The sequence below is a fragment of the Humulus lupulus genome, chromosome 8 (assembly GCF_963169125.1).
Source record: "Humulus lupulus chromosome 8, drHumLupu1.1, whole genome shotgun sequence".
Lineage (NCBI taxonomy): Eukaryota > Viridiplantae > Streptophyta > Magnoliopsida > Rosales > Cannabaceae > Humulus > Humulus lupulus.
This window is the reverse complement of record NC_084800.1, coordinates 16,180,772-16,324,950: the sequence shown is the minus strand read 5'-3', so window position 1 is coordinate 16,324,950 and position 144,179 is coordinate 16,180,772. Positions and strand designations below refer to the sequence as shown.

The 144,179-nt window shown below is 36.2% G+C and overlaps 7 protein-coding genes across 12 annotated transcripts; 5 read left to right on the top strand and 2 right to left on the bottom strand.

The window, feature by feature from the left end:
* Nucleotides 1-38,221: 38,221 nt before the first annotated feature.
* LOC133794799 (F-box protein CPR1-like) lies at nucleotides 38,222-40,419 on the bottom strand. Of its 3 annotated transcripts, XR_009875317.1 has the most exons (4): nucleotides 39,132-40,419; nucleotides 38,736-38,812; nucleotides 38,428-38,565; nucleotides 38,222-38,330 (listed from the first exon to the last, which is right to left on the bottom strand). XR_009875317.1 is itself a non-coding variant. In XM_062232210.1 (3 exons), the coding sequence occupies exons 1-2, from the start codon at nucleotides 40,235-40,237 to the stop codon at nucleotides 38,773-38,775; spliced, it is 1,146 nt and encodes a 381-aa protein (XP_062088194.1). In that variant the 5' UTR covers nucleotides 40,238-40,419; the 3' UTR covers nucleotides 38,222-38,565; nucleotides 38,736-38,772. The 3 variants fall into 3 exon arrangements, 1 of the variants encoding a protein (XP_062088194.1); XR_009875318.1 differs by having other exon boundaries at nucleotides 38,222-38,565; nucleotides 38,709-38,812; XM_062232210.1 differs by having other exon boundaries at nucleotides 38,222-38,565.
* Nucleotides 40,420-66,142: 25,723 nt separating this feature from the next.
* On the bottom strand, nucleotides 66,143-67,270 carry LOC133795074 (uncharacterized). Its single transcript, XM_062232524.1, has 4 exons — nucleotides 66,654-67,270; nucleotides 66,511-66,517; nucleotides 66,291-66,399; nucleotides 66,143-66,168 (listed from the first exon to the last, which is right to left on the bottom strand). Exons 1-4 carry the CDS (start codon nucleotides 67,268-67,270, stop codon nucleotides 66,143-66,145), a joined length of 759 nt encoding a protein of 252 aa, XP_062088508.1.
* A 10,380-nt stretch (nucleotides 67,271-77,650) lies between these two features.
* On the top strand, nucleotides 77,651-80,741 carry LOC133794797 (tonoplast dicarboxylate transporter). The gene is made up of 6 exons (XM_062232207.1): nucleotides 77,651-78,300; nucleotides 78,673-79,150; nucleotides 79,589-79,632; nucleotides 79,743-79,838; nucleotides 79,923-80,433; nucleotides 80,561-80,741. The coding sequence occupies exons 1-6, from the start codon at nucleotides 77,836-77,838 to the stop codon at nucleotides 80,596-80,598; spliced, it is 1,632 nt and encodes a 543-aa protein (XP_062088191.1). The 5' UTR covers nucleotides 77,651-77,835; the 3' UTR covers nucleotides 80,599-80,741.
* A 257-nt stretch (nucleotides 80,742-80,998) lies between these two features.
* Nucleotides 80,999-87,338, top strand: LOC133794798 (uncharacterized). 2 transcript variants are annotated; one of them, XM_062232209.1, is made up of 4 exons: nucleotides 80,999-81,451; nucleotides 81,693-81,749; nucleotides 86,006-86,541; nucleotides 86,618-87,338. In XM_062232209.1, exons 3-4 carry the CDS (start codon nucleotides 86,011-86,013, stop codon nucleotides 87,218-87,220), a joined length of 1,134 nt encoding a protein of 377 aa, XP_062088193.1. In that variant the 5' UTR covers nucleotides 80,999-81,451; nucleotides 81,693-81,749; nucleotides 86,006-86,010; the 3' UTR covers nucleotides 87,221-87,338. The 2 variants fall into 2 exon arrangements, with proteins under 2 accessions (XP_062088193.1, XP_062088192.1); XM_062232208.1 differs by lacking the exons at nucleotides 80,999-81,451; nucleotides 81,693-81,749 and adding an exon at nucleotides 84,291-85,920.
* Nucleotides 87,339-102,912: 15,574 nt separating this feature from the next.
* Nucleotides 102,913-106,359, top strand: LOC133794796 (disease resistance RPP13-like protein 4). Its single transcript, XM_062232205.1, has 3 exons — nucleotides 102,913-103,166; nucleotides 103,305-103,355; nucleotides 103,475-106,359. The coding sequence occupies exon 3, from the start codon at nucleotides 103,498-103,500 to the stop codon at nucleotides 106,105-106,107; it is 2,610 nt and encodes an 869-aa protein (XP_062088189.1). The 5' UTR covers nucleotides 102,913-103,166; nucleotides 103,305-103,355; nucleotides 103,475-103,497; the 3' UTR covers nucleotides 106,108-106,359.
* Nucleotides 106,360-108,701: 2,342 nt separating this feature from the next.
* On the top strand, nucleotides 108,702-125,880 carry LOC133794794 (probable LRR receptor-like serine/threonine-protein kinase At1g53420). Of its 3 annotated transcripts, XM_062232202.1 has the most exons (29): nucleotides 108,702-108,988; nucleotides 109,172-109,334; nucleotides 109,737-109,808; nucleotides 110,647-110,718; nucleotides 110,856-110,930; nucleotides 111,068-111,118; nucleotides 111,223-111,282; nucleotides 111,716-111,790; nucleotides 111,967-112,038; nucleotides 112,200-112,271; nucleotides 116,535-116,606; nucleotides 116,978-117,049; nucleotides 117,564-117,662; nucleotides 118,077-118,142; nucleotides 118,252-118,332; nucleotides 118,823-118,894; nucleotides 120,035-120,103; nucleotides 120,276-120,347; nucleotides 120,491-120,550; nucleotides 120,641-120,679; nucleotides 121,403-121,455; nucleotides 121,563-121,933; nucleotides 122,102-122,330; nucleotides 122,925-123,056; nucleotides 123,220-123,332; nucleotides 123,420-123,630; nucleotides 123,766-124,006; nucleotides 124,508-124,661; nucleotides 124,769-125,880. In XM_062232202.1, the coding sequence occupies exons 1-29, from the start codon at nucleotides 108,865-108,867 to the stop codon at nucleotides 125,015-125,017; spliced, it is 3,291 nt and encodes a 1,096-aa protein (XP_062088186.1). In that variant the 5' UTR covers nucleotides 108,702-108,864; the 3' UTR covers nucleotides 125,018-125,880. The 3 variants fall into 3 exon arrangements, with proteins under 3 accessions (XP_062088186.1, XP_062088187.1, XP_062088188.1); XM_062232203.1 differs by lacking the exon at nucleotides 110,647-110,718; XM_062232204.1 differs by lacking the exon at nucleotides 111,967-112,038.
* Nucleotides 125,881-139,541: 13,661 nt separating this feature from the next.
* Nucleotides 139,542-142,992, top strand: LOC133794793 (disease resistance RPP13-like protein 4). The gene is made up of 3 exons (XM_062232201.1): nucleotides 139,542-139,794; nucleotides 139,933-139,983; nucleotides 140,103-142,992. The coding sequence occupies exon 3, from the start codon at nucleotides 140,476-140,478 to the stop codon at nucleotides 142,732-142,734; it is 2,259 nt and encodes a 752-aa protein (XP_062088185.1). The 5' UTR covers nucleotides 139,542-139,794; nucleotides 139,933-139,983; nucleotides 140,103-140,475; the 3' UTR covers nucleotides 142,735-142,992.
* Nucleotides 142,993-144,179: the final 1,187 nt, after the last annotated feature.

Below are 144,179 nucleotides of genomic sequence, written 5' to 3'. Positions count from 1 at the left end.
GCCGCCTTCGGAGACTGGGGAAGCCTCTGGCGCGGCGGATCAGGGTGAAACAGCGACCTCCAAAGGGCCAACTGACGGAGCCTAGGGCGCTTTTTCTTTTTTACCTTTGAATATTTTTAAGTTTTTTGTTTGTAACCTTTGCATGAGGTGTTTTCGCATCGAGACAATTTGCCTTACGCCTTTAACTTACGCTTTTGGCTACAATATATTTATTTTTATTTATTTTTTCTTTTAAAGACTTAGTTCGCGTTATCCGTTATCCATATCTCGAGCTCTTTAAAAAGAACAACGATAAATAGATTTAAATCAACTTCTAAGTTTCATGACCCGGTTAAAACCAGGAACTTATTTAGAAAACTTAGTTCGTGTTAACTTTTATCCATATCTCGAGCTCTTTAAGAAGAACAACGAAAAAATAGATTTAAGTTAACTTCTAAGTTTTACGACCCGGTTAAAACCAGGAACTTATTTAGAAAACTTAGTTCGTGTTAACTTTTATCCATATCTCGAGCTCTTTAAGAAAAACAACGAAAAAAATAGATTTAAGTTAACTTCTAAGTTTTACGACCCGGTTAAAACCAGGAACTTATTTAGAAAACTTAGTTCGTGTTAACTTTTATCCGTATCTCGAGCTCTTTAAGAAGAACAACGAAAAAATAGATTTAAGTTAACTTCTAAGTTTTACAACCCGGTTAAAACCAGGAACTTATTTAGAAAACTTAGTTCGTGTTAACTTTTATCCGTATCTCGAGCTCTTTAAGAAGAACAACGAAAAAATAGATTTATGTTAACTTGTAAGTTTTACGACCCGGTTAAAACCAGGAACTTATTTAGAAAACTTAGTTCGTGTTAACTTTTATCCGTATCTCGAGCTCTTTAAGAAGAACAACGAAAAAATAGATTTAAGTTAACTTCTAAGTTTTACGACCCGGTTAAAACCAGGATAGGACTCAGTTAGCGTTAACCTTTATCAATATCTCGTGTTTTTAATAAAACAACGGTTAATCGATAAGAGTCAACATCTAAGTCGTTAAGGAGACCTGGTTATATCCAGGTACCATATGCCCCCCAAGTAACTGGGAAAGAGTCTTTCGTGGTTACTTTAAGATTACACTTGCAAATATGCGTAAAAAGCTGATTTTTATTAATACATAAAAAGTGGCCTTCCAGGCCTTACAAGTGGATCATTGATAATATTTATTTAAGTGGATGGCGTTCCAAGTCCGTGGGACGGCCCCTCCATCAAGTCGAGCTAACTTATAAGTTCCCTCCTTGATGACTTTGATGACCTGGTAGGGTCCTTCCCAGTTCGGTCCCAAGACCCCATCTTTGGGATCCTTCCCGGTCAGGAAAACCCTCCTTAGGACTAAGTCACCAACGCTAAAGGCGCGTTTTTTGACTTTAGTGTTGAAGGAGCGAGTGATCTTCTGCTGATAATGGGCGAGCTGGAGTTGCGAATCCTCTCGCCTTTCATCAATCAGATCGAGGGAATGGCACAGGAGCTCGTGGTTCCGATCTTGGTCGTAAGACTGGACTCTATGCGACAGAACCTTAACTTCCACGGGGAGGACTGCTTCACTCCCGAAGGTTAGGGAGAAAGGAGTATGACCCGTAGGAGTCCGATGCGAGGTCCGGTATGCCCATAGGACCTGGGGGAGCTGTTCTGGCTAGACCCCCTTTGCCTCATCTAGCCACTTTTTGAGGCTCGCATTTAGAGTATTGTTGACAGCCTCGACCTGGCCGTTCGCCAGAGGATAGGCCACGGAGGATAAACTTTTCACAATTTCGTGCCTTTCACAAAACTCGGTGAACAGGTCGCTGTCGAACTGTGTGCCGTTATCGGAGACGATTTTCTTCGGCAGGCCGAATCGACAGATGATGCTTTTAACCACGAAGTCGAGTACCTTTTTCGATGTTATCGCTGCCAACGGCTCTGCTTCGGCCTACTTAGTGAAGTAGTCGATGGCTACCATGGCGTAACGGACCCCGCCCTTTCCGGTAGGCAGGGCGCCTACTAAGTCGATCCCCCAAATGGTGAACGGCCAAGGGGCCGAGATCATTTTCAGCTCGACTGGAGGAGCTCGGGCAACCGCAGCGAATCGCTGGCACTTGTCGCACTTTTTCACATATGAGATCGAGTCTTTGGACAGAGTCGACCAATAATAACCTTGCCTGAGAACCTTCAAGGCCAAGCTTTGCCCCCCAGCGTGGTCTCCGCAGAATCCTTCGTGAATTTCCTGCAGGATGGCCCTCGCTTCACTTGGAAGAACGCACCGGAGGAGAGGTAGGGAGTGTCCACGTCGGTACAACACTCCATCGACTATCGTATATCTAGGAGCTTGATATAGGATTCCCCGCGCGTCATTATGTCCTTCAGGCAGCTTGCCCTCGACGAGATATTCCAGAATGGGGGTCATCCAGGTTGGCCTGGCGTCGATCATCTCGACCTCTGCCCGATGTCCTTCTATACTTGGTTTTTCCAAGAATTCTATTGGCACCATCCCCAGGGTCTCTATCTCTCCCGAGGTGGCGAGCTTGGCAAGAGCATCTGCAATGGCGTTCTGTTCTCGAGGTATCTGTTCGATCGATCCTCGCTCAAATGCGGACAGCTCGGCTTTTACCTTCGCCAAATAAGCGGCCATCTTGGGTCCCCGCGCCTGATATTCGCCCAGAACCTGGTTTACCACGAGCTGGGAATCACTGAAGCACTGGACGGAGCTCGCCTTTAACTCATCCTCAGCCCCGCCAACAAAGCTTCGTACTCCGCCTCGTTGTTAGACGCCTTGAACCCGAACCTCAGCGCCGAGTGGAATCTATGTCCCTCGGGGGATATCAGAATGACTCTGGCCCCAGATCCGTTCTCGTTGGATGAACCATCCACAAAGATCCTCCACAACGAAAGGGGTGAGGCGACCTGAGGTAGGCCTTCTAACGGATCCTCCTAGAATCCCGTGCACTCTGCCATGAAGTTGGCCAAGGCCTGACTTTTTATTGAAGTTCGTGGAGTATAGAAAATCTCGAACTGACTGAGCTCGACCGCCCACTTTAACAAACTTCCCGATGCTTCAGGCTTTTGCAAAGCCTGCCTTAGAGGCTGATCGGTCATGACGTGTACCGAGTGAGATTGTAAGTACAGCCAGAGCTTTCGTGAGACCGTGATTAGGCAGAACGCCAGTTTTTCCATCAATGGGTATCGTGATTCTGCCCCGAGGAGTCTCTTGCTGATGTAGTAGACTGGCTTCTGAACCTGGTCCTCTTCTCGTACTAGTACGGCGCTAGCTGCGTCCCCAGTGACGGCCAGGTAGAGGAAAATAGGCTCTCCTGCCTTGGGCTTGGATAGCACAGGCGGTTCAGCCAGATGTGCCTTCAGGTCGAGGAATGCGCTTTCGCATTCTACTGTCCATTCAAACTTCTTGTTTCCCCAGAGTAGGTTGTAGAAGGGTAAACACTTATCGGTTGATTTGGAAATGAATCGGTTGAGTGCTGCCACTCTTCCTGTGAGGCCTTGGACATCTTTCCGCGACCTGGGGGAAGGAAGCTCGAGCAGTGACCTGATCTTGTCGAGGTTGGCCTCGATCCCTCGGGTATTGACTATGAAACCCAGGAATTTCCCCGATGCGACACCAAAAGTGCATTTCTGAGGATTGAGCCTCATGCCATATTCTCGTAGTATGTTAAAACATTCTTCCAGGTCGGAAACATGGTTGTCGGCAGTCTTTGACTTGACCCGCATGTCATCAACGTACACTTCCATGCTCTTTCCGATCTGGTCCGCGAACATTTTATTTACTAGCCTTTGGTAGGTAGCTCTGGCGTTCTTCAGGCCAAACGACATGACCTTGTAGCAATAGACATTAGTCGGGGTCATGAAGCTGGTGTGTTCCTGGTCCGCTGGATTCATCGCGATCTGATTGTAGCCTGAGTACGCGTCCATAAAGGACTTGAGCTCGTGCCCCGCCGTGGCATCCACCAGCTGATCAATCCTTGGCAATGGAAAACAATCCTTGGGGCAGGCTTTATTCAGGTCGGAAAAGTCAATGCAGGTCCGCCATTTCCCGTTGGGCTTTGGAACTAGCACGGGGTTGGCGACCCAAATTGGAAATTTGGGTTCACGGATAAAGCCACATTTTTTGAGCCGGGCCACTTCTTCTTCAAGGGCTTCAGCTCGGGTTGTTCCTAAACGTCTTTGCTTCTGAGACTTGGCAGGAATGCTTTTATCCAGGTGGAGCGTGTGCATGATGACACTCGGGCTGATCCCTACCATGTCCTCGTGCGACCATGCGAATACGTCCAAGTTATTCTGCAGAAACGTAGTCAGCTCCGCCTTTCTCTTGCTACAGAGGTTCTTCCCGAGCTTGACCGTCCGTGATGGATTTTGTGGATCAAGGTTCACCTCCTCGAGCTCCTCAATAGCCTGGAGCTCGGATCTGTCTTCGCCTACTCAAGGGTCAATGTCCTCACTCAAGGCGACCTTTTCCTCTTCGGTGCTCTGAGGTTTTTCAATCTCAGAATCCACCAAAGGTCCCTAAGATTCCTCTTCGCCCTGAATGGCCATTGCTAGCTGCCCGGGTTTTGACTTGCCCTTCATGAAAATGTTGTAGCATTCCCTGGCAGCGAGCTGATCGCCCTTGATGGTGCAGATTCCTGTTGAAGTAGGGAACTTCATGGTGAGGTGTCGAATGGACGTGATAGCCTCGAAAGCTATGAGTGTAGGTCGGCCCAAAATGGCATTGTAGGCAGCGGAGCAGTCAATGACCACGAACTCGAGTAGTTTAGAGACTGTCCGAGACTCTTTTCCTAGGGTGATCACCAGCTCGATCGTCCCTATCGTTGCCGATCCTTCCCCCGAAAAACCATACAGCATCATGGAGGTCGCCTTTAGTTCGGCGACGGTCAAACCCATCTTTTCTAAGGTGGATCGGAATAGGAGGTTCACCGAGCTTCCGTTGTCTACCAACACTCGCCTTACTTTCCGGTAGGCGAGCTGGACTGCTACAACCAAGGGATCATTATGAGGGAATTGGACATGGCCTGCATCTTCCTCCGTAAAAGTGATCGGTTGCTTCTCTAATCGCTGTTGTTTTGACTGACGCTGCTCCGGGATGAACTCCACTCCGTTGTGAGCCTTTAGCTCATTCACGTATCTCTTTTGGGCGCCTCTACTCGTGCCAGCCATGTGCGGACCTCCAGAGATGGTGGATATCTCTCCTCCGACCACGGGAGGAGGGACGTCCTGATCTATCCGAGACCCGGGCTGACTGGTTGGGGCTTCTGGAGCAGGCCGACTCGCTGGGACCCTGTTCCATGAGTATTGTGCCATGGGGCCTGCTCGGATGAGAGTCTCGATCTCATCTTTGAGATGCCTTCAATCGTCGGTATTGTGGCCGACGTCGTTATGAAAACGGCAAAATTTGGAAGTGTCTCTCTTTCCCTTGTGGTGTTTTAATGGCTCCGGCCTCTTCCAGGGGACCTGAGTAGAGTTGGCCAGGAAGATACTTTCCCTGGACTGGGTGAGTTCGGTATACGTCGCGAAAACGGGCTTGAACTTATCTGCAGGCTTATTCTTCTTTTGGCCGTGCTGACTGTTTTCGCCATTTCCCTTTCTTTTGCCTCCACCGGGCTGGTTGTTCTGTATGACGTCTGGGGTCGCTGCCACGACCTCCGTCCCTACTCCAGCGGGCTGCTCTGGAACCTGGCTGGTTCCTGCGGCTGAGGCTTCTGCTTCTTCCAAGTTTATCCATTCTTGGGCTCTGTTAAGGAATTCGTTAACCGAGCTGACTCCCTTCCTCTGTATATCCTTCCACAGGTCTCCTCCGACAAGGATTCCGGTTCTCATGGCCATGAGCTTGGAGCTATCATCTGCGTCCCTGGCGCGAGCAGCGACATTCGCGAATCTGCTCAAGTAAGCTCTCAGCGTCTCACCGGGCTGCTGTCTCACGTTAGCTAGGGAGTCGGCCTGGACTCGGGCGGCCTGGGAGGCGCGAAACGCCCTTTTGAAGTCAGCTGAGAAGGTCTTCCAGAAGCTGATTGACTGTCTTTTACTCTACTTGAACCACTGCCTGGCAGATCCGGTCAGTGTGGAAGGGAAGATTAAGCATCGCAGCTCCGGGCCAATGTTATGGGCCATCATTAGGGTGTTGAACATCCCTAAATGGTCCGACGGGTCTCTATCCCCGTTGAACTTTGACAAGTGAGGCATATGGAAACCAGATGGGTATGCCGTCGCTGCTATGTTGGGGGCGAAGAGTTTCATCTCGTCTCCTGAATCATATTCGTCTTTTTCCTTTTTTGATAGGAGCTTCTTCATTAGTTCTTCCATCTGAGTCAGGCGCTCGAGGGTTTGGTCCTGAGATCCTTGGTTATTCCGGGGCTGCCCAACAGCCCCGGATCCATTGTACATATTAGGTGGGTTATTGCCCCTCCTATTTTGAGATAGGTTATTTGGGACATTCCCTTTGTTACGTACTTTGGACCCCCCCCCCCCCCCGAGCGAGCTTGACTACCATCTCTAGCTCGATCCTCTCTTTGAGAGTTGAGGTGATCTCGAAGGTCGCCTCCCTGGGTGGTCTGGTGACTTTGTGCCGAACTTAATCGCTGACGCAGGTCTCCTCCAGAGAGATCACTCCGGCAACTGTCGGTCCAGTGGCTCCTGCTGGATAGACTTGGGGTCCGCCTTTGGCGGTGACGACCTGAGCCTTCCCCTGGCGCCCTGCTACGCCGGGAAGGTCCAATTGATGGCAGGTCTCTCCTACTACCCCCATAGGCTGGGATGTCTCGGAAGGGCCGAGGAGGAGACGGATATCTGATCGGAGAAGGAGGATGCCTGACGGGGGAGGCGATCCTAGTTCCGTCTGGACGGATCAAGTTTAGTGGGGGCCTTTCGGCCCTGCCAACTTGCTGGTCCCGCGCCGGGCGATCTGGACGAGGCGCAGGACGGTCTTCGGGGACGGGCTGACGTTGTGGGCCCTCCCCGGATCTCCTTCGGGAATTTCCTCGAGCTCTCCTGGGCGTCCTCGAGGATGGCTGAGAGCTAGGAGTTGACGTCCTAACCAAACGACTGTATTGCTGTTGTCCGATCCCAGGCATTTCCCCGAAGTTTGCCTCTCGATGGTGCGATGAAGGGGTGGAGTTGGCTGCTGGAAGTCTATCCGAACGGCTATGCCTGGACCGATTACCCCGGCGAGACTTAGGAGCCTCACCTTGCCTTTCTCCAACGTTAACGTTGGTTGTGAGAGGGGGTAGTTGGGCTAGGATATCTTGGATTTGCTGACTAGCTGTCACTAACTGGCTCCTCAGTTGAGCGTTCTCCATCTCCACCGCAGTATAATAACACGGGTTCGGATTAGGTGGCCGGGGCGCCGAACTACCAGTATCATCTTGGCCCGCCGGCTGCTTTCCTGGCTGCTACTGGACTTCAGGAATTTGTTCATCAGGGATGGCAGTATGATGAACCTCCTGCCCATCATGTTGCTTTGTTTCGTTGCCATGCCTGGATCGAGTAGTCACCATGGTTCGATGTTTGCAGCAGCACTAATCGAACTTGCTCTCAATGAAAGCACCAAACTGTTGACGCGGTTCTTCGCCAACAGGTTAAGAGAAGGAGAGAAAGGGATTAGTGCCAAATGTAGAACCGTAACAGATATAAGATCTTAGAAAATGAAATAGGTGACTCAAGACACGTTTTAAGTGGTTCGAAGGTTAAAATCCTTCTACTCCACTAGTCAATATTATTGATGTATTCTGGGTATTTGGTTACAAAGTATATATCTTTTCAGAGACTATTTTTCCAAACCTTATCAACTCCCCGGGTCTCCATATTTATAGGAGAAGGCACCTGGAAGTTGGTAAGAAGGTCATCCCGTGACCTTCTTATTTGTCATATCAACTCTGTGACATTCATGATTAATTCCTAAACCTGACACATAAGTATGGTCAAATCGATAGGTAAGGAGATAATGGGCCGCACGGCCCAACCCAGCCGTGGGTAGCTGAACACGCACGTTCCTGCTGCGTGTCCGAGAAGTCAGGGAGATATCGGACACGTGATGTCAGATATATGCACGTTTATCTTGCGTGTGTTGACTTTACAAGGGGTCATAGCCTCCATATCTAGCTCGTACCACGAGCTGCGCATCTGACCCGACCTTCGGCCTTCCGATTCCTTACTCCAGTGTTGGGGAGTCTTGGCGAGTCCTTGAGGATTCCTCGAGCTAAAGGGGGTACGACCTCAAGACAGGAGCTCCGGTCTGGGGGATGTTTATGGACTAACCATGATTAGTCCGAAGCTCGGCCTGCTAATTAGCCCGTGGGAAAATCAGGGCGTACAATTATAATATTACAACTCTATGCAATAATATTACAAGTAAATATAGATTGATTAAAAAGTGTTACAACTCTATGACAAAAGATACATGTAAATATAAAGAAAGAGGTAGAAGATGATAGAAATAGAAAATACAACTCTAAGACAAAATATACAAATAAACTAGAAGTAGTATAATGAAAAGATATAGATGAGATTACAACTCTAAAACAAAAGATACATGTAAAAGAGTGAATAATAGAAGAAAAGAAAAGCAATAGAATAAAAGAACAAGAATAAGAACAATGAACAAAGAACTCTCACTCACACAACCAAAGTGAAGAGTATTGGGGATCACCAACTTGAACAAGGTTTGAAACCTTTGTCCAAAAGCTTATTTCCCCCTAACTCAAGCACTAAGGGATCTCTCACAGATTTCGGAAATTCGTTCTGGAATAATCAAGCCTTAAGGTGTTTCTAGCCAAGTGCTCTAGTGGATAGAAATGGTGTGTCTTACAAGTGAGCATTAGGCTCCTATTTATAGAGTTTAGAGACACCCTTTGAATTTCAAATTCCACCAACCCCCATGGCTGTTACCAATGATTAATTGGGTGTTTTATGGAATTAAAATAGAGATTTGGGAGTTACTTGGCTGTTGGAATCGTTCAAAATTGGATAAAAACTGAAATTGTATGAAGCTGTCAGCCACTAGGGTCGCGACGCTTGTTTCAAGCGCCACGGCCCTTGGTCATTTTCAGCAACCAATTTTTTAAGTTTTTTCCAAAACGTTCCAATTTATTCCCACTTGATTTTGTAACTTCCATACACAATATGGGAGTTAAAATCACATCTCAATCAGTCATTTCTCATATGGCTTTAAGAAATTCATCTCAATATTGTGTAACAACAAATCTACACAATAATGGGTGATATTTAGGAGTTACAAATTTGTGATGAATTTGTAACACCAAATATGTTACATGTTTGGATATTTCACATATATCCAGATAATGTAACTCTCTATTATATGTTACAATATGTGACACTCTATGTCACATTTATTTAATCTAAAATATTATATTATAAAATAATATAATATTACATTATATTATAAAATAATATAACACATTCTGCATCAGCACACAACCCAATCCTTGCTTCGATGCATCACAGTAGACTACAAACTTATCGTTGGGTGTCGGTACACAGAGTACTGGTGCTGAGCAAAGCTTATCCTTAAGCAACTGGAAGCTTTCTTCACATCTATCATTCCAGTTAAATCTTTGTTGTTTCCGGGTCAGGTCGGTGAGCGGAGTGGCTATCTTAGAAAAGTCCTCTACGAACCTCCTATAATAACCTGCTAACCCCAGAAAGCTTCTTACTTAGGATGCGTTCTTTGGTCTTGGCCAATCCTTCACGGCCTCTATCTTTGATGGGTCTACTGCAACTCCGTCCTTGGATATAATGTGCCCGAGAAATGCCACTTGCGAAAACCAAAACTCACATTTCTTGAACTTGGCGTAGAGTTGATGCTCCTTTAGTCGTGACAAAATCCTCAAATGTTCCTCGTGCTCTACTTCATCCTTGGAGTATACTAAGATGTCGTCGATGAATACTACGACGAATTTATCTAAGTAGTCCTTGAAGACCCTATTCATCAAGTTCATGAACGCGGCTGGTGCGTTGGTAAGACCAAAATACATAACTAAGAACTCGTAATGCCCATAACGAGTTCTAAAGGTTGTCTTAGGAATATATTCTCCCTGCACCTTGAGATGATAGTACCCGGACCGTAAATCAATCTTTGAAAATACGGTCGCACCTCGGAGTTGATCAAACAAGTCATCAATCCGGGGTAGCGGGTACTTATTCTTAATCGTTACCTTGTTCAGCTCGCGGTAGTCTATACACATCCGCATGCTTCCGTCTTTTTTCTTCACGAATAGCACCGGTGCTCCCCATGGCGAATAGCTCGGCCTAATAAAACCCAAGTCTAGGAGTTCTTGCACCTACGTCTTTAACTCCTTGAGTTCCGTAGGTGCCATCCGGTATGGTGCCTTGGAGATAGGCTCGGTGCCCGATACTAATTCTATTGTGAAGTCAATTTCCCGAGTCGGCGGCAATCCTGGCAAGTCATCGGGAAATACCTCTGGGAATTCTCTTATAATACGGACGTTCCAACCTTGAGTGGTGTTTCCTTTACCACATCTGTGATGCTGGCTAAGAATGTGTGACATCTTTTTTCCATCATTCATTGTGCTTTGAGAGATGATATTAACGGGGTGTGTAATCTTAAAACTTGTCCCATGAAACATAATCTTTGGCCGTCAGGAGTCTCGAACATCACCTTCTTGCATTTGCAGTCGATGGTTGCACCATGCCGTGCTAGCCAGACCATGCCTAGTATCACGTCAAAGTCCTTGATCTCCAGTTCTATCAAGTCTCCTTCTAATTCTACGTCCTCAATCTTGATCGGTGCGCCTCGTACTATCCATGATGATAGAACTACTTTGCCCGAAGGCAACTCGGTTACATTGCTGCGATATATCGGCATACGCTGAAATATTATACACGTAATTGCATTTTTTCAGCCTAATTTGAATTGAGTAAACAGCCTTGACTAAGTCCTTTAACGATTTCAAAGCTACTAGCAGACCCTAGGATATTCAAATATTACTCTTAATAATTTTATTCCTCAAAATACTTAATTATTTATTAAACATACACATGACAAGTATCATTTCCTTATTGGGTTTATCTAAACCTTATATTATAATAAATATCATCTTCATAATCAGTTATATTAATTAGACCTTAGGTTATTATTAATATTCTTAAACTATAGGTTAAACTTATAAAATCTACAAGTGTTACTACGAGTGTCCAACTAAATCCCGGTCTGAACCAAAATCCACAATCATAAAAATACTACAACTATTACTATTGCTACTACTATCTAACTAGCTAAGTAAAGTTCTTGGACTCTACACGTTACCCTTTAATTCCCGACAACACTCTAACTATTAAAATCACCCCGAGTCTCGAACTTAATCTCGTTATGGTTAAACTGCTAATTTGCGCTCACAGATCGTCTCATGCCGAATAGCTCAAACAAATCCACATTATAATGTGGTCTCAACAATATACCATCGACATGCATACAAATATACAATTATGCCCTCAACAAGCCAAATTACCAAAATACCCCTATGATGAAATGTGGACCCACATGCATGCATTTAACATCATATTATAATATAATTCACATAAACATGCATATAATAGTTTAATGGCATAAGAAATTAATTATGGCCCTCTCGGCCTACTAATCCAACCATTAAACCGAATTTTAAGGATTTTGGTGCATTACAAAAACCAATAATATTTTGTAAAAACACAGGGTATCAAATAAGTAAATTCTCTTACGAGATAAATAAAAGGCTGGAATCTCATAGAAAGATATTGTAATCCTTTCAAGATACACATCAAAGCAACACTGTATATATACACAAATGTAGGCTGTTAAGATGCAAGTATTTATGCTTTAATTTACAGAGTTTCAGCAAAGTAAAGTATTTATGATGCAAAGCTTCTTTTTTTTTTGCAGTGCAGTGCCGTGTTATTATATTAATATGAAAAATAATAAAAGAGGTATGGGAGTACAAGATGCTTGCTACCCATAAAATAACAATCAAGCAGAAAACCATATATATAAATTCCTAGAACACAGAAACAATGGTAAATCAGAAGGCCACGAAATGACGTACCAGAACTCCTTTCCTGACATTTCCAAGGGGACCTCGATATTTTTCATACGCTGAGAAATAGATAACAAGACATGTCAGCAAATGGCCATATTAGAAAGTAAGAACAAGTTTGGTGAGCAGGAAACTAAGTCTGCTAATGATGCTAGAAAATAACTATTCAGATTATGATGCACAGCAAAATCGCTGAATGACAAGGAAGAAAAATGGTGAAGTAAGAAAATAAATCATACATAAGAATGCACGATGCATAAATCCAGTTCCACGGGTGTCAATGAAAACACTCCTATAACCAACTAGGGCCCTGAAGCAAACAACAAAATATAATTTCTTCTCCTTAAAAAGTTACAGAAGAAAATATCAAAATAAAAACTACATATCATGAATTTAAAATACTCAGTGAAATAAGCGACAATAAGGATTCCAAATAATTCTCTCAAGTCAATAATGTTATATTACAATACAGCACTTCCTCTTTGACTTGAAAATAAGTACCAAAGCATCAGTTACAGCGTTTAGCTGTACTGTAACGAAAACTGACATATTTACAGAAGTCTTTTCAACAACTACAATATACCTTACCAATAGACAACAAACAAGTTGTGTTATTTGGTATTGAAACAATACCCACATTACTAAAGAAAAACATATATATATATATATATATACAGGCGAATTCTTCAGACCCTCACAGGGCTCAGTCCTTTAGTGTGGGGTCCAATTTTTTGCCAATTGTCCAAATTTTATAGGAGTAAGTCTTTTTTCACACTTGCTTTTGACTTGCAATGACCGGTTGTGTGAACCGGTTGAAAAGTTGCTGATGATGTGAGTATAAAAAGTAGGGGCAAAAAAGTAATTCCTAGTCCAAAAATATGTACAGTTGAGGACTTGATCGTAAACTTAATATAAATTTGAGAGATATTTACGATTTTGGTAACGTAAGCATTGTGCTTCCGGCAAGTGATTTATATGTTATGTTGAGTGAGACGCAACAATAACCACGTAAGTAAAACTTATATATATTTTGTAGTTGTTTTATAAGATTTTTTAAACTTTTTTCCCTGGAGAAGTTTCATTTATTCAATATTAGGATGAATGAATCACTAACTCACTTAGGTATGGAAAAATATTATTTAGATGGTTGATTAATTAGGAGAGTCAGTACTTGCTTGCTTGCTTGATTGTTGGGGAATAAATGAAACATCTTGATGGACTGTAGGTCAGACTTAAGGAGAGTGTTCTAGATGTTGGACGCATTGTATCTCCTCTCCCATTCGTTCCTCTCGGTGGCCAGCCTGACGTTGTCATGCACAATTCGGTTAATGTATTGCATTTGCTCAAGATGATTGTCATCAAACGATGGGAAGTTAACAATGTTATTCAATGGGAAAGGTGTGGAGTCCATTTTAGAGAGAAAAAGAGGATAGACAAGTGTACATGTAGGGTGGTGGAGATTGAATTGAGGTCAACACGATCCCTACACACATATATATACATATAGAAAACACAAGCATGGAGGAGTGAATCAAGTAAGTGTAAGGTGAGGTCTTCCTGTAAATGGTGGAGTTGTTAATGTACTGTCACTTATCAAAAATAGGGTTGCACATCAGTCAAAATTACATAAAGTATGCTACTATTAGAAACATAAGGAAGCAGTCACGTATTACGTGAGAAGAATTAGAATTTGCGTTTTAGCATGTCATGGTCACGTGAGTTGTGAGTGGTATTACGTGGGAGGACCTTTGAGAGCACAGTACCTGAGAAAAATAAGAATGGAGACAGAATTGACTTCCATTTTGACGTTTTTTTTTCATGTATTTTGACTTCCATTTTGACGGAATTGCTATTATAATTTCTCTCAAACAAAAATTCAAACATGAGGTGGTCACCATTATATATGATTGGGCATTGAATACTCGAGTGCACCATCACAAAAAAAATGAAGCCAAACAAAATTTGTTGCCTAAATAGCTAAATGGGAGGGAATTTTCCTTCCAAACAGTTATTGTTTGGGTTCGGAGGGACTTTTCCTTTTGAGAGGAGAAAAATGGCATAAACGGGCGAAAACACGAAAAAAAAACAAAAAAAGGTGACCGGTTACTAAGGGGTGACTAAGGGCATAACAGTACTTTGACACCCAATAAACTTAGCAACTAAATCTGACCATCCATTTTCTAAAACAATAAATCCAAATGCTCAAAATCAATACAGGACTAAGTCCTTCAAAACAAACCGAGGGATGAAAGAATTCCCCATATATATATATATAGAGAGAGAGGGTAGGTGAACATTGCTACCATGGATTTTTATAAGGTATCATTTTATTACCTTATATTTACATTAATATTTATTTAGTACTTTGTATTTTGAAATCATACATATTTGATATTTTGTATTTTGAAATCATACATATTTAGTACCCCTATATTCAAATTTAATTCATAGAATTTTACCAATTTAATCAAATTTATCTCAATTTTATGAGTTCCAAATTCAAATTTAATTATTTAATTACATATACTGATGACAGTTTGGTCATATTGATAAAATTTTACTTATCAAATATGAATCTAGGATACTAAATATATATGATTTTGAATTACAAAGTATTGTATGAGCATTATTAAAAAAAGATAATATTAAAATAATACTTTGCAAAAACATAGTATACTAAATAAATAAATTCTCATATATATTTATATAACTTTACAAAATGAGTGTTTGGGATAGTCCATCAAATAAATAAGTTTATGTTAAAAAAAAATAGAGACGGATAGGAGAACAAATAACAAAAGATATATACACATTTTACTTTGTGCCAAAAAAATCACATGCCATTCATTGAACATAACTGTGACCCTAAATGAAGCAAAAACTCAATTAGCTAAAGAAAACTGATGGGATGACAGGATAACCTTGCTGGACATGTCAAAGTCAATCTAGTCCTGCCATCATTGCCTGGAACAGGGCCATGTCAGTAACCTCAGCTCGTCTATGAGATAATGCTTCCATAATTAATCCAACATGTTCCTCCTTTATCTGCATTAGCAAATTAAGATACATTTACATACAGGGTCCACAAAATCATACATGAAAAAATTAGTATAGTTTTGCATCTTACCTCAATGGTTACTTCTTCAATTGGCTCGCTTTTGACCCTTTTCAGTTTTGTACCTTATATAATATAAATGGGGAATTTTCTTACAGGGGCTTCACATTAAGTCTTACCAGTAGGGCTCTCAGTATTATCGATTTGTGAACAATTTTCAACGCGATTTTTTTTTAGCTATTTAAAGTATCCTGCAAATTTTCAGAAAATTTCGAATAGTTTATAGTACCAAAAACTAAGTTCAAACATGTTGCACGCGTGACTAATTTTTTTTATGGGTGTGGAAAGCAATATGTTTGAACTTAGTTTTCGGTACTGTAAACTATTCGGAATTTTCTGAAAATTTGCTGGATGCTCTAAATAGCTACAATATACACGCTCATAAAAAAATCGCGTCGAAAACTGTTCACGAGTCGAGAATACTGAGAGCCCCACCAATAAGGCTTAAAGTGAAGCACCTATAGAAGAATTGTCCAATATAAATATATAACTCTAGACGTTGATACGAATGAATTTATATAAATCTATAAAAATATTAAAAAAAAAAGTCTTAAATCCTTTAAAGCAATCCAACCCTAATAACTCTGAAAGAGTTCAGAATAGCTTGAACTTTTGGTGAGAAAGTAACAGAGAAAATGCAGAGAGAAGAAGAAGAGATGATGATGAAAAATGTGATGGCTCAACTTACTGTTGATTGCCTTGTGAACTTCTATAAATGGCCATAGATTACAGAAAATGTTGTAACTGAAATGACAGCTATACAAACCAAACCGAAATCTGTTAGAGAAACAGTTACAAAACATAAAACAAATCCTAACTGTCTAACTGTTTTTCTATATTCCTAACATCCCCCCTCAAGTGACACGGGGGAAACTGAAGTGTCAACTTGTTTGCCAAAAATGTAAACTGAGGAATAGGCAAAGGTTTGGTTAAAATGTCTTCAATTTGATTGCTGGAGTCCACATATCTGATATCGAGTTGCTGAGCAATAACTCTATCTCTGAGAAAATGGAGATCAATCTCAATGTGTTTGGTGCGGGCATGATAAACAAGATTGGAGGCCAAGGAACTTGCACCAAGATTGTCACACCAGATGATAGGGCAACAGACAAGAGAGACTTGTAATTCACTGAGTAAGGACTACAACCATATGAGTTCTGTTGTTGCCAAAGCTAATGATCTATACTCGGATTCCGTGCTTGATCGAGCGACAATACATTGCTTCTTGGAACACCAGCTGAGAAGATTGCCTCCAAGATAAATAAAATATCCTGATGTGGACTTTCGATCATCTAAACAGCCAGCCCAATCAGCATCAGTGAATCCATGAAGCTCAAACCGAGTAACAGGAGTGAAATGAAGACCAAGACTAGTTGTGCCAACTAAATAACGAAGTACCCTTTTGCAGGCAACCTAATGATGTGTTGTGGGAGCTTTGACAAACTGGCTAAGCCGATTGACAGAGAAGGCAATGTCAGGCCTTGTAAGCGTAAGATATTGCAAAGCTCCAAGTACACTCCTGTATAGTTTTGGGTCTTCAAGAGGAGTTCCTGCAGTAAGAGTTAGTCTGGCACTGGAACACATAGGTGTAGACTGAGGCTTAGCATCAAGAAGATTGGTTTTGACCAATAAATCTTTAGTGTATTTGCTTTGTGTTAAGTAGATGCCAGTAGAATTTCGAAACACTTCAAACCCCATAAAATAATGCACAGAACCTAGCTGTTTCAAAGCAAACTGATGATGAAGATCAGAGATAACTTTGGAAATCTGAGCTTTATTTTCACCTGTAATCAGTATATCATCGACATATACTAGCAGTAAAAATAAGTTTTCCACTTTTCTTGGTGAAAAACAAACTAGTGTCAGCCTTTGAGTCTTGAAATCCCCACTGAACAAGAGCTGATTTTAGTTTGTCAAACCAAGCACGGGGGGCCTGTTTAAGACAATAAATTTCCTTGTTTAACTTGCATACATGGTTGGGAAAATCAGGATGAATGTAACCTTGTGGTTGAGTCATATAGACAGTTTCATGGAGGTCCCCATTTAAAAAAGCATTATTGATATCAACTTGTTGTATATCCCAATCATGTGTTGCAGCAAGAGTAGAAATAACCCTTATAGTACAAGGTTTAACAACTGGGCTATAGGTTTCAAAATAGTCCAAACCTAGAGTTTGCTGGAAGTCTTTTACTACTAGTCGTGCCTTGTATTTTTCCACAGTCCCATCTGAGTTATACTTGACTCTATAAACCCATTTGTTGGTGATCAAACACATGCCATCCAAATAGGGAACCAATGACCAGGTCTTGTTCTTCGTAGGAGCATCAAATTTAGTGTCCATAGCGCCTTTCCATTTAGGAGAGGCAAGAACTTGTTTGATTGTAGATGGTTCTAACTCAGTGACAGATTAGGAAATATAGGTTTTGGGTTTATGAATACCTGCTTTTGACCTTGTGACCATAGGATGAATATTGTGAACAATAGGAGACTGTGGTGAGACATGAGGTAACTCAGGTACAGGCAGCAAATGTGGTGAATCAGAGTTGGGAGAGTGAGTAGCAATGGGAATGACTGAAGATAGAGAAGTGTCTGGACTTTGTGAGGAAGAAGCAATGCTGAGGCTAATATTCTGTGGACCAGTTTGATGATTTTGAGACAATGGATAAGGCGGATTGCCAGTAGAAATAGACTGTGGGAGATAATAGTCATTGAGATCAATGACAGAGGTAGGGTGGGAATTAGATGGAGAAGCAGAAGGAAAGAGATTATTGTAGGGAAATTCTTCATCATTGAAAGTAACACTTCTAGCTACATAAATCCTACCAGTGGGACATCTGTAACCTTTTTGAGATATGCTATAGCCTATGAAGACACATTTAGCTGATCTAAAAGAGACCTTATGATTGTTATAAGGTATGAGTAAGGGAAAGCAAGAACATCCAAATACTTTCATCATATTGTAATCTGGTTTGAGGTGAAATAATTTCTCAAAAGAAGACAGAAAGTTTAGAGTGGGGGTAGTGTAATGACCCACTACTCTAGACTTTTGGACCATTAACGAAACTATACACACAAATCCTTAATAACACTTACATTTGCGAAAATACCATAAACTTTATTAAGTAACTTGTAAAAATAAGAGTTACTTACAAAATATCAAGAAGGATATGGGATCCCATTGTCTTTAAAAAACAAAACATGATTTAAAATGAAAGGAATTACATAAGAAGTGCAGAAAATACATGTAAAACCATAAAAAGTAAAACAAGACTACATCCTCGAGAAATCGAACTCTCGACTCCTTGACTCCATTCACCATCGATACACAATCCCAAGCATCCACGAACCTGATCGCCTCTAAAGCTATTTTCCTGCACATAAAACAAAAAGGAATGAGCCTAATGCCCAGCAAGGAAAATCTAACACATAGTCATAAACATAATTTCATAAGAAACATAAAGACATATCATAACATTTATTACATACACTTATTATAATGGCCATTATTACTTGGGGTCCCATAGACTAAACAAGTCATATGCTCATGAGATTAGTGGGGTCCTACTAGCTAAGTAGGTCATATGCCCATAATCTATTTGGGGTCTTGTTAGTCTTATGGGTCATATGCCCAAGCCTACAAACATACATATTCATAACATATTCATAACATAACACATAAGATAACATAAGCATAAAACATATAGATTCTATCCTATTTTCCTTACCAAAGTTACCGGGATAAGAGGACAGCGTTGGGACTTTTTGGAACACTCCTAAAACCATATATAACAGGGTGAGTCTAATGAAGAAAAAGAGATGAAATGAAAGGAATGGAAAGACTAAACCATTGAAAGTCACACTTACCAAAACTTATGTGCTCAAGAACTTAGATTCCCTAACCAAAATAAGAATGAGGTTAGAAGACTGAGTAGAAGACTAAGAGAAGGGAAACATAACATAAAACCAATGAAGTAGAGTGTGTTGAATACCTTGAGGACTTGTAGATCAATCTAACCCTCGAACCGAAATACTATGAAATCTTACTTCCCAAAGTGTTTGATAAGCTTAAGATGATTAAGCTTATGATTTCCCCACCCAAGTGTTTAACTCTCACACTCTCCTAACACTTGCAGCTTCTGAACTTAGAGTAAAAGGTGAATAATGGCTGGGTACTAGGTCCTATTTATAGAGTTTGGGAATGAAGGAATCTTAATTTTACTTGAATAAAAATAATAGCTTTTTAGGTGAAAATAATTTGAATAATCGTTCAGCAGAGGCTGAAGACTCGTTCAAAAGATGTTGGACTTATGAAGAAGTTGAATGGCTGAAAGGAAAAAGAATTCAAAAACATTTGAATTATGCTGAAGGAGGCGATATATCGCCTGGGCCAGTATGCCCGAGGCGACCGTGCATCGTTTCGTGTTTTCCGTATCTACGTGCTGCGATATATCGGCACACGCTGAATATTTAAACACGAAATTACACATTTTAGCTAAGTTTGAATGGAGTAAACAGCCTTGACTAAGCCCTCAACGTATTCAAAGCTGCTGACTGACCTTATAACATTCAAACTTTACTCCTTATTAAATTTAATCCTCAAAATACTTAATTCTTAATCATCCATTCATAACATGTGCTTAAAATCCTATTGGTCCTCATCTAAACCTTATAGTATAACAAATATTATCCTTAATATCAGTCATATAATCAAACCTTAGGTTATACTTAATATTCTTAAACTATAGGTTAAACTTAGAAAATCTATAAGTACTACTATGAGTGTCCAAATAATTCCCGGTCTGAACCAAAAATCCACAGTTACAAAGATAATACTATACATACTATAATACTACTAAATAATTAGCTAAGTAAAGTTCTTGGACTCTACAGGTAGGAAGCCGATTGATGAGATAGGCAGCTGAGGCAAAGGCTTCCCACCAGAATTTTAAAGGCATATTGGCCTGAGCAAGTAAAGTAAGACCAATATCTACCACATGTCTGTGTTTCCTCTCCACTCTCCCTTGTTGTTGATGAGTGTGGGGATAGGAATTTCTTCTAGAAATACCTAACTGTGTGAACAGATTATAGAGATAGAGATATTCTTTTCCAAGATCTAATTGAATACTTTTAATTTTCACCTCAAACATTCTTTCAACATATGCATTATATTGTTTAAAAATGGTGGTTGCCTCAGACTTTTTTTGCATTGGATAGATCCACACAAATTTGGTAAAATCATCAATAAATCTAATGTAATATTTATAGCCATCTAGAGAAACATGAAATGAGGGACCCCAAACATCAGAATGTACTAATTGAAAGGGGGCAGTGGTTTTATTTTCAGCTGATTTAAAGGAAAATTGATGAAGTTTGCCATATTGGCATGAATAAAAAAAGGCTACATTATTACATTTGACATCAGGACAAACTATGGCAAGCACTTTTCCTAAAACAGATTTGGATGGATGACCAAGCCTGCAATGGCAAACAGAGGCAGCTTTGGTCTTATTAAATACTGGATTGCTAGTAGTAGTACAGTTGAAACTACTAGGATTACAAAGACTGGTAAGAACAGGGAATTGAGAAGAGTTGACACTTGAGCTGGACTTTTATGGATTAAGAAGCTGCAACTGGTATAGTCCATCACTGAGGGTACCCCGAAGAAGTACTTGGCTGGTCTTCTTGTCCTTAATAAGACAACAAGTATCATCAAATTCAAGCATAGCATGATTGTCTTTGGTGAATTGGGAAATACTAACCAGATTTTTGGTCATATTAGGAACATGCAGGATGTCTTTTAAAACTAAAGGATGATTAGAAAGTTTTGTATGCACTGAGTTAGAACCAATATGCAAAATGGGAATAGAGTGGCCATTACCAACTGTTACTTTGGCCCTCCCTTTGTAGTCTTGCTTATGATCAAGATTCTGGTCATTCAAAGTCATGTGGTGAGTGGATCCTGTGTCAAGATACCAGGCAGTGGAGAGATCTTCGGTGGGGTGGGTGGTGGACATGAGAGCTTGAGGATTCTCAGTGTTATTGGAGGTTGAAGCTCCATTGGAGGGAAGAGGTCCTTGAAAAGAAATGTCAAACCGATGATAACATTTATGTGTTGTCTGTCCACTGCGCCCACATAGCTGGCAAATAGATCGATTGCCACGGCCTCCACGACCTCCTCCTCTGTAAGGTTGGCCACCTCTGTAAGATCCTCGATATCCACGGCCAGTGAAGGATGAACTACCATTGAAAGACTGACCACCACGGCTAGCACCACCACGCAGAGATAAGCCAGCAAAGTTTGCTTGGATATTGTCGAGAGTGGCATTAGTCTGTTGACTTATTCTCATTTCTTGGCTGTGTAACATGAACTGAACTTCTTGAAGAGAGAGAGAGGTTCAGTTCTTGAGGTTAAATTGACCACAACAGCTTCATATTCTGGTCCGAGACCACCAAGAATGTATAAAGCAAGATCATCATCAGAGATAGGTTGACCAACAGCAGCTAGAGAATCAGCAAGCTGCTTCATCTTCAAGAAGTATTCGTCAATGCTCATAGAGCCTTTCTTTATCGATTGGAGTAGGCCACGAACTTGAAGAAGTCTCGCTTTGGATCTAGTAGCAAAGATTTGAGCGAAGACATTCCAGATCTCCGACGATGTATGACAGTTGATCACATAGCCAAGCATTGGTTCAGAAATGGAATTCATCAGCCAGTGCATTATGAATTGATCAAATCGAATCCAATTTTGATAAGCTGGATTGAGAATGTTACCTGCAAGGAACTGAGCTGGAATCGGAAATGTACCAAGAATGTATCCATTGAGATTATATGCACAAACTGCTGCAAAAACTAAGGATCGCCAAAATGAGTAGTTTGATCGATCCAAACGAGGATTTAGAGGCAGTAGATTATTGTTAGGTAGTCCGATTTGAACTGGTTCTGGAACGGGGAGTTGAGCTTGCACTGGAGAAATTGGTGGATCGGCATTGTCTTCATTGTGATTCGAGCTCCAGTGACATTTCCCGTTGGTGTGGAGTTGGTTGTGGACTCCATGTGGCTCTTGATACCATGAAAGAGTTTAGAATAGCTTAAAATTTTGGTGAGAAAGAAATAGAGAAAATGCAGAGAGAAGAAGAAGAGATGATGATGAAAAATGTGATGGCTCAACTAAATGTTGATTGCCTTGTGAACTTCTATAAATGGCCATAGATTACAGAAAAAGTTGTAACTGAAATGACAGCTATACAAACCAAACCAAAATCTGTTAGAGAAACAGTTACAAAACAGAAAACAAATCCTAACTATCTAACTGTTTTTCTATATTCCTAACAAACCCAAAAGGGAAAGAATAGCAAACAGATGTAGCTTTTAACAAATAAGCAAGTTGACACATTCATTAGAATTTCTACTTCCTGAATATTTTTTCACCAGGGTAAAATTATTAATACTTCAAGAAACATAAATTAATTAACATGCTTGCTCAAGTATAGAAAAAGTAAATCTATTTTGAGAATGTCCTCTTCTACAAAGGAAAAAAAATAGGAAAGTATAAAACTACAATTTAAGTAGCTTTACACAAAAGTCATACCAAAAAATCTAACAGGCATAAAGTATAAAATGCCCATCATTCTGTGAAAGCTCTTTCTTTTAAGTATACTTTAAAAAGGAGGCAAAGCTAAATAACACGAAAAAAATGGCCCTACAAAAAGTTGCAACAAATTAGAACAATATCAAATTTTAGTCCAATTGATACACACAAAACATTGCTGACGAGGATAGGAAATACCTCCCATACCACTTTTGTATGTTAAAACACATTTAGTGCAAATCCATGTTTTGCAAATTCCAAGAATTTTTGTAATTGGCTGCTCTGATATTAGGCACATCATCAGACTTTTTGTATTCTACTCTTCTTGTGTGATTGGGTAAAAATTGACAAGGTGATAAAAACAAATGAGTTAGGGTTCACATTGGTAGACTTAAACCGAATAGAACATAAATCTGACCATTTTATAATGGCGTCACAAGCTAAGCAAGTATTTTATGTTAGTGATCCAGTAAATGCTTGATGGTCAGTTGTCCTAATAAGTCAACTGAAAGGTTATCTACTAAAAGAGTCTGGGAGCGATGATATTTTACTTGAAAAATAAACATTTATAATTGCTTCACCGCCTATTGTTGTCACCACTGATAATGATGATGGCTACCTACGTGAGGATGGTGAAGGGTTGTGGGTAGATAATTAAATGTATATATATATATTAATTTTTTTATTTTGTTTTTATCCATTTTGTGAGTTTTATACTATATACTATATAATTGAGCATGGTGAAGATTTAAGTACACTAACATATACAACTTTTGTTCATTTAACTACATGTTCATTGATTATGGATCCACCATATGATGATGAGGGCGATCTATTTGTTGATGATGATGGTAAGGGTCCGGAAGGGGTTGATCCTACCGCACCAACAAATACACAAGCTAAGAAGTATAGGGGCAAAAACAATTTGTAATGATGTATTCAAAGCAAGAAGTGAGGGTCACAATTATGAGGTTGAGTACAATCGCTTTGGTCGAGCGAAGGGAAAAGAGGGGACCAAGATGAACAACATCATTAGTCTTCTATTGTAACGCCCTACTACCTAGTGACTGTTACGTTGTGCATTTTAAACAGTGATAAACTCGCTAACTGAGTCATTTGGCCATAATCGTGTAACTAAGTATGATTAACAGTTTAGGGTTAAAAACTTTGGTTAAAGATACAACGTTTCACTAAAATGTTTACTGTATACATTGGGATCCCAAAAATATATTTTAAATGTTAATTACAATAAAATATTTACAACCAGCCGACCTAAGCGGAAAAATAGGGTTTATCCCTAGTTCCTCTTTAAACCCTCGGCCGTGGCGGTCGAGCAGCCGCATATGTACACATCGTCACCTAAGCTCTCCAACTCAAGGATGGTCCAACTTTCTTTTTCCTTTACCTGCACTACATAGCACCCATGAGCCGAGGCTCAGCAAGAAAACTCAATATGCTCATGAACAGGTAATAACATGTCACTGAATCATAATAGCATGCCTAGCAATAATAGCCATATTCATGCATGCAAGCAAGTCCAAATAAGTGATTGTGGGCCCTGCTCTCCTATATGGATGATTATCAAGTCAATCCTAAGTGAATATCAATAATGATTCTGGTAATCATATTGGGGCTTGTAGCCCAATCAGATAAGTGACTATAGAGTTACCAACTTGGGTTCCACACCCTAATCAGATAAATGACTATGAAGTCACGAACTTGAACCAGATAAGTGACTATGGAGTCACGAACTTAGACCAGATAAGTGACTATGGAGTCACGAACTTGGGATCTGCACCCTTAGCCATGTGACATTGCAGTCACCTGAGCATTTTGGCCCTGGCTCTAAGTAACTAGCCTTTAGACTAGACAAGCACTTTTGTTTTCATCGAACTTAAAGTCGGTCAAGCATTTCATACTTATGTTGATAATGCTTATGTCGATTAGATCTAATCTTTTCGGATCTGCGCTTATGCCGCTCTTGACTCATAGGTCAATTCCATAAGACCAGTGCTCAGTACTAGTGCCGAACTTGACTAATGAGTCACAGCTTCACAATCAATACTAACACCATTACCTATTTAGACTAATAAGTTAGTACCACTTACAAGTAAGCAATGCACCCATGCATATATCATATGTAAAATATCCAAATACAGGGCATTCAGCATGCTTACTCAACATTCACTAGCATAATTATGATCATGCACATTTACAGAGACTCAAGCTCTGATCAATCTCATATTCAACATTCATGCCATGCCCTAATCACATGTATCTTATGCATCACATACTGGGTGCAGTTTTCTTACCTTTGGTCCAAGCACAGGTTACCAATGAACGACCCTCGAGCACGATCATGTTTCCAAGCTCCTAGTGATAACCTAGTCATAACCATAAACAATGTTTCAATGAGTTCAAGTTCCAAAACCCAATCCCGGGACTAATCCCACATCCTCGGGACCTCCAATCCCACCAAATAGGGTGGTGAAATCATCCCCCAAGCCCTCGGGCCAAAATCCCAAAAAGTACCTAAAAACCAAGTTTTGAAGACTGTGTAGCGCTACAGTACAACCTATTTGGCGCTACAGCGCTATAGTCAACACTTCATCCCCCAAGCAGAGAACCCAACGCTGTAGCGCTACCAACCTAGCACTACAGTGCTCAAACCAGAATTATGGGTTCCTTAACTCGTGTTCTTCGAGCTTCAAAGCTCCAAATCCGACCCCAACGGGTCCCTAGCCCCTCAAGTCAACATTTTAATCCCCCAAACAATTCACCCAATATCTTAGCAACATTAAAACAACAATAAATACCCAAAATCCCATAGGAACTCATAATCCAAGTCTTGAGTTTGTAAAACTCAAGAACACCAAGAACAGAGAATAAACTCAAGAATTCAAAGCTTAAATTACCTCTGACTACGTCGTTTCTCACTAAATCCTCCGGCTAATAAGCTTCTAATCTTCCCTAGAATCTTTATGCCTCGATCCTCACTTGAATCTAAGTCCTAAAACTCAAGTTTCCTTCGAAAATGTGATCGGGTGTCGAAAAAAGAACGGGAGGGAGAGATAACGTTGTGAACGTTCTTTTTATGTTTCTGACAAGTTACTTCAAGCTTAAGTAACCTCAAGCAAATCCTAATGCTCGGGGTCCCGAAAACGCCCCCGGGGGTAAAATAGTCAAAATTCCTTCCTGATCTCACTAACTCCCAATTTATCATCAAATATTTATTTCTATTACCCAATATCCCGGTAGAACTAAATACCCCTTGACTCACTCCAAGTCAAGTATGAATCCTGTTGCGACTTTCCTACTAGCTTGCTTCCTAGGATCGTCTCGTACTGAGTAACACAAGCATAATCAAATAATAATAAACCACATATATGCCCAATATACCTGAAACGGGCCAAATTATGAAAATTACCCAATTAAACAAAAATGGGCCCACATGCATATTTTATGCACATAAACATGCATATCTAGTCATATTATAACATAACTCGCATATTCACATAATGATACACATAAATATCACATAATCATATAATTCCAAGATTTGCTATCCTAGTCCCCTAATCAAGGTCCTAAGCCTTATTAGGAAATTTGGGACGTTATATCTATCACATACAATCCTTCATTTAAATGTCGACAATTGAAAACTAATATCGAAGGATAAAAAGGAAACTATATGGGGTCAAATCCAGGTAGGCTTTAATATTAACTATTAAATTTATCATAACAAATTAATCTATTGAATTTTTTTTAAAATTTTATTGTTAATGTTGTGCAAGGTATGTTCACACTTCCAAATTCTACTAAAACAAATATTCTCAAAAAAGCAGGAAAGACATGGAGAAACCAGAAAACAAGACTAACAAAAGATCTTGTTTATGAGAAGGTAGCTCCTAAGCTTCGAATTTCAAGAATTAAAATTTGTCCAAACTTTTTCTTTAATAGTGGAGAATAGTTGTTGCTTAAGAGTCTTTCTCATTATTATTCCTTTAGATTTCCTATAGTTTACTTACTGTTGATCTTTCCTTATTTGTTCTTATTTTATATATGTTCATTTTATCTAGATCTTCTTAATTTTTTATGAAGTCATTGCAAATCAGTTGACGTAGCTAAATTTTTTGGTAAAATAACTAAATAAACAATTATATTTATAATACAGTAATTATTCTTCATTAGACACAGAAAGTATACTTCATTTGGGATGTTTATTAACTATTCTGCATATTTAATTTCATAATCTAATAGACTTTGTATACAAAATAGTTGAGTTTTGTGTATGGCGAGTGAAAAGTTATGCATAATCTATGAATTGCATCGAATGTCACGAGTGAAAAGTTATGCATTTTTTATGAATTGCATCAATGTCACGAGTGAAAAATTATGCATTTTCTATGAATTGTATCGAGGTATGTCAGGGCCAGTTTTTTTCTTCATGGAAATCATGATTTTTAAGGGTCCATCGAGGTACATCGTGTTTTCTGCAAAAAAATTTACGTTTCAGATCTGAAAAATTGTGAAAAAAATAAAAAAAAAACCAAAAAAGCATGACCAGATTTGTTCGAAATGCGCTGTGCAAAAAATCCAAAAAACTGAATAAACCGCTCAAACCGACTGCCCGAACACCGAAAACACTGAAACTGACGGAACCGAAAACTGCTGAAACCTCCTTGGCGAAAACCGACATTAAATCGGTCGGTTTATAAGTTTGTCACAAACCGACCGAATATGGTTAGGTTCCAAATTTGTGGATATAACATTGTATCCATGTGTTTAGGTTTTCAAATCATAAAGTTAAAATCTTTAAGTTAACAAATTAAATGAATCAATTTCATATTAAAAAAAAAAAGCTAAAAAAATGGATTATAATAATCTGCATTTTTTTAACTTAAATTTCTTTAAAAATTATTTAAAATAAATAAATAAATACAAAAATCAAGTTCGGTTTTGGCGGTTTTAACCGACCGAATCGCAGTCTAAATCGGTCGATTTTTTTTGGTGTTGTAAGTAGGTCGATCGGTTTTTGGATCGCACCAATCCGAACTGAAAACTAAAATTTAGATTTTAGAATATAAAAAAACCGCCAAAACAGACCAATGCTCAGCCCTATATATTGGTGTCTTATTAATTGAACTCTTAGTAAGTTTAAATTCGAAATCATCAAAAGCTATCATGAGTATTTTTTTTAGTCTCCATGGATACTTTAAGAAAGAAGAAGAAAGAGAGAAGAAAAAAACAGAGGAGGATGTCAAAGTTGTGGACGTTTATTTCAAAAAAAATTGGTGGTGATGATGGTTTGGTAGTGGCTGCCATGACTCTTTAAAGAATCAAAGAGTAAACCAAGAAAGAAAGGGGGAAGAGAGACGAGAAAGATGGAGGCTAAGAAAATGAAAAGAATAATTGCATTATTTTGTAATGTAATATAAGGTGACATTTTTTTGAGGATAAATATCCAAATTTCCCTATTAGAATGAAAATCTATTTATCTTTCTTAGACATTATATTGTAGCTGCGCTATGATAAACCAACTCAATACAGAAAAGTATATTATTCCAACCAAGTAAAAGAAGTACCTAAATTCTTTGCCACACGCAAAACTCGAATATTTTGTATACAAAGTCTAACAGATTATGAAATTAAATATGCAGAATAGTAATAAACATCCCAAATGAAGTATACTTTCTGTGTCTAATGAAGAATAATTACTGTATTTTAAATATAATCGTTTATTTAGTTATTTTACCAAAAAATTTAGCTACGGCAACTGTTTTGCAATGACTTCATAAAAAATTTAGAAGATCCAGATAAAATGAACATATATAAAATAAGAACAAATAAGGAAAGATCAACAGTAAGTAAACTATAGGAAATCTAAAGAAACTAAGCACGGTTATATACTGGCGGTCATCACACTTTTTCATATTTTTGTCCATAAATATTATAATAAAATATCTATAAGGCTATAATAATGAGAAAGACTCTTAAGCAATAACTATTCTACACTATTAAAAAAAAAATTGGACAAAGTTTAACTCTTGAAATTTCAAGTTATCACTACAAGAAATTAACCTTATAGCGATAACTTCAAAATGTCGTTGTAGTAGGTCCCTACACATACAAATTAACTGCGACAATATTTTTGCGACGACATATCGTCCTTAAAAACTTACAGTGACGAATTTGTGACCTACAACGATGACTTTTGTCGTGTTGTAGGCTTGTTTTCATGTAGTGTATTTTCTTATGAAGGAAGATAAATTCTTCTTAAGGTAGTTATTCAAGCAATGCCTTATGCGATGTCATGTTTCCAAATCCCAATTAGTTTTTGCGATGACTTGGAATCAATGATAGCTCGCTATTGGTGGAGTTGTTCTGTTCAGAAAAGAAAAATTCATTAGTTGGAATGGCGAAAATTGTGTTTTCCAAAATATCAAGGGGACTAGGCTTTCACTCTTTTGTACATCATAAACAAGCGTTGTTGGCCGCGCAAGCATGGCGCATTCTTTCATGCCCCACATCTCTCACTTCGTTGGTATTAAAAAAACGGTCATAATTATACATTATTAGTGGCAGGCAATTCGCTGCTATTGCCTGCCGCTAATAATGTGTGTGACCCTCCACTATTATGTATTAGCAGCAGACTAATACCATTCAAACAGATGCCCGGGAAAATTCCTGCGCTTTTCCTTTACTTTATTAGCGTCGGAGACCCTCCTTCGCTAATAGTTTTCTGTCCGCCGCTAATGTTTTATTTAAATTAAAAAAAAACTTTATTAGCAGAGGATTGTTGGGTCCGTCACTATCCCTCTTATTATAGGCGGATTCAGGTAAGCCTCTAATGCGTCCGCCCCTAATATTGGCTTTTCTTATAGTGAATGGAGAGGCTTGAAAGCTTTGATTGTGTGATAAAGTGAAAAAATAATGGCTCTATTTATAGGCTCCAACCCCAACTCCTTTCATTAAACTTCTCCACCACCATTCAGCTAGTTTTCAAAAATTAAATCTCCCTCCCACTCTATAGGTTCGACCAACCCACTTCTTTCTCCTATCACTGTGCTACAAATAGGGTTGTGCAAAAAAATTTGCAACCCGCCCAACCCGAATAAACTGCCCAAACCAATCTGAAAAAACTGACAAAAAATGCAACCCGAAAAACCCGACCTTCATTTCAAACCGCCCAATTATTATAGTGGGTGGGTTGAATTTTTTGGCAACCCGCCCAATTAAGGATTTACCTACTTTTTTTAATTTTATATTTATTTAATTATTAATTATACATATATAAAACTAAATTCAAATTTTTTTTTATAAAAGACCCTATATTCTAAAATAATAATTATTTTAGTTACAAATACAAACTAAAAATAGAGAAAATAATAAAAAATATTAGTGAAAAATGATTTTTTTAGAAAAAAAAGTTTCGGCGGTTTGGGCGGGTGATGGTCAGGTTGAACTTCAATTTTTTTTAATTGGGTGGGTTATGGGTTAAAAAGTACCAACCCGATTATAAGTTTGAGTTTGTCAAAAATTCACCCAACCCGCCCAAACCGGCTAATGAACACCCTTAGCTACAAACACTCATTTGAAGACACACACACTCACATGTAACCAAAATAGTCAAAGTCTCCACTATTTCTCCAAACCTTATGCTCGCGCCTACACCTAAGCCTTCTTAAGTTCAAATATTTTCAAAAAGCTTCAACTATTACCAACTTAATCTCTTAGTTTCCGTTTTGCAAGCTTGGAGTGACACCTAGATCCTTAAGTTCAAAAATGAGTCAAAATCTAGCCTAGAATTGTGTCACACGCCTATGACTAGTTATGGTCTTCAATTTGGTTTTTAAAAATAACTCTTATATTTAATAAATAAATTCACAAAAAATCTACCTAATAAAACTATAAGGTATTTCGGTCATACACTATATTTTAAATAATTGGGACTTATTTTAATGCCACATGTAAAATCCTTAGACCACCAAAAATATGTGCATTAAAATTACATTCTAATTTAATTACAAACTTAAAACTATACACTAATTTAAATCATATGCTAAAATCTTACAAATACTAACTAAAATAATTATAATTATTTTCTCAATCATAAAATCATATCCTTAAAATAAATAATTAATCTTAAAGCAATCTTTTTAATTTCCACCACTCAAACTAAACTATAAACTATAAAAACTAACATGTAGCCATAATTAAGGAGAAAAATAATAACCTTGGTTATTACACCTAATGCCAGTTCTTTCTTTGAGTTTTGTTGAATCAAATTGTTTATTAGCAGCTGTGACTGTTTTTTCCAAACGACTCTATTATTGAAATGACTTAGGTTCTTTGTTAAATGATTTATAAGTATCGAATTTGTCTATTTTTAATTCATTATTCTTGAATTATTATACACTTTACTATTTTTTTATATATGTTTAATAAATTTATTTTGTGTTTTTAGGACTTCCAAGACGTTTGGGTGAAAAATAATGAATTTGTGTGTTTTACAAGCAATTGTTAAGCTCATAATTACAAGTCTAAAACTTCACACTTAATTTTTATAATTTTCCAATACTCTTTTGAAAATATTTCAAGAAATACAAGTTTTAGATATTTTTCTTATCTTTCCATATTTTTTTGAATCGTCCAATTCCGAGTTATATCGAGGAATTTATAGTTAAAGTACCGTCAATAGCTGGAGGACAAAACACAGTGGCCACGGCCATAAATGTCTCAGGCCACGGACGGAGCCCGATTTTCTGGAAAATACATATTCCAGTGGTTGCGGGCGGCGATTGATTTTTTCTTTAATTTTTTTAATTTTTAATGTATTTTTTAAAGGGCTATAAAAGGGGTTAGAGTTAACTTTTATAATAATTTTGGATTACGGATTTTAGAAGCTAGAGCAGCAGATGATGAGAAAAGACATCATCATCTACATTCTTCAATCTAGTTTTTCTTTCTTCTCAAAACTCATTTATTTTCATTGATTATTTATGTTTGTGAATATGAATGTGATTATGGAATATTTTTTGTTGACCCTTGATTTGGCCAACGACACGGAGTCAAAAATACGACAGGAAATGAGATGACAATTAAGAGTTTAATCTAATGATAAAGAATAAACACAAACGATTTATAGTGGTTCGGCCCCGATGAACGGTAATGGCCTACGTCCACTTAGTGCTATTATTAATATTGAATCCCACTGTCGTGATCAAAGAACTAGGGTTCTTGAGTTTCACAAACCTTGAGAGAACTACAACAAAATGATAGATAATTGCACTCTATATGCTCTCTCTTTCAATATTCAGAAAAAAGCTTCAAAGATCAAATGTCCCCTCCTTGAGCTATTTCATGCATATTTATAGGCTCAAGGGGGGTTACATGGACCAATGGGCCTTAATTATCCTTAATATCCGTGTATCAAGGCAATAAAGATGAAATAATCAACGTAGTCATTACAAGATTTCAATCTTTTAATGAAATAAATCGAATCATACAACCAACCTGGTCGTATCTAATAGCCAGGCTTGACGAAGCAATGTATAGTTGGTCGATAATCGAACAGCACCGCCTTATTCCGACTCTACCACGTGTGAGAAATTCTTGCCACGTCATCAGCAGTCGTTTTTGGGTAAATAGTTTTCTTTGTAGTCGAGGGTTATTTCGAACCCTAGACATGAGATCTTGAATGCAATCATAAATTTTATTCATTCTATTCCTTTATATTAAATTGTTTCTATTTTTCTAATTTAATGCTATGAATATTGTGAGATCTTGTTAGGTGGCCAACTAATTAGGGTTTTGTATTATTCTATTATCATCTTAGGATTGTTATTCACCTAATAGTTTAGGATTCTAAGTAGAGTGATAAATTACAATTAGGGTATTGTGACGGGTTTCTTGATTGTGATGAAAATAGATTCTAGGTTGAATGAATTCCATGCTCAATGAATTTGTTGCCTAGATTAACTTGTTTCCATATAGTGTCATGCTTTTACTAGGTTAAATAAATCGCATACTTAATGGGTTTATTGCTTGGTAAAAATAATTAATTAAGAGCACTTAGCTTTAATTAATTATAATAGGGAAAATGTGACAATTGACTGCTTAAGTGTTATCTGCGGGGTTAATAGTTTAATTGGGAATATGGAATATTATTTGTCATTGTTGATAGATTGATTGTCGAAGGTGGAGAGTAATTCTTGACTATTTATTTAATATCGTTTTATCCTTAGTTATTTAATCTTTAATCGTCATTTTATTTTATGTTTCAGTTTTTAAAACTAAACCCCATATCTAAATTCTGCTTAGTTCTTATTTTGAAATTTGATCGTAGTCCTCATGGGTTTGACCCTTATTTACTGTTATACTAAAGTAGCTGGTATAAGTGATTGATAAAATAAATATTTAAATTTGATACGGCATACAACATCTGTCAAGGATATTGCAAGTTTGTTGTCTAATTTTTCAGGAGTGTCCCTGATCCTTGCACGTCGTATAGCCAATAATGTTGATCATGGATTGACAGTGCATGCTCTTAAGGTGGACGACGAATTTGTATGACTAGAAGATTTCTCTTCTTTTCTTAATTTATGTAATGACCCAATTATTTCTAAGACCTTGGACCATTAAAACTACTAGACTTAGTACTACTTTGAAGAAAACATACATAATAAATAATAATAACTTTATTAAAATTCCAAAGTAAATATTACAAAATAGAATGTAAAATATGGTATGGGTACCCATTATTTAAAACATAAAAATATTGTTTGATAAAACATAAAACATAAACTTTAAATACTAATTGCGGAATTACATCAAAACATAATTTAAAAGACTAAAATAAATGTCATCCTCGATCGACACGCAGTCCACTCAATCTATTCATCCTCAACACACATGCCAAGCTTCCAAGAATCCTTCCGCCCTCTATATTTAATTTCCTGTATCACACTAAAAATAAAGGAATGAGCCTAATGCCCAGCAAGGAAAACCTACTAAAAACATACATCACATACATGAGCATAAAACTACACCATATACTATAAAACATAATACTATCTAAAACATACATAATAAATCATAAGCATACACTAAAAACATATGACTATAAAAACATATATCATAAACATAAACATACAACTATAAAGACGTATACCATATAGGAATACACTATTAATGGCCATTAAGACATGTGATAAACCATCTACGTCCCCTGTCTAATATATGAGGTAGGTTAGATCACATGATAGTATATGATAACCCATCTAGATCCCCTGTCTAATATCTGAGGTAGCGTAGATCACATGATAGTATATGATAACCCATCTAGGTCCCCTGTCTAATATCTGAGGTAGGGTAAATCATAACTATAAACATAAAAATGATAAACACTAGGGCACTAAGCAACTATGAGCCCCAGATAAACATAAAATACCGTACTATATCATAAACATATTATACATAACACATACACATAAGCATATAGAAACTATCCTATTTTCCTTACAAAAAACCGGGATAATTGAGAACAAATGCGGGACTTGGAACACTCCTAAAACCAACAATAGAATGGTAAGTATTTCTAAAGAGTAAAGAATAAATATGGAAACTAAACCTTCAAGATGAAACTTACCAAGAAAGATCTTTAAGTTTCAAGAGCCTAATCAAAAACCAATATCAAAAGTTAGGAACTGAATAAAAGGACTAAAGAAAACTAAAGAGTTTAAAGGATTGAACTTAAAGAATAAGAGTACCTTAGTTGACCTTATGGATTGGTCTAACTCCAATACTGAAATACACTAAACCTCACTTCCCAAGTGTTTTATAAAGCTTAAGAATGGCAAAGTTTTTTCCCAACCCAAGTGTTTATCACTCTATGGTAGTACTAGCTGAAGAGTGAGGAGAAGGGCTAGGTACTAGGTCCTATTTATAGAGTTTGAGGAGTGAAATTATCTTATTAAAAAAAATACTTAAATCCTTAAATAAACATGATTATGACAAGTGTCATGCTCTTAGTGGTTCTGGAAGGTTCTAGAGTTTCTAGATCTTTCTTTAAAAAAATACTTAATTTCATTCTAACTATAATCCAAATTTAAATTTAAATAAAATAGAATCATAACTTCTAACTTCCTAAATCTCGTAACTTTAAACTCACCTCTAGTAAAATCAATATAACTAAAGTTGCAGGACTTCGATTTAGACCATCTTTATACCGTTAGAAAGCTAATTCAATTATCTATAACTTTATAGAAATACTATTTTTCAAAATTCATAACATAACTGGGTCAAAAATAGGTTGGAAGTTACAGTACCATAAAGTTACGGAAAATCTATTTAATTATCTAAATAACAACCTAATCCACAAATAAATAAGATTGTGACAAATGGCATGCTCCTAATGATCTTGGAAGATTCTAGAGCTTTCTTGAACTTTCTTTTATTTAAACTATAATTAAATCATTAAATAAGCATGCACACGACAAGTGTCATGATCTTATTAATTCTATCTAAACCTTATAGTATAATAAATAACATCTTTATAATTAAATCTTATGTTATAATTAATATTCTTAAACTATAGGTTAAACTTATAAAATCTGTAATTGTTGCTATGAGTTTCCAACTAAGTCCCGGCTTGAACCAAAATCCACAGTAATGAACATACTATAACTACTACTAGTTACTACTACTACTATCTAACTAGCTAAATAAATTTTGGGACTCTACAATTCTCCCCTACAAAGAATTTCGTCCCTGAAATTTACTTATCAGACAATTCCAGATACCGGGTTAACATGTCTTCCTCCAACTCCCACGTTGCCTCTCGTTCAGAACTATTACTCCATAGGACCTTGACTATTGAAAAACTCTAAGATCGTAATTCTTTCATCCTTCTATCTAGGATGCTAGTCGGTCGTTCCTCGTAAGTCAAGTCTTTCTGGAGTGCTATCATATCATATTTGAGGACGTGAGATGGGTCCGACACATATCTATGCAGCATCGAGATGTGGAACACATTGTGACTATCTGCTAGATCTGACGGTAGGGCTAATGTATATGCAACTACTCCCATTTTGTCCACTATCTCAAAAGGACCTATAAACCTGGGACTAAGCTTGCCTTTCTTCCCGAACCGCTTCGCACCTTTCATAGGAGATATCCTTAAGAAGACTTGATCTCTGACTTTGAATTCCACATCACGCCGCTTGGCATCCGCATAACTTTTCTAATGGCTTTGAGCAGTGAGCATACGCTTTCTAATCAGCACTACTACATCCGGAGCTTCTCTAAGAGCTTCAGGTCCAAATAGTTGCCTTTCTCCTACCTCGTCCTAATGCAACGGCGATCGACCCTTCTTCCATAAAGTAGCTTGTAGGGTGCCATCCAGATTGTTGACTGGTAGCTATTGTTGTAGGAGAATTCTATCAGCGACAAATACTTACTCAAAGATCTCGATTGTCGAAGGTGGAGAGTAATTCTTGACTATTTCTTTAATATCATTTTATTCTTAGTTATTTAATCTTTAATCGTCATTTTATTTTATGTTTCAGTTTTTAAAACTAAACCCCATATCTAAATTATGCTTAGTTCTTATTTTGAATTATAATAATTTGATCGTAGTCCTCGTGGGTTTGACCCTTGTTTACCGTTATACTAAAGTAGCTGGTACAAGTGATTGATAAAATAAATATTTAAATTTGATACGACATACAACATTTGTCAAGGATATTGCAAGTTAGTTTGTTGTCTAATTTTCCAGGAGTGTCCCTGATCGTATAACCAATAATGTTGATCATGGATTGACAGTGCATACTCTTAAGGTGAACGACGAATTCGTATCGCTAGAAAATTTCTCTTCTTTTCTTAATTTAGGTTGTTTAGTCTTATAAACTGAATGACATTATAAAAAAAATTCATGGGTACTGAATGTTGGTTGTCTCCAATAATGGGCCTACTAGTTTCACAAAAAAAAAAAAAATCAACCTCACTACTGACCTTATCTAAAGGGAAATTCACGAAATTCTTCAGTCAGGAGGTCAAAAGCAACAATCAAGAACATATCATATTCGAGGCCCCGACCGGGTCACTATCTAATCCAATGCAAAGGCCAAAGCATTATGGGTTTCCTTGCAATGTTTGAGGTGCATCTTGATGAAATGAGGGCTATTGACTAGGACGCACCAGCAGCACCTTGGCTTGGAGACGCACCTGACATTCCAAAACCTGTGTCGGAGCATATCTTTCACGGGTAATCTTCGTTGTCACCGGTTTCTGCTGAGTTGGGGCAAGGGTTTGTTCTAGGGAAGAAAGGTCTGTATGTTTTTACATGAGCACAATATAAAACGAGGATTATTATACTGTGGGAAGTTGTTAGGTACGCCTTTACCTACTGTTGTAGTTATTTTATATGGAAGAGTGTTATTCTTTAAGAATTAGTCAAAATGATAAAAGAGAAGTTTCATAGTACAAAAATTTCGTATATAAGAAATACTCCCTCTGTTACACTGATTTTTTTATTATTATTATAATAAAAATGTAATTTTAAGTGTGTATTTTTATCATATTATACATGGTATGTTTGTTAGTCCAGTGCAGCTATCTGTAATTTCGCACCGCCATAACTATTGTATGAAAATTTTCCAAAACAAGATTTATTATTCAATTACATCGATTAAATGCGTATTTTAATAGAATACAAAGAAGAAGAAAAAATAATATTGTTAGACCAGACAAAAATGCAACTATTCAATCAAATCTAGGTTTTCCTGGTTTCTGGATTAAACCAAACCAATCCATCTCAATCTATACCATCCACGGAATCCATCAATTTAATAATAATATATAAAGATTTAAAAAACTCTCATTATCTGTTAATATACAATGGATCTTAGTCTTAGGACACGGCTGAAGAGAATTTCTGGCTGTTACTATTTTAAAAAGTATTGAAACAATGGATCTTAGTCTTAGGACACGGCTGAAGAGAATTTCTGGCTGTTACTATTTTAAAAAGTATTGAAACGTCACTGTATGTAATACTAGGTAATATTTGAGTACATATTTTTGGTACACATATTACAAAAGTGTGTGGAAATCACGTGAAACAGCGTGCCTATTTTTTTAATTTACTTCTCTATTTAGAATAACTGCTGTTATCGAAATTTTTATGTTAGAACATTAGCCAACCTTCATCTGCAGTGACTGGCCCTTTGCTCTCACTTATCCAATTATTTTCTATTGGATCTTGTGTGTAATTGACAACAGCATATGAGCTTAAATGGAAACCAAATACATTTGCTTATAGTTTATGCAAAGACGGGGTATTTGGGACATTGCATTGTCAAGAGAAGTGAATATTGGGAAATTGAATGAAATATTAAAATTCTCCTAAAAAAATGAAGTACTAAAATTATTTCTAATAATGCCAAGAAGCTCAAAAAATATAAGATAAGATGAGATGAGATTTTGTAATTAGGAACCATAGAAAGAAAAAGAAACACATCATCAAGTACCAAGTTGTTTTTCCTCGAGCAAAACATTGATAAGATTCACCTGTGGGTATGCATAAAATGTCAAGAGTTAGGTTGAGCAGAACGACATGATTTACAATTACAGTCAACATTAAATTCTTGATAAGTTACAAAGGTACTTTTACTGAATGAAAATGGATATCAGGCTCAAATGAAATGCGTGTATATAGAAATCATGATCTGAACTTCATCGGCACCATGTCCGTGTCTATAAACTCTCTAATACTCAAGCTCATGTATCCTTTTCTCATTCAGCACTGCGAAAAACAAAGTTGCCAAAATGAGTGTGATCAGACACTAATTTCATTATTATATATATATAGATAGATCTCTATCAGCATTAATATGCATAAACTAATAATCATGAACTTTTAAAACCAAAGAAACAATAGTCTATTACTTATGACGGTAAGAATGTACTAATAACCTCATGTCCCCTCTTATTTAGTTTCTTCTTCTGTTACCTAAAGCACCAACTTGAAGCCCTCAGAAAGAAAATTATCCCTGTAAAAACAATTCATACAGGAGCCAGTTCATATCAAATTGAAATTGCAAATTAGAAGAAACTAAACAATTAAATCAAGTCAAGCCAACAATTTCCAAAGCAAATTACACAAAGCTAAATCAAGAGATAACAACAACAGGAACAAGAACTGTAATTAAATTCATGAAAAACAAAAATAACTAAACATATACAACAGAATCTCTTAAAAGTAAAAAAAAAAAAATATTGAAAACATTATGATGTAAACTTTATCAAGAATATAAATTAATTTCTAAAAAAAAAGTGTGTGAGATTGAGAAAGAAGAGCTTGTCGTTTACCTCATTCTGTCTCGGTTCTCTATTGATTCCTGGTTCAGGCTTCTACTACTAGCATTGACTGAAACAAGGCTGCTCAGACAAACCAATGCCTCAAAGGAGTCCGGTACACCACAAATATTAACATCTTTTACACTTTGACTTTTCAAATTATACATAAAAAGCTTATCATGGTTAGTTTCAAACAGAACATCGCCTCCATTCTTTGAATAAGTCAAAGGCCTAACAAGTTTATAAGACTTGAGATTAACCAGTTTTGTCCAAGACTCCTTGACCCCATAGTCTCTCATTATCCACACCTCAACATCCATATCTTCCTGAACAGCCACAATGCAGAGACATCCATCTAAAACCCCCAAATCCAGAAGAAACAAATTGTTAAATGACTCAGGCAAAGGTACCTCCTTGTAACACTCTGCCACAATATCAAGAGCCACAACTAGTTCATTTTCGTCCATTTCTAGCTTCCGAAGCACAACCCAGTGCAAAAAACCATTCACATGAACACCCATCTTCTTGGTATAGCGAAGTGCATAAGGCATATCTTCAATACCCTTCCACTCATTCGTTCTCAAACTATATATCTTCACCTGAGATTCAAAAGACAGGTTATTCAATCCAATATACTGCGAAACCCTCACAAGCTTATAATCGTCAAGAGCTGCGTCGTATCCTAACCCATAAACTCTCGGACCACGTAGAGTTATACTCGGGTCACGAACCCGCTCCGATGTCAAAAAGGGCAACAGCCGATGAGTTTTTATTGATGGATTCCAAAGAGCTATGTCCTCAGCCACATTACAGATACAGAGCAAACCGTTGCAGAGGCCCAATATCTTGATTTCATGGCTGTAGCACATTAAAGGGTGAGGCATCTCAACGGCGTCGTTTGGGTTATCAAGGTCGACGGTGAAAAGCTGAAAGCCCTTTCTGAGAATAAGGCGTAGATGGGATTTGGTTTCTGCGGATTTTTTAATATGAAAATGAGTGAAATCCAGGCTGTCGATTAGGGACCGCCATGGTTTGCAAACGCACCTTAGACAGAGGAGGTACTTTACAGGAAGACGAGCGAGTATGTCAGTTATCACCTCCGCCGGGAGGTACGCCATGACCGATTGAGGTTTGAGAACTCAGGGTCTGCATCTAACCACGATTTGGTTTTGTGTCACTCATTTTTCTTGGTTTCCGGCTAGGGTTTCTTGTTCACAATGTTTCGACAAGTGTCCGAACACGAAGACCACGCACTGGCAGACTAGACTAGAGGTTGAGACTTCAGAATCAATGAGGGTAGTTCGTGGCTGTTGCCTCTTATGAAAAATAAAAAAATTCACGCGGTTAGTGTGCGACAATGAGAATCCATTGGGCCAATTCTCCACTCACGATTAGTCCACTCCAGGCCCAATCTTTAATGTAAATGGGAAAATTGAGTTTTTATGACTAATGAGGTGACTTAGATAAGATAAAAAATGCTAGACCTCCTAATTATTTTAAAAAATGTCAAATCTTTTGGTAATACTTAAAATATTCTTCCTATAATTTTTCTTATCTACTTCTTATTCTCTCTAGAAAAAAAATTCATAGGTAAGGTAAAATATAAAATAACTCAATGTAATAGCAAGTATTCATTACTTAGAACACTAAAATACTGCATTTCGAACAGATTTGTACATAATTTTTTTAATTTTTTTTTGCGATTTTTTTCAAATCTGAAACTTTGAAATCTGCAGAAAACCAACGTAGTTTGATGGTGCTCGATGTCAGCTCGATAGGGCCTTCAAAATCAAGATTTTTATGAAAAAATCGATGTTGCTCGATGGTGGTTCGATGGTGTTCGATGCGATTCTTGCAAGATACATAATCTTTCACTCGGATGTCTGTTTGTAGTGATTTTTTTTATGTTAGGTATTTTTTTAAGATCTACACGTTTGAGATGTGTATATATACATTTGAGAAATGTAAATCTTGAAAACAATGACAAATGCAAAACATACCTCATGTTCAAAATATGTTTTTGTATGTTTTCAAGTTCTAAACTTTGAAAATGTATATGTGAATATCTAAAACGTGTAGATCTCAAAAAAATATCCAAATAAAAAAAATCACCTTAAACGGACACCCCAGTGAAAAATTATGTCTCTTACAAGAATTGCATCGAACCGCCTTCAAACCACCATCGAGCAACGTCGATTTTTTCATGAAAATCTTGATTTTAAAGGTCCCATCGAGCTGGTATCAAGCATCATCGAGCAACAATCAAGCAAAGTCAATTTTCTACGTATTTCAGAGTTTCAAATTTGAAAAATAACTCAAAAACCCAACTCAATGGTTGCTCGATGGTGTTCGATGCTACCTCGATGGGGCCTTCAAAATCAAGATTTTCACGAAAAAATCAACGTTGCTCGATGGTGGTTCAATACAATTCTTGTAAGAGACATAAATTTTTACTCGGATGTCCGTTTGAGATGATTTTTTTTATTTTTGGAATTTTTTTGAGATCTACACGTTTTAGATGTTCGCATACACATTTTCAAAGTTTAGAACTTGAAAACATACCAAAACATCTCTTGAACATGAGGTATGTTTTGCATTTGTCATTTTTTCAAGATTTACATTTCTCAAATGTGTATATACACATCTCAAACGTGTAGATCTTGAAAAAATACAAAAAAAAAAAAAAAACTCCAAACGGACATCCAAGTGAAAAATTACGCGTATTGCAAGAATCGCATCGAACCACCATCGAGCAACATCGATTTTTTCATGAAAATCTTGATTTTGAAGGCCCCATCAAGCTGGCATCGAGCACCATCAAATCACATCGATTTTCTGCAAATTTCAAAGTTTCATATCTTAAAAAAAATCGCAAAACAAACCCAAAAATCATGCCCAAATATGTTTGAAATGTAGTATTTTAGTGTCCTAAGTGAGGAATACTTGTCGTTACATTGATTACTATTATATTTTACCTTACCCATGGATTTTTTTTTAGAGAGGAATGGGTTGAGGGAGAGAGAGAAGATGAAGTGAATGAGAAAAATTATGAGAGGGTATTTTGGGTATTGTCTAAAGAATTGACATTTTTTCTAAATGATTTAAATACCTAGTATTTTTTTGACTTAGAACCCCTCATTAGGTATAAAAACTCAAATTTGCCATGTAAAAATTACACATAGCATTAAAATTTTTTAGGAAAACTTTCAAAAATATGATTTTTATACCATCAATGTGCAAAATATATGAGAATTATACTTTTTTTAATTTGTATAGAAAAATTTATTGAAGAAAAAATTAAAGTATGAGAAACAGAATTAGTAGCTAACTAAAATATGGAAATGCCACATTTTTTATCATAGTTATGTTTTATTTGATTTTGAAGGTAATTTTATTTTATTTTTTTTTCAATTTTTTCTTTTTTCCTTCATTTTTTAATTATTTTTTTTCTTTTTTTCCTTACTTATTTTTCTTCCATTTTTTTCTTTTTCTTTTTCTTCTACCAATTTTTTTCTTCATCTTTTTTTTTTCTTTCCATTTTTCTATTATTCTTCTTCTTCTTCTCATTTTTATTCATTTATCTATTTTTTTCTTTCGTTCATATTGTTTTGTTTTTTTGTTCATATTTTTTTTCAGTTTTCTTTCCTTTTTTTTCCCTTTTTTTCCTCATATTTTTTCTTCATTTTGTATTTATTATTTTCTCTTTCTACTTTTTTCACACATATGCGCTTTTTTTTCTTTCTTGTTTTCTTCTTCCATTTTTTCATTTTTTTCTACCAATTTTTTCATTCATATTTTTTTCTTCTTCTTCTTTTCATTTTTATTCATTCATTTGTTTTTTCTTCCTTCATCATTTCTTTTGTTTTTTTTTTTCATATTTTTTTAGTTTTCTTTCCTAAGTTTTTTTCCTTCATTTTTCTTCATTTTTTGTACTTATTCTTTTTTCATTCCATTTTTTTTTCACATATATTTTAACATTACATAATTATTTTACGATTTTTTATTTATTATCTTTTATTATTGTAATTTTTTTATAGTTTTTCCACTATATGTAAAAAAATTCAAATCATTTTTTCAGTATTTTCTTTTTACTGTAACCCTTATAGGAACACAAAAATTTGGAAAGTAAACTAATAAAAAAATGAAAACGTGAATGAGTAACCAGTTACCCTGAGGGGAACATTCAAATCTAGAAAAAAAAATTATATGAAGAAGATGGGAGATAAAAGAAATGGGGTGAATCTGATTTTTTTTTTATCTTCAGATTTTGGGTAACTGGTTACCTTCCCATTCTTTGTGTGTATATTTATGGAGGTAACTAGTTACCTTCACGTTCTTATGTGTATATTTCTGGGGGTAACTGGTTACCTTCACGTTCTGATGTGTGTGTATATTTATGGGTTCTTTATGGTAACTGGTTATCTATGTTACTAATATCATAGTTACTTCTTATTCTTTTTTTAATGAAGTGTTCTTCCTATTTTTTTCTTCAAATTCGATGTTTCTTTTCATATTAATATAGTAACCCGTCACCCCTCTTATGGTAATTGGTTACCCCTCTTATGGCAGAAAGTTACTCCTATCAGGATAACTGGTTACCCCTCCTGGTACATGTTATTTAACCTAGTTCTAGAATTTTTTTTTTACATAATTGTCAAGGATCAATCAAGTAACTGATTACCTTACCAAGGATTTGAAAAAAGAAACGTAAAATCTAAAAAAAAAAAAAGGAAAAATGTATATAATAAATAAAAAATAATTTTAAACACAATTCATATTACAAAAAATAAAGAAAAAAATTGCAAAACAACCAAAGAAAAAAAAATAAGCTAAAAAATAATAATCAAATTACAAACATACCCTTCCAAAATAATAAAACTTGATTAAAAGTAAAACTATGACATAAGCTAACTTTTATACAAAAACATGGGAAAATAAACTCATAAAAGTGAAAATTCTTAAAAAAACTATAGATTAACTTTTTTTGAAAAAAAAAAACCATATTTTTGTACACTCTATTTAAAATCTCACATAAAATGTAATTCCCTCAATTTTAAAAAAAAATTGAAAAATACAGAATTTTACAAAAATTACAAAAATATGGATAACAGTTTGTAATAGTTTTGTAATCATTATTTACAAAATCGTACATATAGTTACAAACTTTTAAATTTTAGTTACAAATTTTGGTTACAAAAGAAATGCATTGTTACAATTTTGTAAATTTTATTAAAAAAAATTCTATATTTACGATTATGTCCTCTATATTTTTGTAATTTTTTTTCATATTTAAGATTCTGTATTTTTAGTTTTTTTTTTAAATCTTAAATATTTTTGTGAATTTCTCATCTTTAATCCCAAGACACTTGACCCAATGTGTGCATTTTTAACGGAATATTATCAATATTACCCTTTTCTTTATGGATTTTTTTCATAAGTACGACAATATATTAGAAAAGGTGAAAAATATGAGAAAATCAATTAATTTAATCGATAAAAAAAATTTATCACTTACAATTTATGAAGAAGATTAACCACTTTTTTTTTTTTACTCCCACATTTTTTCTATAAAAATGATCAAAAACCATATTTACTATGGTCAGAGAGTTAATTACGTTAAATCATTTTATAAGAAAAGTACCCACTCCATGTGATCATCTACCACCTCTCACCAATCACTGGAAACCTCAAGGTTTTGTTTGGATTTGGATTTTAGGTTGGGAAAATTTTATGAGGAAAAAGAGAATGGAAAAAATAAAGGAAAATGTTTTCTATAAATTTGATGAGAGGCTTTTTTTTTATATTTTCTTCTTTTATATGTATTTATAATTGTTCTAAATTTTAAAAAAGTATACTACATTTTAAGTTTTAATTTTTCTAAAAAAAAAATTCTTAATTTATCGACTCAATCCAAATATGAGAAAATGAAATCATTTTTTCCCTTTTAAAATTTAAACCTAGTCACAACCAAGATAAGAGATACTATTAATAATTGTAAAATGGCTTCTAAATAAGGTTCTAGTCTCTAGAACATCGCAATCCACCAAGCACGGTAATAGATTCGATCCCGAGCACCCTAGGTTAAATTCCCATGCTTAAAATCCCAAAATCCTGAATTACCTTAAGGGCCACAACTCAAGCCTCCCATGCCACGACATGGCCCCAACCAGAGGCTCCCCTACGCCCAAAACCAAACGCGGGCCGCAGCCCTACCTAGATCATGACGCGGCTCACCCTCCATCTCCCACATCCATCAGCTTCAGAGGGTCGCGGCTCACCAAGAACTATGCCGCGACCCGACCCCTTCGAACCCAGAGAAACCTCCATTTTTGACTCTCAAACCTCACTCAAAACCATCCAAAACTATCCCAATTCCACAACTCAATTATCACAAAACTTCTAACACAATTCCAGCAACACAACCCAGCAAAAAAACTTAGGCTAGAGACTCACCAAAATCTCACTTCAATCTCTAAAACTTAAAAGCTTAAAACATCAAAACAAGTCAAGGAAACACTAAGGTTCAGTCATTAAACCATAAATTCGAGCTTACATTCTTTGATGAACCAACTCCCTTAAAGAACTCCCAAGTTTCAGCTTCAATCCAATCCTTCAATATCAAAATCCATAAACACCTCAAAACCCAGCCAAAAACACAAAATTAATCACTGTGCACAAAGCTTATAACTTACCTTAACTCTGATTGAACTCCTAAGCTGAACACTGGTTTAATCCTCTAAAACTCCAGCTCAATCCACTGAATTCCAGCTGAGTTTTCCTTAAGTTTTAGTAATTTTCCTTGAGAATGAAGAAGAGAGAAGGAAAGAGAGAGAGAGAGAGAGAGAAGGGTCGGTTCCTTTGTTTCCACCAAGTTCTGAGTTTTTACTTAGTCTATCCTTAGGTGATTAAGTTGTTGGTTTTTATTGATCAAATCAGAGATTATGCGCAGCGGAACAACAATCAAATTGTTAGATTAATCCCATAAGATTTCTAGATCTACTTCTTCACATGCATATATATATTGAATCAAGGACATGAACAGAAAAATTACCTCAGGTCCTTCCTTGCTGCTATCTTTTCGTATGGCTAAATTCCTTGAGATCTCACACTAAGATCTTCCAAAATGTTCTCAGGCACATAAAGAACGAGTGTGGGCTCGCTATACAAATAATATGCAATAACTATTTATCAGATGTTCTCAACACATGAGATCTGATAAAGTTTGGACCTAGGTTTTGTGAAGAACAATGACTTTAGTTGTAACGCCCCAACTCCAGGGACCGTTACGGTGTACCTTGTAAATAGTGCTAAACTCGCTAATCGAGTTATTTGGCCAAAATTGTGTAACTAAGTATGATTAGCGGTTTAGGGATTAAAAATTTTGGTTAAGATGTAACGTTTCATTAGAACGTTTAATATATATGTTGGGATCCCAAAATTATAATTTCAGAGTCTACTACAAGAAAATATTTACAACAGGCCGTTCTATGTGGCAAAATAGGGTTTAACCCTAGTTCCTCTTTAAACCTCGGCCGTAGCGGACGAGCAGCTGCGTATGTACACGTCATCATCTAAGCTCTCCAACTCAAGGATGGTCCAACTTTCTTTTGCCTTTACCTGCACCACATAGCACCCGTGAGCCGAAGCCCAGCAAGAAAACACAATATAACATGATATAATATCAACAGTGATTGTATTAACTATTCAGGACCAACAATCCAAACAAATAGGTGACTATCACAAAAGTCACAAATATGGGGACATCACCCTTTAGCCATGTGATGATAGGATCACCAGGGCTTAACAGATATCACAAGTCACTAATATGGGGACAACACCCTTTAGCCATGTGACGATAGGATCACCAGGGCTTAACAAATAAGTGAGCACCTCACTAGCTTTAACAGGATAGGTGCATGGTGATTAGTCACCAACATAACCTTCCTCCTGACTCTAGAGTCATAACTGTGGAACATCGTTCCCTAGCCATGTGACAAACAGTCACCGGGGCCATATGCCCTGGCTCTGAATAACTGGTCTTAGACTAGACAAGCGCTTATAAGTTCATCGACCTTAGGGTCAGTCCAGCGTTAATACCCCATATGAGTCATTCAACGCTGATATCGATTAGATCTAATCTTCATTTGGCTCGACGTTCATGACGCTATGCCATCTCTGAATCTTAGGTCAGTAAAACACGACCAGTGTTCAACTCATTGTGAACTTGACTAATAAATCACAGCTTCACAGATGGATCTACACCATTGTCGAATCTGACTAATAAGTCAGTGCCATACACAAGTAAGCCATGCCACCAAACATATATCACATATCCAATATCCATATACAAGGTATTCAGCATGCTTACTTAACTAGTACAAGTACAATTAACACCATGCACGAACACAGAGGCTCAAGCTCTGAACGATATCATACTCAGTATATAAAGCATGTCCTAATCACATGTTTCTTGTGTGTCATATGCGTTATATTCAACAACCCAACATGCACCAATAATAGTCATGCATGTCATACTTAATAATCAACTCACATGCATCAAGAATAGCCATGCATGTCACATATACATAGGGTGCAGTTTTCTTACCTCAGATTCGAGCTAGAATGAATAAAAGAGCGACCCTTGAGAACGATCAACTTTTAGTCCTTTAGCAGTCACCTAGTCATAACCAAATATAGGATACCATCAATAAAAATGATCAACATAGGTTCCCAAACCAATATCTAGCCTCCGGGACTTCAATCCAAACTAAACCAAGTAGTAGGATCAACCCCGAGGCCTAAGGCTAGCATCCCCAAGTCAAAAACCCATTTCTGGCCAAAAATGCCCTTATGGGCCGCGGCTCACCACAGCCATGCCACGGCTCACCCTCAGACAGAGGCAAAACCTCCTCAGAAATCAACATAGGCCGCGGCTCACCAAAGCCATGCAGCGACCCTTTACGCAAAACAGCAAACAACAACCTTTCTTCCCCTGCGTTTTTCCTCGAAACCAAACTTTCAAACCAGTCCCAAACCTCATTCAAACACTCAATCCAACCCCCAAACATCATCCATATCAAACCCTCATCAAAACCCAAGGTAAACATCAATCAAAACTTCCATTAATCCAAACTTTCCATCAAGAAATCACAAACTAAAACTTAAATAAAAAATAGAGTAAAACCAGAGATTCCATGGCTGAAACTTACCTCAAACTTGAGATTAAACCCTCTTCAATGGTTGAAATAAGTTTCTAAGCTCCCACCTTTAATCTCCTAGCTTGTCCCTTCAAATTGGCTTAAAAATTCCAAAGAGAGAAAGAAGGAAAATGGTACACGAGTGAGGGAGAGAGATAAGGTTGATGAGGCTCTGTTTTTGTCCTGTATTTTCTACAGCCTTGAGTTATATAAATCTTAGGGGTGAAAAGACTATTTTGCCCCTAGTCAAATAAAGGCCTCTAAAGTCTCCTAAGGGTAAAATCGTCATTTCCCGCTTATCTCGTTAATTATAATTAACGCTCTCTAATTCCCGTTATTCTCAATATTCTCAAATGCCAATAAATCATATCCCATTACCCTTTAATTCCCGGTAATGTTCTAATCATCGAAATGACCCCGAGACCCACTCCGAGCCCTGAACTTAAACCCGTTATGACTAGACCAAACACTTACATTTCATGATCGTCTCATGCCGAATAGCTCGAACCAATCCACCTTATAATATGGCTATATTAATTAATCACAACCATGCACCCATAATACACAATTATGCCCACAATAGCCAAATTACCAAAATACCCCTATATTCGTAAATACACACATATGCATGCATTTACCATCATATAATAATATAATTCACATAAACATGCATATGCTCATTAAATAGCATCGTAACTCAATTATGGCCCTCCTGGCCTCCTAATCAAGGTCCTAACCCTTGTTAGGAAAGTCGGGGAATTACATTAGTTTTTGTTACTGTTCTCTTTCTCTAAGATAGATTCCTAGATATTTTTCTATCCCTGGAAAACTACGTTCTGTGAAAAACTGATATCCAATATATTAAAATATTTGTTATTTTAAACAAATTCAAAATAACTGATCAGTTATCAGATTTTTGTTTAAATAATAATATTTTAATCATATTAAAATATCTCATTATTTATTTAATATTTAAATAACTAAAATTGTGGAATCAAGAGATTGAGTACATCTCTTATGCGTGTCGCACAGTGCCTGTGCACTGTGCCACACGTGTATCACATGCCTGTGATGGCATGTGATTTTTTCCAATTTTTATTATTATTTAAATACCAAAAATCCCAAAAATAAATTAATTCAAAATTAATTATATTTTTGTTAAATCAAATAATTAATTAATTAATTACACATAATTAATCAATAATTATATTTGATACATAGAAAAATATTTTACTTATCACATAAGTTCTTTTTGCCCATTTTTTGTATTTGCCTTTGACAGTGATTGTTTGAGCCATTTCGGGGACCATGGACCTATAACATTAAGCTCCAATAAATTGAAACTAAATAATTAAACTCTTTAATTATAATAGTTAACTTATTAATTCTGATATTACTCCACTATAAATTCAGAATTGCACTCTTTATGTTATAGATATACTTTTACAGAAATCTTTTTCTTAAGTCGTCCATTGATATAACCATCTTACAATAGTTCAACCCTCTAATTAATTAGTTCATAAATTAGAATAGGAGAATTACCATTTAACCTTTCTAATTTACTTCTTATTCCTTAAGTACCATTAATTCACTAGTGAATAATTAATCTATAATCTAATTATAGATTTGAGCTCAAAATCATTTAGTTCTAGAATTAACCCTTAAGGGAACTAATATACGACCCGTTAGGAAAGATTAGATTCCGTATTGTTGATACATGTTCCCAGCCATCCATGATATTAAATCTCCAAAACAAAAGTCATTAGCCACATTCTTTGAAGAGACCTTAACGAATGAATCAAAAGATTTAATAAACATGAACAAGAGTTCATGAACATTCAGGATTTAGGTTGATCTATAAATGATCATCAGTTATGATATGAATTACAAGTCTTTATTAGTAAATGGTCTTTGGATAAAGACTTTAATTCATATCGGTCCATGTCATATATAATCATATTATATAAAACACCTTTACCAAGATGTCTTCCCACATCAATAATCCGAATCTAGATTATTTGTATCATTATGATACTCAGTAAACCGTACTTACAACTCCAATTAAAGAATTCCATAACTTTAATTTGTTTTTTTTTTACCTTTCTTTATTCATTCATGTGATCTTAATTCTCTCGTACTAATACAAGATCACACCCTCAATAATGAATATGGAATTTTTCTGATATTTACAAAATTATTCAAACAATAATTTAACAATCTAAATATGACAATAATAATAAACTATTGTATTTATTTATTCATTAAAAAAATAAATGTCTTTACATGCTTTTAGGACACACTCCTAACAAATATGTCTGTAACTCTAAGTCCTCATACTTCAATACATGCGTCGAATCTGAGACATACTTCCGCAGCATAGAGACATGGAATACATCGTGAACTCCCGACAATGACGGTGGCAAGGCCAACCTGTAAGCCATCTGTCCAATCCTTTCTAAAATCTCGAAAGGTCCTACAAACCGAGGGCTCAGCTTGCCCTTTACTCCAAATCTCCTCACCCCTCGCAGTGGTGAAACTCGTAAAAACACGTGGTCCCCAACCTGAAACTCCATGTCTCTATGCTTAGGATCAGCATAGCTTTTCTGTCTACTCTGTGAAGCAAACATCCTTGCTCGGATCTTCTCAATAGCCTCACTTGTCTTCTGAACCATGTCTGGTCCCAAATACTTTCTCTTACCCATCTCATCCCAATGAATGGGCGACCTACACTTCCTTCCATATAACATCTCGTAAGGAGCAACTCCAATTGTGGACTGATAACTGTTGTTATACGAAAATTCAATCAGCGGAAGATACTTACTCCAAGTTCCCTCGAAATCAATCACGCATGCCCTAAGCATACCCTCCAACACTTGAATCGTCCTCTCAGACTGTCCATCAGTCTAGGGATGAAAAGCTGTGCTAAACTTCAACTGAGTCCCCATAGCTCTCTGCAGAGCTCCCCAGAACTTGGAGGTAAAGATAGGGTCTCGATCAGATACAATAGACTTAGGAACCTCATGGAGACGAACTATCTCTCTCACATAAAATTCTGCATATTCTACATACATCTAAAAACTCACAAACCACCCTGGTCTCTCCCGGCTCCGTTGGCAACATCCTGGTAGTGTCCACTACACTAGCCAGAAAACCTATACATCCACCGTGTAACAAGTCTCTGGCTCTCAATGCAGATATCATGGGTACGCGGGGTCCACATACCGCACCCACGAAGACAAAAGTGTAACGCCCTGGTTACCCCAGAACAGTTACGGTGAACCGGAAATTTGACCCGCTACCGAGTCCTTTGGTTAAAAACGTGATCTAAATGTGATTAACAGGTTAAGGTAGAAAAACCAATAAAAAAGAAAGGGTATTTTTCATTATAAACCGCTCTGCAAAGCTAATCAAAACATTTACAAGTTGTTCTCAGTACAACATGGTCATTACTGTTTCAAATTTACAATCCCGCCGACCTAAGCGGCAAAAAAATAGGGTAAACCCCTTAGTTCCTCTGAGAACGCCTTGGCCATGGTGGTCAAGCGGCCGCATATGTACACATCACCACCTAAGCTCTCCACTCAAGGGTGGGTGAGCTTTTCTTTTCCTTTACCTGCACCACATAGCACCCATGAGCCAAGGCCCAGCAAGAGAACACAATATGACATGATATAATATCAACAATGATCATAATAATCATTCAGGACTATCAGTCCAAAACAGATAGGTGACAGTCGCAAAAGTCACAAAAGTGGGTACAGCCCCCTCTAGCCATGTGACGATAGGATCACCAGTGCTTAACAGATAAGTGAACCTTCCATAGCTTAAACAGGATAGGTGCAAGGTGATTAGTCACCAACATAACCTTCCTCATGACCATAGAGTCATAACCTTGGAACATCGTTCCCTAGCCACGTGACAAGCAGTCACCTGGGCCCTGGCTCTAGTAACTAGTCTTAGACTAGACAAGCGCTTATAAGTTCATCGACCTTAGAGTCGGTCCAGCGTTAATGCCTTAGAGCCATTCAACGCTGATATCGATTAGATCTAATCTTCATCTGGCCTTACGTTCATGACGCTATGCCATTTCTGACTTTTAGGTCAGTATCCCTGACTAGTCAGTACATATACAAGTATACAACATTCGCTAGCATTTAATAGGCAATCCATGTCTACATTTATCAACCAACATGCCTCATTTACAATCACGCATGGCATATATACACAAGGTGCAATTTTCTTACCTCAGATTCGAGCTAGAAAGATTAAAAGAACGACCCTTGAGAACGATCAACCTTTAGTCCTTTAGCGGTCACCTAATCATAACCAAACACAGGACATCATTAATAATAATGATCAACATAGGTTTTCAAACCAATATCTAGCCTCCGGGACATCAATCTAAACTAATCCAAGTAGTAGGAACACTCCCGAGGCCTATAACTAAGTTCCCGGGGTCAAAACATGCAAACGGGGTGAAAACTGGGCAAGGGCTGCGGCCCTAGCACCTTGGGCCGCGGCCCCCAGAACTTCCTGAAGCAAGGGTCGCAGCGCCCAGCAGGCACAAAGAGCCCCACCTGCTTCTTCAAGTCAGGGCTGCGGCACCCCAAGAATAGGGCCGCGACCCCCAACTCTGGGCAAACACGTTTTTAACTCTCCAAAGCCTCCAAAATCATACCTAAACATTCCCCAATCATCAAATAAAAGTTCCCAAGCTTCCTAATGCTCCAAAATCCTCAAAACCCAAGGTTCGAATGAACCGAAAACTCAACAATTTACAAAATCTAATTCAAAGCTTAGAAACTCGAAAAACTCAAAACTTAAACTTCGATTACCTTTGATTGGGTTGTTTTCTGTCAAATCCTTCGGTTAAGAAGCTTCTAATCTTTCCTAGGATCGCTATGCCTCGATCCTCGCTTGATTCCGACTCCTAAAACTTGAGATTTCTTCGAAAAGGCTCAAACGGTAAAACGAACTGACGAAAGGGAGAACAAGAGGTTTTCTAACGTACGTTCTATCTGATAAGCTACTTCAAGCTTAAGTAACCTCAAATAAAACCTAGTGCTCGGGGTCCCAAAAACACCCCCGAGGATATTATAGTCAAAACCTCTGAAATTTCCTCCTGATCTCAAATATTCCCAAGTAACCTCAAATTTCTGTTACCCCATAATTGACTCTGTTATGATAAAACCGCTAATCCACTATATAGGACCGTCTTATGCCGAATATCTCGAATATATCTCCATAATAATGGGATCTCATTCACAGATCACATTATGCACCCAAATACACATATATACCCTCAATGAGCCAAATTATCAAAATATCATAATATTCAAATGTGGACCCACATGCATGCATATAACATCATATTATAATATAATTCACATAAACATGCATATTATCAATTAATTGCATAATTAAGCAAGTATGGCCCTCCCGGCCTACTAATCCAGCCATTAAACCAAATCGAAGAATTCGGGGGCTTTACAAAAAGGATCCTCACCCTCAGACTCAAAAGTCACAATCTTTTCCTGTAATCAATAGTATCCTCATACCTGACCAGCCAATCCATCCCTAAGATCATGTTAAAATCCTCCATATCTAGCTCAATTAAGTAAATTGAAAGCTCCCTACTATCAATCATCACTTGCAGTGCCCTAATCTACCTCCTAGAAACTATCAGTTCCCCAGTAGGCAATAAAGTCCCAAACCCTGCAGTCCGATACTCACTAGGTCTACACAATCTATCAATCACTTTACTAGAAACAAAGGAATGTGTAGCACCAGAGTCAACCAATTCAGTTAAAGGAGAGCCAGCGCTAGAAATTTGACCTGTCACTACTGAGGGACTAGCCTCGGCCTCTGCCTGAGTCAAGGTGAACACTCGAGTTGGAGTCAAGCTATCCACCTTTCATGCTTCCCCTTTCTTCACTATTGGGCAATCCTTCTTGAGATGCCCCACTGTCCCACACACATAACAAGCCTTGGCCAGACATTCGCCCTGATGGTGTCTTCTACACCTCGGGCACTCCGGATAGGTCTGCCATGCTTCACCGCCGCCCTGACGGCCACCCTGACCACCCCGACCCCTCCTATCAGGACCAGCAACAGTCGAAGTGTCAGGAGTCTTTCTCTTGAAATCACTGGGGCCTCTGCCTCTACCTGACCCAGAATAAGGAGGCACCACTCTGTGGCCCTCCCGCCTTACTGCACTTTCCCTCCAGATCTTATTCTTCGCTTCCTTAGCGGTAAGAGCCTTCTCCACAGCCTGGGCATAAGTTGTCCCCCCAGGAACTATCGTAATCCTCACATCTCGGGCTACATAGCATTAAGCCTTCTGATAAATCTGTCCTGCCTAGTTGCATCTGTAGGCATAAGGTCTGGTGCAAATTTCGCAAGTCTATCAAATTTTAGGGCATACTCCATAACTGACATGTTGCCCTGCACCAAACCCACGAACTCATTAACTTTTGCTGCCCTGATGGCAACATTATAGTATTTATGGCTGAACAAGTCTTTAAATCCTTCCCAATTCAAAGTAGTGACGTCCCTGGTCTGTGATGCCACTTCCCACCAAATTCGGGCATCCTCTCTCAACATATATGTGGCACAGTCCACTCTATCATGTCCCTCTATCCTCATAAAATCCAGAATAGTAGTAATCATAGTCAGCCATTGCTCGACCTTCAATGGATCAGGTCCTCCCTCAAAGATTAGAGGATGCTGCTTCCTGAACCGCTCATATAATGGCTCCCACCTGTTCCCAACCTCTCCTAGCTGTACAATTGATACCATTACAGGTGGTACGATAGGGGCAGCACTCCTTGATGGATCCTGCTATCGCACCAGACGAATCTGTTCGTCTTGGCTCTGTAACCGCGCTTGCATATCTGCCATAAGTTGCTGCCAGTTCTCAGGGACTGGCGAAGGGATTTGGCCCTGGTCATCACCCCCGGTCCCAGACCTAGTGCCGGCTAGTCGCGTAGATTTTCTTGGACGCATAACTATCAAAGTCAATCTGCAATCAACGACTCCGCAATCAGACCATGATGACATGGTAAAAGCTTCTCCAAAATCCACCAAAGGAACATAACCAATCACAAATCCCTAGATTACCCCAGGTCAAGCATGCTGAAAAGACTCGTGTTGGTTTGTAGGGCTAGTCGTCATTCTAGAAAGCAGCCATAGTGACGTGGGGCGTCACAACAAGCAACCAAGATATAAGCATTTATCCACATGCACTGGCATTGCTAATAAGTATGCCCCAACATTATCACACAATAGCTAAAATATAAACATCCATCCATACACAATATGCAATTAATCATTCAAATATTCATTTACATGCACGACGATGCTAATAAGCATACCTCAATATTTTCACACAGCAGTCAAGGGCCAGACCCTATCAGTATCTCATGCTTCCTATAAATCCAATAGATAACAATAATCATAATTCTTTCCAAGCATGCAAGCATATAAGCACATATACACATTACCAAACCCTGAATTGAGCTTGTCTTTAGCAGCGAATGTACATGTCCAGCCGGTCTTCAGGAACCCTTAAACCTAGGACGCTCTGATACCAAGTTGTAACGCCCTGGATAGCCAAGACCGCTACACTGTGTAAGGTGTAGGACTTGCTAATCAAGTCATTTAGTGAAAAATGTGACACTGAAACCACTAATGTACTAGGGTTGAAAGGTTTGGTCTCAAAAGGGTACATTTCATATAACTAAACATTTTTACACATGGGATCCCAAAAAGGAACAACATTCAAAAGTCAGTTTACAAAAAAATTCCAGAGTTCAAACAACCATTAGCCACTCTAAGGGCAAAACAGACGTTTCTGGTTCTCCTGTTCTTGTCTCCCTCTCAACCGTGGTGGCTGAGTGGCTGATCATGTACATTCTGCTCTCAAAGCTCTCCAAATCAGGGCTAATCAAGCTTGCCCTTGCCTTTACTTGCACCACGAAGCACCCGTGAGCCAGGGCCTAGCAAGAAAACATATCACATTATATAACAAGCAACAATAACATTTGGATAACCCCTTAAGCATGTTTATACACTTAACATACCACAATAATCACAAAGCATGAAGATTCAACCAAAGATTCAGCTAATCAACACCTAGCTATACAGCATAACAATCCACCAATCAATAACAACAATCAAATCACACGGTAATTAGGGTCGACACCTTAGGTCGCACCCTCTGTTTATCTCACTGACTTCGGCCCGCTTAAACCGAGCTCAGTGCATAATAAGCTGTCCTTAGCTACCAGTGGCCGAGCAACGCCCTGTGCGCTAGTGTAAAATTCGGCACTCTTAGGCCGTTTGTTTACTATTTACATGGCATAATACCATCCTTCACAAAGCATACAAAGTAGGGAACCCTTAGTCCCATTATAAATCCACAACTAGATGTAATTTTCTTACCTTTAGTTTCCAAATAAACTGGTTACGCGAGATGCCTCTTGAGCATGATCTGTTTCCTGAGCCCCTAGCTTAAACCTAGTCACAACCAAGATAAGAGATACCACTAATAATCGTAAAAGGGCTTCTAAATAAGGTTCTAGTATCCAGAACATCGAAATCCACCAAGCACGGTAGTAGATTCGATCCCGAGCACCCTAGGTTAAATTCTCATGCTTAAAATCCCGAATTCCCTTAAAAGCCGCGGCTCAAGCTTCCCATGCCATGGCATGGCCCCAACCAGAGGCTCCCCCACGCCCAAAACTAGACATGGGCCGTGACCTTACCTAGACCATGCCGCAACCGGCCCTCCATCTCCCACATCCATCAGTTCAGAGGGCCGCAGCTCACCAAGAACTATGCCGCGGCCCGACCCCTTCGAACCCAGAAAAACCTCCATTTTTGACTCTCAAACCTCACTCAAAACCATCCAAAACTATCCCAATTCCACAACTCAATTATCACAAAACTTCTAACACAATTCTAGCAACACAACCCAGCAAAAAAAACTTAGGCTAGAGACTCACAAAAATCTCACTTCAATCTCTGAAACATAAAAGCTTAAAACATCAAAACAAGTCAAGGAAACACAAAGTTCAGTCATTAAACCATAAATTCGAGCTTACCTTCTTTGAAGAAGAGAGAAGGAGAGAGAGAGAGAGAGAGAGAGAGAGAGAGAGGGGTCAGTTCCTTTGTTTCCATCGAGTTTTGAGTTTTTACTTAGTCTATCCTTAGGTGATTAAGTTAATCCCGAGGCTCGGGGTACCGGAAACGTCCCCGAGGGCAAAATGGTAAAATTCCCCAGTATTCCCACCTAAGCTTCTTAACCTCAAATATATCTCCAATTATTTATTTCCATAACCCGATCTCCTAAATAACCATCCAATACCTGAAACACCCCTTAACTTACCCAAAGTCAAGTATTAAGCTCCGTTGTAACTTTCCCGCTAACTAGCTCCCTAGGATCGCCTCAAATCGCATACTACAGTTTTACCCACATAATAATGTGGTTCTCACAAGTATAGCATATAATCACATTTATATTCATATAAGCATACTAGCATGTTTATCATATAATCATGCATTAAGTTAATAAATTCACACATTAACCAATTATGCTCTCTCGGCACACTAATCAAGGCCCTTAAGCCATATTAGTGATTTTGGGTCGTTACATAAATACCTAAATTTTTTTTAGAGCAAAAATACTTTATGTTACCATTTATTGACAGCTGTAGATACCTCGTCGTATTCTGTCACTTAAACTGCCAGATGTCGAGTTTTCATTGAGCCATGTCATTTAAAATTTGTCTAGTCACCTTAGGTATACCATGTCATTAAAAAATATGCCATCTCACCCATCAAAAAATAATTTTAAAATAAAATAATGGAAGATATAATTTGATAATTATAATAACATATATTTACATCAAATTAATCTTAATTTTGATTCATTAATTTAATACAAATAAAAGTTATACTAAAAGAAACCCCATTGTCTAACTCGTAACCCAATCACCATATCCTCTTCTTCCTAACCCCCGTTTTCATGCCACACATCTAGGATGAAGCTTAGCATAAGATGGGGATGAAATCGTGCATGGTTGAAGCTGTGGACGAACCTGGTTGATGTTAGGAAACTTATACAAGATTTTTATTTATTTTCATGTAGATCTATTATTAAGCACATTAATATGAGATAACCTAGAAAATGTTTCTAAAATTGAATTCAAAGAGAAATAATGATAATAATACTTACATTATACGCAGTGGAATGAATGAGTCATTCCTTCAGTTTCTCTAACCCTTGTATCCTTTCTGTCGTAGAGTATTACCAAGAAACTGAACTGATCTTCAATTTTCTTCACAATCTTCCAAAGTATCATTGTTATCACTTAGACTAGGGTGGGCAATTCTCAACACATGAAATAGATACAGAGAGAAGAAGAATGTAAGAGAAAAATTGAGGCTTAGAAAAGACTTATGTTTAGAGAAAATCTAAAACCTATCAAAAACTTGTGTTTAAACTTATGACTTGACTTATCTTTTCAACTCTCTCTTAACATTCCTTTTATAGACTCAATTAGGTCATTTATTTAATTAAAAAATCAATAAAATAATAGTCAATTAACAATCCTAGGTCGAAATTATCATGGGTTTTAGGCCCGTGAAATTTTTCCATTTGATTATAAGCATATTGGACTTAAAATCAATGTATGTATTATTTTCTACTGATTTAATTTATTAAATAATTATTTAAATCCTTTATTAAATTAATTATTTATAATTTGAACCTTGATTTAAACTTATTTATTAATTTAGATACCAATTTATCTTAATTAATAAATCTACCATAATTTCTCTTTTCTTCTCTAAATTATATAAATCTGTGAAACTATCCAAAATTGACCTGGTCAACTTTGATAATTCTAATTAATAATTAAATCAATTAATTGAGACTAGATGATTTTATCCAAGGTACAGTGGGGACCATGGGCCTATGAAATCAAGCTCCAATAAGTTATCATAAATCTAACAAATATATTTACTAACTTATTAATTCCTCGTGACTCCACTAAAGACTCGGAATTGCACTCTTGAATTCATAGAACACTCTATAACAAATATAGATACACTATTAATTATCTATTGTTACAACCATAATTGTCACTCAATCCTCTATAGACAGTCTACAATGAGATGGGACTAAAATACTGTTTTACTCCTCATTGTATTTTATCCTTAAAAGACTTAGTTCCTTGTAAATGATATTTCAGTAAACTAATTTAATTACTGAAATGAGATCTCTATCATTTAACACCTTGAACCAAACTAAAAAGAAACCATCGTTTAACTTCTTCATCAAAAGCTATAGATGTTCAAATCTACAATTAACACTCCCACTCAATTATACTACTGAGTTCCCAAGATGTAAGTATGTGATAGTCTGTAGGGTAAGCTGGTAACGAACAAGTCAAATAACTCAAATAATACAATCAGTTAGAATACTAACCACTCAGAATTGAGATTGAATTGACCTATGGTCAACTATATGATATGACTAGAATAGATAATAACGGTATGTTTACTTATCCTATCAACTGTCAATATCGGTCCAGTGTGATGTAAGAAATACATCCGATCTTATCTACTTTGCTAATGTTCTAGAAATAACATAACCCTGTGATGTGTAAGTAGAACATATCGTAGATTGGCAAGTCAGTGTAAATCCTATGCATTGACTAATCTTAGGACTATTTTATTTTGAACATATAATCATATTTATATTCCACTGTGATTATGTCATTATAAATATCATTAACTATATGCTCGAGATTTAATAGAAGTTTATATTAAACAAATAATCATGAAAATAAAACATGTGAGCAAAGTGATTGACCAAGTCAAAAAATGATTTATATTCTTTTATTGATAATAAATGAGATTACAAAGAAATTGAGTTTTAATTAAGGCATAAAACCCCAACAGTTGAAGCTTGTGAATGGATTTGTTCGTGGTTGAAGCCCATGGATGGGTTTGTGCACAATGGATTTGCGTGCGCCGGGGAGGAAGAGCTTCGACGGGGATCCTAAATTACAACGATCACTTTGGGCCATTTGGCACATCGTCATCTATTATATGCAGATCAATTTGGGCTTTATGTGTAGTTAGGGAATTGTTTTTTTATTTTATTTTTTTAGATTTGGTTTTGTAATGTTTTTCCCCTTTTCTTTTTTGGGCTCCTTATCTTGGAAAATGTCATATTGACGAGTCATTCTGTTGTGAACGCTTCTTGATTCAAGCTTTTTAAATGGAAAGTAAGCAGACATGATCTTACCACCTGAAAAAGGGGATTTAATTCAAGCTCTGTGTGCAAATTCAATGGAGATTATTAATTAAATGGACTCATATCTTCAGGAAAAAAATTATAGTAATGCTCCTAATTGTGAGTTTCTTTCTCTCTTTCAAAAACGAAGGGAAAAAAGAAAAGAATCAAGTTTCCCACTTTGCCATTGTTGTCTATGTTTATATATATATTGAAAAGCTAAGATCTGTATTTTTGTGCAGCAGCGTGGAGATTTGCAGTTTCATTTTTTGGTCTTCTTTTTTAAAAGGAGGACTTAGTAGTGGGTAAATGAGTGGGAGAGTAATGATGGGTTCATTAATGTTGGAGAGTGATGAGTTTATTATGTGATCTTTTTATATCAGCGAAAAGAGTGATGTATTCATTTTGTGATATTTAGTTAAGTTCATTAATTGAGTGAATGAGTGATGAGTAATGATGGGTTCATTAATTGAATTGAAATGAGAGATTCACACCTTACTTCCCTTGGCCCTAATTGATACACATTACCGGATAAAAGAGTGCCATTGAAGCCGATGGAATGATGTGAAGAAATAAAGGAGGAGAAGATGGGGGTACCGGGGTAGGGAAGAGAGAGAAGGTAAGGAAAAATAAACTTTGAATTTTATTTGTTTAAATTTTTTTTTAAATATTATGATTTATAATTAATTAGTGACATGTCAAACTTTAACAAATGGCATATTTTTTTAGTGACATGGAAGAGCTAAAGTGATTAGACAACGTGTCATCTCACAATCTAAGTATCAGATAATAATGAGATGCCTTTGACTGTCAAGAAATTGTAATAAAATGTCTTAAAAAAAACATGGGGTGTTTAAATACTAATTTTGAAAAACTTTTATATTCGCCGCAAATTACTTATTAAGCATTTATAATTAAAGATTTAATACAACTTTTTTTCTTCAAAACTATCAGAAAAAATGAAGAACAAGAATAAAAGGCCTTGTTGATATGAGAGAATTGAGGAAAGGAATCATTGTTTCAATAAAATATTATACGATTTCTTACTAATGAATTTTATTATGGGAAATTTCATGTTATATATATATATATATATATGATAATTTAGTGAAATTTTTTAATATATCAACATAAGTTACTATCCCAAATATATAACAATTTAAATTTTTTAGACAAAAATAACCCTAACATTCAAACACTCATTTTCTCTCTCAATCCAAACTCTATCTCTCTCTCTAACATCTCGCATTCTAATCTTGTAGATCTCGAAAAAATACCAAAATTAAAAAAAAAAACCATCTGAAACAGACATTTGAGTGACAAAATATGAACCTCCAAAGTTTTCGTCAAATTTCAGTATAGAGCATTGGTTTTGTATCCAAATTGCATCGAAAAAACATCGTTTTGGCCAAAAATCAAGTTTTCATGATTGCACCGCAACAACATCGAAATACCATTGATTTTTCATTGAAACACCATCGATTTTGCATCGAAACACCATCGATTTTGAATCGAAAAAGCATCGCTTTGGCCAAAAAATAAGTTTTTATGATTGATAAGCGTACAAAATATACGCTTATTCATAGCTTTTTCGGTTTGATTTGGTTGTTTTTCTCAAGTGAAATGATGTATTTGATCTGTTTGGTGAACTTGTGCAGTGTGTCGTTATAATTCTGATTAGTACGAAAATTAAGAGTTTTTAAATTAAATATCTGTTTAATAAGTCGAAATTGGCTAATATTCGGAAATCTGGCACAGGCGATATATCGCCTGTCTTGGGCAATATATCGCCACTTGAGGAATATGGATTTTGGCTGAAGCAAAAATGTCAACAGATATTACGTGTTTTCATCGATAATATTTGACATGCGATATATCGCAACATGGAAGGCGATATATCGGCACGAGGGCATTTTTGGAAATTTTCATGGAATTTCGTAGGTTTGTTTCGTGGAAATAAAAGAAGATTGAATAGATAGAGATAGGGCTGTTCTGGACGGCAGGGAAGAAGAACAGAGAAGAATTCATTAGTTTTATTTTCATTTTTTTTATGCTTTTGAATTTTAGATTATACAATGATGTTTAATATTATGAACTCAATTATTATTAGAGGATTTTAATGTAGTCACTGGATATTCTTTTTATCTCTAATGCAATTTCTATGATTCCTTGAATTTATGTTTATCTATTGTTCTTATGTTTAATGCTTGTAATTGATTGGCTATCTTTTGCATGATTATTGGTTTTAATTAAATATCTGAAAAGTGAGAATTGGAATAGCTTTAGGCAATAGACATATATTTCAATTTAGAACGAAAGTATCAAATTGATTTGTGTAGCAATTAAGTTTTTGTTCTTAATGCGGTTTATGTGTAGAATTTATCACAGACATGTAGAGAATTCACAGGTAAACTGAATATTTTATATCTTGAGAAAGAGTATAATTGTCAATAGTAAACCTGCTATAATCATAAGTATAAGAATCATATTAGTGGTATTATTTTTTGAATAGAATTGAAGGTTGGTGAAATTAAAATGCTCTAATATTTCTTTTATATTAAATTTTGCTCTTCTAGCTTATTGTTAGTTGTTAATTTGTCACTAAACTTTTATTAGTCAAATAGAAATAAAAGTTTGCTTTTGGTAATTAGTAGATAAATTCTCTGATGGAACGATCCTGTACTTTCACTACTATTACTTGTTTGTTTGATTGCGTATACTTGCACAGTAGAAATTTCGCAACAATGATTGCATCGCAAGAGCATTGAAACACCATCGATTTTGCATCGAAAAAGCATCGTTTTGGCCAAAAATCAAGTTTTCATGATTGTTCGATTTTGCATCAAAAAAACATTGTTTTTGCCAAAAATCAAGTTTCATGATTGCATCGCAAGAGCATCGAAATTGCATAAATTTTGCATCGAAAAAGCATCGTTTTGATGCAGTTTAGATGCTTTTTTTTATGGTGTTTTGATGCAATTTTGATGCAAAATCAATGATGTTTCGATGCTCTTGTGATGCAATCATGAAAACTTGTTTTTTTGGCCAAAACGATGATTTTTCGATGCAAAATCGATGGTGTTTCGATATCAAATTGATGATGTTTCGATGCAAAATCGATGGTGCATCGATGATGTTTCGATGCAATCATGAAAACTTGATTTTTGTCTAAAATGATGCTTTTTCGATGCAATTTCGATGCAAAATCGATGCTCTGCACTCAAATTTGATGAAAACTTTGGATGTTCATATTTTTTCACTCAAATATCAGTTTCAGATGATTTTTTTTTAAATTTTGGTATTTTTTCGAGATCTACAAGATCAGAATGTTAGAGAGAGTGAGAGAGTGAGAGATGAGAGATGTTAGAGAGAAAAAGTTTGGATTGAGAGAGAAAATTGGTATTTAAATGCTAGGGGTATTTTTGTCTAAAAAATTGAAATTGTCATATTAACTTATGTTGGCATATTAAATTTTTTTATTAAGTTATTATGCATATAGCATGAAATTTCCCTTTATTATCTTTTACGACAAAATTGTAAATGTAAGTTATTGGCTTATTTATCTACTTATTTTAAAATTTATGTGAAATAATGGTTTAATGAATGATATTTTATTTTTGCAGTTTTTTAAAAATAGTATAATATAAATCAATTATTTATGTTTCTTGTGTTTAATTAATACATTTGTCCAGTTGAGTTTGTTTTTGTGAATAATTTCATATGTAAACAATAGAGTAATTTTGATACAATGGTTTGGTTTGTCATTTCATAACAAAGATTGTAAATGTTGAGAGAATGTTATTGTTTTCTTCAATAATGAAATGAAGTATATTTTTGATTTGTCTTGATTTTTCTCTCTTTCTCTTTAAGGTTTTATTTGAAATTTAGATTTTACTGAAAAGAAAAAATATGAGAGAAAATAATATAGAAAACAAAATCTCAAACTTTTATAATATACTAGAGAGAAGCAACATGTAATACACGTTTGCTTAGTTTTAAAGTTGTAAGCATTGTCTATAATTTTAATAAAAATGGTTCACTATTTTTTTAAATAATATATATATATATAATAGAATGAATTATAGTTTTATAATATATAACTATTTGGGATAATAGTGGCAAAAGTACCCAAAGTTTGAGTTTTGTACGCAGCATAGACCCAATGTTTATTTTTAGTGTCAATAGTACCCATAGTACCAAAAAGTGTTATTCCGTTTGGTTTCCTCCGTTGGTGGCATCTGGATGTACATGTGTACGCATTAGATTATCCAGAACCTTTATTTAAATCTATTTCCAAAAATAATGAAATTAAAACTATTTCCTAAAACAAATGAAAATAAATAAATAAGAGCTTTCCTTTTAAACCTTCCCCTTCACATTAGATGAGGAAGAACAAAAAGCCCTGAAAAACCATTCGAACGTGGCTTAAGAAGCCATTGCTGTCGAATTAAAGCACTTGGAAGAAACCATCGGTCGAGGGTCTGTGGCATTTTAAATGGTAGAAAAGGTTCATTTTCATCTTCTTCGGGTGTGGACAATCGAGGAAGGAATATGGATGAGTTTGATTGTGCGAGCTGCAATTGTGGATTGCAATCAGTCGTGAGGACTTCGTGAATCAAGCGGAATCTTGGGAGAAGGTTCAGAACTTGCTTCAAAGTGAAAGTAAGATTCAATTTTTTGTTTTTTATTGCGTGTTGCAATAGATTGGTGCTTTTTGCTTTCTGTTTTTTTTAACTGTTGCATATATTGCTGCAATTGTAGCAATATGAAGCAAAATAACATACTGAAATGTAAAACTAGATTGCATCATTAAGACCAAAACCAAATTTAGATTACAAGTCATATGTCTAAACCTATTTTTCGGAGGTTGTTGTTATAGTTCTCTTTCATTTTTTTTTGTTCTTAACAATCTTACAGTCTGATGGGGGTTGTGATTTCTTTCGGTGGGTCAATTTAGAGTCTTCATCATCTCGAAGAGGTATGATTCCAGGATGGGTGAGAAGGTTCGAGGCAGAGGATGGAATACATGTTAAAAATGATGTTGCTTGTAATGTTTGTGCTCATTGTAATAATGGGATAACTTTTATTATTAGTTGGGAAAAATTAATTTGTATTGTAATTGTTTTAGTTATATTATGGATCCTAAAGTAGTGTTGGTGTTTGGTTTGTAAAATGTAAACATTTGAGGTATCCTTATTGGCCTCTGTATTGTAATTATGTTAGTTTTGAATGAATGCAATTTGGTGAATCTTGTTAGTCTTTATATTTGGTGCACTAGATAAAAACTAAAGTGTTATTTATTTTACAAATTGGTTTTCTTATTTCTCAATGGAATTGTCAAAGAAAAGAAGTGCATCCGTACTATTTCTTAATGATGTTCAACAACCTCCTGTAATGTTAAACAAAGATTTTTTGCAAGAAAAATAATGCAATATATATTAGCTTCCTCTTGAACAAAACATGATGTTTTTTGTTACAAACCAGAAAGTATAGAGGAGTGACCTAATAACATATGTCATCTGTTATAGTTCAGTAAAAAGGCTATTGCCTAAACCAGATTACATAAAATAAACAGATACAAAAAATTAGGCTATTGCATAAAATAGATGTTGATTACAAAAAAAATTGGCCATTTGGTTTGTTGTGGTTGGGTTTGGGAGGTTGAACCACCTTGTGCAGCCTCCCTTGCCTGTTGCTTAGCTCTTCTAATGTTTCTTTTCACAGTTGATGGGGTTGGATTTGTCTTTGGTGGCCTTCCCATTCTTTTTCCTTTAACATTCTGCATGAGTATGAAAGGTAATAACATTAGTAGCCCTTCTATTTTGCTGCAATAGATTGCTACAACTGTAGCAATTAGAAGCAGTAAGATACCATATTTCAGATTGCATACCTGATTACTGAACCAAATTACAAGCAATCATTTCATACCAACTTAACCTATAAATCAGATTTCACCATATTTTAACATATTTAAACATTTATATCTGATCCTTTGCTGGATTCTTACAAGAATCCTTCGAATGCCCTACTGACCCACAATTGATACAATGGTTAGGCTGTCCTACCCTACTTGCTTTAGTTGCAGTGGCTGATGGAGGCTCATCTATTTCCCTCCTTCGAGATTTTTTTGGCCTCCCAGGCAACACCGTTTCTGATGGTGGGTATATGGGATTTTGGCCTACATCTGGCCATTTATCAAGTGAGGGCATTGGTTCTATGATGCCAATGTATTGAGCCAAAAGGGTGTCCTTCTTATAAGCAACATTAACGAAGTCCATGATATTGAGATTACCACTCCATATGGCAGATAAGGCATGCCTACATGGTATCCCAGAGAGTTGGAAAAGTCTGCAAGTGTAGACCTTCTCAACCAGATTCATAGAAAAACACTTGAAGTCTTTATACTGAACCTGGAACCTATGAGCATCAACCCTGGTGCATTGACAATGCCTGGCAACTAATTTATTCTTCTCTATCACTTTCAAGATCCTTTTCCCCACAGGCTGTACCCATTTTCTTACACTATCTCGTTTTACATAGTACCTATTCATCAACCAATACCTAATTTTCTCAAGCAAAGTGATAATGGGCTTCTCTCTTGCATCCAATATTGTAGCGTTGAAGCTTTCACAGAGGTTGTTCAATAGCATGTCACATTTAATGTAACGCCCTGGCTACCCCAGAACAGTTACGGTGAACGATGGACCGGAAATTTGACTCATTGCCTGAGTCCTTTGGTCAAAAACGTGCTCTAGGTGTAATTAACGGGTTAAGGCATAAAACCAATGAAAAGGAAATGGAGATTTTTATTACAAACTGCTCTGCAGAGCTAAACAAAACATTTACAAGTGGTTCTCAGTACAAAATGGTCATTACAGTTTTAAATTTACAACCCCGCCGACCTAAGCGGCAAAAATAGGGTAAACCCTCTAGTTCCTCTGAGAACACCCTGACCGTGGCAGTCAAGCGGCTGCATATGTACACACCATCACATCAGCTCTCCACTCAAGGCTATGTGAGCTTTTCTTTCCCTTTACCTGCACCACATAGCACCCATGAGCCAAGGCCCAGCAAGAAAACATAACACTTTACATAAACATTATCAAATGATTATCGTTATAATCACACTGAACATAAAGCTTTCAACAAGCAAATGAATCATCACATGATTTTAGCGGGAGAGTGGCTGCTGAGTAAGCCACTAGCCTCCAAGCTCTGTTTGTTCATCGACCCTCAGGGTCGGTCAGGCATTAATGCTTCTTGAGTCATTCAATGCTAATAATCGATTAGATCCAATCTTACTGACTTGCGTGACACACGCCAAAGCCGTCCTGACTAATAAGTCAGCTCATCGTGACCAATGCCCAATACCACTGCCGAACCTGACTAATAAGTCACAGCTTCACAGTGATACTAGCACTCTTGTCAAACCTGACTAATAAGTCAGTGCCATGCACAAATGAGCAACATATGCTAAGCATTCCATATATAATCCATGTCCATATTCTCACATTCAACATGCCTCAGGAATATCCACGCATGTCACACTTGGGGTGCAGTTTTCTTACCTCTGGTCCGAGCAAGAATAAATAAAAGAATGACCCTGAGAACGATCAACCTTTTGGTCCTTTAGCGGTTACCTGGTCATAACCAAATCATGGGATTCCATCAATAAAATGAATAATAAAAGGTTCCCAAACCAAAACCTAACCTCCGGGACCTCAAACACTACTCAACCGGGTAGTAGGTTCAATCCCGAGGCCTTAGGCTTGCACCCCCGAGCCAAAACACTCTCTTTGGCCAAAAATGCCTTAAGGGCCGCGGCCCTCCTTGGCCATGCCGCGGCCCGCCCCTCAAACAGAGGCGGCTAAACCCAGCAGCTCCCAAGGGCCGCGGCACACCCTGGCCATGCCGCGGCGCAACGCCCATTTCAGCCAAAACCCCTGTTTTCTTCCTCTACGATTTCACTTAGAACCAACCCTTCAAACCCAACCTAGACACCACCCAAACCTCTCTCAAACACCCATTAACACCCCTAAACAACACTCAAAACTCTCCCTCATCATAACCCAAGGAAAACACCTCAAGAACTCCCTTTAATTCCAATTTTCTACACCTAACTCAAGAGCTGAAAACCATGATTGAAAACAGAGCAAAACCAGTAAGAATAAGGATCAAAGCTTACCTTAAACTTAGTATAGAACCCTCTCCAATGGCTGAACCAAAACCACAACCTTAGCCCCTTGATTTCCTAGCTTAGCTCCACACTTAAGCTCAAAATTCCAAAGAAGAGAACTATGGAGAAGATTGTACGGGAAGGAGAAGATGAAGCAAACTCTGTTTTCCCAGCCATCCATACATTATATATATCCTCAACACAAATGACCATTATACCCCTAGGTATAATAAAGCTCCTAAAGTCAACTCAAGGGCATTTTTGACATTTTCCACCTACACCGTTAATGATAATTAACACTTCCCAATTCCCGCTAATCTCAAAATTCTCAAACACCAATATTTCACATCCCGTTACCCTTTAATGCCCGGTAACACTCTAATCATTAAAACACCCCGAGACTCACCCCGAGCCCCGAGCTTAAGCCTGTTATGACCAAACCGACATTTAACATTTCCTTGATCGTCTCATGCCACATGGCTCGAACAAACCCACATCATAATGTGGTCTCAATTTATATCACCAACATGCGTACAATTAATCAATTTACCCTCAACGGGCCAAATTACTATCACACCCCTGTATAAACAAATATGGACTCACATGCATGCATTTCACATCATATCATAATATAATCAATACATACATGCATTTTATCAACTAATAACATAATTAAGCAAGTACGGCCCTCCCGGCCTACTGTTCACGCCGCTAAATACATCGGAGAATTCGGGGCATTACATTTAACATCGGTCTTGAAATGACTTTTGGACCATTCAGATGGACTTTTCTTCATTAGCCAATCAAAGGCCTTCTCATTAACACCCTTCAGTTCAACCATCTTTCTCTTGAATTCTTCAGGTGTTGATGCTCGCGCACATGCCCATAATTTTTGTTTTAGCAATAGACTGGGGAACTCCTTGAAGTTAGAATGTAAATGCCTCACGCAGAATCTGATCTCTGCACCTTCAAAGAGAGTGGATAAGGCATTTGATAAGCCTTTCTGCCTATCATTGATCATTGTAAAATTTCTATGATCTACCTCACAAAAATCCTCCTTCAGTAGAGTTAGAAACCACGTCCATGTTTTGGTGTTTTCCTTTTCACATATTGCATAAGCAACTGGGAACATAGAGTTCTCAGCATCAATACCAATAACTGCAAGTAGTATCCCTTTGCAATACCCCTTTAAAAAACATCCATCCAAGCCAACCAAAGGCCTACAAGACTTAAAACCATATTTACATGCTTTAAAGCATATGTAGACCCTCTCAAACACTTTCTTATCAGCCACCATATTGCTTTTAATAATGACAGTGCTGTCTGGTATCAGTTTCATTAGTTGTTTGCAATAATCATCAAACACTACATATTGCTCAGCCACTTTGGGTAAGTACTCATTAGGTACCCTATATTTTATCAAAATACAAACTTGGTACCCTGAAATTTGAAATCGAACATATTTGGTACCCTTGACTCAAATTTGATCAATAAATTTTTATCAATATAACCAAACTGCCTCAATTATATGAGTTTCAAATTTAAATTTAATTACTTAAATACATATAAATGATAACAATTTGATCATATTGATAAAATTTGGGTCCAGGGTACCAAGTATGGACGGTTTCAAATTACAAGGTACTAGATGAGCATTATTGAAAATAGAGGGTACCAAATTTGTATTTCAATAAAATAGAGGGTACCAAATGGTTATCTACTCTAAAATGTATCATAAAGCTCAAACATACCATGAAATGTATCATAAAAGTCAAACATAAATATCTCATAAATTGTCTAAATTTCTAAAATAAAGTTAACTTTTGTTTCCAGAACTGGATTCCTAGATCCTACTATCCTAGAACAAACTTTAGTAGTAAAAGCAGTTTTTGGGGTTTTTTTTCTTCTTCATTTCTCTAGTTCAAAAGCACGTTTGGCAAAGGAGAAGAACGAGAGGGAGAGTAGAGGAGAACGAGAGAAAGGAGAGGAGAATGGCTGAGTGAGTGAGTAGGGTTTCTAACCTTATTGGTCTTAAGTTTCATTGGGCCTATTTAAATCTAATTTAATTTGTTTGAAGTTTTATTGGGCCTATTTCAAATCATTTATGTTTTAATTTAATTTTGGGCATAAAAAAGCCCATTACGAAAATACAAGCCAAGTACACCTCTTTTTTTTTTTTTTCCCTAAGTTGCCTCAACACAATGACTCACTTCTGCCTGTGAATTTTTTTCCGCCTCAAATTGATGTGCGCCTAAAAAACGCTTTTTTAAACCTTGATTGGAAGGTAAACTAAGAGTATTAGAAACGACTTCTTTTTTCTTTTTGAAATAGTGAAATGAGACTTTCATTAATCAAATAAAGATGATGGAAACCACAGGAGGGTCACTTCCTCTAGAACATATCAGGTGTATGGCTAGAAACTCCAGCACTCTTCGCCAAGCCATCTCTTGTGTTATTGTCTTCCCGATTAATGAGATTAAAACTACATAGGCTAAATTTATTACAAAGCTCTAAGACTTTCATAGAAAAACTCCATAGCTTTTAATTTGAATGGCAAAGAATCCGCGAGTAGATATATGCTTGACCACCCCTTCTCAGAAGCCCATCACAAACACAATACCAATTCAATCTCACCTTCTAGAGCCGATGAAACGAACTCCATTGGGCTATCGTCTTTACTGAATGCCGCTGCTGCAATCCCTGCCTCATTATTCTTGAATGACACAATCGTGAAGACCTTTGATTTGTTTCAAAACGACAAAGCAGCTACTTAAACGACAAGGCATCAGATCTTCAGCATTCAAATTTTCCCCCAAACTATAAACATGTATATCTTTGTTTTCCAGTTAGCATCCCAAATGGCAAGGCAAGCAGTATAAATGAGAAACTGATATCTCTCCACTCCTTCAGACTTTGCTTGAGAAATTGTGCTAGACAGTTCACCATGATCCTGTCACTTCTAGCAGCCAACTGTTCGGTAAGCCATACTGTACGCGTCAAGAAGCAGTCCTTGAGCACATGCAAGAAGATATTAATAAGACGCTCTTGGCAAAATCAGCGGGGATTGTGGCTACAAAGGAGACAAATTTTTGTAAGCCTTTCATGCAAAAATACTGTGCTCGTTCCTCCTTTTGATCGGTGGAGAATAGTTATAAGGAATCCTTGATCTGGAAAGGAATTCTAGGTGCTAGAAGTATCACCAAGAAAGGAGCTAGTAGTACTGTGATTGGCAATGGTTCACAAGTTGATATTTGGACACAACCTTGTATTCCTTGGTTAGAATATGCTGAGTTCAGAGAATTGATGGAGTCAATCTGCCTTTTCTTCTGATACGTTCCTCTATATATGTTGTGTTTGAACAACAACAACAACCTCAACTTTGCATATAAACTTCTCTGCACAATTAATCACAAACCAGAGAACAAAACCAAGAATATAAAAAGTAAATGACAGAAATTAAAAGAACACAATGTTTATTGAGGTTCACTCCCTTAATGAAGCTACTCCTCTTGAGAATTCTCCTTTCACTATGACAAATGGCAATATTACAGAGTTTGTGATCAAGATAGCTTGAATTTAACAATGGTGATCAATCTCCCTTGTACAGTGACCAGATTGATGAAGAGCACTTAGGAAACACCCTTGAAAACAGCTTTTTCTTCTTGCCTTTAGCTTCTCAATTCTGCTCTCAACTCTCAATCTCAAATCTCATTTATTACAAGTATTTCAAAACCTCACCAGACAAAATTCTCTCATAAACCTTCTCTTAAATCCTAATACAATGATTTACAAGATGATCTTATATATATATATATATATAATACAATGGCTCGATTAGCCTATAGCGAAACTAACTGAAATAATAGAACTAACAAAAATTAGTTATCCAATTTGATCAACCAATAAAAGAAATAAAATAGAAGGAAAAAATATATTGAACCAGGTTTTATTAAGAGCTGATAACAACAATATATAATCAAATATCGAAATAGAGGATCGTATCTAAATTCGCCAAACTTTCAGTCCAAAGAAAGAAAACAGAGTGAAAAGAGAGAGAGAGAAAATTATTACTATTCATTCATAATGAAAGAACAGAATAGCTCTGTTTAACAACAGAACAGAGTGACCACTTAAATTTGGATGTACCTAACAAACTAATTGCCATATATTTTCTACATTTAACAAACTACTGAATTAAATATTAAATATGCATGGTGCAATATAGAGCTGACGATGAGGAGTTGGTTTGGGTAGCAATCATCGGATTAGTAATTTTTTTGGGAACTTTTTTAGACTTACTACAGTTGATGAAATTAATATTTTTACTTGCAATTTGTCTATTTGAATATAATCTCAAGCTAATTTTATTTTATTTTTTTTAAAGAAAAACTATAATGAAGATTTAGGAAGTAATAATTGGAATAGTAATTTTGGGAACTGTTCTAGACTTGCTACAGTTGATGAACTTTAATAATAGTCATTAAAATTAACAATATCACTAGTAAACATTTGTTGTGATTTAGGAGTATTCCAAATATTGTTTTTAATCTAAACTATCGGATAAACATGAACTCTAATCCTGCATTTTTTTTAAACAAGTTGTAACAAAAAGAATATTATAGATGAAGCTTTTTTAATGTTGAATTGAGTGTGCGTGCATGCATATATCTACATTGATTATTATAAATAAAGCCAACTAATTTGATAAACAGTCGAAACTGACTGAAGAAAGAAAATTGATGCATTTATTTGTACGGTACAGAGCCAAAATAGAACCAAAATACTTGGAAATGAGTAAATCCATTTAGATTAATTAAATAAATAATTACGTGTCAATCCAGGCCAGCTACCTAAGTTTTCATCATTCATGACTCAAGATTTTATTTTACTTGTTTAACTTGTCAATTTATGACTTTCCTTCTCCATACCAATCTTTAGTACTACCTGTCTGTATTGTATTGTATATTTGTACTTGACCAAGTTTTGATGATATCTCTCTCTCTGTTCTCTTATATCAAAAAAGCCAATCTTTATTGACTTCATGAAAACTAATATTAAAGCGTATAGAAGAAGAAGAAGAAGAATATACATCACAAAACTTGTTTGTTTGGCTTGATTGGTGCAAATTTGTACTCGGACGGAATCTGTGTGTACAATGGAAGAAGCTTCCTTCAATGTTATTTGTTTTTAGATAAAAACATTTCCCTCGAGCTATACTAATTAATAACACATTAAAAGACCGTGTATGGATTGTCGAATATAGCGCCTGCATTGTTTTTTTTTTTTTTAATTTAAAGTGCTAAAAAGACAAATAAATAAATAAAAAACAACGAGAGCCAAAAGTATATTTAACGTAAACATATGATAAAACGGTATAGAGTCTTTGATAAATAATTACTCACAATCTTCGTTTTGTAACCCTTTCCCAAAAAAAAAAAAAAATCATCTTCGTTTTATAAAATTAACGTCACATTATTTTTCTTTCTCTAAAATGGTTGGTGAAATGAATGCCACAATACACTTCTAAATGTTCACTTTTTTTTTTAATCAAAATTACACATCTGAACATTAAAATGTATATAAACCCTATTTTAAAATTGTTTTAGCATATAAGAGGTGAGTTTGGGTATTGGTATTATTTTTGTTTAGAGGAAGGAAAAAGCCAAAATAGTAACAAACTTTTTCTTTTCCTTAGAAAAATAGCAACAAACTTGAAAGACACTCCTCGACTATCAACCAAAATGGCTTAATTGATACAAAAAACACAAGCATCAAGCCAAGTACACTTATAAGTGAATTTTTAAGCAATCTTAACTAGGCAACGATTGCTAAATTGGAAGATCAAGACTTAAAAAAAATACAAATGAATATTTGAAAGAACATTGTCTCCCTCTTTTAGAATTAGGATCAAATGCGCAATATAAAGCAAAATTTAAACTAAAAAGAATCAATTATCTTTAATAAGTTTTCAAATAAATAAGATATGAAGAACAAACTAAATGAAATAACAAACAAATGTGTTAAAAAAAAGAACACTATTATATCGTAGACATGAAAAGAATAATAAGATAAAAGACTGTTAATCTTATTTATTTCCAATTAGTTTTTCTGTTGAAGGTAAAGGAATGATCAACTAATAAAAAAATATTGAGTTGTACATTAATTTTGAAAGTTTACAAATTTGCACATTAATTTGAGTTGAGACAATATATATATTTTAATAAAGTACACTATAATATATATTTTTTTAAAGAGAGACGTGCATCCATATTTTGGACATAATTTATGTTTACAAATTTAAGAAGAAACTAATAGATATATAAGAATTTAAAGCCATATAGTAAACTTCAAATTTTGTGAAGGATAAATTAAATTTTATCTAGAATTAGCTATATTTAAATAAATTTTATATATAAATTATAAAAAAAATTGAGGGGGCATTTGACCTCTCCTCCCAATGTGGCTCCCATCCACAAATGGGTCATCAAGTGATTTCCAACCTCTACCACAAAAAAGAAGTTTATTTTCAACATGTAGTTTTGTGACCACTTTTATTTTATTAATTTGATATATTTATATTTAAATACCTAATAGAAAACTCAAACAGATGTGGCAGAAAATATAAGGACCTAAGAACATGTTGAGGCATTTTAAATAAAGCAATTAACATGTTGAAAATAGAATAGTTATTCAACTAAATGAAGAAAAATTGGTGAAAATAATTTTTTTTTAGTGATTTTGTACTCTGGCTTACTTTTGATAATTTTTTACAAAATTATCTTAATCTAAAATTTGACTAGTTGTCTAAATTTTTCGATCAGTTGTCTAAAATTTTCGACCAGCTGTTTATATCTCTCGACTATCTGTCTAAATTTTCTACTTAGCTTTCTAAATTATGAGAAACTATTTTACAAAAAAAATATTAAAACTAGATTAGAGTACAAAATAAATTAAAAACATAACCCATTTTTACTATTTCATTTCATATTATTGGCACAACTATAAGCCCACATGGATACACTATAAATAAACATATGTAACCATGTATCTTGTCATAAGCTCCAACACCAGGTAAAGTACTAGCCTATTTCAAAAGCCCATACCATACAAATTCAATAAAGACACATAGCTAGCTCATTGTTTGTTGCCAACCATATTCAATAATTTCACCTTGCAGTAGACACCGTCCCCAAATCATTCCTGGCTGATTTTAGTTTTTATATATGGAAAATAAGCCATGATTTGAGTGGACATTAGAATCCAGTCACTCTCTTTCGATTATGAGTCATCACTGATCAGATGGGTATGGGCCCATGAACCAGCTCATAGGTTGATGTGTTTGGAATGGGCCCCATCTGGTCCTTTGATTACTCTACAAGTCTCTAATTTTTCATTTTAACTTTTATAAGAGAGGGAACAAATCTCTTCAACATAATATTACGCTATAAGTACGACCATCAAACTTGGAGGGTTTGTCTTAGTTGGAAAATTTTATTTTGTCGCAAAAGTAAGGCCAATTTGGTCTTTGTAAATTGTAAGCAACTTAGTTGTATGTGTTGATTAACATTATTTATTAAAAGGAAGATTGTGGATTTAGATCTTTGAATATTTGTTAAAATATTTAAACAAAGTACAAGGTTTATATTATAAAAAATAAATTAAGCTAAAAAAGATACGATTATTCAGTTTTTGCTTTGAAACTTAAAAAGGTCCTTTGTTTATCGGTCCATGTAGATTATTATATATCAAACCAATATGCCATACAATATAAACACTGATTATTTTCAAAATTTCATGAAATCTATTTGTTCCATTAAAAAATTATATTGATTTTTTACAATAAAATTCAGGTCCACATTTACACTTGTATCAGACCCAAAAAAAAAAAAGATGTTGTAACAAAGACACATGGGAAATTTAATCCTACAAATGGCAAGTAGATAAGATTTATGATATAAGTCATCCTTCTTAAAAATTATTTAGATATAGCTTACATGTAAACCTAGTCGTCATCATTCATATAATAATTCATAAAATAGCTATAAATGGTTGAATTGAGAAATACCACTTGTACAAAATATAATAATTTGAAAGATATGTGTCCATCCTAAGGTGGTTACAAAATATAAATAGAATGGTAACCATAATGGTATTAGGAATAGTTATTACTATGTTTGATATACTATGAAATTGAATGAAATTAACATTATTTTGACCAAATTGCCCTTACTCTCATATTATTATTTTTTATCAAATTACTATTATTTTGTGATGTTAGTTTTTATTATATACCAAAATATTATATTTTATTTGAGTTTAGATTTTTTTTTTGAAAGATATATCCATCCTAAGAGTCTGACTCAGCTATGTTATCTCCTTCTATAACCTCAAAACACCAATAAGCTTTCGCCTTCACTAGTCACCATGTCCATTCTCTTCAGACCACATAGTTATTAAAGGCCATTATTCTCATATTTTAGTGTTCATGATTAATTACAATATTATATAATAATGACAATTATTATTATTTTGTTTTGAATGGACCAGCATCATCCACTGTAATTCAGCTGAGGTTATCTGTTATCGGTAGACACAGGTGGATTTCTGGCAAGCTATTGGGCCCATGCGATATGATTAGTAAAAAACCTCTTACATTATATCAAACTATATTGTTTTACACCAAATTATTTTCTTCATTAGACTATTTCTGTTTTTATCTCTTATTTTTCTTTTTTTCCTTTCCCTTTCTTAGCAGCCCTTAGAGTTGGACCCCGAGCAAATAAGTAACATTTAGTGGGTAGTATCCAAAAATATTAAATATCATGAATGTGAAGAAAAAAATGAAATTGTCCACTATTTTTCATTTCCAAATTCGAGAATAAAAAGCGTACCGGTCTCTACAACCTCTATTTTTCCATTATTCTTTAAGGCCTTGGCGACACTACAACAACAAAAAAAAGCAGATAACTTTTTTTTCTTTCTTCTCCCAACTCCAGTTAAGTTCCTCAGTTGTACTAATTGCACGGTATTAAGTGAAAAATGGCAAGTACCCCAGTCACCGTTGATCATCATCTTCATCATCATCTTCATGATGATGATGATCCCAAAAGCCCACTTCTCCCAGTCAGTACTGATCCGACCCAACGGCCGGCAGAAAGCTTCCAATTCAGTCTCCAATCCATTCTTACCCCCAAAAACGTGTTCATCCTTTTGGGACCCTTATTGTGCGCCGTGATATGTGTGTGCGTGAAGCTAGATGGCCCCAGTAGTAGCCGGAACATGCTGGCGGTGCTGGCGTGGATCTTCGTTTGGTGGATGACAGAGGCGGTGCCCATGCCCATCACCTCAATGGCGCCGCTCTTCCTTTTCCCCCTATTTGGAATCAGCTCCTCCGATGACGTGGCACATGCTTACATGGATGATGTTATCGCCCTTGTTCTCGGCAGTTTCATTCTCGCTCTTGCAGTTGAGCACTATAACATTCACAGAAGATTAGCCCTCAACGTATGTAACCAAACTCATTCAACTTTTCTATCTCTTTAGTTTCATCATTTGATTCTTTACCGTAAATTACATCTAAATAGAATTTTACACATTTTATTAAAGTAAAGACTTTGAATAGCTAGCTTTCTACTGTGATTTTCGACAATAATTAACAAACAGGTAATACATGTTAAAAGACGACAAGTCAGCTACTCTTTCTTTTGAAATACGTTTCAGTTTTTATTTTTATTTTCTATCATATGGTGTCACTGTCGTCGTTAGTATTATCATAAAGCGTATGTCATCATTTTTATGGTACAAAAACGCATTGTGAATTATTCAATCATGCCACGTGGCCACGAAGATAACATGCATTATGATTGAGTTGAACAGACAACACTGCTGTTTTGTGGAGACCCGGTAAACCCACCACTATTGCTACTGGGGATATGTGGCACGACAGCATTCGTCAGCATGTGGATGCACAACGTGGCAGCTGCCCTGCTGATGATGCCCGTGGCCACGGGCATCCTCCAGCGCTTCCCGTCGGGCTCGGCCCAATCTCCCTTAGTCAACAAGTTCTGCCGGGCTGTGGTTCTCGGAGTCATATACTCTGCCGCCATCGGAGGAATAAGCACCCTCACCGGTACAGGTGTCAATCTTATATTGGTTGGGATGTGGAAGAGCTATTTCCCGGAAGAAAATCCCATCAGTTTCAACACGTGGTCCTTCTTTGCCTTGCCTTTAGCTTTGGTGATATTCTTTGCCTTGTGGGTCATACTTTGCTGCTTGTACATCCGGAGGGGTTCGAGCCAGGCCCTTTCTGCTTATTTGGACAAAGACCATTTAAAGAGAGAGCTCCAACTGTTGGGTAAGTAAGACTAAAAGCAGCAAATTTTATCTTTCCACTTGGCAAATTAGAGTAGGTAGGGTATCCTTTTTCTACTTTTAATTTTAAAAGATATATATATATATATATATTGACTTAAAATGATCTTTAGATAACAAATATTCTATGGATAAGCATAAACTATATTTATTATTATTATTTTTTGGGTCAAAATCTATTAAAAAAATGTATTTATTTCTGTCTGACGCGATGAATATTGTAAAGTTTAATTTTGCTTGATATTAATATACATATGAATTATCTAATAATGCTATCGATGTCACCTCTACTCAAGGCCAAATAAATTAATGTCATTGGTATTTGTATCATATCGTTATATGTAATTAAATTAACAAGGGAAGAAAATTCATTAAATTACATTAGACCAAGTTTGTAACATTCAATTAAATCATATAACAGGTCCGATGTCCTTTGCCGAGAAGGTGGTGTTAGCTGTATTTTCGGTGCGTTTTCAAGTCATCTCATAATTTTTATTGGCTCAAATGTTAACAATAAATAAAAGGCTATGTGTGATTTAGCTTTCTACATATTAATCAAAATTGAGTTTGTGCAGACGTTAGTAGTTTTATGGATGACAAGAAGATTAACAGACGACATTCCCGGTTGGGGTGCACTCTTCAACGGTCGAGCTGGGGATGGAACTGTCAGCGTGAGTATATAATTTCTTAAAGAATGTACTGTCGTTTAAGCAGCCAACATTCACTTAAAAAGTGTCGTTTTAACTCATATATAGGTAATGATGGCAACGTTGTTATTCATAATACCAAACAAGAAGCAACCAGGTGAGAAGTTAATGGACTGGAACAAATGCAAGAAGCTTCCTTGGAATATCATACTCTTATTAGGAGCTGGTTTCGCCATCGCCGACGGTGTCAAGACCAGTGGCCTTGCCGATATATTATCTAGAGCCTTGGACTTTTTGGAGGAAGCTCCTTACTGGGCCATTGCCCCGGCTGTGTGCCTCATAAGTAGCCTCATCACTGAGTTCATGTCCAATAATGCCACCACCACGCTTGTAATTCCTATCCTTATTCAGATAGCCAAAAGCATGCATGTTCACCCCTTACTTTTCATGATTCCCGGAGCCATTGGGGCTCAGTTTTCCTACTTCCTTCCCACTGGAACACCTTCTAACATCGTCGGATTTTCGACTGGCCATATCGAAATGGTAGACATGATCAAGACTGGCTTGCCTCTCAAGATTGTTGGAATTGCTGTCCTGTCTCTCTTGATGCCCACTCTTGGTAAGCAAATACTCTTCTCATTCATTCTATATCTGTATAATATTAAATTCGTGTTCCATTCATTTATTAAATAAGATTATATTAAAATTGTATCTTTGTATTTATTAGCAAATTTTTATTTGTGCAGGAGCTTATGTATTTGTAACGGACAGAGCATTTTGGTAGTTTTAAAGCAGAGCAACTCTGTTTTGTAATATTACTAGCATTCTGTTTTTGCTTTTTTCAATACATGAAAGTAAATGTTATATAGTTCCCATTAAACAAAATATTAAAGGAAAAGGAAATAGAAGTGCCCAGATTTTACTCTACGCTCTCAAATAATTTTAAGTGTGTGGGATCATAATTAGATATTCCATTATAAAACAATTTGTAAACAAAACATGGTACTTTACCTAGAAGTTTTTATTAAAATGAGAGACAAAAAGGGAAAAGACATCGTGGAGTACATAAGATAATTGTAATGTGTTCAGATTTAGATCGCTTTGAGTGTAAATTCATTTAAGCAAAGACAGAGTTTGTTGCTGGAGCTCCCATTATTTAATGAATATTGTGGCTCTATTACCGTCGTTTCTCTCTATGGCTCTTACTCTTAGTCATTTTTGTTTAGTTCAGGTTATTTAATGTTGTCGTTTTGAGCGATGCATTGTGTTTTTTGCTTGTCTTAGTAAAGTATTGCCGATCAATAGATTTGACATTATTATTCTTCGATTGATCGGCATTATTTTATATAAATCAAAATAAAATAATTCCTTCATTGATCAGGATTAAAATCCCATGGTCATAAATTGGGGCGGTGAAGAGACCACCTGGGATTCATTACAATGCAGACAATGAAACATCACGTTTTTACTCAATTAGCTCAAAAGGCGAGATTGGGCTTATAGCGTTTCGGGAGATTTTTGCACGTCTACTGTGAATACTAGTGATTATTACACGAAGAGAGTGCCCTCTAAAATCTCCAACTCCGAGTCATCCATGTATGAAATTTGGAAGCGAACTTTTGGGGACATTGTATAAGGTAATTAGTATTTTAAATGTTAATTGAAATTTTTTACACTATATTCTATATAACATAGCTAATTTTTAAAAATATCAACATAACTTACTCTCCTAAACATATGTCATTCTTAATTTTTTTTTTTTTACAAAAACACCCATAACATTAAAAACTCTCATCCCAGCCAAACTCTCTCATTTCTCTCAAAGTAGAATTTTCTCTCAACCTCTCAGACTCTTTACATTCTCACTATCTCTCTCAGGCGAAGCTCTTTCTCTCCTCGTCACAGTCGCCACCTTCTTCTCCATCGCCGACAATTGTAAGTCGGTTTTTATGGTTTTTTTTAAAAAAAAATTGAATCGTAATGTATAAAATCGATGAAATGGGTTTGATTTTAATCTTTATTTTGCATAAATGTAGCTTTAAATGGGTTTGATTCTATGTGCATCGTTTTGGAAGATTGTGTTTAAGTTCCGCAAAATTTTTGTGGGTCAATACTCATTCGATCCCACATCAATGCCATTTCAATGCTTAATTGATGGCATTCAGTGCATATGTATATTTTTAAATAATTGAAATGTTGTTCATCGATGCGCAATCGATGCTCCATCGATAGTATTTCGATGGACCATTAAATGAAGGCGATAGTCAATCGATGCACAATTGATGGTATATCGATGTCATTTCTATACTTGCAAGGTTTTCAAATTTTTTTGTATAATATCGATGATATGTCGATGCTGACTTTGATGCAATTTTGATTCTAGTTCGATGGTATTTCGATGCTTTCTTGGTTTTAGTTATATTTTGATAAATCTATTAATTTTGACGCTATGTCGATGCTATTTCGGTGCCATTTCGATGGTTGTTCGAGCACATTAATTTGATGGTGATGCATCAATGTTAATTCGATGTTATGTCGATGCGATGTCGATGGCTTTTATATGTTATCTACTTGAAAGATATTTGATGCATAATCAATGCTATTTTGATGGCATATCGATAAATTGTTTATTTTATTTTGTATATAATCGATGCAATTTTGATGCTGATTCGAGGGTGGCTTAGTCAGTTGTTATTTGTTAAATGTATTTTGATGCCATTTTGATGGCACATCGATAGTGTTGACGCCGCTTTTCGTCAACAGATAAAAGAAGAGAGCACGTAAACAATTAAAGACAATGGCCAAAAGAAACAAACGAATCAAACACACGGTTTTTTACGTGGTTCAGCAGTTAAATCTGCCTAGTCCACGAGTCTCTGTTATTAATCTCAAGATTATCTCTGAACAATTCTTTAGCATGAATTCTCCAGAGTTTTCTCTCAAGGATCAGAATTTCGGTCCTCTACAATGGTGCGTGACCTCTCTATTTATAGAGAAGGATGCAGAATACTATCCCACATATTTTGGGTAGTTACTCTTTTGTGAATAAAAATTAAATGGCTTTAAATGCCAATAATCAGATATAAAAGGAAACGTCCCCCAAAGATCAGGGGGCGTATAACTGTATTAAATAATATCCCACAATTCTTGGGGATTTACATCAATTAATGAGGGCTACATCTCATAGTTATAATACTTGTAGATATTCAAGGTGGTGATAGTGTATCTTCAAGGCTCCAGCATTTCTGGTCTCATGTCATTGTGCGAGCCACTGACATCTCCCCGAGCTAACGTTGCTGTCGAGATGGGACATCGAGCTCAAGACCCATGCTCCGAAGTTCCTGAGGATGAAGGTGTTCTCAGAGCTACCTTTCGAGATCGAGATCATTTCGAGATCACCGCATTCGAGATCATACATCATACTTTGCAGGCTCGACTTACAATCCTAGATCACTCTAATCCTCACGAGACCATTTATTGCGAACTCAGCTTTCGAGGTCATATTTACTTTGGCTCGAAATCTGGGTATAACATTTTGCCCCCTCAAAAGTATTTGTTCGAATCCTAAGAGAAGGAAACTTTTGAACTACTTTTTCTGGGAACCATACCGTCACACTCTTAAAAATGGACACGTGCCAGATGGGTATTGCTCACTTTAGGTACTTGAGTACCTTGGGAACACGCCCACGATCGTTCGTCTGACAACTTTTCGGCGCCATCTTATCACCGATTCCCATCCATTCGATCTGTTGAGGATTTTAACCAACGCTCCTGATCAATTTAGTTTTCCCACCTATATATATAAGTTCTCCTCTTCGTCTTCTTCTTTACGTTTGTTCATCGTAAACCAGAAAGAAAAGAAAAAACAAGAAAGCCAGAAACTTTCTTAAGAAGCTTCCGCCCCGTGCATGTTTTCTCGACCCAAAAAACAAAGGAACTCTGGTCTATTTGAGTCAGTGAGTTCTTTCTTGCAACCTCTTCTCCGAACGACGATTTTGCTGTAATCACCATCACTGTGTAAGTATTCCATTTTTGTTTTTAGCGCCCTTTTTTTTTTTATGTCGTACTTGTTGCGTATACTAGAATGATACAATAGGAGGTTTTGAATCAATAGGCTTTTATGTTTTTTGGATGTTCGCCTCTGGTTTATGCCTAGTTTTGTCCTTTGAACGGAGTTTCAACTTTCTGGGTTTTGAAAATTTTAGGCTATGTTTCTTGTACACTAAGTTTTCGGGTAAAAACCCTTGTTCTTGACAATTACACGAAACCCAAAAATGCCCTTTCCTGGCTAACCGCCACCTTTCTTTCCCTTGAATTTCAGGATTTTCAAAAAATCATCCACGTTCTTTTTCTTCCCTGTGGAACACGCGCTCTGACTCTTTAGTGAGGGTCTTAATACTTAGTTTCTTGTCCTTAGATATCCGAGCTCATTCCATCGAGCTCGTGATCCTTGCATGCATGGCCCTCACCATTTTTTCTTTCTCGTTAGATGTCACAGAATCTGGAAAGACGGTGGGGGTCATTACGAGCAATCCCTTACGAGCCCAAATCTCCGAGCCCGGAATCGGTCTTTGCCAGGAACCAACGTCGGATAAAAGAATACGAGCTTGCGCGCGAGCAGGAGGACATTCGAGCCCACTATCGTCGTCAGATAGACGAGGTCATTGAAAAGAAGAGAAAAGTCCTTCGGGAAGCCATCTATCCGGAGCCCAACCCAGGACCTAGGCCAATTCCCCTCGACCCAGCGCTAAAAGTCACGGTTGCATACCGCCCAGGGGAACTCCAGTTTTCCTTAATGACGGAGCCTTCGTATTCACAGCCTAGGAGGGAGATGTTTGAAGCCGAATTCTACCAGAGCTCGGTTACCACCACCGACCAAATAACTGATATCTTGGCCCTCCATGGCCTTAGTTCGTTGGACACACTGAAGTGTCGAACTCCGACAAGGCACGAACGGAGCTGTTCCGCCCCTGGGGGTTGCGATTCCAGTGTAAAATACGCGGCCTGGAGCCAGGAACATATAAGGGCAAGAGCTCTGCTGCCCCTGAAGTCCTTTTTCAGCGACTTCATTGATTTCGTTGGGTTGGCTCCATTCCAACTCAACACCAATTCATACAGAGTGCTGTCTGCCCTGAGGTCCTTGTTCCACGAGCTGGGGTGGACAGGGCCTTCACCCCAAGAGATTTTATATCTCTTTTGTTTGAAGAGTAATCCCTCCCGAGCTCGGGGAGGAGATGGCTTTTACTATCTTTCGAGCTACCCCAAAGAGACAAAGATCTTTGAAGATCTTCCGAACCACCCTCCTGACTTCAAGAAGGCTTTTTTCTGGACAGACGGTCTGTCCCCGTCTCGACACCGTTCGTTCAGACGGATCCGTAAGTATTCTCGTTACTTTCTATTTTTAAGCTCGGAATTTTAGCCTTAAAATCCATATTTAGTTGAAATGTACCTCGTCTTTCAGCTAACTTTCAGCGTCCCACCCCTGACGAAACAATGACGGAGCACAGAGAGGCCCTGCTCCGACTCCCCTACGGCAGGCGGTCTCTCTCATTTCTATTACATGAGGACAAGCTACGAGCTTGTGGGTTGTTGGGACAGGGCCAGTCAACCTCTGACTGGTCCAGTAAAAAATACGAACGCTGGGAGGAAGTGCCACTGCCCACAGGCACCCTTCCTCCGAGGAGAGAAAGGAAAGCGTCTCTCCCAATTCGCTCGAGAAGTCCGCGGTCGGGAAATGAGGCCAATGAGGAAGCCTCGAGTTCGGACTCCGGTGGAGGTAAAATCCTTCCTACTTAGCGAATGTGGTCCCCCACTTTATTAAAACACAGGCCCAATAGACTAGTCTAGTGCCCACAGGATAGATATCACTTCTACATATGGAGTTGGGTAGATGACTGCGTTCATAGGTTTGATAGTGGGCTCGGGAAATACGACACTATGTATACCACGGACGAGGTGTGGAATGGGATAGCTGTGCAGTATGGGACCAATGATTATAGGGACCTTTCGACGTTATCACCAACTTATAGGGAAGGCACTCCCCCCGCCTCTTCTGAAGACGGGGGAATTTCATGGTCCCCAAGCTCAAGCTCGGGGGAAAGTTCCAGTTAGGTTTTTTCTACCACCACTCTATACGTGATACTGAAGTAACTTGTATCTTTTTTACTGACTCACTGTGCCGACTTGTGCAGGCGATATGGACTCCGACCTCGACGCCCTTATTGACAATGCGGGTGCCAAGAGGAGCAAACGCCCCAGGGCAGGGGGACTGAAAACCAGCCAGCCTGGGAAAGGCTCCAAGAGATCTAGGAAAACGCCTCCTCCTCCCCCGCCGGCTTCGAGCTTTGCTGTAGCGTCGACCGGCCAGACTAACGCCCCTACGACGATGCCACCCTCGCAGGCCGTCGTCTCTGTGGTGGCGCCGGCCTCGCAGACTGGTATCCCTGCCGTGGTCGAATCCCAACCTCCTGTGGCGGGTCAAACGCCTTCTACTCAGCTTGCCAAGAGACCTTCTGCTTCCCGAGCTCAGAAGCTAACCATCTCCACCCATATGGATTCGTATGTGGTGGATAACGCTGCCGGACCTCACGGATCTACGCTGATCTCGGATGTAATGTCCCGGATCGGCCAGAGCTACGGCAGTTTCGAGGCTCCTCAGTGGCAGTGTCTAACTGGCACCCGAGACCGCACTGTCCTGTACGAGAAGAGTATCGAGCACACTGCCGCGGTAAGTATCCTTCTATATTCCCTTTGCTTACATTCATACTGTCTCGAGGCTAATGATGGTTTCTTCCTTTTTTCAGGCTCTTGCTTTCACTGCCCAGCTCAATTACGAGCTGAACAACGAGATCCATTCGAGCAGGACCCACGCCCAAGAGGAGAGGGACCTCCACCTTAGAGCGAATGATGACCTGAAGGCGGCGAATACTAAGCTCGAGGCAGTGGTTAAGGAGCGTGAGGAAATGGCCAAGGAGCTCGGAAAGCTGAAAAACGAACTCGAGGAGCAAAAGAAAGATAACATCCAGCTTCGGGAGACCAATAAGAAGCTCGAGGAAGACAAGGCCGTCACCCTCGACCTTATGGAGGATATCAAAACCCGCCTTACTGCCGAGTACAAAGAAAAGAAGGAAACGGCAGTCGATTCAGCCATGTACCGGATGTGGGCCTATAACGAAGAACTGGACACCAGTTTTTTGGGTCCCCACGAGGCGACCTTCCTCGAACGATGGAATGCTCGGCTCGAGAAGGAAGAGGCTGAACGGCTTGAGAAAGAGAAGGCTGAGCAGCTCGAGAAGGAAAAGGCTGCTCCGGGTATCGTTTCGGAGGGAGCTCAGGAGGATAGTCATGCTATTCGTCCTGAGGGGTCCGGTGCCGCTGAGAAGGCCAAGGAGATTCCTCTTCAATGAGTCTGACCTCAGGGAGATCAGTCATCGGGGCTGCGTCCCCTTATGTAATTATTGTGAATTACGCCCATGGGGCTGATACAATTTCTTTAACTAATTTAATTTTTTTACATGCTTTACATTTCTTGGCTCGAAATATTTTGCACATTATTGATGAACCGGTTTATGTTTATTTATGCATACAAACATAGTTTGGATTTAGGCTCGAAATTCGATGCATTCATGCATAGTTTATTCGAATTATCCGCTTCCGACCTCGTTACTTATCAAGGTCGGATATTACTTTAACCATGAACTCGAAAGTACTTATATGGCATGTAATATGAATGATTTGGTTATATCTTTTTTAGTTACTTTTCCTCTTCCTCAGTATTTTAGCTCTGAGGTTAAGAGTTCGAAACTATATTTCTAAGATATTCCAGCCTCGACTTTGACTTATCTCGCAATAGGTTTAGGCTCCCATTTATCATCGATCGATAATTTGGCTGGTTTGTTTCAAACCTGTTGTGTCTACACATCTGGTTAACTCCAAATATTTAGGTTTTGATGGTTCGGTTATATCTGAACTATCTAAGCTCGCGCATTTGGTCATGTCCAAATACTTTGTGTTTGATAATTCGGTTATGTCCGAACTACCTAAGATCGCGTACTTGGTTATATCCAAATACTTTATGTATATTTTTTATTTTTTAAGCTGGTGGTATGTATACCAATGATGCCCCCTTAATATCCTATGAGTGTAACCATAGGTTATTAAATTAAGAGAGATTGCAAGAATAAAAATAAATTACATGTGAAACAAAGTAGACTCTTTATTTGATGAAATTCAAAAACCAATTAAATACAGATAGAAATCATGGTTACAGGCGATACTTTCTACACTATTGATAATATGGTCTAAGGTGTTCGCCATTCCATGCTCGAGGTATCAGGCTCCCATCTAATCTCGCAAGTTTGTATACACCAGGTCGGATGACTGACTCTATCTGGTATGGTCCTTCCCAGTTCGGCCCGAGCACCCCAGCTGCTGGATCTCGGGTTGCTAAGAATACTCGTCTCAAAATCAGGTCTCCCACTCCGAACTTTCGATCTCGAACCCTCTTATTGAAATATCTCGTGGTCCGTTGCTGGTAAGCAGCATTTTTCAGCTGAGCCTCTTCCCTTTTTTCTTCGATCAAGTCTAGGGTTTCTTCGAGCTGAGTATGATTGGAACTTTGGTCGTAAATCTGAGTTCGAATCGTTGGAATTTCGACCTCAATGGGCAACATTGCCTCGCAGCCGTATGCTAGAGAAAACGGGGTATGCCCAGTTAATGTCCGAGCTGTAGTTCTATATCCCCAAAGAACTTGGGGTAATTCCTCAGGCCATTGTCCCTTTGCTTCTTCCAACTTTTTCTTCAAGGAACTCTTGAGAGTTTTATTAACGGCTTCGACCTGACCATTCGCCTGAGGGTGAGCCACTGACGAAAAGCTCTTTATTATACCGTTCTTGTTACAAAAGTTGGTAAATAAGTCGCAATCAAACTGGGTTCCGTTGTCAGACACAATCTTTCTTGGCACTCCATATCGGCATACGATGTTCTTTACCACGAAATCTAGGATCTTCTTCGAAGTTATGGTCGCCAATGGTTCAGCCTCCGTCCATTTTGTGAAGTAATCAACCGCGACCACAGCATACTTTACTCCTCCTTTGCCAGTTGGGAGTGAGCCTATGAGGTCGATGCCCCATACCGCAAAAGGCCATGGGGATGTCAACATGGTTAGTTCGGAAGGTGGAGCTCGGGGTATCGTGGCGAATCTCTGGCATTTGTCGCACTTTTCACGTACTCGAAAGAATCCGTTTTAATGGTTGGCCAGAAATATCCTTGGCGTATAATCTTCTTGGACAGGCTATGCCCCCCGGTATGGTCTCCGCAGAACCCTTCATGAATTTCTTCAATAATCTTCTTTGCCTCGGGAGGAGTTACACATCTGAGCAATGGCATGGAATACCCTCTTCTGTATAGCCTTCCGTCCAGGATGGTGTAACGAGGAAGTTGATACATTAGTTTCCGAGCCTGATTTCGATCTTTTGGAAGAATTCCATTTTCGAGGTACTCAACTATCGGGCTCATCCAGGTCGGCTCTGTCTCGATCATACACACATCTTCCTCGTCAGGCTCAGTAATGCTGGATGCTGACAGGTGTTCTACGGGTACAACATTCAGCTCCTCATTTTCGGCGGAGGTGGCGAGCCGAGCTAAGGCATCTGCATTTGAGTTTTGTTCTCGGGGAACCTGTTCGATTGCATAAAACTCAAAAAACTCTAATGCGGACTTTGCCTTCTCCAGATACGCTGCCATTTTTGTGCCACGAGCCTGGTACTCTCCCAAGATTTGATTAACTACGAGCTGGGAGTCGCTGTAGCAATGTATAGCTTTGGCCTTGAGCTCTTTTGCTATTCGTAGTCCTGCAAGTAAAGCCTCGTACTCAGCTTCATTATTAGATGCTTTAAAGCCGAACCTTAACGCAGAGTGAAATTTGCTCCCTGCAGGAGTGATCAAAATAACTCATGCCCTCGCTTCATTTTCATTTGACGACCCGTCGACGTAAAGTTTCCACAGCTCGTGGGCCGTGGTTGTTACCTCGTCATCAGCGATACCGGTGCACTCCACTATGAAATCCGCCAACGCTTGTGCCTTGATGGTCGTTCTCGGATGGTAGGTGATCTCGAACTGTCCGAGCTCAACAGCCTACTTTAGGAGTCGACCAGACGCCTCTGTTTTAGACAAGACTTGCCTTAGTGGTTGATCTGTTAGTACATGGATAGGATGTGCCTGAAAGTAAGGGCGGAGCTTTCGAGATGAGTGGATCAAACTGAGGGCGAGCTTCTCCATCAGTGGATATCTTGACTCTGCCCCCAGTAATCTTTTACTGATATAGTAGACGGGTTTCTGTATTCTCTCTTCCTCTCGGACGAGCACCGCGCTTATCGCGTGTTCGGTAGTTGAGAGGTATAGGAACAGTACTTCTCCCGTCTCAGGCTTTGATAGGATGGGCGGTTCGGCTAGGTGCTTTTTGAGCTCCTGAAAGGCTAGCTCGCACTCATCTGTCCATTCGAACTTCTTACTTCCTTTCAATAAGTTGAAGAATGGGAGACCGCGGTCCGTTGACTTCGAGATGAACCTGCTCAGAGCTGCCATCCTGCCAGTCAGGCTTTGAACATCTTTATGCTTCCGAGGTGAAGGCATATCGATCAGGGCCTTTATTTTGTCGGGATTAGCCTCGATCCCACGAGAATTGACAATGAAACCCAGAAATTTTCCTGAAGACACCCCAAAAGTGCACTTCTGAGGATTCAACTTCATGTTGTACTTTCTGAGCACGCCAAAGCACTCTTCGAGATCATCAACATGGTTCTTGTTAAGTTGAGACTTTACAAGCATGTCGTCAACATAAACTTCCATGTTGTTCCCTATTTGCTCTGAGAACATCATGTTTACGAGCCGCTGGTACGTGGCTCCGGCATTCTTGAGTCCGAATGGCATGACATTGTAGCAGTAGAGCCCTTTATCTGTGATGAAGCTCGTATGCTCTTGGTCGGGGGCATGCATGGGAATCTGGTTATATCCAGAATAGGCATCCATGAACGACATCAGACCATGTCCCGCCGTGGCGTCTACGAGCTGATCAATTCTCGGCAGGGGAAAACAGTCTTTTGGGCAGGCCTTGTTGAGGTCCGAGTAGTCAATGCACGTCCTCCACGTCCCATTGGGCTTCGGGACCAACACTGGATTGGCCACCCAATCAGGGTAAAAAGCGTCCCTTATGAAATTATTTGCTTTCAGCCTGTCCACCTCCTCCTTCAGTGCTTTCTTTCTGTCTTCATCCAGCTGCCTTCGCTTTTGCTGCTTCGGGGTGAAAGCTTTTGTCTATATTCAATGCGTGGCTCGCTACATTAGGGCTTATTCCCACCATGTCAGAGTGTGACCATGCGAAGACATCCTGGTTTTTCTTCAGAAAGCAAATTAATTGCTATTTTGATTCGTCTTGGAGGTGTTTCCCGACCTTCACCTTCTTTGAGGGATCAGATTCATCGAGCTGAACCTCTTCGAGCTCCTCCAAAGGTTGGAGGTCAACCTTTTCCTCAATCCTCGGATCGATCTCCTCATTAATTTCTAAAACTGTCCCATCTTTATTCTGTATGACAACGAGTGCTTGAGCGCTCGTTTGTTTCTTTCCCCTCAAGGAAATGCTGTAGCACTCCCTTCCTGCCAATTGATCTCCTTTCAATGTTCCGACCCCGCTTGGAGTTGGGAACTTAAGGGCTAGATGCCTTACAGATGAAACTGCCCCCAGCCCGACCAGGGCGGGTCTCCCGAGCAGTACATTGTAGGCAGATGGTAACTCTACTACCACGAACTCCATCATCTTGGTCACTGAGACTGGATAGTCTCCCAAGGTCACAGGGAGTTCAATGGACCCCATACAGGCGGTTCCTTCTCCAGAAAAGCCGTACAAAGTGGTTGCACAAGCCTTCAGGTCGCGAAGGGAGAGTCCCATTTTCTCTAGTGTCGCTTTATAAAGAATGTTAACTGAGCTCCCATTGTCTATGAGAACTCGGCGCACTCTTTTGTTGGCAAGCTGCAGGGTGATGACAAGTGGGTCATGATGAGGGAACTGGACATGGGAGGCATCTTCCTCGGTGAAGGTTATAGGCTGAGTTTCAACCCTTTGGCTTTTTGGTGCCCTTGGTTCGGGTTCATAAGGAGACCCGTCCCCTGTCTTCAGTTCATTCACATATCGCTTTTGAGCATTTCTACCTCCTCCTGCGAGATGAGGACCGCCCGAGATGGTTATTACGTCCTCTCCATCTATCGGCGGAGGCCTGTCTTCTTCCCGAGATCGGGAGTTATTATTCTGTGCTGCTGGAAGCGCGGCTACTCTCTGGCTGGCAGTAGTCTGTCCAGTACTCTGGTTTTTGACATACTGCCGGAAATAACCCATCGAGATTAACCCTTCGATCTCGTCCTTCAGCTGCCGGCACTCATCAGTTGTGTGCCCGGTGTCTCTGTGAAACCGGCAGTACTTGCTGGAATCCCTCTTGGACTTTTGATTCCTCATTGGGTCCGGACGCCTGAAGGGGACCTGGTTTTCATTAGCCAGGTATATATTTTCCCGAGACTCATTGAGCTCGGTGTGTACTTTGTATACGGAGTAATACCTTTCTCCTTTCTTTTTCTTTCCCCCTTCAGCCTCGGGGTTATTTCCCTCGCTCTTTTTCCTCTTAGAGGGATTCTCTGTGGTAGGCTGTGAATTTGCTGGGTCAGCCGAGGTTGAGGCGGAGTTAATGTTTATCGTTGTAGTTTCGGTTTGCGAGGTCGCTTTTAGCGTTGACCTCGCCTCCTCTACATTGACAAATCTCTGCGCCCGTTTGTTAAACTCGGTTATTGACCTCACCGGTTTCCCTTGCATGTCATCCCAAAGGGCGCTTCCAGGCAACACACCAGCTCGGATAGCCATCAAGTGTCCACTGTTGTAATATCCAACATTTTCATAATACATTTATTTATTATAAATCAAAGTTTTAAGACATAAAATGTACAACTTTACAAATTTAAGAAATAGTAATGGAAAAATAGTGTTTAAAATATGATTTTATGTTTTTAATGAGATTAAAGAAAGAGAAACTGGAGTAGTCAAGTATTGGACCCAAATGTCATATAATTTTAATTGGGGATTTTTATAAAATTAAGAAAGTTTGGCTAAAGGGCTTATTTGAAAAGAATTTTAGTATTTTGGGTCCAAGTGTAATTTTTAAAAATAAATAAATAAATAAATAAATAAAATAAAATAAAATAAAAGGCTTCAGCCTTTCATTTTACCCGAGCCCCTCTCTCTCTCTCCTCAGAAACTCTCTCTCTCTCTCTCTCTCTCTCTCTCTCTCTGCGTGTTACTGTTGCCGACGACGCAGGAGTACTTTCCGGCCACCATTTTTAGCCACGCGCCGGACCGTTGGATTCAGAGGCCTCCGAACTATCGACCCACGCGAGAATCTAGAGCTCACTCGCCGATTAAACGCCTCAACCACTCGATTTAAGTTCGGCCACCCCGCGACTTCAAAGTTGCGATTCGGCCACCTCGGGCATCCGTTTGCCGATCCGTCACCACCATCGTGCTCCTCGTGTTGTGGGCTTCAAAACCCAATAACTTGTTCCTACATCTACCATAGTTGGGTGGTGGGCCCACCACGAGCCACCGCGATCCACCGTAGACCGACGGTCGAAACTTAGTGTTCGAGGTTCCGAAGTACGTTTTGAGTCTCAGAAAATCATCGTTTGACTTATTGTGGAACCCGATCATTTTGGTATAGTTTCTTTAACCTATATATTGTGATTTAATTGTGATTGATTAGAGTAATTGTTATTATGTGTATTTATGGTATATAATTATATATTATTGATATATGGAATATTTTCTGTAATTTACTGGCTGTCTGGGATTATATATATTTTTGATACAGGTTTTGATTTTGAAATTGTCCACTTTATAGCCGTTGTGCTGTCTAATTTTCTAGAAAATATTAGATATTAAATAAAGTATAAAAATACATATTTAATTGATTTTATATTAATATGGAAATTATTATGATTAAGTAATTTTAATTATTATTGTTATTATTTTGTTAAGTAAATCAAGAATACAGATTCATATATATATATATATATATATGAAAAGTATGATTTATAGTAAACCTATTATCTAACCATTATTATTGTATATTAATATTTGAATATTAAAATAATATCAAATATTAGTTTCTTACAGTTATTGATATTTGTAAGACCAATGAAGTTTGGAGAAAGTATATTTATTATATCACTGGAATTGATATTATGACTAATTAATAATAATATAAATATTTATATTTATATTATTATCATTATATTGATTATGACAACTTTATGTTAAAAATATGATTTCTTTTATAAAATGACTATTTGAATATATACATCCATATACGTATTGCTATTGAAGTATTTTGTTATTAATATCGAAATAAGTTTAATTATAGACGATAATTATTATTTTGTTGGGATTATTATTATTATTATCATAAGGGTACATTATCTTATGAGCAAGGTTTAAAGCATGGTTTTATATGAAGAGTTATTTGTATTACGTTGATAATAATTTATTATTATCATTTATATAGTTTCTGGTATTATTAATATACACTATCAATAGTGTATATTTATGATTTTGATAGAATTTAATAAATGATGTGCCTTGAATAGGATTTGTATGGATTTGATTGATTGACTCTTGGTGAGGAATTTTAAAATAAGCTAAGGACCTAAGGTAAGTAAATCTCACCTTTTGTGCTTAAGTGTAAGATGCATGACTACATTGATTGTGTACATCTGATGAGTTAAGTATGGTATGATGATGATGCATATGATAAGTATGTGAAGAATGGTTATATGAACACCATAAGGGTGTTGTGTGATATGTAATTGATGAATTCTGTGATATGTGAAAGATGTCTTACTTGGTTAAGAATCATATGAATTATGTGCAAGTATGTGTTCTTATGTTGATGGATATGTGGATTACTCTATGTTCATGATTTGTTATATGTTATGATATATGAAGCGTTTAAGTTTTTAGGCTGGAAACCTTAGACCTGAGCCATAGCTCTACGTTAAGGTATAACAACGCCACCAACCCAAAGCTTCATGTATTATGACTAAAGATGTTTTGAGTTATATGAGATGTGATACAATGCCTTGATTGAATACCATCAACATGAATCATGAACATGAACATTGGCATTTCAGCATCAGCATGTATGCATGGCATGTACAGTTATGTGATACATTATTATGTGATATAAGACCATGCATATGAATATGAGAAAAGTTATGAAATGCCTTGAAAAGTTTTATGTAAAGTTAAACATTTTAATGACACAAGGCTTAAGCAAAGTGATAATAAGATGTTAAAAAGGGTGCCACTGTTTCGATGAAGAAATCAAGTAAGTTCAGTAAAGAAGACGGAGGTCTATTAAGGCTTATAGTGGCCGTCCACTAGTGTGGGCTAGGTCAGAGTTGACCATTCAGATATGTTTGCCATGTTCCCGTCTTTCTCCTCTATATGTGTAATAAGTATGGCAGCTATGGCAACGATGAAATGAGTGTTATGATGAGCCTAGCTGAGATGATGGCTAGCCGGAGGAGAACCCATGGGATTCTATATGATATCTGTTATAAGCCCTGCAGGCATTTGCCGAATCAAACAGTGTGCACAAGTGAAATCGGGCCCATAAAAATGTGAAACTAAAAGAAAGAGCATAAAAGTAAAGTTTGAAAGTGCATGAGCAATAAATGAAATGCATAAGTATATAAGTCAGCATATTAGTATATGTACACTACAAACTCATGACATTCATGTGTATGTGTATGCATGAGATTTGCTTACTGAGCGTTAGCTCATTATGTTAGTTTCCAACATTTTTCCAGGTGTGGCTTTAGCTGTTGAGCAACTTGTGGAGCACGGACTCAGTAGCAATGAAATAATGGTTTAGAGTTTTCATATGGCTGCCTTAAATTTAAAGTATTCATACGTGTAATAATTTCTTCTAATAAGTTTATATAAAAGTTTAAATTTTTCTGTATTTCTTCGCATCATTTTATTTAATTCTTTTGGTCAAGTGCCTTACATACTCGTAAACCCTAGAATTACGAGTATGTGGCAGACGTACCCTACCTTAGGGACGTTACAACTGTCGTCCACATCTCGTGCCCGGGCGACCTCTAAATTAAATCTTGTCAGGTAGCTTTTCAGTGTTTCACCCGGCTGTTGCCGGACGTTAGTCAAAGTGGACGCCTCTGGTCTGACTCCCATCATAGCTCGGAATTGCTTCTTGAAGTCTCTAGACAATTGATCCCACGAAGTTATCGAGTGTCTCTTGTACTTCTCGAACCAACTCTTGGCAGGTCCGGCCAATGATGTCGGAAACAACATGCATCTGAGCTCGTAACCTACGTTACTGGCTCTCATAATTGTGTTGAATGTACTCAGGTGGCTACACGGGTCGGTTTTTCCTTCAAACGCTGGGACGTGAGGAATCCGGAACCCTTGAGGAAACTGCGTGTTAGAAATATTGGGAGCAAACGGCTCGAGCTCCTCATCAGAGTCCTCGTATCGACCACTCCCTCGTTCATTCTTCAAAAGCCTAAAGGCTTTTTCGAGCTGATCAATCCTTTCTTGGACTGGGTCCTTAGGTGGTGTTTGGAATTGATAGTCATTAATCGCGATCCCAGGCTCGCGTCTCCGTGAGGGATCTCTACGCCCATTCAGATGATTCCTAAGATCCGGATTTGTCTGATCTCCCTTTCCCCTGCTCTGATTCAGATGATTGCGCAGGTCGGGATGGCTCTTGTGATTTCCAGTATTTTTACGACCCCGGTCGTGTTTACTGACGGACCTAGTTTCTCCGGACTCATCACTGGTGAAACTCATTGATCGGTCATTTCGTGGTGGATCCTTTCTACGTCGCCTTGTCTCTGCAGTGCGAGATCGGGACGTCTGACTTCTCTCGGATGGCGCGCCTTTCCGCCCCTGGAACGTCTCCCTGTTTCCTTGTCTTTCCCCTGTACGCCCTTGATCCTGATCTCGACCAGGTTGAGCGTTTCTGCGGGGAGGTGAAGGATATCTTATGGGAGACGGAGGGAACCGTATAGGTGACGGTGGTTGTCGTCCTTGCCTCGGCCTGGAGGGTCCAGAATTTGCCCGAGATGGGCCAGTTGCGTTCGGTGCACTACCAGGAACCTGAGTCCGAGCCTCGGCAGGAGCTCGGTTGTTCTCAGTTCCTGCAGGCACTTCCACAGGTGGATTAGGCGAGACCCGAGCTCGGGTACTCCTCTGAGGCCTAGAAGGAGCGGATGGCTCTGTTGGTGCTGGAGGTTGTGCTGGCCTCCTTGTGGCAGCATTTTTTCGTGGACGTCCACGGGGCCTCCGGGGAGGAGCGTGCACGTCCCTTGGAGGAGGGACTTGGTCTTCGCGCGGAGGCGGGGGCTGAGCCACCTGCGCCTCTGCGGCTATCCTAGTCAACTCCTCGTTACGTTTGTTGGCTTCTGCCAACAGCTGTTTCAGCTGCCGATTCTCCAATTCTACAATAGGGACATAACGCTCAGGGTTATAGTACATGTCCTCATCCCTCGGTTGTGGAGGTGGTCCCCGGGAATCAGAGGACCCACTCCTTTCTTCAGCGTCCGGGTTCTCCATTGGTTGTTTTCCAGGACGCCTTGGGTAATTTTCTTCAGGAGTGTTCTGATTGTTTGCAGCCATGAATCTCTCAGGGATGGATGCTTGAGGCTCTCAATGAAAGCACCAAACTGTTGACGCCGCTTTTCGTCAACAGATAAAAGAAGAGAGCACGTAAACAATTAAAGACAATGGCCAAAAGAAACAAACGAATCAAACACACGGTTTTTTACGTGGTTCAGCAGTTAAATCTGCCTAGTCCACGAGTCTCTGTTATTAATCTCAAGATTATCTCTGAACAATTCTTTAGCATGAATTCTCCAGAGTTTTCTCTCAAGGATCAGAATTTCGGTCCTCTACAATGGTGCGTGACCTCTCTATTTATAGAGAAGGATGCAGAATACTATCCCACATATTTTGGGTAGTTACTCTTTTGTGAATAAAAATTAAATGGCTTTAAATGCCAATAATCAGATATAAAAGGAAACGTCCCCCAAAGATCAGGGGGCGTATAACTGTATTAAATAATATCCCACAATTCTTGGGGATTTACATCAATTAATGAGGGCTACATCTCATAGTTATAATACTTGTAGATATTCAAGGTGGTGATAGCGTATCTTCAAGGCTCCATCATTTCTGGTCTCATGTCATTGTGCGAGCCACTGACATCTCCCCGAGCTAACGTTGCTGTCGAGATGGGACATCGAGCTCAAGACCCATGCTCCGAAGTTCCTGAGGATGAAGGTGTTCTCAGAGCTACCTTTCGAGATCGAGATCATTTCGAGATCACCGCATTCGAGATCATACATCATACTTTGCATGCTCGACTTACAATCCTAGATCACTCTAATCCTCACGAGACCATTTATTGCGAACTCAGCTTTCGAGGTCATATTTACTTTGGCTCGAAATCTGGGTATAACAGATAGTTTGTTTGTTTATTTGTAAAATCAATTTCGATGGTATATCGATAATATTTCGATGCTGATTCGAGGGTGGCTTAGTCAGTTGTTATTTGTTAGATGTATTTTGATGGCATATCGATAGTTTATTTGTTTATTTGTAAAATCAGTTTCGATGGTATTTTGATGCTGATTCGAGGGTGGGTTAGTCAGTTTTTATTTGTTAAATGTATTTCGATGCCATTTCGATGACATATTGATAGTTTGTTTGTTTATTTGTAAAATAAGTTTCGATGGTATATTTATATTTCAATGTTGTTTCGATGCATGCTTGTATATGTTGATTTTTTCTTTTTGCTTTGATGCCAAATCGATGGTAATTCGATGGAATTTCGATGACAATAGTAGACTGGGTATTTTTTTTTTTGTAAATTCAACTAATTCTCTCTTTTTTTTTTGGATATTTTGCAGATGCCACCCAAACGTTTCCCACCGCTTGAGATCCCATAGAGCATCATTATGTCGGTCGTATGACCTATAAGGGTTCTGGGAGGCTAACGAAATTGAAGAAAATGTTTGAGGAGCATGGATTGTTGGGGAGGGTGAATGAGTCTGTTTTTGGACCATTCTTCATAACTCTTGCCTTTTCGTTCTCTGGGGCATTGGTGCACACACTGCTTTTGTGGAAGGTGAAGTCTCTGCGTGGCGATGAGGTGCACTTCTTGATGGGCCCAAACTTATGTAAGTTTGGGGTGCACGAGTTTGCCATTATGACTGGCCTGAGATGCTCCTGTTCACCACTTGCTGCTGACATTCAACCTCACCTTACGTCCTCCCGCCTAGTTGATACATATTTCAATGTGGAACCCGAGAAAGAAATTAGGTTCAATGTGTTGGTATGTACCTGATGATTTGTACAAGCTCAGTTTAGTTTACTTTGTGGAGGGGGTACTATTGGCCGCTGAGAATGACAATGCTATTTGGCGAGAGTCATTGTCGATGGTCGAGATTTATATTATTTTGAGAAGTATCCATGTGGATCCCTTTCATTTGATACAATTATGAAGCAATTCAGCAGAGATATGAAAGCGATTGGTGTTATAATACCTGGTAAGAAGGCGAAGAAAACCACTGAGGTGGAGTTTGTTAGGGTTTTATGCCCTAATTAAAACCAAATTTCTTTGTAATCTCATTTATTATCAATAAAAGAATAGAAATCATTTTTTGACTTAGTCAATCACTTTGCTCACATGTTTTATTTTCATGATTATTTGTTTAGCATAAACTTCTATTAAATCCTGAACATATACCTAATCGTATTTATAGTGACGTAATCACAGTGAAATATAAATATGATTAGATGTTCAAATATAAGTTAGTCCTAAGATTAGTCAGTGCACATGATTTACACTGACTTGCCAATCTACGATATGATCTACTTACACATTGTAGTGTTATATTCATTTTAGAACATTAGCAAAGTAGATAAGATCAGATGTATTTGTTACATCGGACATGGCCAATATTGATAGTAGATAGGATAAGTAAACATACCGTTATTATCTATTCTAGTCATATCATATAGTTGACCATATGTCAATTCAATCTCAATTCTGAGTGGTTAGTATTCTAACTGATTGTATTATTTGAGTTCTTTGATTTGTTCGTTACCAGCTTACCCTACGGACTAGCTCATACTTATATCTTGGGAACTTGGTAGTGTAATTGAGTGAGAGTGTTAATCATAAATATGAACATCTATAGCTTCTGATGAAGAAGTGAAATGATTGTTTCCTTTTAGTTTGGTTCAATGTGTTAAATGATAGAGATCTCATTTCAGTAATTAATATTAGTTTACTGAAATATCATTTACATGGAACTAAATGTTTTAAGGATAAAATACAATGAGGGTAAAATGGTATTTTAGTCCCATCTCATTGTAGACCGTCTATAGAGGATTGAGTGACAATTATGGTTGTAACAATAGATAATTAATAACGTATCTATGTTGCTTATAGAGCGTTCTATAAATTCAAGGGTGCAATTTTGAGTCTTTAGTAGAGTCACGAAGAATTAATAAGTTATTAATTTATTTGTTAGATTTATGATAACTTATTGGAGCTTGATTTCATAAGCTCATGGTCCCCACTGTACCTTAGATAAAATAAAAAAGATAGTAAAAAAAATTAAAATTGACAACAACAACATGCTCACATTAGCACCAAAAATTCCAAATTAACACTCAAATATTTAATATGTTTACTAATATGTTTAATACACATAATTTTTACCAAAACAACATAGAATCTATTTTTTTTTTAAAAAAATACTAATTAACCATCTAACAATTTTCTAATTCCTAATCTCATTTTTACTAATAATTTTTTTTAAAACCTAAAAATAAATACATTCACCCTAATATAATTTCAGATTTTTATTAAAACTAATATTATTTCATTTGTATAAAAAACATAAATTATTCAAAAATTGAAAAAAAAATCTAACAAAACAGAAAAATTAAAAACAACTTACCAACACCTTCAATTCCTTCAAATCTTTCTCCGTAAATCAACAAAAATCGCACCAACACCTTCAAACAAAAATTACAAAAATACATTACCATTTCATAAATATATATATTTATATAAATGAAGAAAAAAACTTTACCTTTAAGAAATGAGAGAAACCCCTTCACTTTTGGAGATTTTTGGACCTAAAAACGAAATTTTGGGGAAGAAAATAGGGGATTTCGACGGAGAGAGGCGGAGGGAACGAAGCTTCTGTAAATGAGGGAAAGAGACGAAGAAGAAGGGGGTTCGCGTAACTGGAATATTTATATACCCTCGGTATAGGAACTTACCCTATTCCAGAACCGCGAAACTGTCCCGCGTATCTGAAATGTCTATATCGATAAATAGTGTTCTCGGTATAGAACACTTTTTCTGTAGTGAAAGTGTTGCCACATGTATCTTAGTTGACACTTAACTTGCTTACATGACATTTAACACCTAAAATGGGTAACTTGCAACAAACCATTAATAGAAGGGTGTTTTCCCACAAAATTTTTGATTGCAGGGTTTGTCGCAACTTTTGTAAAAGAATAGCAGGTTTTGCTGCCAAATTTTTTGATTGAGCATTTTGTCGCAACTTTTGTAAAAGAATAGGGGGTTTTGCTGCAAATATCCCATAAAAAATTGACATGTTTTTTTAAAAAAATAAATGATAAAATTTTAAATAAAAATTAAGATTATGTATTATATATTATTATAATAATATTTTATAAATTTGAATTTATATTAATATATTTATTGAATATCTAGTTTTGTTTATTATATATTATTATAATAATAATATTTTATAATATTTGAATTTATATTAATATAATAAATATTTATTTATTTTTAAAAGGATATTCCATTAAATATTTATAATATTATGTTAAAGTTAATAAAAAAAACGGCTAAAATCAATAAAAACTGTCAAATATTACTTGAACTCGAAAAGTGAGTTTATTTAAAGTTTTTTAATTACTTAAGAGACTTAATTATTAATAACTTATTTTCAGGTAAATTGTATATGATAAGATGGTGTTTGCTAGTATGAAAAAAAGTAATAATAATAATAATAATAATAATAATAATAATAATAATAATAATAATAATAATAATATGTTCCTTCGCACAATGACTTATTTTTTAAAATTATTTTGCATTCTAGTTTAGTTTTAATAATTCTTTGCAAAATGACATCTCATAATTTAGATAGTCAGTAAAAAATTTAGCTAAGTGGTCGAAAAATTCAAACAGCCGGTTGAAAATTTTAGACAGCTAGTCGAAATATTTAGGCAACTGGTCGAATTTTAGACAGAGACCATTTTGCAAAAAATTATCAAAAGTAGGTTAGAGTGCAAAATCAGTTAAAAAAATAGGCAATTTTCACTAATTTCTCATAATAATAATAATAAACAGACTACATGACAATAAATATCAATTATGAACTTGGTATCCAAATATTTAGTTGCATAAAAATTTCTATTAGTTACCGAAAGACTTTCCTACTATAAAGTTTAATTATCATATCATTAATTGTTATAGTTTTATATGAAGTTTTTTTTCCTCAATTTTTTACTCTGTTTTTAAAGTACCCATCTTTATACGGGTTCTCTTAAGAAAAATGCCTTCTTTATCATGCTTTACAAAATTTTATGAGAAAACATTCTTAGATCGTAAGTCTTTTTTATACAATAAAGAATATAATAATTTTGTAATTAAATCTCTTGTTCTCTGTCTCTATAGCTGGAAAATTATCTTCTCTTTTTATTTTCATCTCCTTAAATTTTTTTCTCTAAGTTATCCATTCCTCTTTCTAAAAGAGTATTATTGAAAGCCACTTTAATCAGGCTAGCGGTGGGGCACCTATATTCACTTGTTTTTGATAAAGTTAAATGTGGAGCACCTGATGCTAAAAGCAAAAATAGTTTGAATTCATTTTTATAAAAAAAAAAAGAATAAAAAAAAGAAAGAAAATATGTATCACTATCCAACAAACTCAGAACAATAATAATTCATCAAGTGCTTTCCACTTTTTGCAATGCAGTGACCAGAACCTTTGGAAGAATAAACTCATCTTGATCTAAACTGAATAAGAGTTAAGCTCTTCATCTTTGGCTCCGATTAATGGAATTTTGCAATACTTTCACCACCTTATAAGTCAGTTTCTCGCTTAGAACTTGGCCTGAAAAGCCCACTCAATTTCATCTTTTTCTGGCGATACATAAGCAAGATAGCTAAATTACAGGTACGTAACTAATTAAAGAAACTTCCATTTCATGGCAATCATTTCTGGGGGTTGGTAAGCTTTAGTTATTATAAATTCTATATATCTTCATATTATGTACGTGTGTTTATACGTAATTAACGAACTTCATTTCTGCAGATATTCTTTGAAAAGTTTGGCAGAGAAAGCCCACAAATCACCTTACTTCGGGTATGTTTTTTTTTTATAATTGATATCTCTTATCATGATGCATAGTTGCAGATATATATTGTATAGATAATTATAGATACCTGTGTTTGTCTAATATATAATATGTATATATATTTCAGATAGTAAATTAGACACTGAAGCCATGTCGGTGGCAGACGCGATGATTAGTACCCTCACGCAAAACGTTTTCACGGCTTTAGTGAACCAAGCCCAGTTCGCTCTCGACTTCAAAGGTCAGTTCGAGCAAATGAAGACTCGGCTTGATCTCATGAAGGCTTTTCTCGCCGACACCGAAAATCTCAAGCGCAAAAACGAAGTTGCCAAAACAGCTCTAACTAAGCTCCGGGAAGTGCTCTACGAAGCGGACAACGTACTCACCGATTGCCTAATTAGAGACGAGTACCGCAAAAACGGGGCATGCTTTGGCTTTTCACTTGAGGACCCCTTTTTCTTGCACCAAACGGGGAAGAAGTTGAAAGACATAAATTCCAAAATGGAGCAGATTGAGAAGACTTTGGGAAGTTTTCTCAAAGCTCCGGAAAGCATTCACGGCGAAGAAACAAACCAGTTCAGGGGGTTTACTTCTCAGGATTTTAATCCAACGGAGATAATTGGGATGGAAGAAGATGTGAAAAGGATCAAAGGTTGGATATTTGACACAAATGAGGTGTTTCAGCAGGTAGCCATTGTGGGGATGGGTGGATTGGGGAAAACAACGATTGCCCAAAAAATATTTCACGATAATGAAGTGCTTGGTCGTTTTGATAAGATGATTTGGGTCTCTGTTTCAAAAGCTTATAGTAAGGAGAATGTGGTGAGGTCCATGTTGGAAAGGTTAGGAAGAAATGTTTCTGGGATTGGTAGCAACTCTCATTTGTTGAGGGAAGTGCAACAGGTTCTTGCTGACAAGGCTTGTCTAATAGTAATGGATGATGTTTGGCAAATTGATGTGGAGTGGTGGACAAACTTGTGCTCCGTTTTTCCGAAAGGAGGTGGGAAAAGGAGTAGTATTATAATAACTACTAGAAATGAAGGGGTTGCTAATGATATGGGGGTAGAGAGTTCAAGAATTCACAAACCCAATACTTTGAATGATGAACATAGTTGGGCTTTGTTTTCTAAGTTTGCCTTTTCTTCGAGAAAGGGAGCCTGCTCAGATCCCATTTTTGAGAAACTGGGCAAGGACATCACTAGGAAGTGTGGAGGATTGCCTTTGGCCATCAAGACCATTGGGGCTTTGTTAGCAGCAAAGATTGATCATCTTCATGAATGGAGAGAGATTTCGAAGAGTTTTCATTCTCAATTGACAACTGGAGGGAAAAATAGCTCGGTTATGGCTTCTTTGCAGTTAAGTTATGATGAACTCCCAACTTGTTTGAAGCAATGTCTATTGTGCTTCTCCATTTATCCTGAAGACTTCGAGATTAGAGCTGAGCAACTTATACATTGGTGGATTGGGGAAGGCCTCATTCAGGGCAAGAGTTCAAAGACAGCAGCTGAAATTGGGTGTGAGTATCTGTCTGAGCTTATCAAAAGATGCCTTGTTGAAGTCGTTCAGCAAAGATGCTACGATGGGAGAGTCTACAACTGCAAAATGCATGATATGGTGCGGGAATTGATCATAACAAATGCAGAAGAGGAAGCCTTTTGCCATTTCGACTTGCAAGGCATTCAAACACTAACGCCCTATTCTCGATGGTTAGGCTTCACTGATCAAGTGAATAAGAATTGCTCACTGAAACATGTACCAAAGCTCAGGGCTATGTTAGTACTCAAGTCAAGCTGTAGTAGTGTTGACTTCAAGAACTTTGGGGCACTTCGGTCCCTCAGGGTATTGGATTTCTCTAACACCCGACTTGATGATATTAGTGTGGATGATCTTTTTGATTGGATCAGTTCTCTAAAACGCCTAGCTTCTCTGAATCTTAGTGGAGTTCAAAGCATGGAAATGGTGCCATCATCAATTCGAAAGCTTCGAAATCTTCAATTGTTAGTTTTAACTGGTTGCAATAAGCTGAAGAAATTGAGCCCATCAATTACTACTTTGAGGAAGTTGATTGTATTGGACATAGGATTTTGTCCTCTTGAGTTCCTACCTCAGGGATTAGACAAGCTTTCTTATCTTCAAGAACTTACTGGATTCAAGGTTACCAATCAGTCTAATAAAAAGAACAGTCAACTTCATGAGCTCAAGTTACTAACCCAGCTAAGAGTTTTGAGGATTAGCATAAGTGATGAAACCGAAATCTTAGAAAATGAAACAAACGTCCTATGTGAACTCAAGGAACTCAAGGTTTTATCCATTGATGCTGAAAATTGTAAGAGAAACAAGAAAGAAATCTTAGAGATGCTCGATAAGCTAGCCCCTCCTCCAAGTTTGCAAGAGTTGTATCTTAGGAACTATCACAGAGAAACTCTTCCCATCTGGGTCAATCCAGTAAAGCTTTCTGAATTACAGTATCTTTGCATTGAGAATGGTGATCTCCAAAACTTGACTGTTGAGATTGAAGATAAGAATTGTCATTTGACTTGGAACATTGAAGGCTTGTGTTTAAAGTTCTTAACTCGGTTGGAGATAGATTGGAAGGAGTTGCAGGAAGATATGCCTCTGTTACGCCACCTAGAGGTTAGTCATTGTTACAAGTTGAAGGATTTCCCATGCTCTGTCAAGACTCCGGGATTCTGGACAAAAAAGCAAGGCCCTGAAATTTATTCCGAGGAATCCAGTGCCAATCTTAAAGATGATATTTGATTGTTACGTGTGTGTGTGTGTTAAAAATTCTACATTGTGTTATATGGTTGGTTTTAGTATCTAAGACAGAGAACTCAGAACATTGTGATTTGTGAGGTGAGATAGTTGGTGTGTTTCAAATTAAATTGTTCAAGTGTGCTATTTTTTCTTTTCCTTGGAATGTGTTTCAACCAGCTTTAGTCCCTTTTCTGTATCGGAGATGTATGTGTTTAATTGAAAAAACTATAATAAAAGTAGATACAGATTTTGTAATCTTTACTTATTTATAATGTTAACTCTAATAAGGATTAAGTTAATGAGTAGCTCTTATGATTCTGCGCTAGTAACTAGGATTACTAATCCCCTAAAGAAAGGATTATCAAAAGTAAAATGAAATATTATTTTGAAGATTTTCTATGGTTACAACTTACATTCGTTAATTTGTCCTTGTGGAGAACTAGGGGTTTCTAATTGTCTTTTCCTTTTGTATTAATATGTATAGCTTGTTTCTTTTAAATTATATTTTGTGCACTACATATGTAAGGAGATGCTAAAATAAATGCTCAATGCTAAGATGCTAACTTGTCCTTTGGATGAAATGGGGAACAACTAATGCTACGTTTGGTAGAAGAAAAAGAGAGATGATAATGATGATGATTGGGGATACACATTTTTCCCATAAGGATGGTTCCCGTGGGGACCTGCCCCGGGGAGGGACAGGGAATTTCTGTCTAAATAGAGAACTGGGCGGGGACAAGAATAATTTTCAATTCTCGAATGTTAAACAGGATAGGAACGGGGATGACACTCTCCACTTCGATGCCGCCCGTTTACATTATTATATATTCTTGTAATATTTTATATGTTATTGTAGTATATTAGTAACTTTTTTAATATTTTAAAATTTATTTAGGATAATGTTTAGTATTTCTTTATGTGTTATCAAATTAATTAGCATGTATTGACCATAATTAAACAACTTTTATGTAATGAGGAAACAAGAAGAGATGTGCTGTGTAAGGAATCTTCTTTTCACACTATTTTATATTTGGATTTTTTATGATATGTATCATTTAATTATTTTATATTTTATAAAGATTATTTAGTTAAAAGATTTATTGAATTAAGAAATTTACAAAAAAAAAAGGTGAAAATAATGTAACATTTCTCAAATAATAATATTTCATGATATAGAACTATCTGAACCAACAAGATGGTACCAAAGAAAATCTTTAAGTCTTGTTTGGACCTTGAATTTTAGTAAGGAAAACTTTTATAAGGAAAATATAAAAAAAAAAAAAAAAAATATTTTTCACAAATTTGATAAGAGATTATTTTTAATATATATATTTTTTGTAGATATTTACAATTACTGTAAATTTAAAAAAATTATACTACATTTAAGTTTTAATTTTTCTAGAAAAAAAGTCTTAATTAGTTGATTCAATCCAAATTTGAGAAAATAGAATAATTTAAATTTCATTTTTTTTACAATGTCCAAACAAAGCTTAGCATAATTTCATGGAATATATAATTTTCCGAACAGATTTTTTGTTATCTAAACGGAGTTGTTTCATGCACAGATATTCTCTCCTACTACTGGACGGGATAAAATAGAATCAATGCTTTGGTCCCTCAGCCTCAATTATTGCTCCAAAAGCAACAAATTATTTTATTACAAATATTTCAAAAGTGACTTTAGTTCTATGAGCTGTCCCTTAATATACTGTAGCACAAGATCACTTTAGACATTGTAGAGACAAGATACGAATAATTTTACTTTTTTTGAAAGGTCTATGGTATTCGTGCCCTTATTTTATCCACATTGTATTAGACTGAAGAGAATAATGTCATTATTTGTTTTCTACTGATCATGTTTTATATGGTAATCGGTATGCCATTGATCGGGAATCCCAAGTTAAAACGGATAGGGTTATATAATGGTATTAGTGGTCGACCTGGGAGTTGGATCAATGTCTTAATTATGGGTTAATATCATAAAAGTGAAACAGTATTACTTAAGTTCCTTAAAAAAAGTATTAGTTAAGTCATTAAACTTTATTTTGTATTATTTAAGTGTAACACATAAGTTATTTATCTTAATAATTTATGATCCAATTATTTATTAAAGAAAAATATTAAATCATAAATTACTTATTGTTGGGTTATAAATTTTTTTTTATTGTGCATTCTGAAAATTATTTTCTAATATAAATGACTTATATGAATCAAATTTAGTAAATTTAGAAACTTAAATAATACAATATAAAATCTGAGGAGCTACGTGATATTTTTTCGGAAAAATTAAGAATCTTACTGATACAAATCCCTTAAATATACTTGTTAAACATATTATAGTATATATATATACAAACATTACTGTAGGTCACCTATGTTGCCCAACACTTCCAGTGCAATTAATTATTGAGTCTCATTTATTCTATTTTAAATTAAAATATGCGAGAGCTAATGCTAAATTACACAAAAATAATAGTATTAGATATTATTAAGCACTACTCGTACTCCTTATCAATACCAAATTGGTAGGACCTTAGCTCCTTATCTTAAATTTATAGTCCCTTTTGTTTTTCCCCAGCAGGATAATATCCTTTATAAAGAATTCATTTTGTTATTGCATGCTTTTGCATGGGACAAGTTGTACAGAAAGGGAAATAATTGAAAGGCCAGGATCTTAGTTTTCCTTATATAGAGCAGAAGAAGCATGTTGACTAATAATTCAATTATCTATTATTGTACTCCAAACTAAAGTAAACAGAAATGAGTAATTCTATCCTACTTTTTGCTAAGTTTTTTTTCCGTCTTAGCTTACTGCTGCACCTTTGGAAACTCGGCCCTGGATCTAAATTTCGGACTGCTGCTCAAAGCTTGGTTAATGATGAAGGTACGCATACAAACATATATATTGAACTTAAATCATTAAGTTTTTCCAACTTCCCGTCTTTATTTATTTAGATGTTATTTTCTCATCAACATGATTAATTGGTATAAGGATATATATTAAACTCAGCATAAGATTGATCTAACTTCCTATACTTAACTGATCCATATCTTCAATACTTGGCAGTTGAAGCTCTAAATATTATAGCAGAAAAGTTAGGAAGAAAGAGCCCGCCGTCCGGCCGGTTTAATGACACTCTTTGCAATGACGACATCTTCTCATATTACGCCGCCGGCGTTGTATGTGACTGCACATACAACCTCAACAAGACTTGTCATATAAAGAAACTGTATGTTTCTGAAGCATATATACATGTATACATATATACGAATATTTAAGTGAATTTACAATATGATCAATTATATATACTTAAGTCTTAAGTGATTAAGAATATATAACAAGTCAATGTAGTTGTAGTGGTATTATGTACTATGATAATCCTTTGAAGAAAATAAGGTTCGATTTAAAGTAAAATTTTATTAATAAAAAATATCATCATAATTATAATATTACTAAAAGTTTGTTTCTACAAGTATTAATACAAAAATATATTTTTGTTTATTTTTAGTAGATATAATTTTATAATATAATAAATAATTACAAATAATTTTTTATTAAAACTGATTATTATAAAAAAAAATTGTGCTGTGGTAAACATAGTCATTTTTTGTAAATGTATTTTGAGTGGCAGCTTATGGAGCGAGGAAAGTTTAATTGGAACTATACCAGAAGAAGTTGCCAATCTTACTCATCTGGAAGTACTGTAAGTTCTCTCTCATTTATATTTGTCATTATATCCTTTTGATAATTTAAGGGCAATTATCAATCCACAGTCAAGTCAAAAAGAAATTTTAATAATTGACTACTTTTTTTTTTTTTTTTTTTGGGAGAGAATAAGTGGGTGTAACAGGTTAAAGATAAATGACACACATATTTTGAACCAGTACTCTTTTTGTTTCAAAGTATATATATATAAATATATATACTATATTCAAGCAATATAAAACAAAATAAATATTATATTTTAATTAAATAATTTATTTATTTTTGTTTAAGTTTATGTTTGTTCTAGTTTTTGAATTTTGGGGTGACAACAATACATTATATATTATATGTTTAATATAATATTAAATATTATACTTAGATTTTAAATTTAAGTTTCTTGCTGGTTTTTAAAAAAAAGCAATTTGTTGCTAATTTACAGTAAATTATACTATATGTTTAATATGATATTATTCTAATAAGTGAGTTTAAGTTTAATTAAATTTTATTTAAGTTAAAAACGTATGATTTTATTATTTTTAAATAATTATCATTGTAAAATATCTCAAAAATATCATATTTTAATTTGTTTAATTATTTATTATTTTAAATAATTATCATTGTAAAATATCTGAAAAAAATATCATATTTTAATTTTTTTAATTATTTATTTTATTTTATTTAAATTTAAGTGTTTACAAACTACTGTTAAATATAAAAATATTCTGTTAAAGTTAATATTAAAAAAATAAAAATCCTAAACAAATTTTTTTCTTTATTTACACACTTATTATATAGAAGAGATATATGAGTTTAATTACATAAATGTTATAATTCAGTGATTTTTCTGGCAACCAACTTCACGGTACCATACCTGATATCTTGGGGAATATGAGTTGGCTTTACGGCCTGTAAGTGCATATATATATATATATAAATACTTTTCTTTGTGCTTTTGAAGAGTTCTGATTAATTAATTGCCTTGGCATGGGTTTATCATTAGTATTCCTTAATTCTAGGAGAGTTAACAAAATTGTTGTACATTCAGGGTTCTTTCAAATAATCAATTTAGTGGACGAATACCTGAAAGCCTGGGGAATTTAAAGGCCCAAGCTCAAAATCTGTAAGATTATTAGTGGAAATCATATATTTATTTATTTAGCAGTTTGATCAATCACACTCAATCGTCTTTTTATTAGTAGTAGTGTTAGTGCATAATATAATTTTATCAATCGCTTTTTTATCTTAATTAACCAACAGCTCTGATGATCCGTACTCTCGAATTAAGGGAACTTGCCCGCAATTCAACCTGTACGTATATATATGCCACACTCTCCTTTATTGTTTGCTTTTAATTATTCTGTGGTAGGTGTACACTTATTACATATTTAATTTGATTACGAACCTACTACTAGGGATCTTTCATGGAATCAATTGGTTGGACCCATACCAGAAAGCCTGGGGAACATAACAATGTAAGTTTTCGAATTCGTCTCAACCTAGCTATATTAATTTCCAACATTGAAATGTTTTACTTTTGATCCTTTTATATATTAGTGTTAGAGAATAGAATTCCAACTTGGGATCATCATATCTTAAGAGTATCCATTACTTTACTTATTTTTAATTAGTTTTGAGATGAATCCTCATGTTTTTTATTATGCATTCTATTTTACGAAAATTGGTGAGCCAAAATTGAGTATGAATTTCTCCATTTATCACCAATTGATTTTGTCATGGAATCTCGTACTTACACATTAAAATAATTTAATCACACTGAGATAATAACATTTTTCTTTGTATTTTAATATTAGTTGGTTAAGTTTATGTAAATCTAATTAATAACATAAAATATTATATCCCAGAGCTGTTTAAATTGTTGTTTCATGGTGCTTTTTTCATTGACAGTGATCTAACCAAAATTGGTGGAAGAAGTATGGGGCCCCGGTCAGAGTTAGAATGCGATATGAGCATGTTTTCTATGTATGTTTTTTGACAATGTTTTCTAATATGTGTACGTTAAGGGTTGTATCAATCGTAATTATTTATCTCTTTATTGTTTAATTATTAAGCTTAGATATAAATCACTTACAACTTATTAATAGCGACAATGGTTTTTTTATTTTATATTAATTTAATATAAGTATTTATCTATTAAGGGACCTGTCATACAATAATCTGAGTGGAGGCATACCTGCCAGTTTAGGAAAATTGAAATTTCTTCAATCACTGTAAGCTCTATGTACATGTTCTGTATATTTATAGTGTTTCGTATTTAAAAAAATATGAAAAAAAATCCAAAACAAGAAAAAATATTATACGTTAGTAGAAATATAATGACTAACAATTAATTAAGTTTACCTTTTTTTCATTTTTTATTTTATTGTGACAGTGATCTACGTTATAACTATCTCACGAATTCGATACCGCCATCTTTGGGAGAGATTTCATTTCTGCTAGAACTGTAAGTAATATCTGCATCTTCAACATTAAGTATATGTATGATTTTTGTAACTTGTTTCATGCTCTACTTTCTTCGGGCAAAAAGAAAAAAAAAAAACTTAGCAATAAAATTTAAATATTTCTTTCTTTGTGCGTCCAAATAAGTACGTACGTCATGCATTCAAATGTCATGGGAATATCAGTACTAAGAGGAATATCAGTATTATTAGTTACAAATTAAGTCAACTATATCAAATATCAGTACTAAGAGGAATAAAACACGATATCAGGGAAATATATATGTATATATCTGCTAAAATTTATCATATGAAAAGCTTAAATAATTTATGGAATTTTAATTACTAATAATTTATAAGTAACATGTGTTTTAGAAATTGTAACTATTATTTGTTTTACTATTTTTTATGAATACAGCTAATTTATATAAGTGTTTTAGGTTCCAATTTATCCATATTTTATACGAGTAGCCACGTGCATTCAATTATAAAATTGAGACTAGAATATCATTATTATCATTTCAAATCTTGAAAGAATATGTTTGAAACAATATATTAAGAAAAAGGGAGCAAGATATTGTCACATGTAGTTATTGATATTTTTTCACTAAAACAAAATATGTGATACAAGAAAATGCACACTTCGAGTTTGTGCCAAACTCCTAAGCCTCAAATTCGGCAATTTCATTCAACATTCCCAGAAAATACAATTCAGTTTCCATTTTATATGATTCCCAAAATATCTCCAAAATAACGAACTCAAAGAAATGCACTCTTGGCTCATACGCCATTGCCTCACGGAATACACAGCTTAACAAACTTATGCGTACACAAATTCCCTAAGCCAGCTGGGCTTCACACGTTTTCTCCCACACCCCAGATTCGCTTCACTTGCTCTGTTCTCAGCTTCAACGGCTATGGGAGCTTCCTGATACGTTTCATGCCCTCTGTCCAGCTATTGTTCTTTGACAAGGTTTTGGGCTTGATCCATAACTGATTCTTGGGCTTCCTTTGTTGTCGTTTGTATCAAGTCTTGGACCTGTTGTTGGACTTGTAGGTCCAATTCAACTTGGACTTGGCTAACACTACTCCCGTCCTAGAAAATGACCTTGTCCTCAAGGTTGGAAACAACACAAAACGGGTTGGAGTGAAAATCTTCCCATGTAGCATCTTCTGCGGTGCTATGGGACCAATGCACCAAGACCTGCAATATTAAGGCAGTGCCGTGAGACACATAATTCCCAGTGAAGATGGTAGTTAGCCATGTAGCGGACTCCCACGTCACCGTGGATAAGCAAAACATCCTATTAATTGTAGCACCACACACTAGAGAACTCAACAGAGGACACGAAACCTGCTGAGCTTGCACTGGAGCGGCGCCCACCACACAAACAACCTGCCCAACCCATTGAAATGCCACTGGCAGAGCATGACAAGGATGAATGCATGGGCCAAAAGCTTGTAACCACTGCATACTGAGAATAATATCTAACCCCCAAATAGGGAAGACGAACTATTCAATAGCAAAACAGTGTTGCAGCTCCAAGGTGACTTGTATACACGACTGGGAGCAAGTCAAATAGTTACCATGGCGTATATAAACCGTGAAACATGTAGTGTCCTCGCAGCGGAGATGGAGTGGGAAAGCCCAAACATTGGAGATAACATTCAAGTTGCTGCCGGGATTGAGGACCTCCAATGTAGTGGTGCTATGATGGGCCACCATGCGAAAAATGGAGGGATTGGTTGGGTTAGCGAGCTTGTGTAATATGGCCTTGTCCTTATGCAGGGAGAATGATAGTGGGGATGAAGACTAGTACGGGCCAAACCGGAAGTGATTGTTGGGTGCATGGAGATAAACAAAACTAGATGGAGAGCCGTCTCCATGAGTGGTGCTCGTGAAGTCGATCGGGTGATCCTTATAGAGCGAAGCTTTAGCCATTGCATCGACCAAATCTGTCGGAACAGCCCAGAAAAATGCCCTTCGGATAGCCATCGTCAGACTGGAGATAAAAAAAATGAAGGAAAATCAAAGCAGACACACCGATAATATGAGGCATGAGTCCCGTAAATGTAGTTCGAAATTGTGAAACCATTCCAGATTGGGTCGACATAGCAAGACAACCAAGGGGGTCGGCATAAATGGAAGCCCCAAATCGGTGCCGAAATGCCGGAAGAGACACATCCCAACCAGTGAAAGAGCCACCCCATTCATTCCAGTGAAACTGTGTAGATGGGTCACCGTCCCAAGGGAAAGCTACCATGGTCAGTCGCATCTTCAGATCCACTTGGGGAAGATCGAACAATGTATGAAGGTGGTACGAACAAGTCTCGACATCAACACCATCAAATCGAGGTACCTGGACACAAGGAGTCGTCAAAACGGAATGCACATCCTGCAAGGAAGATTCGTCAAAAGTTCGCCCAGCGACACGGTGTTCGTCAAACTCGGAACCGATAGGTCCCTTCCGTATCTCCAATGGGAGATCAGACCGAGAGTGGGAAGGAAAGAGCTGCGAAATCCTTGCCTCGGTGCGAACCCGATGCTGCTCAAGCAAGGAGGTAAAGTGTGCCAGCTAAGAATCGACATGTTGTTTGAAGCGTAGCTCCATGGATTTCAAGAGGGCAGCAAGTTCTCCGTTCTTCATGGTGGAAAAAGAAAACAATGAAAGCACCAATTGATACAAGAAAATGCACACTTCGAGTCTGTGCCAAACTCCTAAGCCTCAAATTCGGCAATTTCATTCAACATTCCCAGAAAATACAGTTCAGTTTCCATTTTATATGATTCCCAAAATATCTCCAAAATGACGAACTCAAAGAAATGCACTCTTGGCTCATACGCCATTGCCTCACGGAATACACAGCTTAACAAATTTCTGCGTACACAAATTCCCTAAGCCAGCTGGGCTTCACACGTTTTCTCATCCCACACCCCAGATTCGCTTCACTTGCTCTGTTCTCAGCTTCAACGACTATGGGAGCTTCCTGATACGTTTCATGCCCTCTGTCCAGCTGTTGTTCTTTGACAAGGTTTTGGGCTTGATCCATAACTGATTCTTGGGCTTCCTTTGTTGTCGTTTGTATCAAGTCTTGGACCTGTTGTTGGACTTGTAGGTCCAATTCAACTTGGACTTGGCTAACAATATGTCAAATTTTCAATTTTCCAATTTATCAAAGTTATAATGATGTAATGCATTGCATAGCTTTAGCACAAAAAAGAAAAAAAATAGATATTTATAAAGGGAAAAAGAAGGCTATATACGAACTAAGAATGCGAACGCTTAGACGGTATATGAGCAAATAGAATAATTATAAAATGGAATATAAATAATATATTATATATACATATACATGCACACAAACACACACCAACCAAGCTTTTCTCTGGTAATTAATAGTCAATTTAATGATTGACTATAACTAACCAGCAAGGAAAATTAAAAAAAAAAAAAAAAAGTAGTTTAACTTTGACTGCTTTAACAAATTATGTTAATCGTTTCTCTTTTTGAACTTGTTTCCTTGCACCTAAAGTTAGGAGAAATCTTGAATAAACTTATTATCTCGTTAATTATGCCAAGAATAATAATAAAATGGCTACTGGCTTAAGATAACTCTCCAAAATGCTTATTTTCATTGGCTTTAATATAATTGATTCTATTGATGTGATTGAGAAATGCTTAGAGGAACCAACCCCACAATTAGGTGACATACTGTTATTAGTTCAATTTAATATTAAATTTTACATATTTGAATTTAATAAGTATTATAAGTTACCGTTAACAAAGTATTTGATACCTTAAAACATCAAATAGTAACACTCGATGTGATTTATGTATTTTAATTAGTATTTATAAAACTATTAATTTTAATTTTTAAGATATAAATATTATATGCTCGCTCCGTGTCAATTTATTTTATAGCTAGCTTCGCCTGTAGGAGACTCTACAATTATGTACATCTTCAAAATATTTATATATATATATAAATATATATATATATTATTTCAGTCCCCTTTGACTGTCCAATTGGATTAGTTGGCCTACAAAAGATCAACTTGTTAATCCTTTGCATGTTTCAGAAGAATTTAATTTAATCACTGATGCAGCTTTGTACAAATATCTAAATTAATAAGCTAGCTTTTCCATTATTATTTTGTATTGGAAGGATTAATATATATCATATAATTGTCTTCATCATTATATTTTATCTCATTACTATTTCTCTCTCATACAAGCTCCTATGTATATGTCATCGTGTTGATGAAGGGATGCGAGTAATAATCAACTCTCTGGTTCTCTTCAACCCACACTTGGAAATCTGAGTTATCTTGAGCTTCTGTAAGTTATTATACAAAGATATATATATATATATATATACATATAATTCTCTCAATAAATATATATTGCAACAAAAAATCTCAACCTTTTGATTCATTATTTCCACTTAATTCTCAAGATTTAGAATGTTTAGCTTCTCAAATATTTTTTATCTATTAGACTTGTCAAGTTTTCATTTATTTTCCTTTGTTAAATTAAGATTATTTAGTAAAAATTCTCAATTTATATTTATTTTCCCTTTACAAAAAGAAAATAATAAGAGTACTGGGAATTTTTCTGCCAAAAAAAAATCTAAAAGTAACTTTATATATATACTAATTTTTTTTATCTAAACAAATATAATTAAAGTCAGATTGAACCAATGTATGCAGCTGGTTATCATCCAATAATTTCACTGGCATTTTCCCGGAAAGTTATGCCAAATTTAAAAAAATGGGACAATTGTGAGTTTTTCTTTTCACTAATATAGCTCTTGATGATAATTTTTTCTATTAGCAAATATCATTCAATCAAATTATTCCTGACAGTTAAAAATTAGATATTAAATTATGATTAGAACGGATTGATTGTTGTATGATATATACAAAAATTTAATAAAACCAATCAGATTCAATTATATATATTTTTTTAAAATATAATTATTTATTTAGAATTTATGCTTATAATTTATATGATATTTGTTAGCATTGTATTATTTTGAACAAATTACAATTACTTTCTATTTATAATGCTCAAAATTAAAGATTTATAAAATTATTGGATCAAATCGGTTGAAACAAATTAATTAGATTGAATTGATTGTAAAAATCTAACTTCTAATAAATAATTAGATGAAGACCCTAATTAGTTATGTATAACATCGACAATGTTTTGCATTATTATCCAACTGTGATTATATCATTAATATTTAAAGCTATTTGATATAATAAATACATGAATTGGCACGGCCTTTTGCAGTTCTATATCGGGGAATTATTTGTCTGGTCCTTTCCCCAATTTCATAACAAACTGGCCTATCAAATTATTGTCTGGTGATCGCTTGCCCCTTGATACAGTGTAAGTCTTCAATTTTCTACAAATTATTTTTTTTAACAGCGCGTGGAATGTAATATAATTAACTAAGGCCTAGCTAGCTACCACACTTCTCATCAAGCTACCATCGCGCGTATTTACATTACAGTCTCCAACTACAAATATTAGTCTTATTTTTCAGAGAGCATTATATTATAATGATATCAAACAAGATTTTAATTCCTATTATTCACTTTCAGAATTTATTAGTTCGCTAGATATATATTGTCAACGCGCGGATCGTATCAAATTGTTTCTTCAAGTTTTTCGAAATTTATGATACATATATATACATATTATTTTTATTAAAAAAAATATGAAATATACACAAAAAAAGGCTAGCTTCACCCACCATATATATATATATAATTTCTCCACTAACCAATTAATTCCACACAGGTCTCTTTGCGGAAACAATTTTAGGGGAAACATATCTCCAAACATTATTGTCGTCGCTCAAAGATTGTACGTGTATTCACACCTTTATCCAGTACCTTATATTCAGTTATATTTAGGCGATTAGTTTATTTACAACTGTTTTTTTTTCAATATATATATATATATATATATGCAGGATTATATGTGATGTTGGAAACTCTTCTCTCAAATTCCCTAAATTATCTGTAGATAACTTTTCGTCGCTCGTGAATACCATGTAAGTAAAAATAGTGCATTTAAAAAAAAAAATGAAGTTATTTAAATTGGCTCATCTTTTAAACAAAAAGTACGCTTGGCAAATTGATTAAACAAGGGAAAGGATATATTTTGTAAAAGTTCGTTTTTATATGATATAAAAGAAAGCAAATAAAAATTATTGTTTAGTCCATCATTTTTACTATATGCACGTTTTATTTATAATTTTTTTTAAGTCTTTTTATTATATTTGTATCATTATCATATAAAATTTAAATAAATAAAAAATATTACATAAATATATTAAATAAAAGATTAAACCAAAACATTATTAGTTGTGATTTTAAAAAAAAATATATACATAATATTAACAAAATAAATGGTTAAAACTAAAAATTTCCTTAATCTACACACTTTTACACTTTTAGGTAAAGTACCTTATCATATATATTCAGAATTATCTAATATTAATTCACTTATTCTGAGAAAGGTTTTATATTGCTAATCTGTAGTGTACTGAGGAACTGCTCAATCTCTGGTTCAATACCTGCGTACCTTGGGTATTTATCAACCTTACGATACTTGTAAGTGATCTTTCATTCATTGTTTCCTCGTTTTGACTTAAAAAACTGATTAAATACAAGGAGTTGTCCATTTTATGAAAAAATAAGGGATATTTGCAATAAATTGTACGAAAAATCAGCAAAACTTCGGTCACTGTATATTGGTACATCCACATTAGCGAACCCAATGCTAATTAAATCAACTTATGTGGCATTAAATATACTTATATGACATATTACGTGTACATATCACACATTGTATGCATACTTGACATTTACAAAAAAATAATAAAATGGAATTTACTTATTTGGTACCTTTTGTATTTACAAAGTATTGTTATGATACTTTCTGTTTTTAATAATGCTCATATGCTATTCCGTATTTTGAAAATATAGATATTTCGTATCCTAATTGATAAAATTTTGTCAATATAATCAAACTGTCAGCAGTTATATATAATTTGTAGCTAATATGATTAAGAGTAATTTGATTAAATTGGTAAATTTTATTAATTAAATTTGAGTTTAAGGTACCAAATATGTATAATTTTAAAATACAGGATACCAAGTATGTACTATTTTAAAATGCAAGGTACCGAATATGTACGATTTCAAAATACAGAGTACCAAATGAACATTATTTGTAAACATAGAGTACCAAGATGATACTTTGTAAAAACACAGGGTAACAAATGGTTACTTACTCATAATAAAAATCAATTTAAACTTAAACTATATTTAAAAATCAGTATAATTTTTTTAAGATACACATAAAGTTAAATATATACTAATTTTATTTTCAAAATTCTTAAAACAAAATTAAATAAAATCATTAAACCAAAATTAAATTTTAAACTAAAATCATTAAAAAGTTCGAAACCTAAATTTTAAATTTGTTTAGGTTATACTACATTCATTATTTCTTTTCCAGATTTTTATTTTAAATTAATTCAAAATCTAAACTTAAAAGAAATATAATAAACATTATAACTCAAATTAAAAATATAACTTTTGTAAGCTGTAACTTTCTCAGGACAATACCTTTTTTTTTACTAGCTTGAAACAAATCAATATTTTATACTATGTATAAGATAACATTTTTTTTGACAAAACTATATATCCGGACATTATTAACTATTTTCTATTTTTATTTTTATGCAGAGATTTGAGCTTCAACAGATTAACTGGTGAAATCCCAGCCTCTTTCGAACATGCAAATTTAACTTACATGTACGTAAGACCATATAGAGTAGTTATATGCTCCTACGTATTGCATGTGCATGCTTATAAATATCTTCTTGTTTCCTTCAGTTTCATTAAAAAAGCAATACACCCGATTGAATTTTCTATCGCTCCCATTTACTATGGAATATTGTTGTGTCCCTCATTATTGTTTGCTCAGGTCTTTTGGGGAGAATATGCTTACTGGTTCAATTCCAAATTGGATTCCACATGCAGCTCTCTCAACTAAGATGTACATTTACAGTATATATATAAATATATATATATATATTTATATAGTTTCACATGTACTTTATAACAAAAGAAAAAAAATAAAGGAGATATATATATATAAATGTCATTAATTGATCTTATATATTCGTGTCTTCATTTCAGCGATCTCTCATACAACAATTTTTCAAACTTAAGCTTCAAAGATCCAAACAGTTCAAATATGTAAGAATATTATATTCTACTGTTGTAGAACTTAGCTTGTCTATCAAAAACAAGTACTCTGATTAAACTTTCTGCGCTTATATATTTCAGAAGTCTGTTTTCCTGCTGTTGCTGTGAGCCAGAAAAGACGTGAGTGAATGTTCCTTTTGATCCTTTCAGATACAGAAGTACTAACTAGTTAACTTAAAAAGTAAAATAAAAAAAAAAGTAACTAAAAAAAGAAGAGAGAAACATATTTGACAGTAAAGACCGCGAAGATTTTAACTGACTTGCAATATAATGTAGATAAATTAGAAAATAAAATATACTGTACTCACCAATTAATTGGTAACCATTAAAAGAACATTTATTTATTTATTTAATTAAAAATTTGACAATTAAATATAAAATAGCTTTTGGTAACTCTATTTTTATTTTTTATTTTTTTAAATTTTAAACAAAATTTATTAAATTTTGAAAATAGAAAGTTTTCACTTTAAATTTTTTTTTAAACAGTTTTCATTTTTTCAAACTCTTCTTTAAATTAACACATCACATTGTTAAACAAAAAATAAAAATAAAAGTTATCAAACACATTTATTATTTTTTGTTTTTAAAAACAAAAAACAAAAATAATTACCAATCATATTTTTATTTTTTAAAAATAAAAAAACAAAAATAAAATAATATTTCTATTTTTGTGTTTAAAAAATTTAAAAACAAAATTTTTACCAAACGGAGCCATAGTTAATATTCTACCCTCTTCCTTTAGATAAATATAATTATCAAGTGAACAGTAAGCAACTTACTCTAATTAAAAAATCAGTACATGAACATGATCTTGATAATTAACAAAATTTTAAATATATGCAGGACTAATGTGAATCAATTGATGACAGAAAATTGTCCTGGAGGGAAACCTAAATGTATGTGTATATATATAAATATATTTTTCTGCTGGAAATATTGTACATACTTTTTGGCTTAAAGATTTTATCCATATTTTCTTAAAGGTGTATTATGATTTCTACAGATAGTTCATTGTACATAAACTGTGGTGGTGAAGAAGCAACTATAAATGGGATTAATTACGAGAGTGATAATCGCACATCAAATTTTTATGTAAGTCCCAAAGGAAATTGGGCTTATACTACTCCAGAAAGCTTTGTAGCAGGAGACACCAACTACAGCGATCACATTAAAAGGGTCAAATGTGGATTTTCTGTTTCTGAGGCACCTTTATATGAGAAAGCTCGTTTTTCTCCTCTCTCCTTGAAATACTACGGATTTTGTTTACATAATGGTAAGTATAATGTGACACTACATTTTGCTGAAATTGTTTACACGGAAGATGCAGGCGGCTACGACAGTAAAAAGAAACGTGTATTCGATGTATATATTCAGGTAATATTATATTATTCACTAACAATAACAATAATTTTACATATATACGTTATTCAAGTGTAATACCTACAAGATTATATAAAAAAAGTGGCAACTCTTAGTTCTAATACTCATTTTATGTAAGGAGTATTATACATTGTTGGCTCAGTTATAAAATCCTTGATGCAGGGAAACAGGGTGCTAACAGATTTCAACATAAAAAATGCGAGTGGACCAAATAACGTTGCCATTGTTGACAACCTTACCGCCGTTGTGAGTAACAATCAATTAGAGATTCACTTCTACTGGGCTGGAAAAGGGTCTTCAGACTACACACAAGAGCCTTTTATTCTAGATGACTTTGTACCCCCTCCTGATTTTAACGGGCCACTCATTTCAGCCATTTCCGTAACTCCAGGTATAAAGAAAAACTGTTTTTCAACTTAGAGCAAATAAAATTTCAAGTGTTGAGGAATTTGAGAAAAGAGCACGTGGGCTTAATTTTACTTCTGTTTTGCTGATATATAGAGTAGGATTACAAGTACACAACAGAAGACACTTCTTTAAAATTAACTTCTAAGAAAATTACATTTTGGAGTATTCTTAAAATGATTGGCTAAGCAATCTTAACAAAGCAACTAATTAGCTTTTTAACGTTGTTAAATATATACACATACACGTACAAATTCAGTGTATGTGTACAGTATACTAGTGAAATTGTGATTTCTTCTTCAACTCTAATCAAAATATTGTCAGTTTGTGGATCATGGTTGAAACTATATAATTCCAGAATACCTTCTTGGCATTGCACAATTGTATTTTGAACTATCCGGCCATATGTAATTAATCAGCAATAATGATGTAGAGCACTAGTCTTAAACACAAGATTATACTAACAACTCATATATCGATCTCCCTACAGATCAGAACAGAGCGGCCATAAAAAATTAAGAAAAATAAACAAACCTTTTCTTGTTAATTATTTATTTCAGAACGATTTGTCTAATTTCAGATTTCAAACTGGGTAAGAAATTATCTCCTGTACACATAGCCTTGATCACGGTTGCTTCAGTTATATTTGCTCTGTTGCTTTTATTGGCTCTCGCTTGGATGATGGGATGGCTGGACAAAGAAGACTTACAAGGTGAGAGTACTAGAAAACCATGCATACTCTCATTGAAATTGGAAACTCGCTTTTTCTTATTTCTTATTAAAACTATTTGTCCTCTCCAACCAAAAACTAATAATAAAAAGAAAAAACTCATTCTTACCTACTTTTCTTTTGTGCCATGTTTGCTTTGAAATAGAAATAAGAGTTGGTGAAGACAAAACAGTTACCCTCAAACAGTTAAGAGATGCTACTCGAAAATTTAGCAAAGATACAGAGATCGGTAGAGGGGGTTTTGGAACTGTTTACAAGGTAGATCGGTACAGTGTAGCATATATATATATATACCCTTATTTTTGGTGCTTAGTATGAAAAAGTTGCTGAATTTCATGGTTGCAGGCTGAATTTCCAGATCATCATGTTGTAGCTGTGAAAAAGCTTGACGCTCTTTCGGTGGAGGGAATTGACAAATTAAAGAGCGAAATCTATACCCTCCAATCTTTGAGGCATGAAAACCTCGTTCGTTTGTTTGATATATATGTTGGAAAGGGCTTGTATTTGCTTATCTATGAGTACATGGAAAACAGGTCCCTTGCAGATGCCTTGTTCAGTAAGTGTTTTATAATTATACCTTTAATTAGGCAATACACCTTTTTTTGACTGGTTATTTACCTATAATTTAATCTGTGTATCTCTAAATTAATCAACGACGAGGGCTGAAACTGGCGCCTAATGACTTATGCAGACCCAGAGCACAAAGTCACGCTTGATTGGGATGCAAGATTTAACATTTGCCTTGGGATTGCAAAGGGTTTGCAGTATCTACATGAACATCCTAGATTCAAGATGGTTCATAGAGGTATTAAAGCTGCTAATATTCTTCTCGACGGCACACTTAAGTCTAAGATATCAGACTTTGGATTGGCAAGCGCATATGCTGAGGACGAGACTGATGCAATTAAAGTCATCAAAACAGAAGCGCCACAGTAAGTAATTAAGTACTCTCTTTGTCAAGCTAACAATCCTATTTTATATCACAATGTGAAGTTATGTATCAGTTTCCTCTCTTGGAAAGTTTGTAGTGCAATAACATGCATCAAACAATATTTGACAACACAAGTAGTAGTAAAAAGTCAATATATATAGCATAGCTTCCGAATAAATATTACTCTTCACAGTCGAAAAACACTCGTGATCACAAAATGTATTCTATCATAAATAATTAATTCACTCATACTATTTATATAATTTCATACATCTTATTCTTAAATGTTTGGTGAGAGTCGCTCTTTCTAAGGTAGTATATTGCCCTTTGTATATTTAGTATGGTGGTAATCGTATATATAGTTGTCTTTATAACAATGGTGGATGGTATGTACATTCATACACAATAAATTATCATCTACCAATGTAACTCTGTTGAGATGCAAATTATGATATATATGGTGGTCTTACTGATTATTTTTTGTTTGGATATATATATATAGTGGATACATGGCACCTGAGTACCCAATGTATGGAACAATATCAAGTAAATACGACGTCTATGGTTTTGGAGTGGTTATACTGGAGCTTGTTAGTGGCAGAAAAAATGCAGGCCATAAACGCAACCAAGATGAGCTTGAGTTTCTTGTAGACGAGGCCAGTGAAAATGATTAATATATATATATATATATATAATACTGGAATATTTTTATAATTTGGTCCATATAAGGAAAGCAAAATAACGCCTTGATAAATGAATGCAGGTTTGTGTAGCGGATACAAAAGGAAGGTTGTTGGGTTTGGTGGACAAAAGTTTGACCGTTTATGAAACGAAGCAAGTCATAACCATCTTAAAGTTAGCAGTAAAGTGCACCAATATATCCCCTGGGGTCAGACCCACAATGTCCGAGGTTGTGAGTGTTCTAACTGAAGAAAAAACTCTTGACGAGATTTCTCTGCCTGAAGCCTCCGATGAAGCTGCCAAAACTGATCAAGACCTTGCTAAAGAGTAAAGATGCAGAATCATTTGCTTCTGCATAACTATGTTCTTAGAATAAGTACTATCAAAGGGATAGATAAAAATTAAAGAGAACATTTGGTAGCTGTGGAGATTAATGTCAAGTTTAGTAAATTATCGCTGAATTTGTTATTTTCTAGTCAAATTGATAAAATCGATAATTGTTAGAAAACATTATATAGGATTGGGTGACTCCAATTTGAGTTAAACTTCAATTATTTTCATCTCAGGTAAGATAAGGTTTTATCCATCTATGCCAAAAATTGAAAGAGAAACAAGAAAGAAATCTTACAAATGCTTGCTTGATAAGCTATCCCCTCCTCCAAGCTTGCAAAAGTTGTGTCTTAGGAACTGTCACAGGGAAAATCTTCCCATCTGGGTTAATCCAGGAAAGCTTTCCGAATTGAAGTACTATCTTTGCATTGAGAATGGTGATCTTCATAACTTGACTGTTGAGATTGAAGATAAGAATTGTAATTTGGCATGGAACATTGAAGTCCTGTGTGTTTGAAGTTCTTAACTCGGGTTGAGATAGATTGGAAGGAGTTGCAGAAAGAAATGCTCTGTTACGCCACCTGGAGGTGAGTCATTGTTACAAGTTGAAAGATTTCTCATATACGCTCTGTTAAGACCCCGGGATTCTGGACAAAAAAAGCAAGGCCCTGAAATTGATTCCGAGGATACCAGTACCAATCTTAAAGATGATATTTGATATGGTTACGTACGTGTGTGAGTGTTACACATTATACATTGTGTTATATGGATGATTTTAGTATCGAAGCGAGAGAACTCAGAACTTTGTGAGATAATTAGTGCGTTTTCAAATATATTGTTCTAGTGTGCTATTTTTCTTTTTCATGTAATGTGTTTCCATCAACTTTCTTAGTCTCTTTTCTGGATAGATGATCCGTGTTTAATTAGAAAACGATTATAAAATACTAGTGTTAAGTCTAAAAATGAATTTTAACTTAATGAATATCGGTTGTGATACTAATTCCAATATTGTTCTACACATAGCTTTTATTTATTATGATTATGTGTACATCTATTTATCAAGATTAATTAGTAAATCGATGAGGACCTTGCTAAAGATGCAGAACGTAAATACAACTGACCATGACCTTGATATAGAGAAGAAACTGAAAACATTATTAGTTGCAAATTCAACACCTTGAAACTTCACGTATATGCATCCTATTAGTCATTTCTGACATAAGATAGCATCCTATTAGACATTTTCTTGGATTTAATTGTTCTATATATATATTAGAGTATTTGATTTGGGACTCTTAACAATTTTGCTCTAAAACTCATGGGGTACATTTATACTTGAATTGACGAGCTTTTACATTTTTAACATTCAGGGAATTAAATATTCATTCTTTCATAATTTTATGGCTTAGAAATATTAACTAATAATAAATCATTGAGAGAAACTCACAAAGAGGATAGATCTGTGCCTGGTTGAATTGTCGTTAATTTCTTTTAACACTAAGAAAATTTGATTATTATAGCATGTTACGAGAAATTCATGACTAGGTGTATCGAAGCCAACTCATATCAGTGTGCACACAATCATAAACATGTTCAAGCCGTCTATCACTACACGAGCTCGACAAGGATAATGTACGGACTCGGCACGCGCCCTGGAGATCATCATAATAATTAGAGCTGTCAACGAAGGCTACTTCGAACTACATTTTCGTGACTCTGAAAAAACTAGATCATATTTGGGAGAGGAAATTAAATGGCACAGTCGGTTTGGGATATTAAGTTTTAAATTACACCTTTTATTTTATTGTAAAAAATTAATATCCAATTTTAACAATGAAATGCAAATATGGAACAAATTATTTATAGAAATTTCTGGATGAGTCGCGGACTATGTCGCTCTCTTTAAAATGTCTCGCGACACTGCCTTAAGTGTGCACGACAATCTATCAACCACGTCGTCCCCAGGATAAAACAACCACTATATACGAAACTCCTTTTTGCACCGAAAGGAGTCGCTCTCGTACGTCCTTAAAATTGCTCTCAGAAAATTCAATATTTTAGAAGAGAATTTTTTCTTCAAAGGAGATGTACTCTCCCATTTTTCTGATCCGACTTATGTAGAGAAGTCGATCAAAAATAAAATAGTTAGAGAAGTTGATTAATTCGTGAGAGAAATCGTGGTCATACGCAGTTAAAACAGATCACGTTTACTGCTTTTAATAAAATGTTTTAAAATTAATTAATAAATAATTTTTTTTTATTTTTGTAAAATCCTTTTTTGGCTAAACTTTAATTTAGACAAAATATTTTAATTGTTTAAAGAAAAATCAGTAGCATATCTCCATATTGATTTTTGGTTTTATTGGAAATATTTTCAGCTGGTTTTGTAATGTGAAAAGATCTTTAAGTGTGAATATATTTGTTACCTTATTTATCTCAAATAATCAATTTTTGGTAAAAATATATTGTGCAAATATCTTGAGATTATTTTCAGGGATTATGTGGGATTATGTCTATTCTGGAATTAAGTTGATGTCGAAAATGAACATGGTCAAAAGAAATGACCATGTTCGTTTTGCCAGATAAGACTGATTTCGTTGCTGACTCATCAGTTTCCTTTTCTGTCGACACAGAATGCATCTGGCTGGCTGATTTCCTAAATCAAAGGAATTCGCAAATTGATTTCAAAGATACCAGAAAATCATGGCCTTGGACGATTTCCCTGCCTATAAATACCTTGCCAAGGCCTTTGGATTTTTCACTTCTTCCATTTTGAATATTTGTAAACATTACATTATTTTGAAGAGTGTGTCTTATTTGTAGAGATTAAGTTTGTTCACCTTAATCTTTGTGAGAGTGCTGAGTGTACTTGTGGATATCTATCTACTCCATTGTAATCAGATAGTGTCTATTGTGAACGTGTTCATAAGGATCTTCGGGAGAGGATTTTATCTAAGTCTCACTTCGGGAGGAAGTGTGCACTCGCTATTCTTTGAAGGAAGTTCAAGAGAATCAGCGTTTCATCAAACCAGATTCGTAGAGAATAGTACAACAAGATTACGGCAATAGTTTAAGAGGGAGTCTTACATTGTTTAAGTCAATGCTTTTGTACACTTTGTTTCTTTACTAATTGGTTTATTCTCTGGGCGTGGCCCCAAGGAGTAGGTTATCCGAAAGGGTTTCTGAACCTTGTAAAAATTCGCTGTGTTCTTTAATTTTTACACTGTCTATTTTTTGTGTTCAGTTCTGTCGTGACAAGTTCGGATTCTGTCCCGACATAACTGTTTTCTGTGTAAACAACTAATTACCATTCCTCATTTTAATTAACTCATTGTTTAATTAATTTGGTAATTACTAAAAACGAAATTTCAATTTTATTAAATAATTTTTCAAAAAAAATAAAGTGTGACACCACACCACCTGCCAGCTCAGTACGGTTGGACGGCGGCGCGCGTGTGTAGTCAAGTGTGTGAGTCATCACCCATGTGTACAAAACTAGGTGCCCCTTGGGGACAAACCCAATTCTCAAAGTTGTCTACCATATACTCTCATGAAAAAATATTCTTATCCCCATGTGAGACTCTTTTCACTATCACACACTTAACAATTTTCTATTTTACAAAATTCACACAAATTAGTTCCAACACTATGTCTTAGATTCCATTTTATTATTACTAAAATAGATATGAGGATGGAGATTTGAACCTCATACCTCTTTACTAATTAATAGGCTATTTTTTTATTTAATTATAATTTTAGTTATATTTTTCAACAATATTTTACACAATTATATTTAAAATATTAATAAGTATTATTTTTAAAACTTAAATACCAACTAGTAAATGCTCAATTTTTATTATTTTAATTATAGAATTATAGATACTCAAAGTTAAATTATATTTTTATTATCATTTTAATGTTATATAATTGAAAAGTAAATATTTTATTATTATTAATAATATTATATTATTGTGCTTATTTAAACTTTTTATCGTGCTTTTAGGCTAGCTCATACACAAACATGTCATGCCATCGGGCTTGACATGCCGTGCTTCATGCTTGACATTGAGGCCTAGCATGGAGCACAACATCATGTCATGCCGGACTAAACTCATATTTTTCATGTCGTGCTTCCTAGACTCATACTATGTCAAAAAGTTCGACTCACATTTACAATTCTAATAATAATAATTACACAAGCTTGAGAGGTTAGGATTAAATGAAATTTTATAATTTAAGATTAATTCACCTTAAATTATAAATTTTTATTTATTTATTTTCAAATATCTAATTCACTCTTCTGACAATCGCCAACACATTAGAAAATATATATAAACGATGATCATCATATATAATTTATTTTCTTAAAATCACATCTCATGATGTGTTTTTAAATAAATAATATTTTTCATAAATACATATTTTTTTATTTTTTACATTTTTATGATATCTGAAGTTTTTTTTTAATTTTAACTCAAGTTTTCAAAAATGCAATTTTAAAGTTTCATAATTACAAAAATACGAATTTAACTAGACATCAACCTCACAACAAACAATATTGAAAAATCAACTAGACAACCCTCCCACTACAATACAGTGTAGAAAAAGCAATTACAACTTAATTAGACATAAACTTATTATATCAATAAAAGATAAACTAAAATACAACAAAAAAACAATCTTGAAAAACTTATCTGTGCATTTTACAATGTGTCAAAAATAAACTCAAAATATACATCAAAATAACTACACATATACATAAAATAAACTAATAATATAACCAACAAATATCGAAAATAAATTAAAAATATACTCAATTAAATTTCAACTAGCCTCTACCAACCTAAAATATACATAATAACAATTAAACATATACTAAAAATAAAACTATAATATAACTAAAAATTAAACGACAAAATAAAACAAAAAAAGCTAAGTGGTTTACCCTTAGCTCTACAGTGGTGGAGTTGGGTATTATTTTTAATATTTTTTTTACTTTTAATAAAATCTTCAATTGCTTTTGTCTCTTGTTTTGTTCTTGCGACTTGTGGTAGTCTTTGTGGCTTATATTAATGTTATCGTGTTGTGTTGCTGCTATAGTGACAAGTGTAATTGTAGTGGCTTGATCAGCTCACTACAACAAAAAAAAGTCATTTGCGTCAGTTTATAACTGCCACAATTGAGTTTTTGCGTCAGTTTTATTGTGACGCAGAATCCCATGATGCAAACCAGACTAGCGTTTGCGTCAGTGGGGCACTGCCACAAATGCTAGATTTGTGACAGTGCCCCACTGACGCAAACTCCAGTCCTGTTTGCGTCAGTGAAGCACTGCCACAAATGTTAAAAACGAGTTTTTTTTTGCATCATTTGGGAACTGTCACATAAAGTATTAACCAGGGAAATTGCAAATGTTTATGCCAATTTTCCTGACCTATTTTGATAAAAACAAAAGCAGCAGAAACAGAAAAACAAGCATATATGGCACTTTAATATAAAATGTGCAAAATATTTCAACCCGAGAAATGTAAAGCATATATATTAAAATAAAGTCAAAAAGAAAAATTGTATTAGCCCCATGGGCATAAATTAAAAGAACAATTACAAAAAATAAAGGGACGCAGCCCCGAGGTATCATCTAAAGAGAAGGAGCAATCTCCTTAGCCTTCTCAGCATCAGCGTCCTCCCCAGCTCCCTCTGAACCATCACGAGCAGCCTCCTCCTCCTCAAGTCGAGCCTGCCATTTGGCTACGAGTTTCGCCTCAAGATGGCCTAAGAAGCTGGTATCGAGGTCGATGTTGTTGGCCCAGATTCTGTACATGGCCAGGTCGACCGCTCGATCATTTTTCTCCTTAAAATCTTCAAGAAGACGAGCCTTTTCTTCCTTAATAATCTAGAAGGTGGCTGCCTTCTCTTTTTCAAGCTTGGCATTGACCTCCTTAACCCGAGCAATCTCCCTTTCAAGCTTTGCGAGCCTAGCATTCTGCTTTTCAAGCTCGGATATCTTCACCTTAAGCTCCTCGGCTTTTGCCTCTACCTTTGCTTCTTGTGGATTTAAGCTCGTCACTCAATTTAAGCTGAAGGTAATTTGCCTCTTGAGCAAGAGTCATGCTCGAGTGGACTTCATTGTTCAGCCTATAATTAAGCTGAGCATCGACAGCAAGAGCCTGACATAAAAAAAAACACAAAATTAGTATATGGACTAAGTGTAAATGCAACTAACTGGTGGGAGAAGAAAGATTACCGCAGCGTGGAGCTCAACACTCTTCTCGTAAAGAGTGTTGTAGTCTTTGGCATTGTTCAGAAACTGCCAGTGAGGAGCGTCAAAGCTCCCAAAGTTTTGGCCCACCCGAGACAGGATGTCCGAGCCTAGTGTTGCCCTTTGGGATCCAGCAGCATTGTCGATCACATACTCGTCAACATGAGTAGAGATCGAGAGCAGTGGTGTCTTCGAGGACGAGGTTTCTTCAGAGGCAGGCCAACTGGGGGATTGACTTGGGATGTAGAAGGAGCCGGGGGTAGGGTCGACAAGGAAGTCCCGACCTGGGCAGATGGACTTAGAGTTGAGCTCGGAACAACCGGAGCCAGGGGAGGTGGTGTTTTCTCGGTCCTCTTAAGGACCTTGGCAGGCCGGTCAGTCTTTTGCGACCCCCTGGGACGCTTACTCCTCTTGGCTCCGCCACTCTCAAGGATGTTGTCGAGATCGGAGTCCATCTCGCCTACACAGTTACACCACAATATGAGTTATCAAAAAATAAAGTAACTCAACATAATGCAAACATACGTGGGATAAAAAGACAAGGGGAGAGAAACCTAACTGGAACTCTCCCCCGAGCTTATGCTCGGCGACCATGAAATTCCCCCATCTTCAGAAGAGGCGGGGGGAGTACCTACCCTATAGGCGGACGTCAACCTCGAAAGATCCCTATAATCGTTGGTCCCATATTGGATGGCTATTTCGTTCCATACCTCGTTTAGGCTCTACATGGTGTCATACTTCCCGAGCCAGCTATCGAACCTATGAACCTGTTCATCTACCCAAGACCATACATAAAAATGGTTCCTATCGTCCTCACACAATATTAACCTATCGAGTTTATTCTTTAGTAGGGAGGGGGACCACATATTCGAGCTTAGGATGACTGTACCTTGCTCATCCGAGCCCGAGCTTGAGGCCTCGTCGTTGGCCTCATTCCCCGATTGTGGACTCTTTTGACGAACTGGAGGCGGAGGCCTCGCCTCTCTCCTTGGGGGGAGGTTGCCCGTTGGCAGAGGTACGAGCTCCCACCGGTCGTATTTTTTATTAGACCAGTCCGATGTAGATTGATCCTCTCCTAAGAGCCCACAAGCCCGGAGCTTGTCTTCATGAAGGAGATAGGAAAGGGATCTCCTGCCATAAGGAAGTTGGAGCAGAGTCTCTCTGTGCTCCTTCATCTCATTAGTGGGAGTAGGGCGATGATAGTTGGCTGGAAAGTTAAGCACATGTTAGCTAAGCACGAGCCTAAAGCAAAGTTCGAGCACAAAAGAAGGAGGTTGAAATACTTACGAATCCGTCTGAATGAATAGAATCGAAATGGGGCTAGGCCATCTGTCCAGAAGAAGGCCTTCTTGAAGTCAAGAGGATGATTGGGAAGATCTTCAAACATGTAATATCCAACATTTTCATAATACATTTATTTATTATAAATCAGAGTTTTAATACATAAAATGTACAAGTTTACAAATTTAAGAAATATTAATGGAAAAATAGTGTTTAAAATATGATTTTATGTTTTTAATGAGATTAAAGAGAGAGAAACTTGAGTAGTCAAGTATTGGATCCAAATGTCATATAATTTTAATTGGGGATTTTTATAAAATTAAGAAAGTTTTGCTAAAAGGCTTATTTGAAAAGAATTTTAGTATTTTGGGTCCAAGTGTAATTTTAAAAACTAAATTTAAAAAGAAAAGAAAAGAAAAGAAAAGAAAAGGCTTCAGCCTTTCTTTTTTTACCTGAGACCCTCTCTCTCTCTCTCTCGCGTGCGTGCGTCTGCCCGACCACCGAACGTCCACCGGCGATCACCGTCTATAGCCACGCGCCGGACCATTGGATTCAGAGGCCTCCAAACTATCGACCCACGCGGGAATCTAGAGCTCACTCGCCGATTAAACACCTCAACTGGTCGATTTATGTTCGGCCACCCCGCGACTTCAAAGTTGCGATTCGGCCACCTCGGTCATCCGTTTGCCGATCCGTCACCACCATCGTGTTCCTCGTGTTGTGGGCTTCAAAACCCAATAACTTGTTCCTACATCTACCATAGTTGGGTGGTGGGCCCACCACGAGCTACCGCGATCCACCGTAGACCGACGGTCGAAACTTAGTGCTCGAAGTTTCGAAGTACGTTTTGAGTTTCAGAAAATCACCGTTTGACTTGTTGTGGAACCCGATCATTGTGGTATAATTTCTTTGACCTATATATTATGATTTAATTGTGATTGATTATAGTAATTGTTATTATGTGTATTTATAGTATATAATTATATATTATTGATATATGGAATATTTTTATGTAATTATACTGGCTGTCTGGGATTATATATATATTTTTTATACAGGTTTTGATTTTTGGGTTTGTCCATTTTATAGCCGTTGTGCTGTCCAATTTTCTAGAAAATATTAGATATTAAATAAAGTATAAAAATACATATTTAATTGATTTTATATTAATATGGAAATTATTATGATTAAGTAATTTTAATTATTATTGTTATTATTTTGTTAAGTAAATCAAGAATATAGTTTCATATATATATATATATATATATGAAAAGTGTGATTTATAGTAAACCTATTATTTAACAATTATTCTTATATATTAATATTTTGTTAATATTTGAATATCAAAATAATATCAGTATTAGTTTCTTACAGTTATTGATATTTGTAAGACCAGTAAATTTTGGATAAAGTATATTTATTATATCACTGGAATTGATATTATGACTAATTAATAATAATATAAATATTTATATTTATATTATTATCATTATATCGATTATTACAACTTTATGTTAAAAATATGATTTCTTTTATAAAATGACTATTTGAATATATACAATTAATATTGAAGTAAGTTTATTTATAGACGATAATTATTATTCTTGTTATTATTATCATAAGAGTACATTATCTTATGAGCAAGGTTTAAAGCATGGTTTTATATGAAGAGTTATTTGCATTACGTTGATAATAATTATTATTATCATTTATATAGTTTCTGTATTGTTAATATACACTATCAATAGTGTATATTTACGATTTTGATAGAATTTAATAAATGATGTGCCTTGAATATGATTTGTATAGATTTAATTGATTGACTCTTGGTGAGCACTTTTAAAATAAGCTAAGGACCTAAGGTAAGTGAATCTCACCTTTTGTGCTTAAGTGTAAGATGCAAGACTACATTGATTGTGTATATCTGATGAGTTAAGTATGGGATGATGATGATGCATATGATAAGTATGTGAAGAATTGTTATATGAATATCATGATAGTGTTGTGTGATATGAAATTGATGAATTTCGTGATATGTGAAAGATGTCTTACTTGGTTAAGATTGATGTGAATTATGTGCAAGTATGTGTCTTATGTTGATGAATATGTGGATTACTGTTATGTTCATGATTTTGTTATATGTTATGATATATGAAGCGTTTAAGTTTTTAGGCTGGAAACCTTAGACCTGAGCCATAGCTCTACGTTAAGGTATAACAACGCCACCAACCCAAAGCTTCATGTATTATGATTAAAGATGTTTTGAGTTATATGAGATGTGATACAATGCCTTGATTGAATACCATCAACATGAATCATGAACATGAACATTGGCATTTCAGCATCAGCATGTATGCATGGCATGTACAGTTATGTGATACATTATTATGTGATATAAGACCATGCATATGAATATGAGAAAAGTTATGAAATGCCTTGAAAAGTCTTATGTAAAATTAAACATTTTAATGACACAAGACTTAAGCAAAGTGATAATAATATGTTTAAAAATGGTGCCACTGTTTTGATGAAGCAATTAAGTAAGTTCAGCAAAGAAGACGGAGGTCTATAAGACTAATAGTGGCTGCCCACTAGTATGGGCTAGGTCAGAGTTGACCATTCAGACATGCTTGTCGTGTTCCCGTCTTTCTCCTCCATATGTGTAATAAGTATGGCAGCTATGGCAACGATGAAATGAGTGTTATGACGAGCCTAGCTGAGATGATGGCTAGCCGGAGGAGAACCCATGGGATTCTATATGATATGTGTAACAAGCCCTGCAGGCATTGGCTGAATCAAACAGTGTGCACAAGTGAAATCGGCCCATAAAAATGTGAAAGTAAAATAAAGAGCATAAAAGTAAAGTTTGAAAGTGCATGAGCAATAAATGAAATGCATAAGTATATAAGTCAGCATATTAGTATATGTGCACTACAAACTCACGACATTCATGTGTATGTGTATGCATGAGATTTGCTTACTGAGCGTTAGCTCATTATGTTATTTTCCAACCTTTTTCCAGGTGTGGCTTTAGCTGTTGAGCAACTTGTGGAGCACGGACTCAGTAGCAATGCAATAATGGTTTAGAGTTTTCATATGGCTACATTAAATATAAAAGTTTTAAATTTTTTCTGTATTTCTTTGTATCATTTTATTTAAATTCATTTGGTCAAGTGCTTTACATACTCGTAAACCCTAGAATTACGAGTATGTGGCGGACGTACCCTGCCTTAGGGACGTTACAAAACATCTTCTTCTCCTTCGGATAGCTTGAAAGATAGTAGAAGTCGTCCCCTCCCCGAGCTCGGGAGGGATTGCTTTTCAAACAAAAGAGATACAGGATCTCCTTTGGCGATGGTCCTTCCCACTTTAGCTCGTGGTACAGCGACCTCAGGGCAGACAGAACCCTGTAAGAATTGGTGTTGAGCTGGAAGGGGGCCAACCCAACAAATTCTGTGAAGTCCTTGAAAAAAGACTTCAAGGGCAGTACTGCCCCTGCCTTCATGTGCTCCTGGCTCCAAGCTGCGTATCTCAGCTTGCTGTCAGGATTTCCATCTCCTGGAGCGCGGTATCTTCGCTCGTGGGAGGCCGGGGCTCGACACCTTAGTGAGCCTGATAGTCCTATACCGTGAAGGGCCAGGATATCAGTTATCTGGCCTAGTGACGTAATCGAGCTCCAATAATGCTCGGCCTCAAAAAATTATTCCTCGGCTGTGAGGTAGAGGGTTCCCCCATCAGTGAAAACTGAAGATCACCTGGCTTGAAGGCGACTGTCACTTTAAGCGAAGGGTCGAGTGGAATCGGTCTAGGCTCGGTATCCGGATCTGGATGAAGGGCGACCCTTAGTCTTTTCCTTTTTCCTTCTTCAACCTCGTCTATCTGACGACGGAAGTGATCTCGAGTGTCCTCTTGCTCACGCCTCAGTTCGTGTTCCCGAAGTAAACGTTGATTCTGAGTGAAAGGAGATTCTGGGCTCGGAGTTACTGGCGAATAGGGGATTGCGAACTTTGAACCCCACCACTTTCCCGAATTCTGCGGTATCTAACAAGAAAGTAAAAAGGTGAGGGCCAAGCAAGCAAGAAGTACAGAGATAAATAGTACCTAAGCTCGAATGATCGAGGCTACAAGGCAAGCTCGATCCAAACGAAACGAGACCAGTCCCAGAGCGTGTGTTCCACCGAAGGATAGGAAGGTGGATTTGTCATGGGAAATCCCGAAATATTAGGAAAGAAAGGTGGCGGTTATTAAAAAGGTGATATTTTTGGGAATCGTGCATTCCTTAAAGGCAAACCCTAATTTTGTACCCGATATCTTCGTGTGCAAGATACAGTTTCTAAAATTTGAAAACCCAAAAAAGGAACCATTTTTGGACCCTTTTTCGCAGAAGCTGGGTTTGAATCTAATCCTAATGCCCACGTTGTAACAGAAGTATAAGCATGCATAAAGAAAAAAATGTATATACGTAACGCAAAGAAACCATAGACCGAAAACTTACACAATATAATCGGTGGAAACAGAGAAATGGATGATTGAACGAGCGGTTGCAGATACGATTTCAATGAATCAAAAAGTCCAACCGTGCTCTGTCTTCTCGGCTTGGAGAACATGCAAGAACACGACGAAGAACTGTCTGGTTTTTCTCTGGGATGTTGAGTATGAAGAAAAAATGAAGAAGACAAAGGGTGACATATTTATAGACCCTCGGAGATTGTAAAAAGTTGAATTAATATGAGCCATTGGCCAGATTCCATATCAGATCCGATGGCCAGGGACAAGTGACATGATGGGACCATAAAGTTGGCAAGCGAACGATCGTGGCCAGAGTCTCAAGGCACTCGAGTACCTTGAGTAAGCAACACCCAGCTGACGTGTGTCCAGACTCAAGTGTGCGATGGAACGGTTCCCGAAGAAAGTTGTTCAAAAGTTTCCTTCTCATAGGATTCAAACTAATACTTTTGAGGGGGCAAAATGTTACACCCAGATTTCGAGACCTGAGGTTGTGACCTCGAAAGCTGGATTCGTCAGGTGTGAGCTCGCGATAGCTAAAGTGCATGTTCGTGATCTAGATGCAAACCCTCGAAAACAGGTGGCAACCTCGAAGATAGGTAGCCTCGAATTCCTTTCTAAGCTCGAAAGACATAACATTGGGGTATATCCATTGTTGGGTGTCTTCGGATCAAGTAGCCCAAGCTTGGCATGGGTGTGAGCCCGAAATGAAGCAGCCTCGGTGGTATTTACCCGCTCCAAGCTGGTCTTGGGGAAAGTTATACAGCTCGCAATTCACCTAGAGACCTGGACTGACATGATACTGATTGCTGACCTCGAACGACTTAGTGGGTCATCTGATGAGACGCAGTCCATGCATTCAAAAGATATTTATTGTTGTAACTTCCCTACATTAAAGGGATATTAATTAGTCTGTTATATGTCTCCTGGTCTTCAGGGGACGTTTCCTTGAATATATGAGTTACAGGATTTAATGTCATTATTCCCATCAATAAAGAAGAGTATCTTCCCGAAATATGTGGGAACGAACTCTAAAAACTCTCTATAAATAGAGATGTCATGAACACTTGAAAGGGACAAAATTATGTTATCTTGAGAGAATTTCTGGAGAATTCATTCCTGAAGGATTTCCAGAAAACTCCAAAGTCCTAATAAAAAAGATTTGTAGACTAGGCAGAGTTAACTGCTGAACCACGTAAAAAATCCTCATTGTTCTACTGTACTATTCATCTGCGCCATAGTTCTTGTTGTTTAACTGCTCTACATTTTAAGTTAACGAAAAGCGGCGTCAACAAATATTTATTTATTTTTAATTAGTTTTAAAAGGATATTTCATTAAATATTTGTAATATTATGTTAAAGTTAATAAAAAAAACTGTTAAAATTAATAAAATCCGTCAAATATTACTTGAACTCGAAAAGTGAGTTTATTTTAAGTTTTTTTTTTAATTACTTAAGAGACTTAATTATTAATAACTTATTTTTAGGTAAACTGTATATGATAAGATGGTGTTTCCTAGTGTGAAAAAAAGTAGTAATAATAATAATAATAATAATAATAATAATAATAATAATAATAATAATAATATGTCCCTTCGCAAAATGATTTATTTTTTAAAGTTATTTTGCATTCTAGTTTAGTTTTAATAATTCTTTGCAAAATGACATCTAATAATTTAGATAGTTAGTCGAAAATTTAGATAAGTGGTCAAAAAATTCAAACAACCGGTTGAAAATTTTAGACAGCTGGTCGACAAATTTAGATAACTGGTCGAATTTTAGACAGAGACCATTTTGCAAAAAATTATCAAAAATAAGCTAGAGTAGAAAATGAGTTAAAAAAATTGGCAATTTTCACCAATTTCTCATAATAATAATAATAATAATAATAATAATAATAATAATAATAATAATAAACAGACTACATGACAATAAATATCAATTATGAACTTGGTATCCAAATATTTAGTTGTATAAAAATTTCTAATAGTTACCGAAAGACTTTCCTACTATAAAGTTTAATTATCATATCATTAATTGTTATAGTTTTATATGAAGTTTTTTTTCCTCAATTTTTTACTCTGTTTTTAAAGTACCCATCTTTATACGGGTTCTCTTAAGAAAAATGCCTTCTTTATCATGCTTTACAAAATTTTATGAGAATACATTCTTAGATCGTAAGTCTTTTTTATACAATAAAGAATATAATAATTTTGTAATTAAATCTCTTGTTCTCTGTCTCTATAGCTGGAAAATTATCTTCTCTTTTTATTTTCATCTCCTTAAATTTTTTTTCTCTAAGTTATCCATTCCTCTTTCTAAAAGAGTATTATTGAAAGCCACTTTAATCAGGCTAGCGGTGGGGCACCTATATTCACTTGTTTTTGATAAAGTTAAATGTGGAGCACCTGATGCTAAAAGCAAAAATAGTTTGAATTCATTTTTATAAAAAAAAGAAAGAAAATATGTATCACTATCCAACAAACTCAGAACAATAATAATTCATCAAGTGCTTTCCACTTTTTGCAATGCAGTGACCAGAACCTTTGGAAGAATAAACTCATCTTGATCTAAACTGAATAAGAGTTAAGCTCTTCATCTTTGGCTCCCATTAATGGAATTTTGCAATACTTTCACCTACTTATAAGCCAGTTTCTCGCTTAGAACTTGGCCTGAAAAGCCCACTCAATTTCATCTTTTTCTGGCGATACATAAGCAAGATAGCTAAATTACAGGTACGTAACTAATTAAAGAAACTTCCATTTCATGGCAATCATTTCTGGGGGTTGGTAAGCTTTAGATATTATAAATTCTATATATCTTCATATTATGTACGTGTGTTTATACGTAATTAACGAACTTCATTTCTGCAGATATTCTTTGAAAAGTTTGGCAGAGAAAGCCCACAAATCACCTTACTTCGGGTATGTTTTTTTTTTATAATTGATATCTCTTATCATGATGCATAGTTGCAGATATATATTGTATAGATAATTATAGATACCTGTGTTTGTCTAATATATAATATGTATATATATTTCAGATAGTAAATTAGACACTGAAGCCATGTCGGTGGCAGACGCGATGATTAGTACCCTCACGCAAAACGTTTTCACGGCTTTAGTGAACCAAGCCCAGTTCGCTCTCGACTTCAAAGGTCAGTTCGAGCAAATGAAGACTCGGCTTGATCTCATGAAGGCTTTTCTCGCCGACACCGAAAATCTCAAGCGCAAAACGAAGTTGCCAAAACAGCTCTAACTAAGCTCCGGGAAGTGCTCTACGAAGCGGACAACGTACTCACCGATTGCCTAATTAGAGACGAGTACCGCAAAAACGGGGCATGCTTTGGCTTTTCACTTGAGGACCCCTTTTTCTTGCACCAAACGGGGAAGAAGTTGAAAGACATAAATTCCAAAATGGAGCAGATTGAGAAGACTTTGGGAAGTTTTCTCAAAGCTCCGGAAAGCATTCACGGCGAAGAAACAAACCAGTTCAGGGGGTTTACTTCTCAGGATTTTAATCCAACGGAGATAATTGGGATGGAAGAAGATGTGAAAAGGATCAAAGGTTGGATATTTGACACAAATGAGGTGTTTCAGCAGGTAGCCATTGTGGGGATGGGTGGATTGGGGAAAACAACGATTGCCCAAAAAATATTTCACGATAATGAAGTGCTTGGTCGTTTTGATAAGATGATTTGGGTCTCTGTTTCAAAAGCTTATAGTAAGGAGAATGTGGTGAGGTCCATGTTGGAAAGGTTAGGAAGAAATGTTTCTGGGATTGGTAGCAACTCTCATTTGTTGAGGGAAGTGCAACAGGTTCTTGCTGACAAGGCTTGTCTAATAGTAATGGATGATGTTTGGCAAATTGATGTGGAGTGGTGGACAAACTTGTGCTCCGTTTTTCCGAAAGGAGGTGGGAAAAGGAGTAGTATTATAATAACTACTAGAAATGAAGGGGTTGCTAATGATATGGGGGTAGAGAGTTCAAGAATTCACAAACCCAATACTTTGAATGATGAACATAGTTGGGCTTTGTTTTCTAAGTTTGCCTTTTCTTCGAGAAAGGGAGCCTGCTCAGATCCCATTTTTGAGAAACTGGGCAAGGACATCACCAGGAAGTGTGGAGGATTGCCTTTGGCCATCAAGACCATTGGGGCTTTGTTAGCAGCAAAGATTGATCATCTTCATGAATGGAGAGAGATTTCGAAGAGTTTTCATTCTCAATTGACAACTGGAGGGAAAAATAGCTCGGTTATGGCTTCTTTGCAGTTAAGTTATGATGAACTCCCAACTTGTTTGAAGCAATGTCTATTGTGCTTCTCCATTTATCCTGAAGACTTCGAGATTAGAGCTGAGCAACTTATACATTGGTGGATTGGGGAAGGCCTCATTCAGGGCAAGAGTTCAAAGACAGCAGCTGAAATTGGCTGTGAGTATCTGTCTGAGCTTATCAAAAGATGCCTTGTTGAAGTCGTTCAGCAAAGATGCTACGATGGGAGAGTCTATAACTGCAAAATGCATGATATGGTGCGGGAATTGATCATAACAAACGCAGAAGAGGAAGCCTTTTGCCATTTCGACTTGCAAGGCATTCAAACACTAACGCCATATTCTCGATGGTTAGGCTTCACTGATCAAATGAATAAGAATTGCTCGCTGAAACATGTACCAAAGCTCAGGGCTATGTTAGTACTCAAGTCAAGCTGTAGTAGTGTTGACTTCAAGAACTTTGGGGCACTTCGGTCCCTCAGGGTATTGGATTTCTCTAACACCCGACTTGATGATATTAGTGTGGATGATCTTTTTGATTGGATCAGTTCTCTAAAACGCCTAGCTTCTCTGAATCTTAGTGGAGTTCAAAGCATGGAAATGGTGCCATCATCAATTCGAAAGCTTCGAAATCTTCAATTGTTAGTTTTAACTGGTTGCAATAAGCTGAAGAAATTAAGCCCATCAATTACTACTTTGAGGAAGTTGATTGTATTGGACATAGGATTTTGTCCTCTTGAGTTCCTACCTCAGGGATTAGACAAGCTTTCTTATCTTCAAGAACTTACTGGATTCAAGGTTACCAATCAGTCTAATAAAAAGAACAGTCAACTTCACGAGCTCAAGTTACTAACCCAGCTAAGAGTTTTGAGGATTAGCATAAGTGATGAAACCGAAATCTTAGAAAATGAAACAAACGTCCTATGTGAACTCAAGGAGCTCAAGGTTTTATCCATTGATGCTGAAAATTGTAAGAGAAACAAGAAAGAAATCTTAGAGATGCTCGATAAGCTAGCCCCTCCTCCAAGTTTGCAAGAGTTGTATCTTAGGAACTATCACAGAGAAACTCTTCCCATCTGGGTCAATCCAGTAAAGCTTTCTGAATTGCAGTATCTTTGCATTGAGAATGGTGATCTCCAAAACTTGACTGTTGAGATTGAAGATAAGAATTGTCATTTGACTTGGAACATTGAAGGCTTGTGTTTAAAGTTCTTAACTCGGTTGGAGATAGATTGGAAGGAGTTGCAGGAAGATATGCCTCTGTTACGCCACCTAGAGGTTAGTCATTGTTACAAGTTGAAGGATTTCCCATGCTCTGTCAAGACTCCGGGATTCTGGACAAAAAAGCAAGGCCCTGAAATTTATTCCGAGGAATCCAGTGCCAATCTTAAAGATGATATTTGATTGTTACGTGTGTGTGTGTTAAAAATTCTACATTGTGTTATATGGTTGGTTTTAGTATCTAAGACAGAGAACTCAGAACATTGTGATTTGTGAGGTGAGATAGTTGGTGTGTTTCAAATTAAATTGTTCAAGTGTGCTATTTTTTATTTTCCTTGGAATGTGTTTCAACCAGCTTTAGTCCCTTTTCTGTATCGGAGATGTATCTGTGTTTAATTGAAAAAACAATAATAAAAGTAGATACAGATTTTGTAATCTTTACTTATTTATAATGTTAACTCTAATAAGTAGCTCTTATGATTCTGCGCTAGTAACTAGGATTACTAATCCCCTAATGAAAGGATTATCAAAAGTAAAATGAAATATTATTTTGAAGATTTTCTATGGTTACAACTAGAGCTGTAAATACGGGCCGGGCTTTTGAGCACGGCACGAAACTAGCACGAGCCCGGGAGGCACGAGCACGACACGGCACGAAAAAATATGGGCTTGGGCCAAGTACGGCATGAAAAAATATGGGCTTGGGCCAAGCACGGCACGACACGGGCTTAGCACGACACGGCACGACAAGCCCAAAGGCACGATACGAAAGCACGAACAAACTAGCTCGAAAGCACGACACAATAAAAAACCCGATATTTTGACATTAATAATCATAATAAATTTTTATTTGTCAATAATTAATAAATTAAAATGATAATATATGTCTTATTTTTTTCAATTTTTATATTTTTATAATTATATTAATTTATTTTAAGATTTGTTAGTTAAATTTTTAGCATTTATTAGTAGGTATTAAAATTCTAATAATTATCTTTGATATAATTTTGTATAAAATATTGTTAAAAAGTATATAAAAATATCTAAAATTATAATTTAAACAAAGAAATGAATTTGGTTTGGTGGTAAGTCCATTAATAGTTAAAGAGGAGGTGGAGGGTTCAATTCTCCATTCTCACATTTTTTAGCAAAAAAAAAAGTGGGCCTAAAAGTGGGCCCAAATTTGGGCCCGAATATAGAAAGTGGGCCAGCACGACATGGGCCGTACTGGGCCAGCACGACATGGGCCGTACTGGGCCTACTCTTTCAAAAATGGGCCGGGCCGGGCCCGGCTCGGCACAAAAAATGTGGGCCGGGCCGGGCGGCCAACATTTACAGCTCTAGTTACAACTTACATTTGTTAATTTGTCCTTGTGGAGAACTAGTGGTTCCTAATTGTCTTTTCCTTTTGTATTAATATGTATAGCTTGTTTCTTTTAAATTTTATTTTGTGCACTATATATGTAAGGAGATGCTAAAATAAATGCTCAATGCTAAGATGCTAACTTATCCTTAGGATGAAATGGGGAACAACTAATGCTACGTTTGGTAGAAGAAAAAGAGAGATGATAATGATGATGATTGGGGATATACATTTTTCCCATAAGGACGGCCCCGTGGGGACCTGC

Excerpts from the sequence above, each read along its gene's own strand:
- LOC133794798 (XM_062232208.1), top strand. The coding sequence starts at position 85,752 with ATGTATACCACGGACGAGGTGTGGAATGGGATAGCTGTGCAGTATGGG. Across the intron at positions 85,921-86,005 it reads AAGCTCGGGGGAAAGTTCCA|GCGATATGGACTCCGACCTC; the intron begins GTTAGGTTTTTT and ends CGACTTGTGCAG. Across the intron at positions 86,542-86,617 it reads GTATCGAGCACACTGCCGCG|GCTCTTGCTTTCACTGCCCA; the intron begins GTAAGTATCCTT and ends TCCTTTTTTCAG.
- LOC133794799 (XM_062232210.1), bottom strand. The coding sequence starts at position 40,237 with ATGGCGTACCTCCCGGCGGAGGTGATAACTGACATACTCGCTCGTCTT. Across the intron at positions 38,813-39,131 it reads GAGAACCGAGACAGAATGAG|GGATAATTTTCTTTCTGAGG; the intron begins GTAAACGACAAG and ends TTGTTTTTACAG.
- LOC133794796 (XM_062232205.1), top strand. The coding sequence starts at position 103,498 with ATGTCGGTGGCAGACGCGATGATTAGTACCCTCACGCAAAACGTTTTC.
- LOC133795074 (XM_062232524.1), bottom strand. The coding sequence starts at position 67,270 with ATGCTATTGAACAACCTCTGTGAAAGCTTCAACGCTACAATATTGGAT. Across the intron at positions 66,169-66,290 it reads GGCAAGGGAGGCTGCACAAG|GCAATAGCCTTTTTACTGAA; the intron begins GTGGTTCAACCT and ends AATCTGGTTTAG.
- LOC133794794 (XM_062232202.1), top strand. The coding sequence starts at position 108,865 with ATGAGTAATTCTATCCTACTTTTTGCTAAGTTTTTTTTCCGTCTTAGC. Across the intron at positions 110,719-110,855 it reads ATGAGTTGGCTTTACGGCCT|GGTTCTTTCAAATAATCAAT; the intron begins GTAAGTGCATAT and ends TTGTACATTCAG. Across the intron at positions 120,104-120,275 it reads CATGCAAATTTAACTTACAT|GTCTTTTGGGGAGAATATGC; the intron begins GTACGTAAGACC and ends TTGTTTGCTCAG.
- LOC133794797 (XM_062232207.1), top strand. The coding sequence starts at position 77,836 with ATGGCAAGTACCCCAGTCACCGTTGATCATCATCTTCATCATCATCTT. Across the intron at positions 79,151-79,588 it reads GAGAGAGCTCCAACTGTTGG|GTCCGATGTCCTTTGCCGAG; the intron begins GTAAGTAAGACT and ends ATCATATAACAG. Across the intron at positions 79,839-79,922 it reads CTGGGGATGGAACTGTCAGC|GTAATGATGGCAACGTTGTT; the intron begins GTGAGTATATAA and ends ACTCATATATAG.
- LOC133794793 (XM_062232201.1), top strand. The coding sequence starts at position 140,476 with ATGGAGCAGATTGAGAAGACTTTGGGAAGTTTTCTCAAAGCTCCGGAA.